The 144179-nt window shown below is 40.0% G+C and overlaps 4 protein-coding genes across 6 annotated transcripts in view; 1 reads left to right on the top strand and 3 right to left on the bottom strand.

Annotated features, from left to right (window-relative positions):
- Positions 1-13629: 13629 nt before the first annotated feature.
- Positions 13630-14939, top strand: LOC106098592 (ladderlectin-like). The gene is made up of 4 exons (XM_019364391.2): positions 13630-13658; positions 13969-14310; positions 14435-14523; positions 14667-14939. The coding sequence occupies exons 2-4, from the start codon at positions 13995-13997 to the stop codon at positions 14763-14765; spliced, it is 504 nt and encodes a 167-aa protein (XP_019219936.1). The 5' UTR covers positions 13630-13658; positions 13969-13994; the 3' UTR covers positions 14766-14939.
- Positions 14940-37666: 22727 nt separating this feature from the next.
- Positions 37667-86916, bottom strand: agmo (alkylglycerol monooxygenase). Of its 2 annotated transcripts, XM_003450291.5 has the most exons (13): positions 86780-86916; positions 82605-82735; positions 81756-81907; positions 67484-67587; positions 66041-66136; positions 62622-62688; positions 62354-62419; positions 60342-60421; positions 59804-59938; positions 57440-57556; positions 54205-54287; positions 53250-53355; positions 37667-38309 (listed from the first exon to the last, which is right to left on the bottom strand). In XM_003450291.5, the coding sequence occupies exons 1-13, from the start codon at positions 86885-86887 to the stop codon at positions 38226-38228; spliced, it is 1329 nt and encodes a 442-aa protein (XP_003450339.1). In that variant the 5' UTR covers positions 86888-86916; the 3' UTR covers positions 37667-38225. The 2 variants fall into 2 exon arrangements, with proteins under 2 accessions (XP_003450339.1, XP_005455182.1); XM_005455125.4 differs by lacking the exon at positions 54205-54287.
- A 3658-nt stretch (positions 86917-90574) lies between these two features.
- meox2a (mesenchyme homeobox 2a) lies at positions 90575-101327 on the bottom strand. The gene is made up of 3 exons (XM_003450254.5): positions 100274-101327; positions 95979-96151; positions 90575-91496 (listed from the first exon to the last, which is right to left on the bottom strand). The coding sequence occupies exons 1-3, from the start codon at positions 100824-100826 to the stop codon at positions 91278-91280; spliced, it is 945 nt and encodes a 314-aa protein (XP_003450302.1). The 5' UTR covers positions 100827-101327; the 3' UTR covers positions 90575-91277.
- A 39710-nt stretch (positions 101328-141037) lies between these two features.
- Positions 141038-144179, bottom strand: part of crppa (CDP-L-ribitol pyrophosphorylase A) — a 54964-nt gene continuing 51822 nt past the window's right edge. For both annotated transcript variants that reach the window (XM_003450292.4, XM_005455126.3), the window contains one exon: positions 141038-141752. In XM_003450292.4, coding sequence (XP_003450340.2) covers positions 141657-141752 — 96 coding nt within the window. In that variant the 3' untranslated portion in view covers positions 141038-141656. The remainder of the gene's footprint in view (positions 141753-144179) is intronic.

Raw genomic sequence — 144179 nt, 5'->3', positions numbered from 1 at the left:
TGTTTTAGCAACAGCCCCAGCGGTGTTTACCTGCCAGAAAGGAAGTAAAACATAAATATTTATAATATAAATAATTCAAATAGAGCTGTAGCCTACTGGCATTATGCCAAATATAGATTTTTCAGCACAGCCACTTTATTTTTAGAGCCTAAATATTTTAAAGAGTGGCACCGATTTAGCTCGAGTCAAATTCAGTTCTTTATAAAAAATGAATTATTTGTGAATTTTTTTTTCGAACATTCTAGATCCCGATGACACAAAAGATAGCCCTCAGATGTCACTAAGCTCCAGGAGCAACAGACCTGCATCATTATGAGATCATTATAAATATGTGGGGCAGACACAATATTTTTTTTTTTACACAATACTGCAATGAAAGCAATTTTAGGTTCTCTAACTCAAACCTCTTTCTCAAACAAATGTCCAAAGCCCATATCAGTTCTACTTCACTCTTCCTTTGTGCTATAAATAACAGCCTGGGTGTGGAAGATAGACAGAATCATAAAGGGACCATTACATAAGTCGTGAGCATCTACAGAGGCTGACCCTTGGTCTTTCTTCCCGGAGGAGTTGGTCAGATTGATGCTGGCTAGGTCACAGACAGCTGGGGCTTACTTGCCATGTATCCATCTACAGGCAGAAGCCAAAGAGCTTTACGAGGAAGAGCAACATTCATGTGTAAACACTAGGCAGCAGTTATTTTGAGGAAGTGTGTCAATGTGTACAGGAAGTTATGGAAGGGAGACTAAAATGCACAACTAATTTCAGTTTTGAACATGTTGCAGAAGATGTAACTCCTCTGTTATAACAATTAAACTTCCAAATACTTAGAAGCATAACCAAATTAAACATGTCCAAATAGATCCATTAAGTTTTAAATCTAAAAATCTAAAAAATCTATACCTTGTAGTGCAATATTTCTTCATCCCTGCAGTGTCAGATTCAATGTTCAGCAAATGACTCCAACTGAAGATCTTCCAAACATTTATATGAGACAAAATCTCCATACAATCAGATATTTACATATGATACTTTTCATCAAAGCAATGTGGCAAATGTAAATGTAAACATGTCACAATTTTGCCTTCCTCGCTGGCTATTTTATCTTTCTTAATAAATGCTTGATCAGTTCTTTGAAGATGGATATCTATTTTATTTTTAGAGCAGGAGTTTCTGTTACTGCGCTTCCTAAGGATTTTGTATTAAAACGTCTCCGCAGGGGATCAGTTCAGCTTGAAAGTGGCCATATAGTAGAAAAAGCATACGAATTTATAACAAGACCAAGTGGGCAAGCACAAACAGGCTGGTGCTGCAGGCCAATCGGTTTAGATTATACAAATTTTCTTCTTATTGGTTTCTGAAAATGTTCAAATGATCCCACTGTGGGGTACATTTTCATAAGTACTGGCCTGTTTATTCTAATTCTAAACATTGACTCCTTTAATTCAGTGTTCATATACAAATATATTTAAATTCAGGGTGGCTGTAGCTCAGGAGGTAGAACAGGTCATCAACCATCCAGAAGGTTGGTAGCTCCTACAGTCTGCATGCCTTCTTGGGCAAGCAAGAAGCAAGCTACTAACCCCAAGTTGCTCTCTGATGCATCCATCATATTATGAATATATGCGATTGGTAGATAGAAAGCACTTAAGCGAGGGAGAAAGTGCTTGTGTGAATGGGTGAATAAGGCACGTTGTATAAAAAGTGATTTGACTACTCAGAGAGTAGAACAGCACTATGTAAGAATCAGTCCATTTACCATATTTATATATGTGAGCAATGATCTTTGGTGAATGGGAATTAAAATATATGCAGAATATTTAAGCATAATGTAGAAAACATATAAAAATGTGTTAGGAATATCAAGCTTCAAATACTAGCCATTTTAAAATGTTATATACAAATGTATTTTAAAATATTGATTAGTGATAGTGATAATAATATAGTAGGACACAGACTGTATAACCACTGACACATTGTTTCATGGTTGTATCTTTGTTTCTGTTGTCATGGTATTTGCACCAGTGTTTGCTAAGAGCATCTTTTAGATGTTCAGCTGTGACAAACTATGCTTGTGTAATTTGCAAATCTTTAAAGTGGAAAAATATTTGTGGGTGAACAAAGCTTATATGTTTAAAGCACCAGTAAAACAAAAATAAGATTCTTCATGTATCAGATGACACAAATCTAAGAAATTTGTGTTTTTTGTGCCCATCATCCACATCATCCTGTGGCTCAGACAGCAGAGACTGCAGGGCACAGCAATCTGCTACACACCGAGCAAATACAGAAATACAGCATAGCCATGAAATGTTGGAGCCTCTGTACATGTATGAATTTAAGGGGTGTTTACATGTGCCCACATTTACAAATTCATGCCAGTGTTTGTGTAGTAGGATCTCTATCTGTCCCCATAGAGAGCACTGAACTATAGAGTGTTAACTTAGGATGAGTCACTGGAACATTCTTGGCTCAGAGGGAGCAAATCACATTTGTTCACTCTTCCCATCTGCCATGTAATGAGGGAAAAGGAGAAAAAACAGGGAACCACATAGACAAATAACATTGTAACTGATGAATGACGTCAATTTATTAATACAGCATTCATATAAAAATTAAAACAAACAACATGTGTGCAATACTAAACAAACAGTTTTTTAATGTGAATTTAATTTTCTATAAAATGTCTTTTTAATGTCATAAAATTAATAGGGGCTAATACTGCAGTGTTTTTCATTGCTCTACAATTCATAGCTCATAGATCAAAGGTTTTGGGTATGCTTATGTTTCTGTTGATACAGTTTCAAATCTCTAAATTAAAATAAGCATCTTTTCCTAACATTTAGCCTTTCTAACCAAAATTATATCAATAGTCATACACTGTTTACTGTTTAAAAAAACCATTAATGGTGCATTACTTTTATTGTGTCAACTCCTTGCGGTCATCCCTCAAACCCTTATCCTGTGTGGTACATCTGTGGAGGAGTGCACACAAATTTCTATTATCCATGTACTTATGGGACTAACACTCTAGCCTGAGAGTCGTGATTGTTCTCCAAGGTTGGTGCTGTGAACTAGCCTTGACCAAAGCGACCGTTTGGACACAATCAAGACAATGTAATTTCTCTTGCTTTGTATTTGGTCCTCTTGATTTTATATATTTCTCCTGTTTGTTACTTATTCCTGCTGTTTTACTATTTATATTTTATTCCTGCACTATTCTACTCTATTGTGCTTCCTGCTGGGTGGTTACAGTATAGACCTTAAAGGCCTTCTCTCCAAGCTGATGCAGTCTTTGATACACAACCACAATACATTGTCCACTTGCAAAAGGTGACCATCTGTCCATCTATGTCTATAGTTTTTGACAGCAGACCGCAGATTTGCAGGTATTTTATCAAAATATTTAATGGCTGCTGACTTTCTGAGTAGTAAATAAAAAAGAAATGCAAGGCAATGATTCAGAAGTGTGCTCCTAAATCTTATGCTTCATTTGAATTAAAGTGGAATTAAAAAAAAAATAACAAAAAGCAAAAAAAGGTTTTAGATACAGCACTATGCACCCATATTAACGATGATCAGGTGTGTGTTTGTTCCAGGTACTATAGCAATGATCAGCACATCAAAGGTGAGGTTGGTGGAGTCGCCGGTGCATTCAGGCGTTTTCAGGTTTTCATGACCACTGCTGATGTGATTCGTCCTCGACCCAGTGAGCAGAACACATTCTTACATTAACAAGTGCTGCGATGTTATCAAACTGGCATGACGTTACCTTTATTCACATGAGAGCAGAATAAGAGCTGCATTCCTCACCATCTCTCCAACCTCATATTTTCATTCCATTTACCATTTTCTTTTTTTTTGCAGTACAAATGACAAGATCAGTAATACATTTAGGATCCATCAATTTACATGATTGATTTGATTAAACTGTCTGAGTGCAAAGCAGGAGGAAACAACTCTGCAAAAAACTGTAAGAAGTGAGAGCACGTTGTCGTTGGAGATTCTCGAAACTGATGTTTAGTCAGCAAATTCATCTATAGGGTGATAGATGGTTTCTGTCTCTTCAATCAGATAAGCTCTTGGCTAATTTTCAGGCTTTAAAAACAAATGCTGCAAACTAGGCCGAGTGTCTGACTTGAAGTGTGGAGAGCTCGCTCAGAGGAGAAATTTATGAGCAGAGAGGAGTTCTGGATGGAGCCAAGTGTTCATGACCTCTGACTAAAAACCCTGAAATGGGCTACATAGCCAGAAGGCGTGAAAGAAGTCATCATCTTAAATGTGAACGGTGTGGACATGTGTTTTATGGCTGCTAAGATGAACCTAATGGAATGACACATTTTATTAAGCGGCACTTCAGATTGTGGAAAATCCAGTATGGAGCTTTTTTTGCATTTCCAATTATTGTTGTAATGAGTCTGGTGTGCTGGAGGATTTTTAAAAAAAAATCTCATCTCTTGGTTGCAAATGTTTGGTTTCAGAATGAGTAGACTGAGTATGTTCACATAATTTTACTTGAAATAAAAGTAACTTGTTACTCGTAAAATAGTTCTTTTTTTTTATACAGTGTAGAATGAGAATTTTTACTGTACTGCTGAGAGTACATCAGCAGAAAGAACAAGAGGAGGTTGATTTACTGCCATCACAGTGAAGGGATACATTTTTAGAATACTACTTTCAAACTGAGTAAATGGATATTTTAAGCGGAAGTTATTGATGCAGCCTTCAGTGGGGATTCATCTTCCTCTCACCGGCAGATAGTTTCAGGTCCAAAGTATCTTATAGTTTGCCTATTGAGCAGTTTTGTACATTCAGGGATTACATATTTTTATGTTATATTTCAATAGACCATGTGATTTTTTTTTTTATTTCTTCAATAAAAAGATCAAAAATGCATAATTTACTCATTCTAACAAATATTGCATGTATCTAAACTGTTATATAGCCTTTGTGTCACAGATCACAGCAATGGATTCCCTTTATTGTGATGGATGTTCGCACTTAGGTTCCATATTTGCTGCAGTAAATACTTCCCTGGGGCAACAAATGTGTAATAATCCACGGCTGAAAATAGCCTCTTCAAATACCATTTGCTCTTGTTTAAATAACATTTGCTAACATTTTCTAAAACAGATGCCTACATTGCATCTGTTATAGAAAATTTCACACTTGTTAAAATAATGAAAAAATTCCCACAAATAGCAATTAAAACATAAAACACACACACATACACACAATTATACTGAAGTTTTAGCTTGTTACATGCACCTATTCATTGGATCTGTTTAATTATTTACTGCATCTCTCCAATAGGCGAGACTTGGAGCCACAATCTGGTGGGGAAAGATGGAAACTGTTGAATGACAGATTTTGAACTTTGAGTTAAAACTCTGTTGTATGACTCACAGATATTAATAGCCATGACTTCACTGAAAAACCTTTGTATATTCCATTTTTTACAAGTTTACAGGCATTATTCATAGCTGTACCATTACTAACAACTTTTAGGTCAAAACATTTTTAACTTAACCAAATGAATTGATCACAAAAGTAATTCAGAGGTTATCATTGTAAATAACAGCAATTACTTGTGGAGGACCAAATGATTCCTGGTTTATTTTTGTTCTCTTTTACATTGCAGCAAGCCTGGAGAGATCTAATTCTTATTGATGTCTTATTGATCAAGTATTTGGAGCAGCAGCTCCACTGAAGCTTTAGGCAGAATTCCCTTTATGCCTGTTTAGTAAGGTGAAAGCTAATTCACACTGGGATCAATATGCCAGCATCTCATCCTGTCAGTGGATAAATATGAAAGCAATACATCCTTTGAAAGCAGAGAATTAGAACACAGCTGAACAGGACTCTTGACAAATTAACTGTTATATTTCTAGTAAAATGACACATTTACATCTATACCTAAAATGTTTCCATTGTTCCATATTTATTGTTGTATAAAGAGAATTGTAATGCATCCCAAACAAACTCTTTTCATACATTTCCATTTAGGTTTTTTTTCCCCCCTCAGAAATGATTTGTAAAAATAGACAAAACATAACAAGCCTGAAGCAAACTAACTGCCTAATGACTGATCCATTAGGCAGCATGGAGGAGTCGGGATTTTGAAAAACAGTATGAAGGTGTCAACAACACTTTTGTTTTCCATAATAGTTTTTATTACCGTTTATTACCGTAAGATTCAGATAATTATTTATTAAAAGCTAGTGCTGCTGTTGTTCAGCCGCTGGTTTCCTCTTTCTTTGTTTTTGGCCCACTTTGCACCAGAAAGAGGAAACCAGCGGCTGAACAACAGCAGCACGTTTAAGCTTGATAAGCTGTTGTTAGAATTTATTTAATATTATTTTCTACACCAAGATCCTTTTCTACGTAGCTGACGGCTGGTAACTGTGCAGGGGCGGGTCTAGCAAAGTTTAGCCAGGGGGGCATTCCCTCCATCACATAATCAGGTTCCTTAATTTGACTCAGAGTGACAGCTTTAGCTAAAGGCATCAGTCTCCTCCACAGGCCTCACCACCAGTGTTATGGAGCTGTACTTAGCTTGTTTGCAAAAAATTTGAAGGGATTATCAGATGACATTCATGTTATAACCCCTGCACAAAATAATGCAAATACTTCAATATGTAATATCAATACTCTCTGTCATTTTGCTTGTGTTATTTTGTAATTTATTAAAACCAACACCACTATTGTAAACCTTCCCAACAACAGGACACAGGCTATGAAGACTTTGCCAGGACTCAAGTGAGAGGACTGTGGCACGAATACGCACAACATTCATTCAGGAAACTGAGACTGGCATCTTTGGTTTTCTGTCTTTTTCATTTACATTTGCTGTATGTTTAAGTTAATGCACCACAAAAAATATTTCTGGCTTACAAAAACTGTAAGCCAGAAATATTAGGTTGGAGTTTGGACTGTCCGGCCTTCTGGCTAACAGAAGGCCGGACAGTTCTGATCCTTAAGGACCCCCAGAAGGGACCGGCCCCATCCAACTACTGGCCAAGTGATTGAAGCTTTCTAACACCTTGCTGCGTGTAGTAAGCGATTTGAGCTTCATCAGAAAGTAGAGTCTGCTCATCTCCTTCTTTTACACAGTATCACTATTGGTCTTCTAGTCAAGTATGTCACAGTGACTTACTGGATGTGTATTACCACCCCTAGAGAATTTGTCTTATGATTTACATATGAAAATAATGTCAAAGACTTGCCATTCAAAGAGGGTGGTAAATTCACCGTCTGCATTCATATGTGGAGCATTCAGATCTCAACCTTACAAGTTTGTTGAATATTGTTTTAAGTATATCTTTATATTTATATTTGAGTGTTACAAAACATTTAGGTTTTCTTGTTGTTAATGTTTTTTTATTGTCTCTTTACATAGAAATTACAGATGGAACAATATGTACTCATTCTATTGCATATATTATATGTCAACAAATGAAGAGTGCTTGTCTCTTTTTAGTTTAATGTTGACTAAAAATAAACACAGAAAAGGGAAAAAGAATGATCATTTGGTTCAAACTCCTAAAAATACAAAGATAACAGCTGTAAAGTGAAAAAATCTGGGGTGTAAACTGGCTAACAGAAGTGCCAGACAGTCCTGATCCCCTCTGACCCCCAGAAGGGACTGGCCCCATCCAACTACCAGCCTCAGTACCACATGGAAGCCCCTGTCAGGCATCATAGGGCTAGGATGAACAGGCACATGGGTCAATACTTGAGTGGGGCACAGAAAGGGATTGGCAAGAATACCAGAGGCTCGAAACACCAGCTACTGGTAGACCAAGCTGTCAGCCGAGACTGCAAGACTAGACTGACCAACCTGTGCACTATCTGGATTGATTACCTGGATCCTGGAATGCCTAGACCTATACAAGATCAACAGGACCCTAAGAGCCTTCATCAGGAACTCAGTGGGGATGTGGCGGACAACACTAGGAGAGGAGGTTGCTGACATTCAGAAATCCTACCAGTGGCTGGACAAAGCTGGACTGAAATACAGCACAGAGGCACTAATCATGGCAGCACAGGAACAAGCTCTGAGCACAAGATCCATAGAGGCTGGGGTCTATCACACCAGGCAAGACCCCAAGTGCAGGCTGTGTAAAGATGCCCCTGAGACAATCCAACACATAACAGCAGGGTGCAAGATGCTAGCAGGCAAGGCAAACATGGAACGCCATAACCAAGTGGCCGGCATAGTACAGGAATATCTGTGCCGAGTATAACCTGGAAATCCCGAGGTCAAAATGGGAGATGCCCCCAAGGGTGGTGGAGAATGACCGAGCTAAGATCCTGTGGGACTTCCAGATACAGTTGGACAAAATGGTGGTGGCTAACCAACCGGACATAGTGGTGGTAGACAAACAGAAGAAGAAGGCCGTAGTGATCGATGTAGCGGTTCCGAATGACAGCAATATCAGGAAGAAGGAACACGAGAAGCTGGAGAAATACCAAGGGCTCAGAGAAGAGCTCGAGAAGATGTGGAGGGTGACGGTAACAGTGGTTCCAGTGGTAATTGGAGCACTAGGTGCGGTGACTCCCAAGCTAGGTGAGTGGCTCCAGCAGATCCCGAGAACAACATCAGAGATCTCTGTCCAGAAGAGCGCAGTCCCAGGAACAGCTAAGATACTGCGCAGGACCCTCAAGCTCCCGGGCCTGTCGTAGAGGAGCCGAGCTTGAAGGATAGACCACCTGCAGGGGCGAGAGGGGATTTTTATATATATATGTATATATATGAAGTTACTTAGATTTATACAACATAAATCCAAGAAACAGCTGGATTATCCAAAGGTTATTTTTTTTAACTTTTCCATATACATATGGAATCTTATGACTGACAGGTGTGTTTACCTGTCACAGACAGAAGAGTTGTTATGGAGTTTTATAGAGAGCTGTAGGAATGATTTGTTGAAGCGTTCTTTATGGCAGCATGGCTGAATAAGTCTGAGGGAGAAGGAGCTCTGCTGCTTCAGTAGTGTGGAATGAAGTGTTTGAGATGGGGTGTTCGTGATTGAGAACAACCTGTCCCTCACTGACTCAAAAACCTTGTTTTTTTTAAACATCATCTCAAATTATGATTATTACATCACATTACTACATATATGACTTGTATGCATACAAAGAACCAGAATGCTGAGAACATGACATACTGAAACTATTCTGTAAAAATTCTGTCTTGTGGAGAGAATATTTATATTAACACTGTGACTGAGTTAAATTCATAAATGCTGAAATGTAAATGTGGAGAAAAAAGGAGCTGCAGACTGAGGATGAGGAGATGATAAACTTTAACTTTTTTACATTTAATACATTTTTGTAAAGTGTGTTTCTTGTTTTGTTGTGGCCATCTGTAAGGTCAAAAATGTAGGAACAGTGACAGGTTTGACCTTTGTGTGTTATTTGTTGTACCCTTTGTTTATTAGTAGGTTTTAAAATATATTTTGCCATCACTATCTCTAATAAAATTAAAAAATAATAAAATCTTTTGTAAAACAAATAAAACTTCAAAACCTAAGTACATATTTACTTTTTTGAGATATAATTTTGTTGTCGTTGCTTCTGTTGTTACAAGATGGGATCAAAATCTTCCCCATAATATTGAAAATGGTATTGAGTATTTTCCCAGGTGTCAATATCGGGTTTGAAATCCTAGTATTGTGACAATCCTATTTGCTACCACAGAGTGATTGAAGCTTTCTAACACCTTGCTGCGTGTAGTAAACGATGTGAGCTTCATCAGAAAGTAGAGTCTGCTCATCTCCTTCTTTTACACAGCATCACTATTGGTCTTCTAGTCAAGTATGTCACAGTGACTTACTGGATGTGTGTTACCGTCCCTAGAGAATTTGTCTTATGATTTACATATGAAAATAAGGTCAAAGACTGACCATTCAAAAAGAGTGGTAAATTCACCGTCTGCATTCATATGTGGAGCATTCAGACCTCAACCTTCAAACAATATTCAACAAACTTGTAAGTATATCTTTATATTTCCAGCATTTGAGTGTTACAATACATTTAGGTTTTGTTATTGTTAATGTTTTTTTTTATAGTCTCCTTACATAGAAATTACAGATGGATCAGTATGTACTCATTCTATTGCATATATTATATGTCAATAAATGAAGAGTGCTTGTCTCTTTTTAGTTTAATATTGACTAAAAATAAAAACAGAAAAGGGAAAAAGAAAGATCATTTGGTTCAAACTCCTAAAAATACAAAGATAACAGCTGTAAAGTGAATAAATCTGGGGTGCAAACTGGTTTGTAGACATGATTTGGGAATTCCAACTTTTTTCAAATTTTCACTATTTTCTGTCATTTTGTTGAAAAAAAACCCCACTTATCGATACAATATGAACTTACACTGATCAGTCAGAACATTAAAACTAGTGAAAAGTTATGTGATTGTGTTGCTCTTTGTGGAGACAAAGGGTGTGGCAGGGATAATGGTTGAAGCGGCCTAATAAAAACTCCAATCTGGCCAATTGACATCTTTCGACAATGTGACAGAGGGCTTAAATTTTGGACTATTAGCTGTAAGACCTTCCCCACAGCCATTCAAACTACATCAAAGTAATAAAGTAATAGATAAACAATTAAATGACAGAAAAACTCCTGTTTTTTAACAATGTAGTAAAAAAAATTCTGTTTCTTTCTCTTGTGTCTACAGTAAAATAAGTAAACAAATAATTTGTCTGGGCAATAAGACTGTTAGAACAATTTTTACTGTATTTTTTATACAATTATTTCTTACAATTTAAGTATGTAGTGTCATATATTTTCATAGTAATCTTCTTTTTTTACATATGCCCAAAGAAAACTTTTAAAGTCATTATTTTCTGACCTTATTCTCATTCTCAAAAGCGTGTTATGTCAACCAGAGAAAACTGGAAACAAATGCAAAGTAATGCAAAAGCACTAAAGTTTGTGTTTTATTTATGTTGACCTGTTTCCTTCCTCTTTACAGTGAAATCAGAAATGGGCTGTTTCCCAACACTGACTCTCCTCTTCTTTGGTAAGATCCCAAATTTGTATAATGGAAATGTGTGATTTGAATTGTAAAGTTGAAAAGAAAGCCATAATAAAACACATTCAATTGTGAAAACAGTGTGTCAGAAAGAATTATATGTTTAATTTTATTAAAACTTTGAAGAGGTGCAAAGAGGTGAAAAGATAACTTGATACTGAAACTCATTTTCCAGGTATTAAATAAACCCCTAAAATGATTCCTCAAAATGAAATATATAATTCTAAAGCTATACTGTGCATAACATGAACTACTCCCATGCAGACACTTCCCCAACTCTCACTCATGAATTTTCATGAACAAGAACTTCACGTCTAGCTTTTATGAGCAGCTGCTCATAAAAGCTCTGTCTGTTTCAATGGAGAGCTGCAGAGCACACACAAACACGTGTTGAGTAACATTACTTTTTGAGGAACTTATATTAAAGGTTTACTACCAGTAAATGTGATTAAAGTTATGGCGCTGCCTACCAAGAAAAGTGGCTTGTTGGAGTGCTTTCATGCTACTAAAAAACAACAACACACTTTTCAATTTAGCTTACACATCAATTAAGCCAATATGGGACAAAATATTGTCACTCTTTCGAGTCCTTGTCACTCTTGCTTTAGCATTTTGGATCAGCTGAAACTGAAATTGTGGTATTTGGCAGCAACGTTCCTCGTGGCCAACTTCGTGATGCCTTTGGTTCCCTTACCAGCTCCCTTTCTGACACTGTTAGAAATCTGGGCGTGTTGCTTGACAGCTCGTTCAAACTCGATAAACAAGTGTCTGCTGTAGTTAGATCTAGTTTCTACCAACTCCGTCTCATCTCTAAGGCTAGGCAGTATGTTCCGCATAAGGACCTGGAAAAGCTCATCCACGCCTTTGTGACCTCGAGGCTGGATTACTGCAACTCACTTTATTTTGGTCTTCATTCTGCCCTCCTTCATAGACTGCAGACAGTCCAAAATGCTGCAGCACGCATTCTGACCAGAACTAGGAAGTTTGCCCGTATCACTCCTGTCCTAGCTGATCTGCATTGGCTACCCATAAAATACTGTATCCAATTTAAAATACTGCTGCTTACGTTTAAAATTACCAACAACACAGCACCGAGCTACCTTAAGGAACTCCTTAAATCCTGCCAGAGCATTAAGATCATCTACTCAGTTACTCTTGGTGCAGCCTAGATCTTGGCTGAAGTCTAGAGGTGACCGGGCGTTTTGCCTTGGCTGCACCAGAGTTGTGGAATAACCTTCCGATTGCGATCCGGGCGTCTGATTCCATCCAATCTTTTAAATCACGGTTAAAAACCTATTTGTTTAATCTTGCCTTTCCTGCTTGTTAATGCTCGCACCTGACTTTTAGACTTACTCTATTTTTTCTTACACATATTTTTATGGCTTGTGCTTTTATTATGTTTTTATTTTGATATGCATTTTATATTACCCCTGTGTATTAGTGGCATTGACCTGTGAGTATATTTGATACTTTGCTAAGGCCTTATAATACTCGTGTTACTTCTCTGTTTCTTATGTTAAGCACTTTGGTATACCGCTGGTTTTTAAATGTGCTCTATAAATAAAGATTGTTGTTGTTGTTGTCAGCTGAAGGTTATGAAGAGATATTGTGTTTGTTTAATATGCATACAGAAGGACATATACTGGTGAAAAATGATTTCAAGAATCCTCACAGTGTTACAGTGTTGGCCATTGTTATTTGAACTGGAATCCATAAAAGAGACCAAAATCAAGTCTGCAGAAGCAACTCAGCACTGAGTTGCTAAATTCTAATATTGTATTTAAGCTGTCTGACTAAAAAGGTAAATATGCCATGGTTGAAATAAACTTGAATTATTGTTTCATCTTCAGATAATCGAGTAGTTATGACCCATTTATGACCCCAGTAACAAAGTAAAATATGCTGTTGGGATATGTTTAAAAATAAAAATGTTTCCTATCACAAAAACTAGATGCCGATACTTAAATCCCAAATATAATGGCGCTGAATTCAATATTGATCATATAACATCTGGTCATTACTGCAACATTACTGGACTCCTTTAGCAGTTTTTATATTAGTAGACTGGTACCCTGTGTAGCCTGTCAATGCAGTTAAAAAATAGTAAGGGCAAAAAGAATCAATCTTTAATGTTTGTTTTACCCTTTTTTGTGTGTACTGTGAGGAATCTAATACTACTTATACTAACTATTATCATTGTTAAGGACTTAGTCTCTGCTCCTGCTCAAAGTTCCCTCCTCGTACGTACTACTATGTTGACAAAAAAATAAGCTGGAACGATGCTCAACAATACTGCAGAGAGAAGTACACTGACCTGGCCACCATTGAAAGCATGGATGATATAAGCAGGCTACATTCAAGTTTTTCCTACGACTGGGCATGGATTGGACTGCAGGATGATCCTGAATCCTGGAAGAATACCCTAGGCAATGACACCAACTCCTGGAGATGGGCAATAACTGGTGAAACAAGCAAAACTGATTACCACAACTGGGACTCTACTGAACCAGATTATTACCGTGCAACAGAAACTTGTGTGATAATGGGACTTGGAGGAAAGTGGTACGATAAAAAGTGTGGTGAAAACACAAGTTTTGTTTGCTACAATGGTAAGAAAATATTTTCATTCATGGGTTTCACCTACTGACCTCACTACTGACTTAACCTGCATTTTTCACTGGTAGATTTCACAGAAAGCATCACTGAAGATTTGCTGTATAAAATATAAGAAAACCCTTAGCTCAAAAAGTTTGAACTTATTTGAAAACATTAAATTGATTATCCAAAATTTGTAATCATTCACTACAATGCTAACTGATTAATATCCCTAAAAAATTGAGCATCTATCATCTCCCATGGAAGCTTAAACACTTGCTTCATGTGTTTCCCCCTCACTGGTTTATTTTCTATATGCTGCAGTTACAGAGCAAAACAAGAAAAACTACATGTACATCTCTACTACAAAGACATGGCCCTCTGCTCGAGAATACTGCATAAAACTAAGCATGGACTTGGCAGTGATCGAAAACAGTGAGGAGAATGCTGAGGTCAGTTCATTAAAACCAAACAGTACTGACATTTGGATCGGTCTGTACAGAGTGCCATGGACCTGGTCTGACAAGAGTCAGAGCTCCTTTAAAAACTGGCGAAGTTCCAGCCCAAATAACCCTCCGGGTAATCAGCATTGTGTGGTCGAGAATAACCTCCACGTGTGGGATGACGACGTATGTACAATAAAATATGTTTTCATTTGTCATCAAGGTAAATCTTCAATAACACACACACAAAACAAACAAACACACACACACACACATAAAAAAAAACCTCCTGTTTCTCACTTTGTCAAAACTTACTGTTATTTTATAACAACATGTTTCCTTCTAAGTTGCAAAGTTGAGAACAACAGTGAAGATGAAGTTTGTGACTGATGTTAACTTAAGCGACTCTGCAACTAATGCCCAGATCCTCCAGCAGGTAAAATCCTTGTTTTTGTTTCTGGAAAAAAAAAATAAATAAAATAAAGCAAACAAACAAACAAAAAACGATGGATAAATATACTGACAGATAGCTTCAAGAAAATGATGAAACCACCTACTTATCTTTCTATTCTATCACAGCTAAGAACCAATCTAACAAGTCAAGGATGGACTGATTTCAAACTGCAATGGAAGATTCAACCCAAAAAACAAGAGAATGAGGAGAACAGTGAAACTTAGACTTGGTGTGCTTTGGATCATTGCTCAGCTTTATAACCCAAGTGTGCTAAAGATTCAGGGCAGAAATTGATGAGCAGACATTCTCCTGAAGGATTTTCTAATGTTTTAGAAAAAAATTATTGTTATTTTTTTTTTTTTTTATGTTAAACTATGACAAGTTACCCGGTTACCAAAGCAGAAAAGCAGCCCCAAAGCATTACACTACCACAACTACTTTTGTTGATGTGATATTCTTTTTATGAAATGCTGTGTGATTGTTTTTGGCATAGCACAGTGAAAACCTCCAGAAAGTTTAACTTTTATCTCATTAGTCTAAATGGTTCGATAAACAGTTTTATGTTTTTGAAACATTAAATACTAAATTGACCTTTGGTTTTGTTTTTATTTGATATGGTTAAATGTCTGACTTGGTTTTGTTTGGTAAACAATTTGGTGTTTCTGAAGATAAATATTAAATTGACTCTTATTTTTTGTTTGTTATCAGTCAGTAGCCAAAACAAATTAACTGGTATTAACTGGTTTTATGTTTATTTTTAGCATTCTCGTTCTTCTATTTCATTTGCTATCAGTTGTTATCAGTTAATAGCTATAGAGTTAACTGCTAATTGGGTTTCTATTCTGAGTTTTCTTTAAATTGATTTCTAATGTCAGTTAATAGCCATAAAAGTAACTAGTATTTGTTTTATGTTTATTTTTTGCATTTTTGATCCTTCTACTGATTTGCAATTTGTTGTTATCAGTTAATAGCTATAGAGTTAACTGCTAACTGGGTTTCTATTCTGAGTTTCCTTTGAGTTAATGTCTGATATCATTAAACAGTCATGGAATCAGCTGGTATTTGTTCATATTTGTCTCTGCACTTTGATCATTATAATTGATTTTGTTATCAGTTGTGATCAGTTAACAGCTATAGAGTTAACTGCTAATTGGTTTTGTATTCTGATTCTCCCTTAAATTGATTTCTGACATCAGGAAACAGCTATAAGGTTTGGTGTCAAAGGAGTTTGCAAAGAAAAGCGTCTGGACTTCTTTAAGTTGCTTGAAGACGTTTCACCTCTCATCCGAGAAGAAGCTTCTCGGATGAGAAGCTTCTTCTCGGATGAGAGGTGAAACGTCTTCAAGCAACTTAAAGAAGTCCAGACGCTTTTCTTTGCAAACTCCTTTGACTACGATGACCTGGATGACTGAGAACCTTCACAGACATATAAAGTTTGGTATTTGTTTTTGTGTCTGTTTTGGAATATTGATCAGTTTAATTTGATTTTGTTATCAGTCGGTAATCAGCTGAAAACTATAGAATTAACTGTATTTGTTTCTGATCCTTGCAGTTGATCTGGAGATTAATTTTTGTTATCAGTTGGTGACAAGTTAATAGTCTTGGGGTTAGTAATTTTGCTTTTGCATTTGATCTTATAATCGACTTTTCTCGATTGGTAACTGTTAACAGTTCTAAATTAACTGTTATTCTGTTTATGCTGTATAATTTTCTTTGATTGACTCTTATTTGTTTAATGTATAGTTAACTGAGTGAGTCAATTCCTCAATTCATTCTCATGTTTGTTTTGTTTGATTCTGAGATAATTACTGTTGAGTTGTTTGATAAATTGAATCTTATTATGTTTGATTAATTTCTTATCAAGTCTTGTTAGAGATTCTTTTTGAGTTAATTCCTAAGCTGAATTTTGGAATGGTTGATCTCATCATTTATTAGTTTAATACAGTGTTTTTGTTTTTGAATTATTTACCAGCTGGGTTGAATAGCTGTGATTTTGCTTGCTTTGCATTAAAATCATTAAGTTTGCAGTTTTTATTTTCAGTATTACTTTATTGTTAAAAATGATATTTGCAGTTTCGGGAAAAGAGAAAAGCATTGCTTTGTCATCTTTTCAAAATAGAGGTTGAGTGTCTAATTCTTAGTCATTGGTGAAGTTGAATTTCAGTTTTGGTTTCAAAGCATAAAAGAAAGACGTAATAATAATTAGACCTGGGAGTAAGGGAGTCCTTGTTCTTATAAGAATACAAAAAACAGATAGAAAAAAATAAAACTTAAAAAGAAAAAGGGATAGAAACTTGAACATAAACAATAAAAAGAGAATTTAAATAAAAACCTAATATAAAAGATAAGAAAGCAAGATCGACAATGGATAACAATTTGAACAAGAGATGGGATCACTGGAAAAAGGAAGGCTATATATCATCTTTACATACCCAGGAGTGAAACCATATTCCAAATAGAGAAACAAGCTAATGAAGAATATGAGCAAGCACACTGAGAAAGGAAGGAAGAAGAAAGGAAATCAGGAGGCTCCAAGACAAGGAAATGGACAAAAAGCGAGAGCACATGATGACAATAAATATGTTCTACTGGATGCTAAGAGGAAAAGGAAGACGAGTAAGAATCCAAGATCCAGACTGCAAGTTACAAGGGGAAGACCAAAAATCACAATCATCATCACAAAGAACTGGGCTGCCGACTACAACGCCTGGAGCTTCTGCTGTGCTTAAACTCTACCCTGAACTACCTGACTGTTTGAGATTGCCTAAATCTGACAGCACACCTGGGGACACCGGTCACCCAGCGACCCTGAATACAGTGATAATGGATGTCACACCTGAAGGAAAACCTGATGCAGAGGGAGAAAAACAACAGGATGCTGGTGAACAGAGTGGGGAAGAGAGAAGGTGGTACTTTTCCTTTTGCCAACCATGTTTGGTTCCTTTGATGTCCTTGTATTTCATCACTGCCACTTCCCTTGGGCAGCTTGTATTAATTCTTCCAATTGTTCTTTTTGTTTTACTGGAATATTGGCTGTAAAAACTCTGTCTCCACTGTGGTCCATTGACATGAATTGCTGAGTCTGTATAGATGTTTTACTCTTTTTCCTTCTGAAAGTTGTAAAACCCTTTCCATAATCTCTTCCAAAACCCCTTCCTGCCCCCTGACGAGCTACAAGGAGATTCCATACTGATTCCTCCAATAACAACTCAGGACATTCCAGTAAGAGAGCAGCAGACTGGAAGAAAGGAGAGGATGAATGACTCAGATTCAAGGGAATCAAAAAGAAGACACCGATAACGACCATGAGGAGGAGACTGGCTCTCAGTAAGATGCTATGAAAATGCTAAGAAAACTGAGGGACGTCATCAGTCCAAGGAAAACTCAAAACTGACCAAACAAATAAAAAGGACCAAGAATGGCTTGCTGAATACTGAAATAGTGGGACGAATGGAAGAAGAGGAGACAACTGGATCAGAATTGGAGCTTGGAGAAACACATGGTTCACCAGTAACATCAAGAAACCAGGAGGATAAAAATGATACGGACGATGAAATTGATTATCAAGATTTACCTGCATCTATCAGCACAGGTAGCCCTGTCTGCTGGACCAGACTGGAGGCAAAGAAGCAACATCAGCCACTTGCTATGCCAGTTCATATGACATCAACAGGAGAACCAGTTTATCTCAAAGCTATAGAAGGAGTAGTGAGAACATTACCACCTTTAACTGCTGGAGCACCAGCATGAATTTGAACTTTTGAAGACCACAGGGCAGGGCAGGAGAGACACTTGCCACTGGAGACATTCGTGCTTTGCTTTTTTGAACAGAAAGGGTACACAGTACACGGAAACTCTTGGAAGGAATTGGGGTTGGCTCTGCAACCTGTGATAGTGATCGCTTTGATCCCTTTACAAAATCCCTGTGGGAACATATGAGAACCCTGTACCCAGGAATGAAAGATCTAAGGGCACTTAAAGGCTTGAAGTTGGATGCTAATGAGTCCTTGACTGAATATCTGGAATGATTAGTCAAACTCTGGCAACATCACACAGGAATGTGGCATGATAGGAGTGAGGCAACCTTACACCTGTAGAGAAATCAGGGTGAAATTGGTTTGCCAAGATCTGTGCAATACTCTCTTGATGGAGTAGTTGGATTGAGTGTTATGACAGATTCGTTATGGACAGAGCACTTGCAACATCATGTCAGGAGACGCTGAGAGAAAATGGAGTGAAAGATGAAACAACGAACCAAAAGGCTCCTTAAGCATCAGATGGCAGAAAAGGACTCAGAGGTTAATAAGAGCAAAGTTAAAGCTACACAGCGTTGCTTGTGTAGCAAGCACAGCCCGAGCATGAACCACATCTACGACGACAACAACCAGGTCCAGGCCCAAGATCTGCACAAATGTGGAATACTGTAAGAGGACGCTTTAGAGGGGAACAAAGGCCAGAATTGTGCGGAAGACAACAAGGAAGGCCTCCAACTGTCACTGATATTTGCTTCGTCTGTGGAATGACAGGACATTGGAGGAATGAATGCCCAAACCAATATCCACAATAGATGAGGGCCCAGAGACTGATATCTGGACCACAACAACGGATTCCAGACTATGGTAATGGGAGAGCTCCAAACTACAGACAAATGCCCCAGCCTGGATGGAGAGGTGGTCCCCAAGATCTGGACCAAAACCCATATTGATGGGGCCCTGGAGTATGTGGAGGTCCAATTACAACACCTATGACAGAGCCAATGGAGACCTGTACAAACGAGGGTGAGAAGATGCTGGAGCAACAATTTCAACATTGAACATTTTAACCACTGCCAACAGACACTCTACAGCTGAATTGACTTGGACCCAGAAAGGAGTGGCGTTTTTGAGACCAAACAGGCATTGGCACAAGCAGTGGCCTTACCAGACTACAACACAGATTTACCTTGGATGTTTCTGAAAAACACGGAATTGTAAATGCTGTACTTTTTCAGAAAAAGAAGGGAGAAAAATGAAGATTGGACAACATGGAAAATGGTTAAGCAAAACCACCAGCGAGGAAGATAAAGATCTCCAACATGCTTATACAGCCACATATCACCTAGCACGCAAGTGATCAGCATGGCTGAGGGAATGACATCAATGGAACATCAACCATCAATGGAACCAAAAAGGTTTTTGTTTTTGTTTTCAAAGGAACCAAACATGGTTGGCAAAAGGAAATGAGGCAGCAGACCTTGCGGCAAGAGAAGAAAGGAGGGTATCGAGGACAAATGGTCACTCTGACAGAAAAATCACTACCATTATTGACTGAAGATGGTATCAAAACAGTGCAAAAAGAGGCAGAAGCCTACAAGAAAGGAGCAACACAGAATAGTGGATTCTGGAGAGCACATGATGGGAGGTCAGTTCCCCAACAAATTTTGTCAACTATTGTTAAAACAGTCACATGGTCCTTCACCTAAGAGTAGAAAACAGAATAAGAAGAACATGGGAGATTTGTAAGTGGCACCCACATATGGGAGATATGGTGGAAAACTATGTGATTGGAATGATCATCTGCAATAAAAAAAAAAGCCAAAGCAGCTGTACCAGTGTTCAAAAGGGAATTTTCTAACACTGGGTGTCCCTTTTAAGGACATCAAAATGGATTTTACAGACATGAGGAGCTGACCAAAGGACAACAAAGAATACGGATACCTTCTTGTGATGGTCGACAGATTCACCATATAGGAAGAAGCAACACCCTGCAGGAAACAAGATGAAAACCCAGTCATAAAATAGCTCAGAAATCAACTGATCCCAAGAAGTACCAAGAGTACCATGAAGTACCAAGAGCCATCAGATCAGACAACAGATTCCACTTTAATAACCAACATCTGGCAGAAGTGGAGAAAACTTTTGGCATTACTCATTGATGGAACATTTTACCATTCAGCATCGCAGGCCATTGTAGAAGGAGCTAATTAAATTTTAGACAGCAAAATAGCCAAAACCACATTTGTGTGTAACAAAGGGTATGGTAGATTTGTCATGTTCAAAACTGAGATATCTAATAACAAACACTGGTCCACATGCATGTGGTTTTTTTGCCTTTGAAAGTAGTCAATCACTAAAAATAGAATACAACTAGCAGGGGTGTATGCTAGGATGTTGTGTTGCAAAAAGAGCAAAAAGCAAAAATGAAAGAAAGAAAAAATGTAACTCATTGAGTTTAACCTTGATAAATTCAATTATAATGTACGATTACACCCAGAGAATTAATATGAATTTAAATCAAGATGGCGCCGGGTGGTATGGCACGCTGTCTCTCGGTTAGAGGTTTACAGATGGTGCAAAATGCAGCTGCTCGCATTTTAACTAAAACTGGAAAATTTGAGCACATTACCCCTGTATTGAAATCCCTTCATTGGCTACCTTGTCAGGTTCGAGCAGATTTTAAGGTCCTACTGCTCACCTACAAGGCTTTAAATGGTTTGGCACCTTCATACCTCTCTGATCTTTTGCACCCTTATGTTCCATCCCGTGCTCTCCAATCCCAGGACTCTGGCCTTTTAAAAGTTCCTAGAGCCAGAAAAAAAAAACTATTGGGTAACGTGCTTTTTCTTTTCATGCCCCGTTTTTGTGGAACAACCTCCCTCAAGATATCTCAAGATATTAGGCAGGCATGCTCTGTAGAGGTTTTTAAAGCTAAGTTGAAGACCCACTGGTTCACCCTATCCTACATGTCTTAATTCTTTGCCTTTTAGTTTTTAAAATTTTTATCGTTTTTAACTTTTATTATGTTTTTAACTTGTTATTGTGTTTTTAACTTGTATTTGCTATGCATCACTTTTATTTATTTATCTCTTTATTTTCAAATAGCTGTCTGGAAGCGGTTTATAAATAAAGTTATTATTATTATTATCAAATGTATGCTAGCTTTCTGTATACAACATATACCTGATAAGTGTTGCGTCCTGAGCTTTCGTTTTCTATAGCACCCAACTTGACCACACCACCAGTTTTCACGCCAAAGGAGGGTAATTGCACATGTCTGACGTGGAGGAATCTTACCAAGTGGTAGAGGAAAGCCCTGACTGGGGTAACAACACCATAAAAGTTTGTTGTTGTTTTTTTTAATCACGGGCAGATTTGTTTTGGTATCATGGAGGAGAATGCCCAGTACCTGGTTGGGTACTTGCACAATTGTCTGGGTGGGACTGCCAGTAACAGTTATAGGACATAGGCAAAATACAGCAGTCTAAAAATTGAAATAGATGGTCCACATTAGACTATTTTGAATCTTACATGAAATTCTCCCACATTTCTAGATGCAAAAGGAATACCAAGAGGAGTTCCAGATAAATATAATTTGGCAAACCCTATAGCTAGCGGGGGTTTGAATCTATAGTACTTTGAATAACACCCAAATAAGGATGTTGACCGTATAAATTATGGTTATTACAATGTGCAGAGATTGGCTAACCTGACCAAGGAATACCAGGACTGTCAGTACAGTTGACGTTAAAGTCATTCATGACAATCCAGAATAGGATGGTGTTAGATATGCTCTTGGCAGGAAAAGGATTGGTGTGTTCAATGTTTGGGTTGGCTTGGTGTACGTAGATTTCAAATGATACAGCTCCGGATGGGTCAGTTACCAGGGCGTGGAAGGACTATAGACATTATCAAATGAGATGAAGGAATTTTCTGGGATTGAAGATCCTCTGGGTGAGTGGTTGACTAATACATCTGGAAAATATGAAGCTATTATTTTATCACTGATGGTGTCATTGGCGACATTCACAGCTATATTGACTTGTTGTGTATGTTGTCTACTCCCATGTTTGAAGACGCTTATTAACAGATTGATAACAGCGCACACTAATGGAAGAGCATGCAGTACCATCCTATCAGATGCTGTTGCTGGTTGGGGTCAGTGATGAATCAGGTGAGGAGGATTCATGGCTGAGCCGAGACATAAATGTATATTGGTCATTTGCATGCTTGATGATTAATGATTAAAAGAAACACTGAATCATGTTTAGAAGGTAAAATGCCCATGTTCGTTTGGTTTGTTCTCGTGAGGGGACAGGCTGACGGTCTATGAGACCCAGTAACTGACCGAATGAGGACGACAGCTGATTTAACCTTGACATGACCGCAGGACTCCATTCCAGTTAAGAGAGAAAAGCTGAAAGGCTGAATATCACACTGGTCACTTGCAATGTTGAACCTGGAACAACATTTTCATGATGATCTGGGAACAACACCAACACGACGATATCAGCTCATCCCACCTGAGATTCAGCCTCGGATGCAGACAAAACAGGATTACTCCTAAAAGTCTGCAAATGAGCTCTTCAGTTAAGGGCCTCTGAGCAACAAAATCCTCCAGAAGGCACAGCACCAGCTGCTCAATGAACGAGTGAGACAAACAAATTTTACCATCGATGTGCTAAAAACTAAAGAAAAGCAGATCCAGCAGAGACTAACAATGCTTCTAGATGAGAATACTCTTCAAAAGGTGTTTGAATTCACTGAGAAGGCCCGTCTAGCACAGCATGAAAAGTCTAAGACCAGGCAACAAAGGAAGTTTGACTTACTTGTTATGCATTTGAAACCACAACAAAATACGGAGAGTGTCCTCAGCGGCCAGAAGAGAGAAGGCTGCCACACCGAGGATGGGGACAAGTGGGTGAAAACTTTGCCTTGATTTATTCATTGGGGAAACCAAACAACCTCTGAGTAAGCGGATGGAACAGAAGAGCTAACTCGGGAGGCCAGGCCAGTGGACACTCTTTGATTGATGAGGATGTACATGTGGTGAACACAAATGTGCTACCACATTTTGGTAAATTTTATTATTTTTAAGAACAATATACGCCAGTAATTAAGACAAAAATTATTTTACATTCATTACGTGTAGTCCATAAAAATTGAGGAGAGTAAAAGTGAGAAATGATAAGCGGAACTTTTGACACTGTAGTCGTTCGCCCGCGGTTGCCTAGAGCGGACCAACTTCCTGTCCTCTCAGACGCAATTCGGGAAAAGATACGAGTGCTCCTGTGATTCTTTCTCTGAGACTCTACCTTTATTTTTACAGGTCAGTATCGTCTTAAAAATACAGTGTATGAGGGCTTTGTGCCTTGTTATGGCCCGTCTAGGCGCGGCCAGACCACAACATAAAGGGTGATCCATCCTCGTCCAACCCCAAGCAGCACGTCACACACTTAATATTTTGTGACAGTGATTTATTTACAATGAGTGCAGTTAAACAAAGGAAGGGAGCATATAACTTCAGGGTGAACCCAAGGCCAAAACAACAAACAAAAGATAGCCTATCTCAGGAATAAACACAACTTACCTACTCAAAAGAACTAAACCAAACGACAATCACTTTCCTCCCTACCTAACAGAAACAGGAGAAAACTGATCAAACAAAAAGGCGGTCCACCCCTACATGCTCTTACATTAACCAACATAGTAACAGTGACACAGTGAACGGTCTGCCGGTTGGGTTGGGCCGAGGATGAATGAATGGCAGTCCCTGGTGGTCTCTTCTTATCCGCTGCCTCCCGGTCGTCAGCCAATCGGTGCGAGCCATCCACCCTGGATGCACCAACCACGGAGGAGCACCTGCACACTCAAATTTGCATATGATTACAATCCCAGTCGTAACAGCCTCGTTCTACTTTGGTGTTTACTGAGAGTTATGTTGACACCGCCAATGTAACCTTAAGTGGCGTTTAGTTGAAAGTTACTGAAGCACGGCACCGGAGCGGCAGTAAAGTCGAGCCGCGCAGCCCTAAGTCTCGCAAGATTTACCACGAGTTATCGCGAGAGTTACCGCGAGTTACCGCGAGAGTTCTCATCTCGGAGACAAAGCGACAACTGAAATGCTCCAGGAGTTAATGTGTGCTAGGCTAGGCAAAGTGAACAAGAGACGCCCCAGCAGTTTTTGTATCGCATGATTGGACTTAAACAGAAGCTTATTTTTCAGTCAAAGCAGGCCAACACTGAGATCTCCTATGACACGAGAACCGTCCAGGAAGTTTTCCTTCACACAATCTATCAAGGCCTGGGAGCTAAGTACGCAGACTTGCGACAAAGACTAAGACCTCTCACCTCAAACAACAATGTCACTGATGAAGAGATTCTTAATGAGGTCACAAAGATTATCAGTGATGAAAATGAACACCAGCGAAGGTTAGGCCAAGTCACCCGCCAAAAGAGTGCACAAGCCCAAAGTGCTGAGATTGAAGCAAACGACAAGGTAGCCAAAGAACAATCCTCACCAACAATCAAACAACTTGCCGCCCAAGTAGAGACTCTAACTAACATGGTCGCAGCCTAATTAAACAGCAGGAGGCAAAGCCTTGCCAGCTGTCCCCACAACCACCCTCCAACCCGCTTTTCCAAACCCCAGCCAACCCCAACAGACCTCCTCAAAAGAAATCGTTCCTTTGTCCAAAGTGTACTGAACAGAACTTGCAGGACTGTAGTCATTGCTTTATATGCTGTGAGTCAGGACACCGAACAGTGGGATGGTTAAAGCGGACCAAGACTCAGGGAAACTGGAATCGGTCTCTGTCGAGGGACAGCCAGAGGCCGGCGCAGAATCACAGTCCCAGCCAGTAAGGTCCTCCTCTGCACAGCTCACCACTGAGTGTGCAAGATGTCGCAGTAAGCTAAAAAGAAAGCAGTCAAAGCGAGACCAGAGAAAGCAACAGGTAACCTCTTGCCAAAGTTTTACACCAAACAGCTGTAAAGTCCCCCTAGTTGGAAAGAAAAGCCTCCTCAAGTGTTTGATTGGTGGCTATCCAGTGACAGTGTTATTTGATTCTGGCTCACAAGTGAGTTTAGTGGACAGACAGTGGGTTCAGCGGTTTATTCCTAACTATCAGGTACGACCACTCCAAGAGCTGTTAAATGATGGACTTGAAGTTTATGCGGTTAACGGACAAGCAGTTCCTTATGATGGGTGGGTCGAACTTACAGTCACTCTCGCTGGTCACGAAGATCCCAATCTTACTGTGCAAGCTCCATTCCTTGTCAGTAAGCTGTCACCTCCCTCAGCCCCTCTTGGGAGCGAACGTGCTTGGCGCCCTTATCCAAACACAAGAGTCAGACCGAGAGGCCAGTGCTTTATTGTATAGTCTCCTACGCAAAGCTTTTGGTATAGATGAAGAGCAAGTGATGGCTATGGTAAACTTCATACAAGTACCACAAAGAGCAGGATGTGACCCAGCCACAGTGAGAATTGGGAAGAGCAATGTGACCATCCCTGCTGGAAAAGCAGTCCAAGTGTGGTGCAGAGTACCCCAAAGTTTTGACATTTGTGACCCCCTGGTGCTGTACGAACCCGATGAGAACATTGCCTTGAGACACCTGAGTGTTGGGGAAGGGCTCCTTGAGATCAACAACCCTCAAAGGCCATTTGTTAAGGTCCCCATCTCTAACCACTCCAAACACGAAATAATTCTACCAAAGAGAACAGCCCTGGGTACTATTCAACATGTCGCTAAAGTTATTGAGATAGACCGACCCACAAACACATCAGAGCTGACTCAACCCACACAGAGCCCCATCACCACAGCTGAGGTAAGCGCAGCCACCTCTGTTTCTGAACTGTCCACTGAGTCATGGCTGCCACCAGTTGATCTTAGCCACCTGAGTCTGGATGAACAGGAGTCAGTTGAAAAGGTGCTAAGGGAAGGAGGCGTTCTCTCGTAGCAGCACAGACATAGGCTGTATCCCTTCACTACAAATGGAAATCAGGCTCAAAGATGACACACCAGTCCAGAGGGCCTATGCTTCTATCCCTAAACCTCTCTACAGGGAAGTGAAGGAGTATATTCAAGAGCTGATTGTCAAGGGATGGGTAGTGAAGTCACAGTCGCCGTATGCTGCTCCAGTCATTTGCGTAAGGAAGAAGGATGGGTCTTTACGTTTGTGCATCGATTATCGTCTCTTAAACAACAAGACTGTGCCAGACAGACACCCACTTCCCCGGATCCAGGATCTCACAGACTCGCTAGGTGGTTACAGCTGGTTCTCGATCCTGGATCAGGGTAAAGCTTATCATCAAGGTTTCATTGCAGAAGGCTCAAGGTACCTGACGGCATTCACTACCCCGTGGGGCCTCTACGAATGGGTGAGGATACCCTTTGGACTGTCGAATGCCCCAGCAGCCTTCCAACGGAGCATGGAAGAAATGCTTGACACCCTCCGAGACGAGTGCTGTATCCCTTACCTTGACGACGTGCTTTGTTTTTCCAAGTCGTTTGACGAACATGTCCAAGTGTTACAGAAAGTCCTCCAAGCCCTACAACGGCATGGTGTAAGGCTAAAACCCGAGAAGTGTGAGCCGTTTCGTAAAGAGGTTCGCTATGTCGGCCGATTGGTATCTGCAGATGGAGTAAAGGTGGACCCCAAAGATACCGAGGCAGTACAGGCACTCAAACACAAAAGACCACAGACCGTCGGAGAAGTCAGGCAGCTTTTGGGATTCCTAAGCTATTATCAGACGTATGTGCAGGACTTCTCAGGCATAGCCAAACCGTTGTATGACTTGCTCCAAGTCCCGTCCAACACACTGCCACCAAAGCCCACTAGAGGCAGAGCAAAACACACTCAGCAGCCTTCTCGAGCCCTCATACAGTGGAACAAAGAACACCAAGAAATCCTCGAGCGCTTGATCGACATGCTCACTCAGCCACCAGTGTTAGCGTACCCTGACTTCACCCGCCCTTTTATATTGCACACGGACGCATCCCAGAGAGGCCTTGGTGCTGTCCTATATCAGAACCAACAAGACAAGATGAGAGTGATTGGGTACGGGTCTCGCACGCTCACACCTTCTGAACAAAACTACCACTTGCACAGTGGAAAACTAGAGTTTCTCGCCCTCAAGTGGGCAGTTTGTGACAAGTTTAAGGATTACCTCTACTATGCTCCACATTTCACCATTTTTACAGATAACAATCCCTTGACATATGTCCTCAGCACAGCAAAGCTCAACGCAGTCGGACACCGTTGGGTCGGACAATTGGCAGATTTCCACTTCGACATCAAATACCGGCCAGGAAAAGTAAACATTGATGCAGATGTGCTGTCACGTTGCCCACTTGACATTGAGAGGTTCATGGAAGAGTGCTCAGAGGAACTGTTGGAGGAAGCCGTATGTGCAGTTTGGGAAGGGAGCAGAAGAGCGAAGCAAGGAGACATAGCATGGATTGCAGCCCTTAGCCTCACCACACCAAACCTACCCGTCAAAGAACCCCTACAGTCAATCAGTCATGACCAACTTGTACAATCGCAGAGAGCAGATCCAGCAATCGGGAAAGTCATTGACATGGTAGAGAAGGACATAAGACCAATGGAAGATGACAAGGCTGACACTAACACAAAGAGGCTGTTGAGAGAGTGGAGTCGGCTGCACATGGAGAATGACCTTCTCTATAGAAAGACTACAGGACGCAAGCAACTGGTCCTACCTACTCTCTACAGACAGGTCGCTCTCACACACCTCCACAACAACATAGGCCATGTCGGCGTGGAGAAAGCCTTGAACCTGGCTCGAGAGCGGTTCTATTGGCCTTTCATGAAGTGAGAAATTGAAGAGTACGTCACAAGGAAGTGTCAGTGCATCAAGCAGAAGAAGCCAACTACGCACGAGAGAGCACCCATGGGTAGCATAACATCCAGCTTCCCTCTTGAGCTCGTTTGCATTGACTTCCTGCACTTAGAGTTGTAAAGGTGGGTTTGAATATATACTGGTTGTTGTGGACCATTTTACCAGGTTTGCACAAGCGTATCCCACCAAGAATAAGGCCGCAAAGACCGCAGCAGACTGCCTCTTCAACGACTACATTCCCAAATTCGGCTACCCCTCCAAACTCCACCACGACCAGGGTCGCGAGTTCGAGAATGAGTTATTCAAGTCCCTAAGAGAACTCGCAGGCGCTGGTCACTCAAGGACATCCCCCTACCATCCCCAATGCAACCCTACTGAAAGACTGAATCGCACCCTGTTACAGATGCTGCGTACACTGGGAGAAAAGGAGAAACAAAATTGGAAGGAACATCTACCCCATGTTATCCATGCTTACAACTGTACCAAGCATGAATCTACTGGCTTCTCTCCGTACTACCTCTTGTATGGTCGACACCCTCGTCTTCCAGTGGACCTTCTCTTTGGTCTCATGGCAGAAAACAACACTGAGACACCACATGGGTATGCAGAAAGATGGAAAGGGAAGATGACGGAAGCATACCGCATTGCAAATGCAAACAGTCAACAGTCAAGTTCCAAAGGCAAAGCAAACTATGACAAAAGGTGCAAAGGAGTAATGCTACAGACAGGAGACCGAGTACTGGTACGAAACCTGAGTGAAAGGGGGGGCCCTGGCAAACTGAGACCCTACTGGGAGCAAACGGTCTACATTGTGAGGGAGCAAGTGTGTGACAACCCCGTCTACAAAGTGAGTCCAGAGGCGGGAGGCCGTCCTGTTCGCACCTTGCACAGGAAATTGTTGTTGCAAGTAAACGACTTGCCAGTGGACATTATCCAAGTCAGGCTACAAGACCACACAAGAGAAACAAGAAGTCCACCGGAAGACCAATGACACCAGAGCCGAACCCTGACACAACTGACTCGGAAGAGGGTGAGCCACTCTACTGGCTTGGTGTACCCAGATATTCTCGAGAGGGCCATTCTCCAGTCACACCAGTTCCAAGTGGAGCGCAACGGAGCTCCGGTCCAAGTGAACTAGGACAAGTCTTAAGGGCTCGTGTCCAACCTGGAAAAAAAAGTGACATGGTTCCAGAAGAGGATCTAATCGTGCTAAGAGACCCAGACCTACCTCAGCTGAGTGACAATCAGGAGATGCCTCAGGTTCAAGAAGAAGTTGACGTCACTGAGTCCAGCCCTGATCCAATAGAGGTTCCTGACCCAGAGCCGGAACCCAGGGTGGAGCCAACGGATGACATCCATCCAGAACCACCGCCTCATCTTAGGCAGTCCAACAGGCAGAGACGTCCCACCACATTCTTCACCTACCCGTCCTTGGGTCAACCAGCCTATCAGGCTCATCCTGCGGTGAACACCATCAACATCCAGCCTTCGCCATATCCTTCCCTGTACTACCCTCCTCTCTACTCCCAGCCCCTCCACCCCTCTCCCCTTACCCTTAGCCCTTACTTACCGGTTTCATATGTTGTTCCTTGCTATTGAATCGAACAGAAATCTCAAGAAAGAGGATGCCTGAAGGTTAAGGACACCTGGGCAAGAGGAATATTCCAGGGACTTTTGTAAAGAGACTTTATTGGTTTAAAGGGGTTTTTTTTATAATTCAAGTTAAGTGTCAGGAGCCACTTTTGCTGTTGGGGAGCGTGTGGTGAACACAAATGTGCTACCACATTTTAGTAAATTTTATTATTTTTAAGAAAAATATACGCCAGTAATTAAGACTATTATTTTACATTCATCACGTGTAGTCCATAAAAACTGAGGAGAGTAAAAGTGAGAAATGATAAGTGGAACTTTTGACACTGTAGTCGTTCGCCTGCGGTTGCCTAGAGTGGACCAACTTCCTGTCCTATCAGACGCAATTCGGGAAAAGATACGAGTGCTCCTGTGATTCTTTCTCTGAGACTCTACCATTATTTTTACAGGTCAGTATTGTCTTAAAAATACAATGTATGAGGGCTTTGTGCCTCGTTCTACTTCGGTGTTTACTGAGAGTTATGTTGACACCGCCGATGTAACCTTAAGTGGGGTTTAGTTGAAAGTTACTGAAGCATGGCATCGCAGCAGCGGTAAAGCCGAGCCGCGCAGCCCCAAGTCTCGCGAGATTTACCACGAGAGTTACCGCGAGAGTTCGCCAGCCCGCGGGATGTATTTAAACTTAGTAGACTCCATTTAACAATCAAATATGTGTGTGTGTTGCTCCGATTTAACTGTAAAGGCCCTGACATCAGATTATTCGAGTTTAAAATATCTCATATATACTTTATGGTTCAAGTATTGTGGAAATGTTAAGACTAAGCTAAGAATGCATGTACATTTATGTTGTTACATTGCAAAGTAATACATTCAGGTGTGTTTTGTCTAATCTAGTAAGATTTATGAACTTATATCAGATTTGTGGATAAGCTAATTTGAGTTTGCCCTATGTGTGAGAAAGAGCAATAAGACGTTTAAGGCATTGTATGGTATCTGCACTGCTGATGTAAATGCGTGAAGGAATAGTGTAATTAACAGTGTAAACTGGAGAAATGTAATAACCATCCATCCATCCATCCATCTTCGTCCGCTTTATCCGAGGCCGGGTCGCGGGGGCAGTAGCCTAAGCAGGGAAGCCCAGACCTCCCTCTCCCCAGCCACCTCCTCCAGCTTATCCGGAGGAACACCAAGGTGCTCCCAGGCCAGCCGAGAGATGTAATCTCTCCAGCGTGTCCTGGGTCTGCCCCGGGGCCTCCTCCCGTTGGGACATGCCCGGAACACCTCACCCAGGAGGTGCCCAGGAGGCATCCTTGTCAGATGCCCGAACCACCTCAACTGGCTCCTTTCGATGTGGAGGAGCAGCGGCTCTACTCTGAGCCCCTCCTGGATGGCTGAACTTCTCACCCTATCTCTAAGGGAGAGGCCAGCCACCCTTCGGAGGAAGCTCATTTCTGCCGCTTGTATCTGCGATCTCGTTCTTTCGGTCACTACCCACAGCTCGTGGCCATAGGTGAGGGTAGGGACGTAGATCGACCGGTAAATTGAGAGCTTCGCTTTTACACTTAGCTCCCTCTTCACCACGACGGACCGATGCAGGGTCCGCATCACTGCAGCCGCAGCACCAATCTGTCTGTCGATCTCCGGCTCCCTTCTCCCATCACTCGCGAACAAGACCCCGAGATACTTGAACTCCTCCACTTGGGGCAGGAACTCATCCCCGACCCGGAGTGGGCACTCCACCCTTTTCCGGCTGAGAACCATGGCCTCAGATTTGGAGGTGCTGATCCTCATTCCCGCTGCTTCACACTCGGCTGCGAACCGTTCCAGTGTGAGCTGGAGGCCTTCACCCGATGAAGCCAACAGAACCACATCATCCGCAAAAAGCAGAGATGAGATTCTGAGGCCACCGAAGTGAAAGCCCTCCGCCACTTGGCTGCGCCTAGAAATCCTGTCCATAAAAATTATGAACAGAACCGGTGTAATAACCATAGATACATATATTTGCCAAATGCCTTTTATTCACCTTTTACAGTTATTGAGGATATCTGACAAGTGAATGCACTGAATGTAAATTATATTTGTTGATCTGAAATAAGAGACGCAATTCTGGAAAAGATACAAGTGCTCCTGTGATTCTTTCTCTGAGACTCTACCTTTATTTTTACAGATTTGTATTATTTTTGTTATTGTGGTCTTCGCACCTGGGACCCGTAACATACACATCCTGGACAGGGAGGAACTGTCATGGTCCGGGGTGTGCCCCTGGAATTTTCCATCAGGCTCCTGAGCCTACCTGGTATCTGCCCCGGGCAGGGCCACCTCCTCCTCCAGTTCCTCACACCTGGAGCCGATTGCAGGCAATCAAGCCAGAGTGATTTAAGCCTCACGCTGATGTTCGTTCACCGCCAGCTTGTCATCAACCCTTGTTAGTAGCCAGCTCTCATGTTTCAAGCTCTCGTTGTGCTTTACCTTGCTAACCTTACTTTCTTGTGCTACAGTTCCTGGACTCACCTTGTCTCAGACCTCCAGCTTATGCTCCTCTCTTGGACTCAGGATACCAAACCACCATTTTGGAATTCACTCTCTGCCTCACCTGCCTGCCCTCCTGCCACCACACTCCATCAGGAACCTCCAGATCTCAGGTCAGCCTTTCCACACCACTCAGCTCAGCCCAGATTCACGTCACCCCCATCTCATCGCTTTTTTTCTCCTCCTGCAAGTAAGAATAGTTACATAATATACTTCCCAACTTCAGAGCTCCACTCCAATACTTCCCTAACTCCTCCCTCCTCAGTGTGACTGCTAACTGCCCTGTTCCAGTCTGCGTCTCAGTTCCCATTTCCCCTCTAGAACCACTTACCCTGAGCCACATTACCCAGGCCACACCACATCAAGTTCTAAGTTTCATTGCTTTTTGTCCTTGCCACGTTTTCAAGTCTAAGTCTAACCAATAAATACACTGTAAAACCACCTTCTGTCTCTGTTCTGGGTTTCTGCATGTGAGTCCAGTTTTGGTACTGACCTCTTGATCCCATGACAGAAACGCTGGTTTGAGCGGGGAGTCAAGTAGGCCATTTATATAAAATAGGGAAAGGCCATCTCTGAATCGACGAGGGGGACTAAGGGTACATCTTTTGTGATCATACAATGCTGTGATTCCAGCCATTCCCATCCAATCTGTGAATGGTACTTATGGCCACTTATCAATGGTCATGACAATTTGCATATGACTGATCAAGGACCTGACCTCACAGCCCATTGTTCCTTAAGTGGGCTGGTTTCAGTCGTGCTAATGTACTGTTTTATAAGGTTGGAGAAACCTGGAGTCAGCTGGGACTGAAGTCACTTGGATGAGTGGTTAAACGTTTCTCTCACTGAAAATGCTACATCCACATGAACAGAATCAACTTTTTGGGATTTACTTACCTGGATGATTGAGCATGCATCTAGACATAATATGGCTGAGACACACTCAAGGAGAGCATGATCCCCTCTCTTCAGAAACTGGGCCACTGGACAGTATTCCAACATAACAACCCCAAACACACCTCCAAAAAGACCAGTGCCTTGCTAAATAAACTGAGGGTAAAGGTACTTGACTTGCCAAGCATGTCTCCAGACTTAAACCCTATTGACCATCTGTGGGGCATCCTCAAATGGAAGGTGGAGGAGCGCAGGGTCTCCAACATCCACCAGCTCCATGATGTCATCATGGAGGAGTGGAAGAGGATTCCAATGGCAACCTGTGAAGCTCTAGTGAACTCCATGCCCAACAGAGTTGAGGCAGTGTTGAAAAATAATCATTGCCACACAAAATATTGACACTTTGGGCACAGTTTGGACATTTTCACTTAGGGGTGCACTCGCTTTGTATGCCAGTGGTTTAGACATTAATGGCTTTATGTTGAGTTATTTCGAGGCGACAGTAAATTTATACTGTTATACAAGCTGTACACTGACTACTTTACATTGTATCAATGTTATCCCATGAAAAGATATATTAAAATATTAACAAAAATGTGAGTGGTGTACTCACTTTTGTGAGATACTGTAGATTCAAAGTGACAAACCTCACTATGGTCATGTTTACACTATTGAATGTTTACTAAAGAGGTGTGTGGCTGTATGTTGGTGTGTATATGGTTGTGTATGTCTGTGTATATTGATGTGTGTTTTTGGTATGGCTGTATGACTTCTGTATGTTTATGTGGTAAATTGCAGCACTGAAGACACAGCATAAATTATGCTGAATACAGAAGAAGACGAGAAGAGATGTCAAAGATGACAAGGGGAATATGTCTGTGAAGGTTCTCAGTCATCCAGGTCATCGTAGTCAAAGGAGTTTGCAAAGAAAAGCGTCTGGACTTCTTTAAGTTGCTTGAAGACGTTTCACCTCTCATCCGGCTCTTTTAAAGGGAGAGTACCCAGCCACTGGTACAGATATGTAGACAACACCTGGGTCAAAATCAAGACACAAGAAGTGGATTCCTTCACTGCGCACATTAACGCTGTGGATAAAAACATCAAGTTCACCAGAGAAGACACAAAGGATAACTGCTTGCCTTTCCTGGACTGCGCCGTGCACATTGAAGAGAATGGCAACCTCAACATTGAAGTTTACCGGAAGCCCACACACACAGACCAGTACCTCCTCTTTGACTCCCATCACCCTCTGGAACACAAACTTGGAGTAATTAGGACCCTACACCACCGGGCAGAACATGTTCCCTCTAAGCCTGAGGGAAAAAAGAAGGAACACACACATGTAAAGGAAGCACTGAAAACATGCGGTTATCCTAACTGGGCGTTCATAAAGTCAGCAAAGATGCACAGAAAAGAAGATCAGACACCAGCGAGGGAGGATAAGAAAGACAGACGCAACAACGTTGTCATCCCCTATGTAGCCGGTGTATCAGAGAAACTCAGGAGAGTTTTCTCCAAGCACGACATCCCAGTGTACTTCAGACCCAGCAACACACTCAGACACAAACTGGTTCACCCGAAAGACAAAACTCCGAAACACAGACTGAACAACGTGGTGTATGCGGTACAGTGCAGCGAGGAATGCCCAGACCTCTACATTGGAGAGACCAAACAGCCACTTCACAAGCGTATGGCACAACATAGAAGAGCCACCTCCACAGGACAAGACTCAGCAGTCCATCTGCATCTTAAGGATAAAGGACACTCTTTCGAGGATGCCAATGTTCACATTTTGGACAGAGAGGACAGATGGTTTGAAAGAGGAGTGAAAGAGGCCATCTATGTCCACTGTGAGCGACCATCTTTGAACAGAGGCGGTGGTTTACGACACCAACTGTCTGCCATCTATAATCCAGTTTTGAGTTCCCTCCCCAGACGCCTTAACGCCCAATCACATCCTGGGCCATCTGACCTCAGGAATTCACATGACAAGGTGGGGCCAGGTTTCACAATGAGCTCACCCGAAACCCTGGCTGATTAGGTCCCACACCCGCTTTCACACCTTGGCGCATGTGATTAGAGGATCACCAGGGGGTCCTTTGTCCCTCTTTGGGGGGATTCTCCCACTGGGTTTAAATCTGGGACTCTCGGCCATTTGACCTTAGAACTGAAGAAGCTTCTCGGATGAGAGGTGAAACGTCTTCAAGCAACTTAAAGAAGTCCAGACGCTTTTCTTTGCAAACTCCTTTGACGACAAGGGGAATAAGGTAGTGCAGCCACCCAAGAACCATTTTGAGTGACTTAAAAAAAAAACATTAAGAAAAATAACAAGAACAAAATCGGCATTATTTCTTCACCTGACTCGGCACAGCCATGGCGCGATGTTAGTGATGACAAGTTGGGAGCCTCCTTGGATAAACTTCTTTTGGATTGGGAACAGGACCTTGCGTTGCACCAGGATCTCTTTGGGAAACCAGTCGTTGACACTGAAGTCTGTTCCTCCCAGCTCCCAGCCACAGTTCTTTACCAGCTCTTTTTGTTTGAAGTGTTCAAGTTTAGCCACAATCGGTCTGTGTCTGCATGCATCAGCTCGTCAACCTCCTGAACAACGGACACGAGGGAAGCTGAAGTTTTTAACTACGTAGTCCAGGGTTTCTGGTGAGTCTGGATGAAATGACTCGCTGTTGTTTTTGGGTCCTCGTCTGCCTTCTCTGGTACTCACGAAAACACCAAGCTGTCCTTCATGTGGTGCTCGATGACAGTTTTAGATTTTTAAAAAAAAAATTCTTCTGAGATCTGGGTCATTCCCTCAGAGAGGGATTTCACAGACTTGAATGTTTTCAGCTGCTGCAGGCTTAACGCCTTATGTAGGATTTTGAGGATGGCCAGGCGTGCGTCAAAGCTGGAAAGGTTTTTTTTTCTTCTTTTTTTTGGATGGCAAAATGTCCACCACGTTGCTGTTGTGTGATGAAGCTGGCTTCGGTGAATCTTTGGGGTGGCTTAGTTTCGAAGATGGTGTTCATTTGCTGCCAGAGGAAGTTCATGCCTTGTTACATGATTTCCCCAAAACAACATGCTCAAAACACTGTCAAAGTCTTCTTTACGGTCCTCCAGAGTGATGAAGTTGGTTGGAATGCAAGTATAAGTCCTGTTGTTGTAGCCTTAAAAGCCTTCAAAGAATAATCTGGCAGAAAAAACATTAGTAGCTAAAATATTTTCCGTGGGGTGCCATGTTCAATGATGCGGAGATTTCACTGTCTCTCACGATACTCCAGCATCGCTCTCTTCACTTACCTGTCGCCCTTCCCCGCTCTGTGTCCCAGCTCTTAATCTAATCAAGCATCTGTGAGATCTGCTGGAGAAACAAGAACCATGGAGGCCCCCCAAATTTTTCAGCAATTAGAGCTACAGTAGCTTGTCTGTAAGATCACACCACATGGGCCAGCCTTCGCTCAACACGTGCTTCAGTGAGTCTTGGCTGCCCAAGACCCATTGCTGGTTTACCACTTTTTCTACCTTGGTCCCCCCTTCATAGATACTGATCACTGCAGACCAGGAACACCTCACAAGAGCTGCCATTGTGGGGTAGCTCTGACCCACTCATCTAACCATCACTATATGGCTCTTGTCAGACTCTCATACACTTACGCTTTTTCCTTTTTCTAACATCAACTTTGAGGACAAAATGTTCACCTGCTCCCTATATCCCACCCACTAACAGGTGATGGAGATAATCTACGTCACACACTTCTATCATAATGGTCATAATTTTATGCCTGATGTGTGTGTTACAAACACAAACACAACATGCAGAACACAAACTAAAGCAGCTAATTGTGCTGACAACTGATCTAAACAGATTATTTTTATCGAACACATGCAGAAACGAGGTGTCTGTTATTCAAAAGTTTTTAATGCATACATTTAACACCACTGTCTACAGACCCGTTAATCATGGTCATGAATATATTATGACTGTCAGTCATATTAGCTTTTGCTCCTTCAGCTTTCATTCAACATTAATTTAAATACACACTTTTCATTTGGATCACCAGATACATTCATGACTCCGGCTTTAAGGTGACTTATGGAGCTTAAGCCTTAAGCAGCAGCCAGATGAAAAAAAATTGAATTTGCATGCTGAAAATGTTGTACTGATGGGGGTTTTTTTGTCTTTTAAATCAAACAAGCACTCCGATAAGGTGGTTGCTTTCTTTGATCAGGCTTGTTTACCTTTACTCAACCTCAAGCTTTTGATAAATGCCTTGATGTTAAAACGCTGAGCAGGTGTCTCTCGAGAACAAGATGTTTGATTGAAAAGAAACCAACGATGAGTGATGACAGCACCATCTGCTGTGGACTGTTTGTCACTCCCACACATGATCTGGAGGTTGGGAAGAAGAATTCACATGACTAATCTGATGTTTTAAAACTAAGTTGAATCTGACAAGCTGCACACCCTCTAGCATTTTTAAGACATTAAAGGAGTCTTACATAAGGCAAAAAAATTACAATGCTTTATTTAATTGAGCAAAGAAAAAAAACACTGTACAATGTTGTGCAAAAAACTGAAACTCAGATGCAAGATTAACAGTCATCAATAAGAACATTTTTTTTAAAAACAAAACAAGTATATATAGTTGCATAGTAACTGATGTGAAACAACAGAAAATAAACATGTGACTAATTTGAAGTTAAGCGAGTTAGTTACTGCAGCACCACGTGAACACATTTTAAGCAAACGCAAACAATATGACTTTATTAAACAGAATCAGTTGTTGTGGAGAACAAAAACATATGGTGAGCACCTTGCCTTGGGTTGTGAATGTTTTACATGACAAAAACCTTTAAGATGAACCTTGAAGGTACTTATAAAATTTTTAAAAAATTAATCAAGCAAAAAATAGTTTTATCTTGAATATATAGAAATCAGTTCTACATAAAGTCATGCACAGTGTTTAAAATGATTAAAATCATGATAATATGGAAATTATTTCAGCAATGACAATGCCAAAAGGTTTTCCATCCATCACTTTGTGCCATCTTGAGCTGGATCAGTTAGCCTTCTTCTTGATGCCGAGCAGCTGAGAGGCGATGCTGTGCAGAGCCCAGTACAGCAGAGAGAGGGAGACAAAGGCCTGGACAAGTTTGACAGAGGTGGTTAGGATCAGAAGACTCGTGTTGATCCGTTTCATTCAAAATGACAACTACAGCAGTTTGTTAAGACTTGTGTTAAGATTACCATTACCACCAACATTACTGGGAGATAAAATTTAATAACAAACAAAAAACTTGCAACTGCAGCACTGTGCTATGAAGATCACAGTAAAATCTGTTCAAACACTGACTAGAATACTACTCTGTAAAACTTCCTGGGCTCACAGTCTGACTTTAAATTTACATAAATGGACATAACGAATGATTTAGGGAGATTATGTCATTGATCAATTTTTTAAAATTATGAATTATTGATATGGTTGCACTTTCAGGCCACAAGACTGCAAAGCTTTTTGCAAAACAACTCCATTGTTGTGATTAATATCATGTAAGACGAAAATGTTTACATTTGATAACTTTCGCATTCAAATTTGATTAACAATTGTGCCCAACAGAACTCTTGAGCCTCAGAGAACAGCAACATTTTACGTGACTGGGATCAAGATGTGGTTATCGATAGTGGATGGATTGAGTTTATGTATACAAGTTATAGGGCATGATGGTCTTGGAATGAAAACTAATTTATTTGTAATATAGCGATAATACAATTTTATAGGTGACTGACAATATACAGAGAGTATGTTGTATGTTATGTAAATGTTTTCTCTTTATTTGATTTATAAGCCACAAAAAAAAAAGAGTATCTCCTTCAGTCTCCTCCACTTACAACTATTTGAGCACTGAAAGTACTATAAGCTGTATATTTGCTCCCTTTTATACGTATACATGCTTTTTAATTTACAAAGCTTAAGTGTAGCCTATAAAATGTTGTGCTGTCACAAGAGTTAAAAAAATAGATAAAAAATAAAATTTCTACTACAACATGATGTTAAACTGTGAAAGCAATGCTGCAACTGAAAGAAAACAGACATCTCAGATGCAGCCAGTCTCAGGATGATGCAGAAAGTAGGCTTAGAGGTTAAGAGGCAGGGCTTCTCCCCCGATGCTCTCACAACAGGGTCACAAGGGTCACAGCCATAGGGAACCTTGCTATTCAGAAAGAACGAGGGGGGGCTTTGCCCAAAACAGCCCTTGCCTCCACTCCTCACTAGGTTCTGACTCATAAACTGCATCCTACATTGCAACTCAAGCCAAAATCAGACCGTTGTCCATCATAGGCAAAAAAGGCCAATAGGGGGAAAAAAGCCCAATTTCCTCCTGGACACAGCAGCTGTTCTCCTCAGAGACAGAGAGAGAACGTACAGCACAGACCTCTCTCTGCTTTTCCATCTCTCACTACCTGCTCTGAGAACAGCCTCCCTGCTTCCTGCTGAATGAACCACTGGATGAAACAAAAGCAAAGAAAGGACTTGGACACTGAATATCACTACTTGTGATTTACACACACACACACACACACACACACACACACACACACACACACAAAAAAAGGGAAGCAGTATAAAAGAAAATAGATTTGAAGGGAAGGTATCAAACTTTTTCCACACTACATTTAATTGGCAACTACACCAGTTAGCCACCAGATGAGGATTTTCTACAAAATGTGTTTTGACACACACAGATTAAACCACCTAACAGTATATAAAGTAGAAAACATTACCTATAGCTTTGCCATCTAACATTAAAATGCTGCTGATACATTTATGAGTAGTACTATTGAAATAAAAACATATAACCAACCTTCATACAAACAACTTTGAATTGAATGATTTACTCTCCAGAACATTTGTAAAGAGGGGTATTATCATTCTTTTAAGAGCCTAAAACTACATTTTTATAACGCAATAGCAATATTTATTCTATTTAGTTCGTTAAAACGTAATTAAGAGAAATAATTGGTCACTGACTCCATTATTAAAATAATTTTTTAAAAGTTTTACTGTTAATTATAATATCTATCTTCATGAAGTCGAGTAACTGACAAAAATATTTGAATGTAAGTCAGAGGGTAGGAAAACTTCCTTGAAACTGCAGAGACTTATTTTTAATGTGAGCATTTTGATCTGCATAGTCCTCCTCGGATATACAAACACTGATCAACAAGACTTGTACAGTGCTGTCTGGTAAGATTAGCAAATCAGGAACACGACACACATTTTGGTAAGTTGTAAGAAAACACTTTCTGATAAGAACATGTAAGCAAAAAAACTACATTTACTGCTACATTTATTTAAGTAAAAGACAAAAACATGCTATAGACAAACTATCACAAAGTGAGATGTTTTCAATTAGGTTCAGTGTGTTTTTGATAAGGCTTGAGAATCATGTAGAAACTCCGAATAGAACAAGAAATGCACCCAAATTTTAAATCAGTGATCTGCCTCTGCAAAATATTGGGTAGAGGCTTTTCAATAGTTTCAACAACTCCCAGAAGGAAAAACAGATGGAAGATTACAAATCAGTAAAGCTGCATTGTGTTTGTCTAAGATGGATTGAGATCGAGAACAGTGTGCAGGATTGGCAGAACCTCGCAAATCACATTTCACTCAAACTAAGGACCGAAACATGACGGAGGTTTCTATCAAAGCCGCATGTTGAGGGCACCAATTTTTCCCTGTTCCCATCTCTCCGTTTGAGCCACTATGCTACATGTATATGGAGTCTGTAGGAAATCCATGTGGGACAGATTACATAGTGGAAGGAAGCAGGTTTGATCATCTACAAATAAGCACTACAGCCAGACACCACTGACTCCCAAAGTAGACATCTCAGCAGATCGACTCACACTCACTCAGTTTGGGGCAGAAAGCACTTAGTTAAGGGTAGTGATTCAAGGAGCCACTAACATGTGGCTCTGTAGGTTTTTTCTTGTTTACCTTTGCTTATTCCATTTCAATACCAGTCTGGTTAGAGAGCAGTCACGCTCCCAGCTCCACTAAGAAATTGATGTACACCACATGTTTTGCTTGAAAGCAGCTCAGTTACTTCAAGTTGCCAGTTTATTAGATACCAAAAAATATTCTAGTATTACTCTAGTCATAGTTGAATATGTTATGTACTATAGTGGTAATGTTTAAATATTCTTAATAAGGATGCTCAGCTGTAGTTTCTGATGCGTATATACTGCACCGTGTTACAAAACAGACATTTGTGTTGTCATGTTTTTGTTTACCCAATTTATATCAATGAGATCAGATAAATTAAAAAAAATGCATCTCCCTGAAATGTAACTGCATTCATTGAAAAACAGTTTTCTTCACTTGTGCCACCGTCAGATAAAAACGTGTTTTCTCCAAAGGAAAAGATACATGATGATCTACGAAGACTTATGTTATCAGATTGTATGTCCATCGACATGTCTACATTTGCTCTGTGCAATTCATTCTTGCACAGAGTATTAAAGGCCAATGGCATCACAAAACTTGTTTTTGGCTATAGCTTAAAAATCCACAAACTAAAAAACTAAAATAGGGATGAAATGAAGACATGGCGGCCCTTTGTATAAATTTCAAGTCTGCATAAACAAGGACAGACAACAACATATAGATCAGTTGACATCTAAAGCTGTGTAACACCTACTGTGTGTCTCTTTCAAACTACATTTAATCACGATTAACCAACTTCACTGTACCCGGATAACATTTTAGTGCTTTACTCTCGGTGAAACGTCGCTTCAATGTGAGCAGTTCCCACACATAATTATCTGTATTGGCCTTGAGAACTACACTCCTCCAACACCATATTGTGCTGGGTCATTTTGGGTGCTGTTGATGGATATTAAGCATGAAGGAGACATTAAACACCCCAGGGTGCGCCTTAGTGTCCTCTAACAATAACAGTAACAACCTTCCAGCCTTCAGTGGGTTAACATGGCAGACTCTTGCTGTTCTCCAATGCAGCTGCACTCGTGATTGAAATGAAAACAAGGCAGAATGGCTGCTGTCAGACGTGTGATATATGACCTGTAATGGGATGTTTCCAGAGCTCCCTCTCCATATGGCTGCCTACAGTCCACCAGACCTGGACTGAACTGCATCGGAAAATTATTCAGAGCTTTTTGTTTGAAACTGCCTGTGTGGGTGTAGCGTGCTACATCAGGACATTGCTGAACTGGTGAAAATAAACTATATAAAATTCTTGTTAATAATCCAAACACCACGTTTCTAAAGACTTGAGAGAAATGAAATTACAGTTTGCATTCTGTTTGATTTCTTATAACAATTTGGCTGATTTTAAGTTTATATAGCAACTCTGTGCTGCTTGCCAAGTACCAGCTCTCTAACGCAACTACGCCACATTTGATAGCATTTGTGAATAAACAGAAATACAGACACAGGTGTCTTCAGACTGTCTGATTAGTACTCTGGTGAGGTGTTAATTACTGGGGGTTCATGCAGTGTTAAAAGTTATTAACATGAGTTTCAGATTGACATGAACACCCACTAAGATCAGAAAAAGCATCTTGAAAAGTCTGAATATTGTTACACGAATTTCTGCATTATTTACTTCAAACAAAAACATGGGAGAAATTGAGTTTCGGGGGTTTTGGCAAGAAAGAGTCTATAAATTGTGCAAATTTATGTACTGCATTTTATTTTTAAATACATGTATATACAATAGACACATGCACAATATTATAGATTTTAGCCTGTCCTATATAAATTTTTATCAAGGGGAAATAGTCACTTGGTCACATGCTGTGGAAAGATGCAAATTATCAGTGACCTATAACCATTAAAAAATTCTGGTGGGGCTATTCTGGGACTAAGAAAAACGTTCGAAGTTGCTCTCACATGGGTTCAATTAGCCCACATGTTTTGTATACAGTTCATATGTACCTTTACCAAATATACGAGTAATAAAACTAATTAAAATGCCAAACATTGACGTCTTTATAATTTTTCCCCAAATTTACTCTTTCATATCCTCTTGTTTAAGATGATCCACTTCGTTCCAGTGTTTTTGCATTTTGTCATCTTTGTGTTATCTGATTTTTTTAAATTATCCATTTCTTTTAACATCAAATCTTTTTTCTATTAATATTTACACACTTTCCATCAGCTTTAACGGAATTTTACAGTTGTAGTAGTGCGTTTACTCTGTACATACTTCTAGTAAATAATAGTTGAAATTTGAAATTTACACTTTAAAAAATATATATTTAAGTATATTAAATATTTATATATCAACAGTGAAATAATGGAAGTTAACTAATCTCCATTTTCATCTACAGAAGTATGGACACATGAGCACAGGCAGCTTTTTGTCCACAGTCCTAAACAAGTACACCTGCACATACACACAAAACGTATACCGAGAGAGAGAAGGACACGTACACAAACACACACACACACACACTCACACACACACACACACACACACACACACACACGACTTCCTGTCTGTTCATTATGAGCAGATATACAGTCTCTGTGCTGGTTGTTTGAGCAGACTCAGGAAGGATATGCCGAGCAGTTTAACGTCCCACCAGAGAATGAGTGTAGTGCCTACTCTGTAGCACTGCCATGAGAAATATCGCCGTTACACTCCCACGCACACACACAACACAGCCAGACAAAACACATGTGAAACAGTAGTGGCTGCATGGCGAAGTGTAGCAAAACACAAAGTGGCCTGATGATATGCTAGTTTAGAGTGATACAGTTGTTTAGAAGTTTTACTTTTCACATCTGCTAAGCTGCAGTAATCTACCATGTGTCTCTTTGAAGGTCACATGTAAGGTCAGCTACAACTCATCCAGACCACTATGCCTCATTGAAACCATACGAGAAAACCCAGAGGACACCAGCTTTCATATCTCTTCAGCACACTTCAGAGTCCAGCAGCCTGGCACCACTTCAGCCTCTATAAGAGAAGAAGTCATCGCCTCAGTATTAACCGTGGTTCCCTGGGTGGCCAGATTGGCTGGTTAATTGGTAAAGAGCACACTAGCCAGCAGGAAAGCAGAAGGCGAGCTATTTGGCAAAACTCCAGAAAAGGAAATGAAAGCAAAAACAGTGTATGGAGCAGACAGGAGGTTATGCTCTTGCAAAATAAAGCCCCCGTTTGTATTTTCATGAAGCCAAGAGAAGATGTTTGGGTCCACTGTGGATTAGCTCAATACATTCCTCTAAGAAGAAGTACAGATGAATGAGCCTCCAGGGGCTTCTAAGACGTGTATCTTTACCCTGATTTCTTTAATCCACCCACTGACATTTATAAAAATTAAAACAGTCTCTGTTGTACATTCCTACTGTGGAGTTTGGTGCCAAGTGCATCTCTGCAGGCCTGAGCCAAACCACTGGTACAGCAGCAAAACTGCTCTACAAATATCTACAGCCCAGTTTAGGTTTATTTAACTATGGCAATCTGACACGAAAATCAGACCTCTTCAAAAGAACACGTAAATCAGCAGCAAAGATAACATTAAGGAATTTGGCAGCAATATGAAAGGAGACAAATCTATCACGAGCCAGTAAGACATGTCCGTGCAAAGATGATAATTTACTTTTTCATAAGCAAAAATGAAGCTTTTTGAGCTTTAGCTTCTTCAGAGGAAGAAGTCCATCATTTTAGGAAAGTATTAGTGAGTCTGGTCACCTTTGCAAATAAGTCACTGTCTCAGAGCTTCAAGACCTTTATCTTTACAGAGCAGGATTTGTCCAACAAAAACTACCTAAGAATGATAAGTGGCCCTGTTATGGCTACTGCTGAGACTTTGGCAAAGCAGTAGATAGACTTCAGGTCCTGTATTAGGTCTTTTCTGTACACTCCACGTGCCGAATTTCTTAAGGACATGACTTTCTGATACTGTTCATGTGCTGTAGATTTTTTAAGACCCATCACTGTCTTCCTCCTCCATTTGCCCAGTTTCCTCAAGCTCTTCAAGGACACGCTGCACATCACATAACAGCATGCCAAGTTTTCATCTAAATAGCTCTTTGGGAATCATCATGCTGTTGCAAAAATGCTATTTTATGACTGCCCAACTGTTATCTTTGGCAAATGTGATGTAGCCACAGCCTTAAGATACAATTTAAAATTTGTTTGAGTCAGGTGCCTTTTTATGTTTGAATGAAAAATTTAAAAAAATTAAAAATCCCCTGAAAATGATTGGGTACAACGAGCTGACTGGAGTTAGAGAGCAGCTAGTATCCAAAGAAAAGTTGAAAGACCATCACAAAAAACATATTATTATCATTATTATTATTATTATCATTATCATCATCATCATTATTATCATTTTTAGTAGTAGTAGTAGTAGTAGTAGTAGTAGTATTGAAGTCTGGCTTCTGGAAAGGAACAAGATTTTTGCACAGAACTGTAGATAAGAAAGAGTACGCCATAGGGTTGTGGTTACTATAAACCACATTATCAACAAGCTGCTGCACACAGTCAGCATGCCTGTGTAGTGCAATGTGTCACATTTTGAGTGGCCAAAACCAGGTCCACATCAATTATATGATTGTAAAAGTGCAGGTGCATGCTTGAATGTTCGGACCCCAGCATGAGAAACATGTGGCGGGTGTTAAAATGTGGATTGGAGATTTGGCTTAAGTGGTAGATAAGGACTCAAACAAAGTCTGAAAGTTCCACATTCAGTTCCAAGTAGAAAAAATGCTGTTGTCAAACAGACTTTTTTGGTTTTTGAAAACACCTAAATAATTGTCAGGGTAGAAAATATCGATTGAGCCTTAGTTCATGCAGTTTGTTTTGTGACCAGACAGCAGAGAATGTGCTTATTGTGGTCACTTCTCTGATAGCAGCCACTCAAACTTTTACAGCTTCAGATTTGAAGAGTTTCCAAACTTGAAACCCCCCCCCACTGCTCACAAATCCTGGCAGAAGGAGACATTTTCCAGCTCACTTCAGGCAAAAAGCTGTAGCTTGAACTACTAAGGAAAAAAATACACCACAAAGAATTTTACTACAAAATCAGACGTGTGATTGTTAGCCAGTAATCCAATGAACGTAGCCTCGAAAGAGAGATTAATAAACTGAGTCCTGAGTGATGAAAGCTTGCACTGCGATAAAGATAGCTACATTAATATGCTAAGCCTTCATTCAGCACTATCGAAACATTTTACAGTATAAAACTTTAATTTATTTTGAACTTTAAACCTTTTATAATTTGTAATGTTTTGAATTTGCGAGCAGACTTCTTTGGAAACTAGCATTCAAGCTCTCTGAAATCAGCTTTCGGTGCCTTTTAGAATAGGGAGAAACCACATGCATCAGAAGAGCTTTTGTCAAGTTCAATCAGGTTCACACGCTGGCTCGGAAGCTATATCACAAACTGAATGACCCATGAATTAAAGCACAAATAGGAATACAAATTTAAAAGAAAGCCACTGTAGACCAGAAAACCTGATACCGCAAAAGCCAAACTAAATATTCCTAGAAATCTCCCAAAGGTCCACTTTCTGTTAGATTTCCATAACTTTACCTGGCAAGTGGTTTGACAACATAAACCAAGTGGTTACTCTTTGACGGGCACGATCCCCTGCACATTGAGTGATAATATTTCACACTGTGTATGCTCGACCACCCCGCTGTTTACTCCAACGGAACAGTCCTACCCAGCATTTCTCTTTCAAATCCCTCCATTTTCTCCCTGGGAGGAGATTTCCTTTCCTTTTCCATTCCTGCGAGCTCTCAGATGATGTCATGCTCGCTGAGTTTCCACAGCCCCAAACAAGCCTGTTAACCTCAGCACTGCCTCTTGCCACCACACATTCCTGCTTCAAAAGAAGAGACCGCTAACCCCTCGCACCTGAGTTTTGTCCAGTGGAAACGACACACTTCAGATAACAGCGACCTCTCACCGCCTACTGCCTTATCTGCTCACTTATGGCTGGGATGGTGGGAAAGCTGGGGTGTGAGCTGTAATTTTTAAAGACAAGTATGGTGATTTGTTGAAGATAAAGCCAATGTGTGTTGAGGCGAAGCCTTTGTGCTTGACATGAACTTAATAATATTGTTGTGACCTCTTCTTTTAGCTGTGGAGCATTTCATCTTCCCGTTTAGTCTGACAGAAAAAGGATTTCAGAGATTGGCAAGTGGTATCAGCAGGAGAACGGAGAGTGAAAATCCACAAGGGTTTAAAAACATTTTTTACATGTATACGTTTTGGAATCAAAGGGATTACACAGATTTATTTTTCCTTCAAGAGTCAAACCCGCATGAGCTAATAAACTACTTAAATTCTTTTTTTACAAGGAAACATTTCAGTCACTGTAAAATAATAGCAAGGCAGACCATAATAAAAGCATCTCTGGCTTTTTTTTTATTATTTTAGTTGGATGCCTTTTTAAAATTTTACATCCATCTGCAGCTATCAAGAATAATGGAGGGGGGAAAAATTTGTAAACAAAGTTGGTTTTTTTGTGTTTTTTTTACTAAAACCAAAAAACTGGTCTGAGCCTGGCAGGTGAATTTTTATGAGCTCTCCTCTTAAATTGCTGTTAGTGGTCTTTGAGAGAATAGTTGCATAATTACTCTGGGATATAGAGTGTCTACGATCTGCTCTGTGGTCTGTTTTCTTGTGCCTTCAGGCAAAACCAGAGGCCCACACGGCATAAAACCATGTGTTACATCACTGTACAAATGCCCCACCCACCCAGCCACACTGCGAACACAGAAATATAGTATACGCAAAGGGTAGATTTATAAGAATAAAATAAAATGTTTGAGGTCAAACATAGGCAAAAACATAGCTTTTAGGTGATGACACCCTCGACTGCACAATGTTGTGGTTAAATCGATTACATGTTTAGTCATTTAGATGATCAAATTACTGATTTAAGGAAATGATCATTTAAATCAATTTTTAAGTATAAATTATATCTTCTCTAAATGCCACAGTTTGCTGCCTTTACAAGGTGTGAAAAAAAAAAAGTCCGCCCAAACAAAAGCTTAAAAAAGAAAAAGAACATTTTAACTTGACCCTTCTCCTTGTGCACCCCTTCACTGCGGCTATTTTTATTTCACCCTGAGAAAGTCTCATTCTGACCTCTTCAACTTGCACACCCCCATGCACGCCCAAACTTGGGCGTGCATGGGGGTGTGCATCAAAACAGAGACTCCTTAGCTTATGTTTCAGTGTGGAGAACGGGAAATAATAGGAAGCAAAATCTGGATGGTAGTGCTGGTTAGCAAAGGTTGTGCTGGTGTGACCAGAAAACCCAGAAGTGTGCTGTGAGCACAAATACACTGGCACACAACATGGATAAGGCTGTTTGTGGCCAGTGTACAGTTATTCATAGCTTTCTTAAATAAATGTCACTCATTTCAAACCTAAATGATTAAACTGTGCAGCCACAGCACAACAGGCTTTGTTTATTTAGATGTTTTAAAATTGTCTATCATGCATGTAAATCTGATAAGCTATCCAAGCTGACATTAATGTATAACTGATTTATTAAACTCAGTATGTTGAGCACAATGAAGTGCTTAAATGTTGACTGTAATTTAAACTTCCATTCTTCTATAGTTTGTGCACCAGAAAGACAAATATTATATTTATAAGCTGCAATATTTTCTGGTAAGTACATGTAATTAATATTCTATTTGAATGACATAAATTAAAGCAAATTAAAGCTAACGGCACACACAAATACAAATAAATATTACATGCACAGACAGCTAAAGCTTCTATCAGCCCTGGTTACCAGCTTAGTCTCCTCTGAAGCAGCGAGGCTGTCATGTGAGCCGCACAGACGTGGGTTTGGGCGGGCGAGTGGGCGGCTGGGAGCAAGAGGCAGCCCTGGTTTACAGGTCAAGCCTGCAGCTTTACAAGGGAAATCTCCAGAGCCACTATAAATACCACTGTGAGCTTTAAGGGTGCAGTATATCACACCACTGGTTTTGAAGGACCACAAACCGACCTAGTTTTTGTAGTTTTTTTGTTGTACTCCCCCCTCCCCCTCTCTCAAATGTACAGTGAGTCTGAAGACAATTAAATGTGAATTTCCCCCTTTTACATTTCGAGTGACTGTTAATTGATTGGCTCGACTTCAAAACAAGCCCTCCCTCTGTAACAAAGAGCCCGCCGTTCGCCTCACGCGTCAGACCCATATATCACTTAAGTACCTTAAAGTCTGGGGGTGGTTCAACCATATTCCCCTTTGCTGTAGTTCTGAACAAAGGGCACAAACATGTCAGGAACCATTTCAAGTAAATTGTGAGGATTTTCAATGAGCCCCACCTGCAAGCAAGACATTCATTCAGCTCAAACTGATGTACTATGACTTGAAATGAGGCCTAATGATTTGCTTAAGGAAACGGCTGCATAAAACTTACAGCCCTGTCAAAGTGACACAGCCGTGCAGCATGTGCAGCATAAATCACCCCGTTTCGTTGCTCTCGAGGTGATTGGTTATGCGCTTCATTTTAGATGAATTATTATTCATTCAGTTTTATTTCATTTTATGGTGAGAAAAAGAAAAGGTTGGAGAGCCTCGGGTTGTCATTTGAACACCTGAGCGCCACAGATGTGCAGTCAGAGGACATAAAAGCAGCGATTGCAAATCTCACGTGCAAATCTCATCAGCCAGCGCTAGTTAGCAGCAGACGACGTTAATTGGTTCCAGAAGTGTTGCTCTCATTCACACTAGCTGAGATGGCAAGCGGCGAGCGGAGGCAGAAAGCGGGAGGACAAAAAAAAAAAAAAGCTGCAAGGGAGGGCAAGTAATGAGAGGTCAGCCGTCTTACAGTTGGGCTGCCAGAGCCAGAAAGGCACGCCAATTTTATGGTCAATTGGGCGACGCATCTGGACTCATAGATCACAGGGCTGCGAGGCTGGACTTAGCACCCAGCTCACACACATTTCACACACACAACACAGACCACACAATACACACAATTACAGGCAAATAGGCTAGACATACACAAACCGAAGAAACACGATACATCAGGCATATGCACATTTAATACCAGAGCTTCACATATTTTTCCTCAATGATTTCATAAAGTAAGGATTTCTAATTGCTGTACTTTGAAAATCACACCACTGTCATCTATAGACATATATACATTTTTTTCTCTTTTATATTTCCAGTATTTTCCATAGTTAACAAGCTGGAAATGGGCTCCAAGTATATAATCAGACTGTGATGCTAAATAAAACTAGTTTCAACATGCACAGAGATAGAAAACATACTACCACCAGAGAAAGCAATTAGTAAGTAGCCTTAGAAAAACATGCTTATGCAATGATTCACTGTATACCCAGTCTTTATTCTACACCCTAATAACAGACTAATTAGGTGTTGTTGGTTGGACTTTGTGTTTAGACAGTTTCAATGTTGCATATAATGTATTTTGGACAAAAACTGGTTTTCGTTTTCATGCTAAACTATACTTTGATGGAGGGAATTACACATGCGGCCAAACACTATATCAAGCCAAATGAATAAAGGATTTCCACCACATGTAATTATGGTACTTTGAAAAATTATATGAAATAGTTTTTGGAAATTATTCGGAAGGTCACCACATTGAGAATGTGAATATCAAAATGACTGCTGGAAGGTATAAGTTCCATGGGGTATGGGGTATTTTAAAAAAACCTAAATAAAAAGGTCATGTGATATGACTGGAAGCTCCAGAACAGCTACTAACCTGAGGTTAGTTTGTTTTGTCAACTGCTGTTTCCATGATCTTTGAACCTCGGCTGTTTGAGCCAAAAGAAACATAGTAGTACAAACAGCTACAATTTCCTGATGAATGAGCAAAATCAGACTGCGGATGAACAACATGCCATGTTGAAAAGCTCTCTCACACACACACACACACACACACACACACACACACACACACACGTGAAAAGAGAACTCAAGGTAAGATTTTAGCCAAATTTTAATTTTTCTCTGTCAACAGCGCTGCTTCTAAACATCCATTTTACCATCATGTTTTAGTGCTACTTTTTTTTTCTTTTAGCAATAAGGCCATCACATTTTGCTGATCTGGACACTCGATTAATACATCAGGATTCATGCTTTGTTTTAACTGGTAACCGCCAATATCTGCAGCTGAAAAAACAACTTCACTGTGGCTAATTAATGTTATTTCCAAGAGTTGGCCAAACTACAAACTTAAAAATGGGTAAACATGGTCTCTGGGACCAGTGCATGTAGACAATCCATCAAAGATTTTTTAACTCGTGAAAGTGACAACACCCTTGTAAATAATCTAGACGAATACCCTAATTTCGAGACAGGGAGATAGCAACTAGACAGGTGGCTGTTAAGTCAACAGTGCCACCATTATTGTTGCACAACAACTCAAGATAGTGATAATATCACAAAATCAGTGGATAAAATTAAACTAAGTTGTTTTGTGGATCAAATGGGCAATGTGAACCAGTTACAACTTGCATATCAACTAAGAGCAAACATCATTACCACCATCAAAGGAAGGAATGCATTATTATTCACTAATAATCAATTCTGATAAAAGAAAATGATAAAGAAAGATGTTGCTAAACCAGCAAATGAACAGCCTTTGAAATATGCAATATGTATTTGTAATAATAAGTTTAGCAGAAACTGCAGTGACTCTAAAGACCAGTAACAGACAGATCAGGGTGCACAGTAGCACATTTTAACAAAGCAGCTAGTAATAAGGCAATGTGTTACTTTGGAAAACAGGGAGAAGCGGCAGGAATGAGCATATAAACTGCTAATTAAATATATAAATCCTCAACAGTTCACCTGTTTTATGAATTGTCACATAACTGCATCTGTGCAACTGACTCAGTCCAATTTAGCAGGTCTCATGGGGTTGCCACAGCAACAGAAAAGTATGTGTCATTAGCAGTAGTCAGCCATAAAGTGTGTTGAAGCCACAGTACGATGACTGTTGAACGTTTCTTTCTTTCTGAGGCTGAATTGGTTCCAGTTTGCTGTTTGTTTGTGGAAACAATACGAAGCCCTCAGCATACCATTTGTGTTGATATTAAGACCAGAGGGGGTTATGAGCGCTGCAGTGACCGACTCAGCAGAGCATTAGCGACTCAGCAGAGCATTAGCGACTAATGCACAGTCTGCCTCAGCACGCGGCGAGCCTACTCTGTAACTTTAGGTTGGTTGCCTAAAGCTGAGTTGCCATTTCCTGACACCACATAGAGTTGAACATGGAATATCTAAAGAATTTTCACAAACTGACTTGTTGCAATGGTGGCATCTGATAAGAATACCACACTCAAATTCAGTGAGCTCCGTAAAATAACTTATTCTCTCACAAATGTTTGCAAAGGCAAACTTCATGGCTAGGTGCTATGAAATCCCCTGAATTCAGAGATTAAGAGATGTGGCCCGATACTTTTGCCTATGGTGTCTGTCGTGGCAGTCCTAGACAAGTTATCTCTAATAATCATAACAAAAAGTGCCAAAAAAGCAAACGAACAGAGTTTTTCCATGAACTGTATGCTTGTTAATATGTGTGCCCTATATTCCAACTCACCTGCTGTACACCAGCAGGTGAGTTGGAATATAGATTTGGGGGTATTGGGGTGGATCAGTGGACACTTCACTTGCCTATAGCAAGCAGTGCATTGCAATGTAACAAGGCTACAGATCTCACCCTGCATTATTGTCCAGCTTGCTTTAAATTGCTAAATTGCATTATCATGCTGCATAAGACAAGACTTGCAACAAGCAACATGGATTAAATAATCCTCAAACACATCTGTGAGCTCTGTTTTAAGTGTAAGGGTTTTTTCTTCCCCGCGCACCTATTTATTATTTATATATTTATTCAGCCCATCTATTTTTAAAAATGCAGGTTTAAGGTACTTTTGCACTGGCATCGCTTTCCAGACATGAACACCAATTCCATCTTTCATATACATCACACATATTTGCTTATTATTTAAGTAGAATGAAAAGAAAATCTCAAGTCATGCTGACGATTTTAGTCATGCTGACGATTTCCACTCCACACACTACAGTTGCACTTACCTCTGTAGGCACTGCCAGTGAAGGTGCGAGGGGCTTCATGTAGTTGTACCTCAGCAATGTCATCATGACGACACAGCGAAATAGCTCCAAGACAGCCGATGATGGCCTGAATGTAAGGACACATTAAGCAACAACGCATCACTGAGGTGGAATAATTGTATTTTAATGTGAGCTAATATCAACTTCCTGTGCTGATCCAATAGAGTTGATGAGGAGAGTCATGGTCTATTTGAAGTCAGCTCCAGTGTTGTGGTACTTGGGTCAACTGAATTTAATCTTACATTCACTCACAACAAAGCATGTATAGTAGGAGTGTATCTTTGCGCTGTTTCTGTTTCTGTTAGTGAATTTCACAAACTAAGTATGCAGAGTTTTATTTGGTAACAATGAAGAGAAATGAAATGATTCAATGCAAGGTTCATAGTTTAGTTACTGAAAACAAGGGTACATACTACTCACCACCCCACAGTAATATTAATACTAATGTTCAGACCTTTAACTCTGGGCTGGCAAAGACCTATGGCTCCATGCCACAGAGATTCTTTGAGAGTTTTTCTTTGATTCGTTCTTGGACCCCAAAAGAGGTTGGACTATCTAAAAGCAAGGCGTTTTCAGAATCATTGAGTTTAAGATGCAAATACATTATTAGGAATTAGCAGCTCAGATGAGAATAAAGAATAATTGAAGAATAAATCTAAACAGATAAGTACAGTCAACTTGGCATTTTTACTTCAATGCTAATTTTAACAGTCCACATTTTGTAATCCTTCAAATTCAGTCTTTGGATGATTGCCACCCAAAGCTTGAGAACCTCTACCAGAGCCAGAATAGTTCTCCATCTTGCTTTTCTCTAACCTTTTTTTCCCCCAAGACATTTTTAACTGTCTAGTCTAATTTTTAAATCCTCTAAAAGTCTCTTTGAAAATGAATCCATAACCAAATGTCTGTACTGTACCTCTGATCGATGAGGAACCCCAGAGACGTGAGAGTGAGCAGAACGTAGCCAGTCATACCCAGAATAGTTAACTGGGACAGTATCTAGGATTGAGATACATTTGCATACCATGAGAAATGCGGTCAGGAAAAAATACATTAGATTCAAACCCTTAAATCAATATCATGGCCGGTCAAGTTACGATCACAAGAGACCTTACTGGGAGAGCAGTCATAAACCGCAGAGCTGTAATGCCAACCAAAACATGTCTGACCTTCGGAATAAGTGTACTGGCACACACGATATGCTGCCTCTTACTTTACACTGACATGCCTAGTTTACATAGAAGCTCTAATCATCCCAGATGGGTCTTGACAGGGGACTTGACCACAGTTGAAGAGACTGTAGTTTGAATCCCCTAAATGGAGCCAAAACAACCAACTTTGGAGGAGAAATCCAGTGCAGATTCTCACTGACCTTTCCAAGCTATTTGGAACATACACACAAACAGACTTGCATAAGCACAAAGAGTAACGTACGCTCTAATCTGTGTTCTCTAACCTACGGCCTTGGCTAAGGGCAGCCGTTGGAAAGCCATTGTCTCCTGAGGATGCTGTGGGCTGTCAGCTTTGGTTTATATTTCTCTGACACTCAATACAGAGTCTAACAGCCAAATCTCACTGACTGCTCCCATACTGTAAATACCCAGAGGGCTCGCTCTTGCCAGCATAAAAATCAACCCATCAACAGGATGCAATAAAACTGTATTTCTATACGTTTATCCAAGTCATAACCCATAAGCTGCCATAAGCACAATATTACCAGGAGCCTCTTATGGGAACACAGATACAATAATCCTTTCCATGAATCAGACAAGGAGATAATTTGGGCTCAGTCCATCTATGAAGGACTGACAGTCTAGGTTGACCTTCATTCATAGTTTATTAAGGCAGATTAATCACTGCAATGGAGTTCAAGGGCTATGGATACCATTATTTTTGGTAAGAGGTATAATGAGAGGAGAATTTTTTTGATATCAAAGGTTATGTGAACTTATCTGTGTCTGATAACCCGGGGGGCTCAGCGGACCAGACGTATTTAGTAACCTAATCTTTTTTTGTTGTTGTTGTTTGTTTGTCTTTCTATCATCCAGGGGGCATGCAGCTGAGACACTGCACTAGAGAGAAATTCCTCCATAAATCCCTAAGTGTCATCAACTCACATTTCATTTCCAAGAGTTTTTAAAGAAACACTTTGCTTCTTTTGTCATGGTAATTTTTCAAGTGATCAAGTGACAATTTGTAGCAATATCAGCAGAGGTCAGAAATGAGAGTTAACATCTGGTGGCAGCACTGTAAGGACTGATTGTGTTATGTTGTCTCTTGAGATGAGCAAATTAAGTAATTACCCAGGCCATTATTGATGAAGACTGATAAAGCAGGGGAAAAAAGCAAACCAAAAAACAGTGCCAGTAACATGTAATAATGAATCAGCTATCAGGTAGGTAAACATGATTCCTGTTATACTGAACTATTTTAAGGAGAGTGTGTTTCCAGCAAACCATTAAATGGGATAACAAAATAACACACCTGTTAATGTAAAGTAACAAGGACAGCTCTACAAACTACATCATCCAAAGTGACCACACACCTGATTAAACCTCTCTTCTAAAGTAGTCTCAGCATTTTATATTTTGTAGAACTGATTGCACTCTTACTGCAGCTGTTCTGAAATACTTTATAATACCTGATTGTGGAATATCTAGCAGAGTAGAAATCTCAAAAATTGACTTGTTGCATCAGTGGATCCTATTATATTAGCTAACTAATTCAGTGAGCTCTTTACAACATTTTTTGTAAAGGCATACTGCACTTATTGCTTTATTTCATACACCTGTGGCAATGCTATTGAGAACACCTTAATTCAGAGATTAAGCAGTGCAGCTCAGTACTTTTGCTTGAATAGTGAATATTTTTGTACTTTTGATAATTTGCAAAAACTTCACAAGAGTGAAAGCAAAACCTGGTTTTTTTTGTGTGTGTGTGTGTGTGTGTGTGTGTGTGTGTGTGTGTGTGTGTGTGTGTGTGTGTGTGTGTGTGTGTGTGTGTGTGCGTGTGTTTGTTTCACTTTTGGTCCACTGGGTAGAAATGCCCAAACATACTTTAAATGAAAAAAAGTTCTGATGGTCAATTTCCCTCACTGCCTCTAATAATAACTGTTTAAAATACGTACATGTAAAGCATACACACTGGCCTGATGATGATGTAATTGAAGAGTAGCTTCACTTGTTTGAAATAGCCATGTTTTCATGGCTTCGAATTAACACAAAGCACATAAATTGTCTGGCAGCGTGTCTTCAATTGTCAAGCTAAATAAGCAGCTAGCGAACATGTGGGTATAAATACATAAGAGTGACATGATTTATTGTTGGGCCAAGGAGCTCACTTTGTTATTTTCCCTCCAAGTCCTGATTGCTGCATCCTGAAGGCTATTTGGTTTGGGAAATGGTTGACTCGACAATTAAGGCGTTTGTGTTCACTGCTGGACCACCAGCTGGTGTTTCGTTCGCCAAAAGGGAGGGGATCCCTCGATGCTGCAGAGGAGGTGTGTGTGCTTGTGTGTGAGAGGTGACCACAACTGACAGAGCCCCATGGAGGTAGCGATCAGGGAAAAAAAAAAAAGAAGACAGGGCATTTTATTTAGAGTTTGAAGAGGTTGGGTGTGACAGCACTTTCTGGCTAACCAAAACTGTGCCTGGGGGAAAAATCCTTCCAAAGATAACTGCTGGGGAGGTTCTTTTCTTTCTTTCTTTTTTCCTGAAGGAGGAGGAAGGGGGTCTTTTGGCTTGTCGGGTGGAAAATAATAGACAAGGTTGCTTTAAAGGGGAATGCTGATCCGTCATTCTGTCATGATGTTAGACACAGCTAGTCTTTTTCTGCTGGCTAAGTAGAGGAGTCTGCTCCATTATGGACCAGCCACAACAAACTGGATAACTGGATGAATCAGTGTTGGCAAACAAACACGTAAACTCAGATACTCTTAAATTAGGAACTCTGGACCACCTTGTCATACTTTGAGGGATTACAGTTGCCTAACCATATCAATAGTTAGTCTAGACTAAGCTACTCCAGATTTAATCCTATATATCTGACAAATTCAACTAAAAAAGGGAATTTAAAGAGCTCTATGAAGGGAGCTGAAGTGTCACCCTCCAAGTTTAATAACAATAATTTTGTCTAATGTGACAAATACATACCATCTTGTTTTCAAACAAATCATGGTAAGTCTTCAGCACCAGCAGGAAATGTATGACTGCATAAATTTGTACAGGCAGTGACCACCTGGGATTATGAGGCACTTCCTTTCCGGTAACCTGTGGATCAAAAAAAACATGTTTAATTCCCCGAACCCTGATATTTTTCAACAGTTTCTCACAGCCAACATGGCTTAAATACCAATTTTACCCTGATGGTAACAGCTTTAATGTCATGCTGTCATTTGAATTCAAAACTAGTACCCCAAATCCTTCAAGTTTCTAAAAACATCATGTATGCTATTATTTCTGGCTCAAAAAACAACTGAAGCCATTAACCAGTGACACCCTCAGCAATACTACAAGTTTCAAATCATCTGAAATTAATAACTTCACCAAGGTGGATTTTGGTAGTTAAAAAACATACATGTTTACAATTAGATTCTTTGGGCTTGGCTTTATGTGTTCGTGTTATCATGTGTTCAACGTTTTAACTATTTACAGAAGCCTGTGAATAGCTAAAATAGTTCAAATGATGATAGTGCATGCACCAAGACTATGTGTCCACACACACAACAACACATGTCTGCTTTATGATTGTGGCAATAGTCTAAAAATTTCAGATTAATAACCAGTAAATTAATTTTCTCAGATGTTATGTTTACATGTTTTGTACACATACAAAGTTATGGTCACCCCTGACCAAGCAACATAGCCCTGTACGACTGCATGCTGGGGCATTTGAGGCATGTTCATTAACATTTCTGTGTTGAATTAGTGACACACAGGTACTGACAGCAATGCTATGCGGATTTTTAATAACATTAGATTTAGGGTGTTATGTCAACAAAAATGAGCCAGCATAGGGTTGATTGTTTGCAACACCTCACGCTAGTTTGCCTTAAAATGATACACGTAGCTCCCACTGCACAGAGAAAAAGACAACTTTAAGGGTACTATGACATGCAACAGAACATGAACAACAACAGGTGACTCTTTTCACTATTCTGCTGAACAAATAATGAGCTAAGTGGTCCTGTCGTCTCATATTAGGTTAACAGATTGGATTAAAGGAAACCGTCTGCAACCACCAAACTTTCTTCTCTAAATGCATGTCAACATTTTGCAGCATGTTCAGCTATGTGCATGAATCATTTCCAGCAAATCATCCGAGTCATGCATGACAAAATTATTCTCTACCAGTAATGACAGAAACAAAGAAAATGCCATTTGTAGAATGCAATTGCACCCAGTGGCTAACTCTGAGAATATGTATAAACACTGCATGCAGGTGGTGAAAAAAAGGATATGATAAACAAAGATGGGGAAAAAAAAAATGCTAAACTTCAATTTAAAAAAAAACAAACAAACTTGTAAACCCACCCAATGTGCCTTTCTTCAAAAAGACCTTTTCTTACTTTAGTATCCTACTAGTGGAATTTCAGAACTGGTGAAAATTAGCTTGTTGTTTTCCATTTACAAAGTCATCCAGGATTTATTGGGTGCAGCGGTTTCCCTTAAACACTGAGGAATATCTGAGTCCTTCTGTAAGAATTCCCTGAGTCATTTGACCTGTTTTTCCCTTCTGTCCAAGACAATAAGTAATTAAGCCCTGAGGGCTTTATGGGAATGAAAAATAACTGGCCAATCAGCAATGCCTGTTTCTCATTCAGGGGGTTTCCCAGGATTTTGAGGAACCAAACCATCACATGTGGGTTCCCCCTCAAAATCCCATCCCCAACCCTGTAGATATTCCAGTCTGCTGCTCTGCTTATTCTCAGAGTTGAAACACATTGAACCCTTTTTCCCCTTCACTCCCCTCTTTTTCCTCTTTCCTTCACCGGCAGATATCAAGAAGTAGCCGCCTACATAAAGCCTTTCAAGATATTTCAGTTAAGTTCCAGCTCTGACCATGTTTAGAATTACCCTGCTGGGTTTAAAGAGCCAATTTAATCGTAAAGGCAAAGGGGACTTTTTTTTTTGCAGTCTGAAGCATGAGGGAACTAAATATGTGACACCATCAGCGTTATTTCAAAGCTAACCACCGGGGCATTCAGCTGGAGCCTGTATTTCTTTCTGCATACACACAAAGTCAGACACACACACACACACATGCACATTTACGCTAAACTGCAAGTGGTTTTATTCACGCAGACTGTGTTTAAAGACAGTGAAACTGAACTTATTGTGTCGCCTCTACAAAGGCTTTGCAGCTTTTATTTGATGTGGCAGTTTCTTGTAAAACTGGCAGAATATACGAGTCCTTCAATAAGGAATGCTCTGAGTCATTTAGGCCTGTGTGTTGTGTCTGTCAAAATGATGGCTAATGAAGCATGTGGGCATTTTGTCCTTAGAAATGATGCAAACCTTTGGATTGTCATTGTGGTCACCCAGCCGACGTTTACCAGGTTTCCAACTTGGACCGTTGAGAAAAGTTGACAGTTTGTTGCTGATAGTTTTGTAGGTTTTGGATTTCTTCCACAAATACAAGTAGTAATGCAACTAAAAGAAGAAAAAAATACAACCAAATTAGACATTAATAAATAATCAAACACTACATTTAACTGATGAATGCTAACAAAGGAATAGCAATAATCCTAAAATGAATGTTTCTATTTTCTTTGGGCAGAACATTGCTCATGCAGTGCTCTGCCAACAGTGATGGCAGCAAAAATAATCATAACATCCACCTGGCATTACATTTTATTGGCCTCTTTCACCTCAACTGGGCAGTTTGTTTAGAGTAGAGTAATAATGTTATGGTTACAAAATGGCCACTCGGCCAGTGAGGGAAACATGAGCTCACACCTCATCTACCAAAGGTGTTTATACCCAGATGGAGGTGAGCTGCTTGACCGATGGCCAACTTGTGGTAGCCACATCAATGATGAAAGATGAGACTAACCTGCACATAGAGGATTTCAAATCTTTTGATGGGGAAAACCAGGCCGTACACGACTTTGTCGGCTTCTTGAGCAAAGGTACCTGGGGATGGTATGAATAGTGGTGTTTAAAACAAAATGATGTGAATAAATACCTCAAACGTCTACTCCTGTTACTTATTCTTAAAAGTTGAGGGATTACAATAAGGTATAAAAGTTTAATATGTTTAAATATCCAGCTAAGAAAACGTGTCACCAGAAAGACAAACATGAAATGAATCATGTGTTTATCTTATTATTAGCAATTTCTTCATCTTTAAGCTATTTGTCCCTCCACCCAGCTGCTAAATGCGCCACGTTCACCAGCTTTTCATTGATTTTATCTGTTGTTCAGTTGACCAAGACAATAAAACTGAAGTGTAAAATGAAAATGAACTAAAAGATGCTAAAACTCTGAGAGGCTTAGTAACAGACAATGGTTAACAAAGGTTAATTCGGCCTCAAGTTTAACAGTGAAAATGCTACCAAGGGAATGTAGAAACGTTCCTATGAGTCAGTATCCTTTGCGTAAACTGACTTTTCTGTGAACATATACTCTGAAAACAATAAGGTACTATAAAAATACCAGGAACATCTATTCAACATCTATAAAACCACCATCAACTACAGAGAAGTGGGTTTCTCATGATTTAACCAGATACCCTGCACAGACATTTGTTGCAAACTTTTGTTTTCATCACTGTAGTATTTGGTGATACCTTAATTTTTCAAGCCCAAGCATCACAGGTATGTCTGCATGTTCTCAGTTATGTAGGTCATGGTAGTCTTAAGCATTTGAGTTGAAAGGAACAGGATTTCTTTCAAGTTCATGAAGAGGTTTCACTCTCATCTGTGATGTTTCTTTGGTTCTAAAAACTGATGGAGTCCCAGGTATTTCATTCCTAGTGGACTGTCACCCGCAGATGTACGGACACACTTTGTATCCTTAAAGGAGTGCCTCTGAATGTTCACGTTTTGGACAATGACAACAATTTGAGAGGACGCCATCTATTTCTACTTCACCAAATTGAAGCACCAAATATTCCCCACCTATAAGTCACAGTCTTGACATCCCCTTGCAGGCATTTCAACCCCCACTCAAACCTTGAACCAGATGACCTTAACTTTTATGGCCGTGTGGCATGGCAATGTCTCAGAATCCACATCTTTGCTCCTGTGAGCATAATGACCCATGCCTGGGTTCACAGCCTCACTCGTGTAGACTCACAATCACTCTCGGGACCACCTCCAAGGGGACAACCTCAATATGGGTCTCCAATAGTTTTTGAAACTAAAGAAAATCAGATGAGAGGTAAAGTGTCTTCATAAACCAAAAGAGTTTCAGTTGTTCTAAACTCAAGTGATCAAGACCATCACAGACAGGAGAAACTAACAACACCTGGAAGACTTTCATGGTACAGAAAGTCCAACATACAGAAATTTGATCATAACTAAAGTATTTCACCTGAATGCTTTGAATCTTTGAAGGGAAAGTTCAGATTTCAAATTTTAGAAAAAATCTATAGAAATACAGTTTGCCGTGCAAGGGTTACTATGCCATTTTGTGTACTTGAAGTCTGTGTGGCTAAAAATAACGCATGTCAATAGTAGCTATAAATGTTATAGTCCGTGCAAGAAGAACCATTTGCCTTTTGCACAAAACAGATGTGAGGGGCAGCACTGATGGCATTAAGAACTAATCCCACTGTAGCAATTTTATTATTTTGGAACAGATACAGATGTCGATACAACTCAGTGGTGATCCAGTTGTCACACTCTACAAATGCCATGACAGACTAAAAGTCACACTGTCATAAATAAAGTACATTCACTTGCATCCAAAAGAAAAACAATCAGAAGCAAATACAAATGGTAAATAAAAATGGCCTGCATTTATATAGCGCTTTTCTAGTCCCTAAGGACCCCAAAGCGCTTTACATATCCAGTCATTCACCCATTCACACACACATTCACACACTGGTGACAAATGACTTACCAAATAATCTGTCCCAGATAATCAAAATTCCACCATAGTTCTTGTCAATGCAATAAAGGTTCCGCCCTGTTGAGTTTACATTCGTGAGGTTGCTGCATTACTTATCCACATTTTGAAAAATAAACTCTTTTATCTCAGTGATATATAAACATTTTCAGAATTAATTCTGATCTATAACACATCTCCAACATGTCTAATTATTCAATCTTAAAGTCCTTAAGCAATGTTTGACGTAAACAGCAGGTCAATAAAATTAACGTCCTCTTACCATGATGAACTCTGTGGTGTTTTGGAGTGTTCAAGATCCACTCCAGAGGTCCAAGGTCTCTGATTAACTGAAGAAAGACATAAAATCAGCTTTAAAGCAATAACCACTTGCATTTTCCTTATATAAATTAAAATACAAATAAACCGTCTTTACTTGGTTTCCCAGTGACAGCGCTGAAGTGTTTATTTTTTGTCCTTTTTGTTTCGTTTATCCTCCAGTAAAGACAAAATTCAGACAATAACTCTAACTTATTTCCCATCTCTCAGAGAAACCAGAATGAAATAGTTGTTGCTGATATTACCAGTAGTCCAACTGCCTGTTTGTCCAAACACTAGAATAATCACTCTTCTTCCATCTGGTCCCATTCAGACATCTCAATGTAATGTCTGCTGTCATTACCATCTGCGTGTATGCTGAAGTGCAGGGAGGTCCCAAAACAGAGCCATAGCACCAAATATATATTACTTTACATGTAATAACAATCCTGTTTGGAATGAAGTGGACAGAAAACCATTTTGCTGCAGTGGGTAAACTCAAAGTTTCATCTTCTGGAGAGCATAAATGCTACAGTGCTGTAAGTGAAGGCATCTGGTATAACTGGTCTGATGGTGGCAGTACAGAAGTATTCATGTAGCTACCACAAAGAAAACTGTCAATGATCACAATGAATTTTCTTGAAAACTGCGGATGCTTAAAAAACAAACAACATTAAAATAGGGAAATGATGAAACTTAATTTGAATAAAACTGATTGAATAAAACTAGTGTTTCAATTGGAAAGAGTTGTACGAACAAAACCATTCCTCTGACCAATGGAAATATCCATCCATCCATCTTCTTCCGCTTATCCGGGGCCGGGTCCTGGGGGCAGCAGCCTAAGCAGAGAAGCCCAGGCCTCCCTCTCACCAGCCACTTCCTCCAGCTTGTCCAGGGGAACACCAAGGGGTTCACAGGCCAACTGAGAGATATAATCTCTCCAGCGTGTCCTGGGTCTGCCCCAGGGCCTCCTCCCGGTGGGACATGCCCGGAACACCTCACCCAGGAGGCGCCCAGGAGGCATCCTTGTCAGATGCCCGAACCACCTCAACTGGCTCCTTTCAATGTGGAGGATCAGCTCTATTCTGAGCCCCTCCCGAATGGCCGAACTTCTCACCCTCTCTATAAGGGAGAGGCCAGCCACCCGCAGGAGGTACCACAGGGGTCAGGCGATCCCCGGCTACCAAGACTGGCCAATGGAAATAATTTTGGCAAATCTTTAAATCTAAACTAGTACCAAAAAAAGTTAAATATTCCAGCAAATTGCTGTTGGAAGCCTTACTCTAGCTGTCAGAATCACTTTCAAATATTCATAACATCCATATTACATTTGTTGACCTGATTAACAAGCTCAAAAGAGTTAATTTCTCCAATAAAGAATATTATTTATGGTGATGTTAGCACAACAACTACAGTGTTGGAAAAAAGACTTCGTGGCAATAGAAGAAAACTCCTGACACTGGTTAAAGCCATTGTTACACACACGCGGTCTAGTCCAACACCCATGACGTTTAAACCATCAGGAATACATTTTGTGCAAATTATTCATTTTTTGTTGGAAGGTACCAAACTGATTCATCCGTGAGTCATTATAGATTAAAGAGGTCACAGTGAGCATATTTCACACAGTTCATGTTTCTCTTTTGGTTGCAAGTCATATTTCTATGGATCACATCAGTATGACAGACGGAGAAATGTGCACGGTTGGACAGAATTTCTCTGCGATTCATTATTTCCACATAATGGCTGCGCCTGGCAGCCGAGCGTGAGAGTTTTATCTTGAATGAAAGGGGTCTCCACCACTTCACTCCAGCTCTGAAGCTGCAGCGAATAGTGAGCCGGTAAATTATATGACATCAAAAAAAAAAAAAAAAAACAAAAAAAAAAACCACCCTCTAAAGGAGGCATAAATTACATCCCTCAGAAAATTGTGACTATTACGACTGTTCTCACTAATAGTGCACTAAAAGATCGAGGGCGTTCCAAATCCATTCATTCCCTCTAACGATTGTGGGGATTGTAAAAGTGATACTCTCAGTCACTTTAAAAGGCAGACAGAATGGTCATGCTTCTGTTTGGAATATTTCATAAAATCTCATTATTTTTTATTGAATACAGGTTCCACTGCAACATAGAGTCCACAAAAGTCTGGCTTAACAGACAGATTAGCACTGGCACAGGGAGACAGACAACTTTACAGACTTTTCGTTCCTGTTATTTCTTTAAACAACAATCACATTAATTCAGGTAATACTAATCAGGTAGTGCTACATACTGCCTGAAAATATTTTATAATTGCATCATAGAGGTAGAATACCTCTTTGACTAAACAATGAAGTTGCAGCCATGTTACTGAATTATGCTATTGAATAATTGACAAATATGCATTTTTCCCGACATTATGTCATCATGGATAAACAAAACTTTGATATTTTGGGGATAAACTGATGAAAAACTACCCTGAATTGAAATCTGCAGAAAAATTCCACAACGCTAAGGTGATCGTCTGCCAGTACTCAACATGCAATTTCTATAGCCAGGTGACCACTTAATGTCCATTTAGATAATGCTTCTAAATAACTGCTCAAAAATTCCTGAAGGCATTTAGAGTCTGTTATAGAACCAAATATAGCCTCTTCAAACTCTTCATTTCAGCACTTAATTGTACCTCATTGAAATTTCATTATTGTTAGAAAAGGAATTCTTACATATGTACTAAAATATTTAGCTTCAAAGTAACAGCTGTTCTTACAGCTGCAAACAAAATGATTTAAAAATATTGCAACTTTAACTTTGAAGGCAAATGTTCTCCTTTTTGGGAATGTTTCACTTTTTTAAGTTTCACTACTCCTCAGAAAGTAGGTAGCAGGTGTTTGCAGACAACTCTAGATCTTGCATGAAAAATGACTATTGGCTTGCAAGCAACCACTCAACCAGTCAGGGAACGCACTTTGATGATGACATTCATCCAGAGTCATTAAGGATTTAGATTCAGTTTAAGGGGAAAAATATATATATATAAAAACATAACAAGTGAGTCGTTAGGATAGTGACAGCTGTGTTTAGGCAAGGCAAGGCAAGGCAAGTTTATTTATATAGCACAATTCAACAACAAGGTGATTCAAAGTGCTTTACAGAGACATTAAAAACAAAAACAAATAAAAAGCATTTTATAGGAAAATGCCACTCCAAACCTTTAAACAGTAATAGTGTCATCTTTATAATGTACTGATACCAAATCTCTCATAAATACACACCTAGTAAAAACACAAGCAAAGGATATGGACAACTACCATGGGTTAGTATTAAAATCAGGCCCTTGTTTTGGCATTTTTCACAGAAAAAAAAAAAAAAAAACATACACTGTTGAATGAGCCTGTTTACCTCAGTATGGATCCAGAACTGGTAGAGCAGGTTTAATTGTATGTGAACAGCGAATATGGATGGAGGTACAGCCAGGGCCATCGGCAAATAGAAAACCTGAAGAAAGAAAGAATTCAACAGAATTCTCATGGAACCATAATACAGTGTGACAGGGTCCCAATAACACTAGTTTATTGCTCCAATAAGGTGGAACTGCAAGCCTGTTTTTGCTAAATGATGCTCAATATTTCTGTTATTATTTTCCTGACTCACAAAGTTAAACACAAGTAAAACAATCCAGGTAACAATGTCCTATAGGTTTAAGTGTTTACTATTCAAAACTGAATAAAACTCTTTCTGCAGTCAGAGATTTGAGTCTTGAAGCTTTCAAAGATTTAAGTGAAACAATTTAAATTTAATTAATTTAATATTTCTATTCCATCTTTGTTATTTATTTTTATTTCTAAATGTAGCGCCAAGTCCCAATAGTCAGTTGCCTCAAAGTGCTTTATATTAGAAGTTAAAAACCCAACAATAACAACAACAACAACAACAACAACAACGTTATTTATTCTGCAGCCAAAATCAAAAAAGGTTACAAATACAGTATACACTCTTAAGAAAAGGCTACAGTAAAATAGCTGGTTTCTGTGGCTCTTAGTAAACATTACTCACACAGAAGTTGGGAGTCCATTTGTTGGGGACTTATTTCCGGCAGATTTGGTGGTCGAGAGTCTTTACAGCAGTTGGATTGCACTTGAGTAAATGAGTCAAACTCCAAGTCCACTGTGATCAGAAGAATCAAGTTATCTAGTACCAAAGTGTGACTAGATTTGTTTTTCATTGTTTTTGGACAACGAGGCAGCTCTATGGTGCAGAGAATTTAAAAAAAAACCATTAAGTTTTGGATATGAAGACAATATTCATTAGAGCATTTCAGTCATTCATCATCCAATGTTTCCCATGGAATTAGACTGTACTCTTGTTGTTAGCAATGACACTTGATGCACCCAGGCTTAAATTAAAAACGTATTTCACAATGAAATCAACTGACTCTTCAGTGAGGTCTTCATCTCATCAACCTAAAACTGTGCTGGCACAGGTGGCAGTCCATGTTCTACTTTCCAGCTGTGCAGGTCTGCACCTGGCACAGGTTCTGCTTAGAGTGGCCCTCCAGCTTAGAGCAGGTTTCTACACCACAAGCAGTAAAAGATGCAGTCCACTACAGTGGACCTGGAGTTTGACTCATTTACTCAAGTGCAATCCAACTGCTGTGGAATGAAAGACTCTTTGGAGATAGCTAGTTACTGTAGTTAGCCGAATCTCATTTTTCAAATTACAAATGTCTAATACTGTAACTTATGTCTGAATGCAATCATGTTGTTCTTTTAGAAAAAAAATCTGTGTGTCTAAAACAAAGGCTATCACTTGAAACATCCTTTAAAAGAATGAATATTGTCTTACCCATGAGGTAAACGGCTGGGTGACAGATTGTCTGAGGGCAGTGGTAAGGTTGTAGTACTCTGAACTGTGATGAACCTGGTGAGCAGCCCAAAGGACAGCAACCTCTGAAGAGCAATCATACACACACATTGTTAAAGATTGGACAGGAGCCATGTTGCCCTCTATATACAATTCATTCACTAGCCTTAAAGCCTCTCAGTACAACAAATGATTTATGCCAATCAAACCCTTCCCAATCCCCAAATAAGCAACTATACACTTTTATCCCCAGGAGGAGCCATTTTAACCTTGCTTCTGGCCAGCTGTGAAGAAAACCTGAGACCTGAGCCTAGCTGGTCATAGGGGGGTAGGGATTTCAGGCTATTTTGACTATGGGGGTATTTGGCTGCAGCTGGTTAGCGTCCAGCTTGATGTCCCAGTGCTCCAGTTTACATTCCTCTGCTGTGTTGTGATACTTGCTACATTAATATCTGTGTTACACTTCATTTTAACATCCAAAGGGAACATGCTTGTTAAGTTTCACTGGATCTCCAGGCCGTTTCCGGACCACCCCGTCTGGTCTGTGCTTTTTGGCACCTCCTGGCTACTTTGGCTTCTGCTGCTGTACAAGGAGAATAGTAACCTTCAAATACTTCAGAACCACATAACCCTATATGCAGACTATATATGGTAATATATTCCTTATAATAAAAGCCCCAGCAATTAAATTAGGTTTGAGTTTCATATTGCAGCATTGCTGTGTAATGCGATTACATTTGAGTTAAATTAGGCATTAGGATGTGTGAATGTGGTCACATTAGGGTGGTTGAAAATTAAAAAATCTCAAGCTTAGATTTGGCTCAAATGACACTTTATATTGTTTTGTTTTTTATTCATCTAAATGTTTTTTCATCAAGAAATTTGACACTTGAGAAACGCTCATATCTTTTCTGTCTAGGTTCGCCAACTCTTTGGAATTCCTAGGACTTCTACATTGACCACATTTGATTAATCAATCTTCATCTAAGACTTTCACAGCCTGAAGCCTGTCACAGCTGACACAGATGGCCAAATTAGAGCAGCAATTAACCTGAGCATGCGCCTAGTGTGGCTACAACACAAACGTCACACAGAACAGAATATTCAAACCAGGAACCTTGTTGTCAGGCAACTTTGTCAACCACTTCATGACCAACCATTACATGAAGGAGGGTAAAAGGTTCTTTTCATATCTCAGTTGTAGACAAGAGCAAAATCAATCACAGTCCAGGCTTTAAAAAAAAAAAAAAAAAAAAAAAATACAAGACCTTCCATACTAACAAGTCCAAGTGAAATTAAAAATACGGGTTGTAACATTACCCATCAAAACATAAAGTCGTAAATCAGTATTTGACAAATCTGCTCTTGTCATTTACGGATTGGTTGGTGTTAGCCATGACTTCCTTACAAATTACTAAAGAATAAGCATTGCATAGAAGCTACAGAATGCTACTAACGATTTCCAAGGATCAGATCATACATGAGAACACCATATAAAGATGAAAGCTGTGACCAAGAACCCAAGAGCATTAAGTTTTGCAGTTTGCTAATATTGATGTTCATGTGTTCACAATACAAACCAAATAAGAACACTGTTAATGGAAGGACACCACAAAGAAAGAGACACTTCAAGGACAATGGTTTATGAACAGCTTAGTGACACCTTTATAGAAAAAACAAAAGAAAAAAAAGAAAATTAAAAATATATAATTGTTGACAAGTTTAACTCTTCCTTGCCCTCCGTTTCACAAACTTGTGAGTTGTATTAAGGCCAGCAGTCATGAAACAAAAATGGGTCGAGGGTCTCTTGCACCTGAACAAACAAACTGCTAAAAACCTAAGGTGAGTGGTAAGAGAGTGGAGGAGCATGGTGATCTGTTCTAACACATTTAATCAGTGATAGTGAGGCAGAATTCAGTTTCAGAAAACCTCAAGTGAAAACTACCGCTCCTGAGCAATAGTCCACAGCACTCGTATTTAACAGGGTTATTGCTGGACGTCAGCAGGTGTGAGAATAAATGTCACAGACTGTTTTTGGAAGTGTCACATATCGTGTTAAACACCATATTTTGGATTGACTCAAAATGGAAGCAACAAGGTTGGATTTTGTTTCAAACTTTATTGAACCTAAGTGCCACTGAAATCTGCTGATGAGGCAGAGGAGAGAAGTGTGGGAGGAGAGGAAGAGTGAAGGAGAGTGACTGAACTACAACAGTCAAGCACAAAAATTATGATATTTCTTCCACTCTGAACCATAGGGTATTCAAAGATGAACTGTCCTGCTAAGAGACAGATTCAGAGGATAATCCAGCCTTTGTTCAATTCCAGCAGCCTGAAGCTCTTGCTTTTTTTTCTTCTAACTGGAGTCATGCTTGGCGGGGTTCAAGACTAAGGGCGGCTAAGATTGATGTTTGTTGTCATTGATAGGAAGTTGGAACAGCTAAGCTTCACTGCAAGCCCATGTCCTCATCTCTGGACTCGGCGGGACACTGCATAGTTTGGCAGGGTCTATTCAGGAGGGAAGCCCCGTTAATGGTGAGAACCAGTGCCACAGAGCCCACGTTCCCAGCAAGAGCACAGAAATGCTGAGGACGGCCCTTCCATCTGTCCTCCAGTGAGCCTTAACTCAGGATTTCTCAGGAACAACAAGGATGAGTACATACTAATCAGGTGATGGACATTTATGACACTTTTTTACCACACCCACAGGAGATACATGTTTGTGACTGTCAGTTCCCCAGTAAACTCGGGAAACCTAAATGTGCCACTGCTTTGCTCAACTGTTTAACCCCTAGTGCATATCAGTGTAACTGCAGGCACCAAAAGCAATTGTACTCTTATTTAGTTCGATTTTATTTATTGTCAGAACGTACAATATTAGAGCAAAAACAACCTCAACAACCAGACAATCCCATATGTGAAGGCACTTGGTATAAATAGGGCGGTAGTATCCCCCACCCCCACTCCAGCAGAACCAGTTTCAGGGAGAGACAATCAACTGCCATGGGTGTGAAATAGATGGGTAATAAAAGGGTAACATTCAAAAAAAAAAAAAGTTATGATTGTGATACACAATAGTAGTTTCACTTATGTGTGCTTATGAGTGTTCAGTAACTAAGAGATGGTTTAGGGTCACCTGGTTCAACCCCAACTAAGCGTTATTAAGGGTTTTAAGCCAAATCGTAAAAATCAAAAAAGGAATCTCTGTCTTGAACCCAAACTAACAGATATTTAAAAGGGGCCGTTAGCAGAAAAACTAAAGAAACTAAAAGATAAAGCAAAACTTGCAATAACGGGAGGGGGGGCATTTCTCCTGAAGCTCTCTCCTCTTTTCTAAGACACTGCTACAAGTATGGCCACAGCACATGGTTCATATGTGTTAAAACTAAATCAGTGTTCAGGTTTAATAACTCCATGGTTAAATAGTCATCTGAATAATGCAAAGCAAGACTTTATTCCTTTGTTACTACTCACCTGATGTGGTACCCCCCAAAAAACAAACAAACAAACAAAACAAAACAAAAAACAAAAACCAAAAGACTCACTGGTACTAAATGCATTTTTGAACTTTGAAACGTTTTTATAAAAGATTTTTGCTTAATTAGGTAACTTAAGTTTATTAATGTAATTTAAACAACTTATGATGTAAGATTAAAAATGGTAATGGATTTTGGGCTCTTTGCTACCATGCTAATGGAAGCCTGCTAACAGACTGACAATAGCAACACTTATAATGTGATGTTTAATGGGTAAGCAAATGTTAAAACATGGTTGCAACTATGGCATATTTATATCTATTAGTGGAATAACTAATGGGCACTAAAGACCAAATATTGCTAAGGATGAAAGTCTCAAACTTGAAGAACTGAAATTTTCACCTGGTTCAGGGTCTCAAAGTCATAAACATTAATCCAGTGTGTGATGAAGCCAATTTTAATAACACTCACTCATGTCATTTTATTTGGGAAAAAAGTGTGATGGCAGAGTTTGTCTTCTAAAGTCATGTGATCCTGAGCAGGAGCAGAGGAAGCCCAACCAGCTGGCTGTCCCTGGGGACCAATTGTAGGCTGGAGATTTATTCTTGTTCTTCTCTGTTCACAAAAGAGAGATTTCTAGGCTAAAGAACAGACTCACTCACTCATCCTAGCACATACCACACAACTGATTTCTTTTTCCTCCTGTAAATAAATCACTTAACGCTCAATATTGTGGATACCCTTTTTTGTTACAACCTAGAGTCAATTGTAACAAAATGGGGGTTCATCTGGGATAAAATACTCACAGAATCCCTTCACTGTAAGTGTTCATGTTTTTCCTTTTCACTCATCTTTTGAACAGTTTGTTCTGCAATATTTTACACACTGCAGCAGCAGAAACTTACTGTCCCAGTACGTGGAATCAGTTGAAGAGATATTGCAGGACGTCTGCGTTATAACTTTTTTTAGAATCATTATCTGGCACGTAATCAAGGTCCATAATAATGAAATCATAATCAGTCATGTAATGTGACTGGGTTAGACTTTGACACGGCCTGTTTACATCCATCCAAACCATGTCAGGAGCAGTGTTTATATAACCAGAGTCATGTAAACACAAGAGCCAAAGTCCAATTGAGATCCATAAATTTAGCTCTAGTCAAGGCCACCACCAAGCCCCTACAAGTGCCAATTTATACCTTGAATAATGCTGCTATAAGAAGAAAATATGACTAAATAAAAGAAAAATAATCACCATAGGAGTAGATCCAAACTGACACTCTTTTAACCACTCAAACCCTATAAAATGCTTTTACAGTTACATCAATCAGATGTCTAAATCATCACCCTCAGAGACAAACACTTGGCAGTAATAAGCAACATCCTTCAGCCATCATGTGCAGCCCTCTGAGTGGTGGGCTGCCCTGTCAATCACAGGACTAATGGGCTGTGAACAGCTCTCCAGTGTTTGGATTGGAGGACTCTTGGATAGGGTGCCAACCCAAACAGCAACGCAGGGCTCAGTGGGATGGTCGGCCAACTCTCCTCCATCTCTGCCATACTTCATGCTGTCCACACAGTTCAGTCACACACTAAAGTAAACACACTAACCCTGGTCAGGCCCACTTGCAGCTCTCACAAACAGGGTGTAAAAACTATGCAAAGAAAGTGACAGGAGAAATAAAATTGATTTTCTGTTTAATTTTGTTATATCAACATTGTGCTTTAATTGATCATATTTCCACGTCCATTATTTCAGTGTGCTGAAATCCAAAGCACCAGTTCTTTGCCCTGCCTGTTATTGCTTTCTGTTGCAGACCCAACATCAGAATCCACCTCTTCAGTTCCCAGAGGTTTAAAAAGTGGTGAAACACTGTTTAGCATGCACCTTTCCCAGCTTCATTAAAATGTCTTGGTGGCATCAAATTAAACCTGAGTACATTATAAAAAATTTAATTTCGGTTTCAGCATTTGATATGTTTCCTTTGTAAAACTGCCCATTAAATACAGAGTTCAGATACATTTAGTTACATTTTATTCAGCTAGCAGGGTTATGAATTTCTAAGACAAAAACATTTACAGTTGAACCCAAAAGGATATTTAGTTTTTTGTATATAATGAGAGTTTAAATGACATTTATAATGTCCAAGTTTAAAAAGAACTTTCAATTACTGCTTTGCATGCGTGTGTTTCAGGCAATCAGACCCCATTCACATGACAAGGAGAGACAGTTTTTTTAAAAAGACTCCTGCCTTTGGTTTTATTTTTCATTTTAAATGTTACATAAAAAGACTAAATCCAGCAAATCAAATAAAAACAGGAATTGCTGAAGTATGTCTTACCACTCAAGAACAAGCAATGTAGTAATACTGAAAAAATTAACAGGAAATGAGAAAACCCTACAAAAAAACGCAGGTTTGGTTAAAATTCAAAAGTAAAAAAAAAACAAAAAAAAAAATGTTTTACTAATCCATCCTCATATTCATTTTTCACGTTCACACTTCATCCTTCCAGTCGGTGGAAGTTTGTCCTCAGCTTTGTCTGCAGCTGAAATCACCTCTTCTGTCAAAACTGTTGACAGAGGGAAGTCTGTCCGTGCAGCAAGCAGAGCACACGAGGGCAGCAGACAGCCTGACTCTGGCCTCTGCTGAGCTCAGCGACCCTCTCAGTGATCATAACACACACTTCTTTTCCACACTTTGGTTAAAGCTGTACATACAGGCACTGTGGATATTATCTCTTTGTGATGTCTAGGTTCAATCAGACCAGTTTCTCTTGGTCTGATTCTACAGTTCTTTCCCTCTCAATGCGCACAGAGCAGACAGTATGAGCAAAGAGGCCTATAGATCACCGTTGATGTTATCTTTACCTCCCGTGAGGCCTTTCACTTGCTCTGTTCTGCTGCCGTGAGTGAGACTCCCACATCCTGACCAAACCGTACAGACAGAACCAGCAAACCAAGCGGGGGTCCGGATTCTTCTGTTGGCCCTGCAACCTGCACTAGGCCAGGAACTTGCTGTCAGAATAAAGATTTATGAAGACCTGGCTGCCTGGGGGGCTTTTCAAGGCCCGGACCCTCTCAACCTTGCCCCACAGCCAGAAGGTGCTTCTCTTTAAACAACATCCACACCGGCCAGCTCTCCTTTGGGACGGAGGACAGTGACAAGCACATCTGTTTGTCTCAACAACTGCTGCTGTCTGCAGGGCTGAATGACAGTGGGTGTTTGGACACACCAGCAGAAAGTTAAAGTTAGGTTTGTTTGTTTGTTTGTTTTTTAAAGGCTGGTTGATCCAGAGAGCAGAGAACGGGTTAAATACATATATTTTATATACTTGGCCCAAATTTCTGCACTTTTTCCCTCTGCATGGAGGCCTTTGGATTACGTTATTTCATATACATATACACATACATACATATATAGTTTTTACATAGCATTTTTTATGTGTCTATTTAGCCTGTAAGATACATTAAAAAAAAAACAAACAAACAAACAAACAAACAAACAAACCCTAATACTAAATAGGCAATGACAGCAATCACGTGTCCAACCCTGGTTTATGTTCCACAATAGCACACATCTGTTCCACTGGATTTTATTCTAAATTACAATTTTGGCTTCAAATGATAAAAACAAGTTACCATACTCTTATTGCATTCCGGTATCCTCCTTTTTGAATGATGATGTTTTCACTCCATCTTTAAGACTGTTTAGTATGGCTTGAGATCACAGAAAGACGGTCTTTGTTCAACACACTAAAGTAAGAAGTACTAACAATGTTCCTATAGAAGAGTCATTAATAGTTGCCTCTAACATGTCCTGCTATGTTTTAAGATCATTAAAAGGTCTTTTGCCCTGTCTGTTTCTGGTGGTGTATGATGAAATGGTAAGTTAAGATGCCTTTACACACACACACACACACACACACACACACTAACCAATATCACAAGGTGATGAGATCGGGACTTTGACGTAAGGTCTGGTTTAGTCACAGTCTCACTACTGGAAATACTTTGATTTAGGCCAAAGAGTTGAATGAATACAGCATGTAGGAGCCAGGACGCAGGAAATTAAATTACCAGTTAGCTCGACTTAACAGTCACACATCATACAGACTTTGTACAATTAATCTGGCAGGTTAAACACAGTTTAAAGTCAGATCTAATTGTGTTGGATATTTGTTTTCTCAAACCTGCTTGCGCTTTTTCGGGTTGTTATCTGAAAACATGACCATCATCATCTGCCGAGAGTAGCAAATCCCTGTTTGTGAGAGAGTGTTCGACTTAAAAAGCTTTCCTCTGTTTATAGAATATAAGAAATATATCCAAATACACAAATTTACTGAATATTTGACATTTGCTAGAGAAATAAATGAAAGCAGGCCCCCCGTGTAAATACAGTGAAAACAACGTATCTGTGTTATCTGTGTCTGTGCAGCTAGGTGCTGCTGTCGGACGGCAAAGTAAACAGCACTTCATGTATCGGCTCAGTCACCAATATCCGATCCAACTACAGAGCGCCATTAGCTGCATTCATCTGCACTCAGACCTCCCAGGGTGGAGACTATGACCTGGCACATGCATGGGAGAAACGCATAACTTAATAAGGTGATAACTCCTTACCAGATAACTGTGGGTCCCAATTATTTTAAAACATACAAGTTAAAATGGTTTAGAGTCACGGCAATGGATGATTTATTAGTTCATACAGACAATTCAATTCAGCTGCAATTCCAGTAGATAACCTGAACTCGACTTCCCAGTGCCATCAAGCTGATGCCTCAGTTGATACTATGTGACACTGGAAAATGTCACATAGTATCAGCTGCAGTGGTGCAGCTGCATCATATTTGCTGCTAAACCGCAAGCCATCTTGAAACCCACCTCTCCCCAGCTTCTCCTCCTCCTTTGCTGCATCAGACCAAAACAATTTATTGTCACTGACCAACCAAACAACACCACTGTCTGGATATTGCTGCTTCTGATTTACTGTGCATGCAGAGAAAGTCAGAGAGGGCCCACACTAGAGACATGATGACAAATATAAGGAGGTAAATAAAAATCTTTAACTATAGTGGTCCTCTCTGAACCAAAAGTAATGATTAACAGGGTTAATATTACATGCACAAACCTTGAAATTGATTAAACAAAATTAGTTTTTTTTCAAAGTACTACTATCTAATTGTCACCAAAAGTAGAAGATAACTAATCGTGTGTCCACTTTACATAGTTTAGCTCCTTTGCTTTATCATGGATGAATGTAAAGTGCACTACTTTATAAGGATTACAGCATATACAGGAGAATTTTGAGTGCTACTTCTTATCATATTTCTGTTCCAGCTTGGATCACGAATGATCCAAAACTACTTTTATCTAGAAATGCACCAGCCAGTATTTAAAAAAAAAAATCCAGTTAAAAATGCCACCATAAAGTGTTTACCAATTCCAGTTCTGTGCTGTTAAAATCAGATTAAACTGCCCTTGTCTCAAAATACATCACTTTGTGGAAGTAATGATACCATTTCACAGGACCTTTAAGTGATGCTCTGGTGTTTCTGAGCTCTGTGAGCAGCAGCAGTTACTGTGGTGAGACAACTGCAGCATAACTCCATTACCTCACATATAATCAGAGTACAGACAGCTGACTAGCTGATTAATGGCTTTACTCTGGCAGGCATGCCTGGATATAGATGCTGCCCAAGAGCAGAGCTGCTATTAGTGGCACTCGCGATATGAGGTTAGAATAAACAGAATCAACAGTGCTGTCAACAACATGGCCGCATCTGAATCAAGCTGGCCTGCTGCTCCTCCAAAACCATCTGCGTTCAGGCTGGTTCAGAATAGCAACGTTTTTAACATATATAGTGCATCTGCTGCTGAAAGAACTGTGGGGAGAAGGAACCGAAAAAAGCGTGGGGTTAAAATGGGAATCTGTTTTCTATTCTTGTCAGTCATCAGGTTATTGAATCAATGCGTTTATAGAAGGTGGCTTTTATGGCTGCTAATAGATAAACTAGCGGTTAAATGTTTACCAAGGGTCATATTATTTCAGAGGCCAGAGGAGTTCAATTTTCTGGAAATCTGTCAGCAATTGAACACTTACATCTTTCTTTCCTGTAAAGATAGATAAACATAAAATGCAATTGAAAAAAGTAATTATGAAAGCAGTACCAAGTAAAGTTACAGCACTGATTCGTGAAAATTCTGGCATTAGCAATGTGATCAAGCGAATACTGATATCGGGAGCTAGCATAAACAAACACTTCATTTGAGCCTGTGTGTACGCAAAGGTCATTCAAATGTTTGGAATTCCAGATTTGCCTCAACTTTAACCACAACGGGTGTTTGTCTAAGCAGAATCACACCAAGTGCCAAAGGCCATAAATACAGTGTAGTAAAAGGCTTTCGCCATTTCTTTTGTGAATGAGAATCCCGAGTTTCTTCCAGCTCAAATTAAAACAAGAGCTGGAGATTGAGTGGTTCAGTCTTCTTTAATTTGCTGTTACTCCCAAGATCAGTGTCTGGAAAGAGCAACATCAAATTAATAAGGTCTCCTTAGTAAAGATGGCATCAGCACAGACGACTGCTGCCCTTCCAGTTATCTTTGAATCATCCTTTCATGTGGAAGTCATGAGGGGGAAACTATGAAAATATCCATAAAGCTGGTCAAACAAAGTGATATTTCATGCTGAGGCTGACATTTCCAAGCATGCAGTTGGTTCTTCTAGCATTTTTCTATTGTGATCTTTTTCTTATTATGCAATATTACAAGATCTATCTTATTCGTTTGGACACTACAATTACAGTTGCAGTGTTCAGACTGTTGAGGCAACAAATGGCAACAGTGCTCGTCTTACATCCATTTCATTCTTCAGTGCTTCTTTATAGGAAACATGCCTCACTCACATTGGAACATTTTGGTTGAACCTTCCTCTGGAAGAAGCTGGAGGTCAGAAAATGGTTGACCAAGATGACCTTGTCTGACCAGAGTGAGGAGTGAGGACCGTGCCGGCCCTGTCCTGTGGTCAGGGACAGCCACTTCCCTTTGGTAACAAGGGAAAAAGCCTATATTCCTGAGCAAGCACTGCACCAGATGACTATCTGCGACCCCGCAATGTTCCATAATAACAACCCAAAGAGGCTGGAGAAAGAGGAAATGAAAGTAAGTGGAACATTTTTGAGACATAAAACTGATTCTGCAGTTCAAAAATAAAATAATTCCGACCGAACACACCACAGAGATATGTCACAGTATTGGCGACATTCCTCTGCATCATGTGACACTAAGAGGACGACAACAGTGGGAAAACTTCATGAGATCGCCTTTCAGGTGTTATTGGAGGTTATTCAGCAGACAGAATACTTCTTAAAATCAGTGCATGTTACTTAACTCAGTTTTCTTGGATTGTCAAAACAAAAGTCTGGAGCTTTGTGTACATGATAGATGGACTCTGCACTTTTCCAGTCAGAAAGTTGATCCTTGCCCAGTATTTTTTTTTCCCAGATCAGGTAGTGGTTTAGATTTATTCTGTCCCAACAGTTGAACTGAGAGACACAATTAATAGGACTGCCAATCTCTGCCTCAATAATTTACAGATACTTTGATTGAATCACCGGTGAGCATCCAGACAACATAAAAGCTTATCATCATCATCAATACAGCTGCTGAGCAGCTATACTGATTTTCTCATTTTTCAAATATGATGCAATACAATGACACAAGCTGATGTTTTTGTATTCATTAGCCAAGTCTTATGTTGCAACTTTGGCTTTTTTCAGATTCACTTGTTTCTTTTAAGTTACTAAACTTTTTTAAAAAATGCTTTTTTCTTCTTTCATGCATTTCCCATTTAGAAGGAAAGCAGGCTTTTTAAACAGATGCCACATGGACTCATGAGTTCCTCAGCTCACAGAAAAATATGAGCATCCTGTCATCCTTCCAGGAAAGTGTGGTGCAGTCCCAGTCCATGTAAGACGAGGTAAATTGCATCTGTACTTTGACACTCGTTTTCATTACCAGGTCATTGATCATTTAAAGGTTTAGTGTGCAGGTGATGCTAACAAGAAACGAGGATCCCTCATGTCCCTATAAAAATAATAAAGTAATATGTGTGCATCTAAAGCTATTCCTCAATTAAACAGTGTGCACTGAAAAAAAAATCCAAGTTACTCATCTTTACAGGCACTACAACAGAGGTTGCCGTGTAGTTTTTTAAAACTTGAATGCAGTATGTTCATCATTAATAGTTACACCAGACACTGAATGTCTGATTGTAATTTACCATCTTAGACTGTATTCCAAAGTGCCTAAACTCCAACTTACACAAAGACATAACCATGATGGTTATATGCCTTGCACTCTGAAAGTGAACAGTAAAAGTCAAAGTAAAATTGACCACCAGCATCTTGAGCTGATGTTGTCAGTCACCTCAAAAGCACAGAGGCCAGTTCAGCTGTGGCAGAAAGTTTAAAAAACACAGCTTCTGTTTACTCAGATTCTAACATCAACACAGAACCAGTGGACTTTCATCCAAAGCTATGTGGACTAGACAGCGGTCAGCTTGATGTGCCTCTGACACAAATAAACATCAGCGCAGGCCACAGATAAATAGCTCTCTTCCGATGTGCTGAGTGGCAGCTGAGCATCTGGCATGAACATCAGACAAGACATGTGGAGAGGCCTTTTTTGTAGAGCCACTACTCTACAAAATTCTTTGACATGTACATTTTTTAAAGACGTATTCTGCAGGACGTTGCTACTTCTGAGACATGACTTTTATACAGCCTGCTGCTGCGACAGCTCTGGGTTAAGACCAGAGTCCTCTGGAGACCATGGCCTCTCACATCTGCACAGCTCTAAAGCAGCTGGATGTAACTCAAAAATAATTGCTTCCTCTACAACATCCAGAAGAGCATGATGTGCATCCTATCTTCACGACTCCTCCCTGTGGGGACGGCAACTAAATCAACATTTTACAGCCATTTATCATCAGCTAACTTTGCAGCTTTTGTTATTACTTTACATACTGGCCTAACAAGCGTAAGGTCACCAGTTTGATCCCAAGAGGAGACTAATCCCTTTGCCATTGTGTCAGGTAGAGCATTCTGTGTACATATAAAAAAAAAAAAAATGAAAAAAAAAAAAAAAAATCTACTAACAATCAAATGAACTTATAAAAAGCATCGTCCTGGTCAAGGTTGGTGACTCCTGTCAGTTTGGATTCAGGTGTTTGTTATAAAATTTTTACAATGAGCAATTTGTGAATAGTAATAAAACCCTTTAAAACATGTATCCAGGTTAATGCTGCTGAGTTGTGAATCACTCAGGTTGTCATAGCAGGTAGCTCTGCTACCTGCTATGACAACCTCTTGTGAATAAGGGAGCAGCCAAAAGTAGCAGAGTGATTCACAACTCAGCAGCATTAACCTGGATACATGTTTTAAAGGGTTTTATTACTATTCACAAATTGCTCGTTGTAAAAATTTTATAACAAACACCTGAATCCAAACTGACAGGAGTCACCAACCTTGACCAGGACGATGCTTTTTATAAGTTCATTTCAAGCAATGTTACAAAACAGTGTGGATCTAGATATTTGTGCAACTGAAATTTTTAACAAAAGTTATGGAACACAAGACACATCTTGCAGAAATAAGCCATGGAAATGGACGATCAACCCCATCTGAATGACCTGAATACCTCAGGTCTATCCTTCTGCCAATTATGCCAGTTAGTGATAATTCTGTTAAGCAATTATTTGTCAACGACTGTTTTCTAAAGAAATGCAGACAATGAATAAAAACTAACGCACAAGGACAAAGATGATGATGAAATGTATGAACACTTTCTTCAGCTATAAGGAAAATATTGTGGAGAGACTAGACCCAATAAGACTCAATCAAGTTGCGTAGAAAGGTGCGACCAATGTGGAAGTGATGCAATCAGAAGCAATCTCCTTGTGCAGTAAGGTCAGACGGGCACATTTAATCCATCCCTGGGAAACTGCACAGCGTTTTTTTGGGAAACGGTACAACTAGCTCCCATGCTCCGCTTCCCATGAAAATGCAACAAAATGTCAACACGGGACGAAGAGAAGAATAGACACGTGGAAAAATTTTGCATGTGATATCAAGCAAAATAAGACGCTTCGCAAACCAGAGCAACTCAGCAGCAAAAACATCAAATTTTTACCATTTCTATTTTATTCAACTGACTTTAGATTTAGTCTACTACTGATGCTGCTATTCCTCTTATGACAGTTGGGTAAAACTAAATCAAGATGTGTTGTCAATTAACAACCTTGCCCTGTTGGCACAGGTAAGAATATTTAGAATATACACTGCTCATTATGGTTGAAATTCCTGAATAAATAGAATCTCACATTAAATATGTTACAATGTGTCTACATTCAAATTTTTCAGCCAAAGAATTCATGACTATAAACTCGTAATTTAAAAAAAACCCAAAACGAAACAAAAAAACCCAACAGGTAACAAAGGAGACTTTTCCTGTGCTATAGTTTGTATTGACTGACTAACAATGACGAACACAACAGAAGGTGAGCACACAAATTTAAAATCAGGTATGTCGTTGGTTTTTATGGGCAGGTCTCAGAACTTTTTGGCTGCACCCAACAGGTAAAGGAGCAATGGCGTTTTCAGAACACACGCAAAAAACAACAACTAGTAACATAATTTGTTACACAAAACATTATTTTTTTGTAAATTAAAATTTGCACAATAAATTTCCTTCAGCTGTGGGTGAATGCACAATTTGTACCGTGAGCAAAACGGTGGACCCAGTAGTAGCAGAAGTCCACTCCCAAGAAGGTGAACCACCAGGTCCAGGCAGAGTCCCAGGGCAGCTCCACCAAGCGGTAGTGGTTCCACACATGCATGTAAGCGCTCAGCTCACAGCCTCTCATCAGCAAGCTGTGCAGAGGAAAGGTCAAAGCTCAGTGTCGGCTCAAATGTGCTTATGCAAGTACAGCATTCAGGTTGTGATCACGTACAGCTGCGCTCCAAGGGTCACGATAGTCATCTGTTCACCTTGTGTTCCATCTTAACAGAAATTTGTTTAATTTGTAAGTAATTTTGTACGTCAGGTATAACAAAGCCTCCCCTGTTTGAGTTCCCATGATTCAGCCCTATTACTGCTCCCCATTTCAATCCACATTTTAAAACAACGCAGAACTAGAAAAGATTATGTTCAACTAATTTTGAAACTAACTTTATATTTACATTGAAGATGAACCACTGTAAGAACCATTGTAAGAGAACCACCTTAAAACCAATTTCAGTAAGCTGAAGTTTGTTTAAAAAAAATTAATAGTTATATTCAGTTCTGTTGCATTCCCTAAACCTGCCATACTGCATCCTTTTATCACCTAATTTATCTGTTCCCTGTTGGCCTCCTCACATGAACTCACTTTTAACAGGTAATGGCTCTTTAATACAACATCTAAAGTTACAGCACCTAAAAAAAATAAACTAAAAATCCTAAACTAAAAAAAAGTCAGATTGCTCAGTCATATATAAAACACCAAACCATGGTGTTTAAAATGAACAGAAGCCAAATTATGCTTTACTTGCACTATTACTATCTGACCTGACCTGCCTAAACACTCACAGTGGGAGTCTGGAGACCATTCCAGCAGATAGGGAGGTGATTCCATCACTGATTGTGATCACTGGGGCCCCCGTCTTCAGAAAGCCCACCACCAGCTCCAGAACCATCAGTCCCACAAAGAAAGGAGTAGCCTGCGCAGACACAAAATCATGATTCAGCAGTATTACAAACTATGAAAACACAACTGTTCCAAGTCCTCTGTTGCCATTACCCGTTGTGTTGAGCATTTGTTTTGGCAGATGAGCTAAAAGCTTGCAGGACTTTCATGTCTTGTGATCCATGATGTTTGTTTCGCTGTATGAGCCTGGAGCAACGGGTATAAAACCACAACCAATTGGCAGATTGGTGAACAAAAACATTTATCCAAGCACGGCAGCAGTGGAGGTAGAAATTATCTCAGTGGATGAATTAAACATCAGTGCTAACCAACAGCAAGCTTTCATTTCAGTGATGTCAGGCAGAACCCAAGCAAAATAGAATGAGGAGCAAGATCTTATTTTAAGAAACCTAATTGTCTTCACGCTCACTGATAATATAAAGTCATACATGTTCAGAGAGAGCCCATTAAGTCTGTTAGGCTACGTAAGTAGATGGAGACCACAGGTAAACAAGCTACGCATCTTATGTTTCAAGAACAAGTAAAGGGCTGATGTTCGTTCCCTTTTCCAGCTCCATAATTTCATCAAGGACTTCTACTAAATCAACGTTGTATGATTCACATTTCAGTAGAATTCTTACTCATCTTATACTGTGCCTTTATGCAATTCTAAAGTTCCTCTTCTATTAGAAACAACCCACTTCATTATCACTTTAAGGCCATCTTCCCTAAACAATCAAATTTCTTCTAACTGGCTGATCTGCACATGGATTCATCCACCTTTGTATTTAATGCACATTCTGAGCCACAGTTTCACTTTCCATGGAATTCTTTGAGCTGACATTGGGTAGGCACAAGGGTAGGAAAAAAAGAGACTAAGAGCTGAGTGTTTCAAGCAAACTGACGTCTAAGGTTTTAGGTGTCAGGGACAATTGAAAGCAAACCATAGTATGGTCCCCTTAACTCATCCTCCCTCCCATGTTCTGCCATTTTTGGTGGGGTAAAGTTCCTGGGGGCAGTAGACCAACCACAACATCCTAGTCAGATGCCCAAAGCACATCAACGTTTCTGCTTTTGATGTGTAGCAGCTCTACTCTGAACCCTTCCTGAATGACCAAGCTCCTCACCCCATCTCTAAAGGAGAGCCCAGAAACTCATATTCACTACTTCTATCTGTGACCTTATTCTTTCACTCAATACTCACAGTTCACAGTTATCAAGGAAGGTAGGCAAGTACACAAGTACACTGGCCAGTAAATTGCCAGCTTCACTTTCATGCTTAGCTCTCTTCACCACAACAGATGGTACAGCATCCATGTTACTACTGATGCTGCTCTCTACACCCTCTCCACTAAGTCAAGAAGATCCCAATATATTTAAACTCCTTGACTTGGAGCAGAAGTTTGATCCTGAAATGGAGTGCACACTCCACCCTTCTCTGGCTGAGAAGCATGGCCTCAGACTTGGGACTAATTCTTATCCCACTGTTTCATACTCAGCTGCAAACCTTGTGAGTTGGAGGTCACTGCCTGAAGCAGCAAGAACCACCACATAATCTGCAAAAAGCACCAAACTGGAAACCTCCCAACACTTGGCTGTGCCTAGAAATTCATTCTTTAAGTCTTGGAAAACAAATATGGCATTTTTAGCATAACCTCAAATAATATTTTAAGAAAAGATCCTCATCCGCTATGCAAGTTGGTTTTTAGTATTTTTTTTTTCTTTCAGATGAATGTTTGAATAATTTTAAAAAGCGGTTTAAAATGCTCATAAGTCAAATAAGTATAATCTTTTTCATTTGTAATGGTCTGTACATAAACTTTTGGTGTTTTCGCAAGTTGGAAAACACTCATCTGGAAAAATGTGCACTAACTTTTACTCATTTTAAAGATACATAGTTAAAAACTGAAAGTTCACACTTAAAGAGAAACTAACAACAGTAGAAAGAGTTCCATGGGGTAAAATGCCTGGAAATGAATAAAACCTACTTTAAAAGAATAACTTCTTGCATTGTAAGCAGCAAATAGAAAACAGAAAAAGTTGCCATGAACACATGACAATAACTGCTTTGGACAAAACAAATGGTGAGCACCAAGCAAACAGTCAGTGACATGCCTTTATTTGTAACAGTCGTGGAAACCCGTAATAACCTCTTGATGGGTTTGTCAAACATGGAACAAATTAGTGAGGGACGGGGTTAGCAAACGGGTCACAACTATGAATTTGGCAGCGTGTGAGCCCTGCTGCTTAGCTTTAGCTCAAATGTGCTCATTGACCAAGTGACTGCAGTCATAAAGGGGACACATGGCCCCCACAAGAGCAGCAAGGAATGAAAGGCGTGACGAGACCACAGAGGAGCACATCTGCAGGTGAAGAGGGAGGAAGTGTGCATATTCATGTGTGGATTAAAGTGAGAGTGAGTGTGCATGTGTGTGTGTGTGTGTGTGTGTGCACAAATCCCCATGTGAATGATTCAACTTTAACATGCAGGTGTGTGATGCAAGTGTGTGTGAATGTGTGCGCACAAGCAGAGGCGAGAGCGCCACCAGAGACCAGCGATCACACGCAACGCTCCAACATCTGGCAGCAGACTGCAAAGCTGCAGCAAACAAATGGGCTCGCTGCGCAGGCAGACCTCCTCCAAACCCGCTGAGAGAGAGATTATCATTCTGGACGCTGGCCTAAAACCCCCACCCCCCGACATCTTCCCACCCCTCTCCTATCTAGCAGATAGTTTTACCGCTGCACCCCTGAGTTCTTGACAGATTGGGGCAAGATTTTTTCAGCAAGGCAAGCCCATTCTCAAACCACACATCAAAAAACAAAAAGAAAAGCTCCTCTTCATTATTTTGTCTTTTTAATACTTGCATCACCTTCTTTCTTTTCAGTTCTTTATGATCTTGCATGCAGTCACACTGTTTGCAATTATATTTTGAACAAAAAAATTGCACAAGCCTTTTTTAAACTTGAGTATACTTTGAGCTTGTGTAAACTGTTTGTTGTGGCGTTGTAATAATTGTATTTTATCTTCTTCTGAATTCAAACCTACATGGAAAATGACATTTGTGGACCAGATGTCTCTCCCCCCCCCCAAACAGCCATTTTAAAAGGTCACAGTTGAGTGATGTTGGCTAAAAACATGCAGACTGACAAAACACTTTTATCACTGCTGTCTGAGAAATTTTGTGTTTGCATTCAAATCACCAAACAGCTGAGAGAACTGGCGACAACCCAGGAGCCCATAATTCCAAATAACTCCAAAAATCACAAGATTGCGTTGTGATTTTTCCCCCTTTGACTAATTTGGCCTGTTGGGATCACAGAATGACAGTGGTGAAGAATAATTAACGACATGCTGTAAACAGTGCCGAGTCACTAAACTGCTCAGGCACGCCCATGCAAAATTTTAATCACCAGTAAGCCCTGCAGTAACAACAAATTTGCTTTATCACACTTGTTAGTGGATTTTGAGGACTCCTGCTGTGGGGGTAATTGTTCTCCTCCCCTGATTTGCTCATAAAAACTCATAACAAACATGTGTTGTTAAACCTGCACCAGCCATTTGTCACAATAAAAGAGTAATTGAGATGCTGTAAAGCGACAGAAGGAGAAAAGAAAGAACGTTGTTATAAATTTTTCATTAGGCAGAAGTAATTAGATTTATATAAGTAGAGCAGATTGGTTACTGTGTTGATACAAATGTAACTTTTCCATACTTAATGCAATATTTTCCATAGGTTGACCTTTATTACCTTAAACTTCAAATTTCACGTCATATTTACTCATGCACTTAGTACCCAGAGCTCTAAGTGCTCTGAATAAAAACTGTTCAGTTCAAAAGGCTAATTTAGAAAGAAGCAAAACAGACTGTTTGACCTTTTTCTTCTGACGAATACTTCAACTGTTTTAAATATGCCGCGTTTCAGCTGATTGACTCAACTCAAATCGATACTTTAGTGACCAGGTGAAAAGGCTCTGTCAGCTGTATCTGACAAAGCGAGGGGACAATGAGGCGGGTTCAGTATAACCCTAAAACACCAGATGTATTAGTTGTGAACGAGAACGAGGCGACACCCACCTGCTGCACATACTGAGGGACATCCTCCACTTTCTCAAAAGATGATTCATTCGGTGTGAGCATGAAAAACATGGCTCGGGCTCCCCTCGACACCGAATCGTACTCCATGGTTTCAGATCTGACAGCGGCTCACTCACAGCTGCAACACAGGTGAGTTTCTGTTACCTGTGCAGGTGCGAAGTTCTGCTAAACCACTTCAAGACGTCTGCTCACAGTCTAAGTGCCCTGCCCTTCCACCTAAAGTAGGTCGCTTGCGCAATAGAGAGCGTGCGAGCGGATGAGTAAACTTCTCACATCGAGGAAACCGACTCTGCCCGGGTTTAAAGTGGCCGCGGGGTTCTGTTACTGCGACCATTTACCTTTAAATCCCCTTTATAGGACGAAAGTTTACCTTTGGTCAGGCTGATACGTTAGTATCATTCGACGTCATTTTATCTCGCGAGAGTTTGTTTACGCAGCTTACTGTCTGCGTGTGTTGGAGGGTGGAGAATGTTTTTGTGAGCTGATGTGAAGTTATCCAGCTGTTTAATCTTCGCGCACTGTTGCTATTTGTCTGAATGTCAGCTAAAGCTGTTCGACAGGGTTACAGCCAATATGAACTAGACAGGGGGCATTCGGCTCCAGACACTACATATATATATATATATATATATATATATATATATATATATATATATATATATATATAGTTTACAGTTTATATAGATTGCAGAGGCAACCCGAGAGATACATCCAAGTGCAGAAGTGAGTGAATAAGATCACCACACACTAGAACAGCTGACTGTGAGCGCGCAGTTCCCTCAACACATTTCCATTTATTTTGCACTTCTCGAGTCGGGTCATGCTTTAAAACTGGCTGCACAAGCTGATGAATGACTTCTTTTTGGTTTGAAAGAGACATGAGAGGTACTTCCCAAAGTCTGAGCTGCATTGAACAATCAGCTCAGTGTCCTCCTCAGTCAAACTGGGTACATGATTGGTGCAGAAGTGTCAAACTACTGTGAACCGAATCATTAGACAGAGCTCAAACAGCAGTAACTTATTGGGTGGACCTGGACCCTTAAAGGTCACAAACTAAATGTGAGATCTTGTGTTTGCAGGAGACACGTTACTTAAAAGATAGAGACACATACTGCGCATGTTGAAGGCCTGGTATTGATCATGTGAAGGACAAATACACAGTAGCATTGTATTATTTGGAGTCTGTTTTCCCCAATGCATCACTATGTAAATACTGTGAGTATAAATGAAAACTAAAGTTTTATTTTTACAGTCTTTTGCAGTCGTCATCGTGTACACAGATTACCGTATTTCTTTTTTGTGTTGCATTAACTGTTGAGCTGCTGCTCTGTCTGTTGATCATTGTTGGGTTCTAGTGGGAACGTGTCATGACTCACACTTGTTCACTTTTGTCAGGCAGCAGTCATAAAAATGCTGTACAGTCCCACACAAAGTGGGACATCTGGTCACTGTAACTGATTTAAAAATGGATGGGGGAGGGTGGGCTACATGAGGGGGCAATAACCTCTGGGATTTAACCCTTTAATGAGATGTTTTTGTTTGTTTGTTTGTTTAGCTTATTTGAAAGTTTCAGGTTAGCTTTGTAGAGCATCAAATGTAATGAGTAGTTCAAGTTTGGAAAAGGAAAGACAAGTTAAACTCATCTATTTGCTCAGTATCAAGTAACAAGCGAATATTTATTTTTATGAGCACCACACCTTGAATTTAGTTTTGGTTTAACTGTACTGATAAGATTGGGGCCACTTTAGGGTGATTTGCTTTTTGTGTGTCACTTTGCCACAGATTGTTGGTTGCTAACTGATAACCCTATAATGTATCTACTATCAGTTAATCAATAGTATCGTGTGTTGTCACAGATAGTCACTCAACCTCAGAGTTAACAAAAGATTAACTCGGCCACTGCCCACTTAGCTTTGCTAGCAGTTATTTTGCCTGTAATCGTCTGGAGTCATTGAATGAATGTCATTGACTTTGTATGATCTCTGATCCTTAAAATGCAGTGGAAGAATGTTTTAAAATCTTGTTTTATTTAAGCATATGATTTCACATTTAAAGTTTCATTTTACACATGCAGTTTTATTTTGTAGAGACAACTGAAATTAAGTTAATTTAGATAATAGCTAAAAGAAAATGCCCAAGATGGCTACCAAGAAACAAGATTTGATTCTTGAAGGGTTTTGTTCCATTCAACTAAAATAAATTCTAAGGATTTAGCCTTACTTATTGTTTTACACTTGTTTTTTGGCCATCCAAATATGCGCATTGCATCCTATATCATGATATACAATTAGTTGCTAACTAAGGAAGATAGCCAACCAGAGCTATCCTTAGCTGATAATAAGACTCACTGCTGGGTAAAATATTTAACATTTTCTGTTCACCCGGCTATTAGCATATGTTATGCTGTCATACTTAGGATACTAATAAGTGTAATTGTGTATAGTCCTTATTTTAAGTTTTTTGTTTGTGGTCGTATGATCATTAACCGCATGACATGAATTTGTCGACCATTTGTGACATACGGTTACTAAGAATATACATTCTTTGCCATGTTAAAGAAAACCACCTTGTGATTTCTTTGGGTCCAAGTTGCACGGAACACACTCACCAAATACTTGCAAGGCAGTAGTGAAACTGTAAAAACTGTGACACAAAGTGGAAACAGAGACCATTTACCTTCAAAGTAAAAGCTGTGGCTTTTGAAACATGTTGACCACAGTGCTAAGGTACAACCTTTACTTTGAAGGCAAATGGTCTCCATTTATAGTTAGCTTTGCACTTTTTCAAGCTTTACTACCATTTTCCTCGTAGTTAGCAAGTGTTTGCAGACAAGCCTGCATCTTCCATGCAAACTGTGGGCAACCCCAATAATTTGCTGGCGGACAGTTTTGCCTAGTGACAGCAAACAACCACCAGGAACCACATGACAACCAGCCAGGGAATGCACATTTTCCCTCTGTACCTGTGGTTGTGTCACGTCTGACATGGCAGATAACTCTTGAGCTGTATCCAGCTCAAGAGTATAAATCCGATCATCTGATGATCGGATCTATAGAGGTTTTTGCATGATGTTATGTGCATACAGTCATATACAGGCAGATTGAAGTTGGGCAATTTTTGCCTTTATTCAAGAGTTTAAAGGTAAACTTTAAAGCCTTTAAGAAAATTTTACTTACTTGCTTTTGTTTTCGTTACAGCAGCCAAGCTCCAGAGGTCAGGGGAAAGTTGGTTGTGGTAGGTGAGGTGGCAAGAACATATCTGAAGGTGAGTGTGCTGTGACTTGTTTATCAGTTACATATATGGTCTGTTACATCCAGGACGATACTGTCCCCAGGTTAAAATTTAAGACAGTGGGAACGGGGACTATTTCATATTTGTAAATACTTTCTAAAGAATAATGCATGGAAATAAAGTGGCAGGGAAAATGGAAAACAAAAATCATGCTCATGCTGCGGGTTTGCGGGAGCAAAAAAAATGCAGTGGTGCCTCTTAAACAAATTAGCATGCACAATCACAACGCGCTGAAAGATGAGATCAAGACATGAAATTATTTTCAACTGGATGTTGTAACAGAATCCGATCCTTTGCGGGTTGGAGCCCCTACCCTGCCCCCAGGCAAAGGTGATTTTAGTTTGCTCCCACATCACCGGCTTTCTACACACTCTGCAATTTTTAATTTGTTTCGGCTTCACTTTGTGGAACACACATTCATCACCTTGGATTCGTAAGTGTGGATGGCTGCATAAATGGGGGAAAAAAGTTGTACATAAGAAATTCCATTTACCACTGGTTAAATTTTTATTCAATTTGCAACAGACCCTGAAAAGGGGGTTTCAGGTTTGTTTGCAAAACATCATCTCCAGGCAGAAAAGTGTCAGCTTAAGAACCATCAGTGTTTATTACTGCATGAGCTGAATAGTCTGGGTATAGAATCGTTGTTAAGGTAAAACAATACTGATATTTATTTACAAATCATTTATATTAGCTAGGCAAATTTCATTTCCTGGCACTTGATTTGACCAATAACTCCATTACATTGTAATTTACAGTTTTTACAGTAGAAACCGATTGAGGAGCAGACTGTATGTTTAACAGTGCAAATCAAAGCCACAGCCTGCTTTTCTCAAGGCAAACATGGAATGTTTAAATGAATATGATTTCCAAATTTGTTTGTACTGTTCAGAAGAATTCTACAACCAATGAGTCTCACATTTCCAGATTCATAATGTTTTTTTCCTTTTTGGCATTTATTAAGGACTTTCTAAACCAATGGCACCGTCTCCTTTTATGTGCTCAGTTCATCAAATTTACATTTTGCCTGCATGACAACTCCGTCTCTACTATACATCATTCCTCTGTATATTTGTACATGTTTTTTAGCATCGTTGTATGACGATGGTGAATCAGCAAACAGCAGTCCTTCTAAGGACGGTCCTGAGGCGGAGGCTCCGGGGGCACAGGGTTGCACCTGTGTGCATCATAAGTGGGCATGCTCAGAGCTCTGGTCGCTGTCATGACTGTCTTCATTGGCTAAGGAGTCCGTCGAATGGTGGAGCGCCGCAATGCCAGAGAACTCTGACGGCAGCAGCGTCCCCTTTTTCACATTCACCAGTTCTTTCTCTCGAGCTGCTGCCCCCTGCTGGCCACCCTTCACTCTTTTCCATTTCATCCTCCTGTTCTGGAACCACACCTTCACCTGCAGAGGGACAGAAAATATCATTATCGTTGCACTTGAAGAGAGATTAAGCTCAACATAAATCACCAAGAAGTAATTAGGAAGCCTTAATGCTCTCACCAGCAACTTTCTCTTAAAGTTTGGCAGCTATTTCTACACCAGCAATTATGTATGGATGTTCGGTTACATCTGGCACTTGGCGTCTACCTGTTTTTCCCTGACTCGACAGGCCCGACTGTATTTACGTCTCTCAGACTGATGATTAAGCTGTTGCTTAAAACAGTTTACACGTCAAATAGAAGCAGTGGCTCCGTTAGTGTCGACACACGCGCTCGAAGGGAAGGGGAGGATGAGATGGGAAGCCGAGCTTGCCCCTGTCACGTAGGGTGGAAGTGGTTTATTTTTGGGGAGTGTCATTCCCAGGGGGGTGAGCAGTCACATGGTCAGGAAGTTAGTTGACAGCACAAGCGTTTGTCTTAAATGTTAAGGGTGTACAATGGACTGAGCACCACCTCGGATTCTTCACAGGCTTTGAGGGCTTTGCTAAAAGCAGGGTTAGAAGGAAGCCGAGCAGCATTTATTTAGTAATATTCTAGTAATATTCTCAAGACATCAGAAAAATTTACTATTCAGACTCACCTGCAGTGTACCTGAACTGCTTAACATGACACTAAAAGTGACACTCAGTTTATACAAAATACCAAAGACCCTGAACTCAGGATTGGCTAGGTCAATCTACAGGTGTGAAACAAGCATAAAGGGAGAACTTATAGGGCACTCGGTTTTCTGGAAATGGCCTCTCTGGAAACACTCTGGTGCACTAATGTAATACAAGTACAAAAGAAGACAAGAACCACTGGTTCATGCAATTTAACTTTTCAAGTCAAATCTAGTTAAAATCATATTGATTAAAACCCTGCAAAGTTTGGTTAGGTTTATCACATTTTTGTTTACAACATTTAATGACTGCAATTAGGTGTGTAGCTACAATCTACTCTCTTATCTACTCTCAATCTACAATAAACTCTCTGTTAAACCCAGTCATGCAAGGGATTAGGCGTTGGAGCTTTACAGCTGCCATCTTTGAAAATATTTCTGTTTTTGCAAGACATAAAACATCCATCAGATTTCCCTAAACAGCACACACAGCATAAATCAAGAACTGATTGCATTGCCAATATTTACCTCACTATCTCTTGCTGTATACTTCCCAGACCAAACTGAGGTCACACACAACATATGTTGCATGAGCTGACAAAATTTCACACAAATTTCCTGCTCTGTAAAGCCACGTAAAGATTCATTGTGATAGTCTTGGAGAAGACTGAAAAAAAGTTGGGCCTTTTCCTGAGTTTTTGCACCTTTGAAATGTGATGGAAAAGCAGAGCATGACTTATACACATTGAGGTACATTTCACATTCATGTTACAATTTTCATTTGCTTTCAGCCTGAGAAGCAGATTACTCTCAAACTCTTCAGTCACCACATTTAGTGGGATTCGAAGATTTCAGTACGTTTTCATATAAACTTAATATACACTGTAGCTGTCTGCTTTGTTAGGTACACCAGCTATACTGCTTGTTAACACAAATGTTCATCAGCCAATCACATTGCAACAACTCAATGCATTTAGACTTGTGGGCGTGGTCAAGCAGATCTGTTGGTTAAATCCAACATCAGAATAGGGAAGAAAGGTGATTTAAGTGACTCAGGATGTGGCATGGTTATTGTTGCCAGATGGGTTGGTCTGAGTATTTCAGAAACTTCTGATCCCCTGGAATTTTTCCACACTACCATCTCTAGGGTTTACAGAGAATGGTCAGAAAAAGAGGAACTATCCAAAGAGCAGCAGTTCTCTTGGCAAAAATTCCTTTGTCGATGCCAGAGGTCAGAAGAGAATGGCCAGATAGTTTTGTGCTGATAGAAGAAAAAGAAGAAGAGCCTCTCTGAATGCACTACAAGTCACCAAAGAACGGGAAACAAAATTGGAGAACAGGATTGGAAAAACACTGGCTGTTCTGATGAGTCTCGATTTCTGCTGCAACATTTGGATGGTAGGGTCAGAATTTGTCGTAAACAACATAAAAGCCTGGCTCCATCCTCCCTTGTATCAACAGTTCAGGCTGGGGGTAGTGTTGTAATGGTGTGAGGGAAAACTTTCTTGGCACACTTGGAGTTCCGTCATACCAAGTGAGCATCGACTAAACACCACAACTTGCCCGAGTATTGCTGCTGACCACGTCCATCCCTTTATGACCCCAGCGTACCCATCTTCGTGCCCCTAACATGCCATGTCACAGATCATCTCAAACTGGTTTCTTGAACATATCAGTGAGTTCACTGTACTCAAATGGCCTCCATAGTCACCAGAACTCAGTCCAAGAGAGCACTTTTTGGATGTAAAGGAATGGGAGATTCCCATCATGCATGTGGAGCAGAAAAATCTGCATCCACCATGTAATGCTCTCATGTCAATATAGACCACAATATGTGCTTATTAAAGTGGTTGGTGAGTATAAACAAATCTCTATTCAATTTTGTTAAATGTACTTTTTTACAACTGTAGTTTTGCATATTCATAAAACTTTTAGTCTTTTATTTAAAGAAAAAGTACTTTTACACATTATTTGCATAACATGTTAAGAAACAAAGATATCAGTGTGTTTTTTCTGCCCCACACACCACACAGTTACAAAATCGCACAGTTAAACAGCATCACTGACCGTCTCATCCCATTAACAGCTAAACCTTTACACTGTCCTTAGAAGCACAAACCCTGGAAACCACATCAGATATCCACAAGAATCAAAGTCTAAACACATGACTGGAAAAAAAAGATAACAACACTACAGTACTAAATTAAACATTAACAGTCCCATGATCCTTTGCACTCGTGGAAATATTCCATTCTCAGAAAAGTCAAGTAGAAATTTTTAAACAACGTGTTCTATTATGCAAGTATGAATACAGCCCAGTAAAAACTAGGTTAAATTTAGTAAAACATAATGTTAATGAAATGAGGACATTTACAGTGCACAGTAATAGACCCTTGGTGCTACACTGGCCTATTTGCAGTCTTGACCTGTCGCCCACTTAAAACATTCGGTGGCTTATAATGCAAACAAAAAAAATTTGAGGCTCAACTGCTAAAGTCCTATGTCAAGCAAGAATGGGAAAACCTTTTCCCAAACACTTGCCGATTGTTGTTAAATGAAGGGATGATGCAATACAGGGAAACGTGCCCCAGTTCCAGTTTCTAACTGTGTTTTTGGTATCAAATTAAAATGAAATTATATGTAAAAAAAAAATATATATATATATATGATTCTCAAATAGATTGACACACCCATTTATTGTCTTTTGTAATCTCTGCATTTAAATATATATCTTTTAAATTATTTGCATTTAATTATATATTTATTTACATTCTAAATGGGGGGACAGGGTCGTAAATCAAGACGTTCCTCCCTAACAAATCATCTCTTTTGATATTTAGGTTTTCATGCTTAGCAATGCACTTTAATTTGTATCCCTCTGTTTAATCTATTATACATTATAGTGCAACTTTTTCACTTTCTCGTAGCAGACATATTTATATGTGAAAGCAGTAAGAGTGGTACTAAAATCATTAATGTGTTCCACTAAGCTCTGGAATTTAACCAACATGCATGCTAAAAATGCATGCAATCTAGCAAGTCACTTCCTCTCTCCCACTACCACTGCAAATACCAATTGGTCTCTGAGCACGGGCCGATTGCTGTAAAATGCAGGCACATGAAATAAATAACAGGAGACAAATGGTTGAGGGAAGGAAAAAGTGTAATGTCTGTTGTTCTGTGACACCCGTTTGGAAGCTTTAACTCACACTTAGTTGATGCCATGCCAGCAATATTTTGCGGTTTAATATATATATATGTGTATATAAAATTTGTGGGTCTAATGTGGTGATTTGCTTCTAAGAGCATCTCATAAAACGTCTGTTTTTTACATTCAAACTACGCCTTATCACACCGCAAAATTTTGCTGGCATGGGGTCAACTAAGTGTGAGTTACAGCTTCCAAACGGGTGTCACAGAACAACAGACACTACACTTTTTCCTTCCCTCAACCATTTGTCTCCTGTTATTTATTTCATGTGCCTGCATTTTACAGCAATCGGCCCACGCTCAGAGACCAATTTGTATTTGCAGGGGTAGTGGGAGAAAGGAAGTGACTTGCTAGACAGCACTTCCTTAAACCCGTCTCCCTGTCTTGACTGTGGATGGGCTGAAAGAATAGTCAGGAACATCTGGAATATGATAGTCCCTTCATACAGCCACATCTGGAGCACAATAGCCCTCACACCGAAGTTACAAAAACACAGTAGCAAGCTGAAAAGCCTCCTCGTCGTCCCGAGGCCGCCTTTGTTTTCACAACATGGCATTAATGTGCTAATGGGGGGGGTTGGGGGTCAATAATGTCTAAACCCAGGGGAAAACAAGCAGTGGTGGGTAGGAACATACTTGTCTTTCAGTGAGGTCGAGGTTGACAGCAATCTCGTAACGCCTTAGTCTGGTTAGGTAGTTGTGGTGGGCGAACTCTGCCTCCAGCTCTCGGATTTGCTCCTTGGTGAATGCCGTCCTCTCCTTCCTGGGCTTGCTGCTCACGTCTGACTTGTAATTCCCATCCTGGGACTCTGAAACCAAACACCACACAGGTTTGTGTTGCACTCAGAGCAGATTTATATGCAACAAAAATAAAAATAAGGCAAATGTTACGTGGCAGGTGCAAATCAGCAGGGGGAGAAAAGGGGCAAAGTAAGAGAAACAGTGAGAGCTGTCAGTCACACTTTATTGTTCAGACATTGTTTATGAATACTTTAAGTGGCTGGAAGGACTCATGGGCGGCAACACATGTGTGTCTGCACGACGGCAGCTGTGCTATTACAATAGGCTGGCTCTTTTACTGTCAACATGGATGTAATTTGGCTTGAAGAAGTCTGCTGCTCCAGCTTTAATTTTTATATCAGGAAAGGAAAAAGTGTCTGAAGTGGTGCTATTTGCATTTATTTTGATCCTACTATTTTTCAACTGTGTGTCTTTTGATTGGCATTAAGTTTGCAGTTTTCAGAAAGTCAGCAAATATACTGCAGTCATAAGATCAGATGTGGATATGTAAAATCCGGGAAGCTGCAAATGAACGTCTTTAAAAATGCATATACCAGTAATACAAATATGGGCAAAGTGGGAACTTGGAACAAATTATGCACTTCCTTAAAAAAAAAAAAATTCCTAGCTTGTGACATCTCCACTTTAATTCATCATGCCAGAAAAATACTTTTTGTTTTGGTATTTCCACAAACTTTCCGAAGAAAACACATACGGCTCATTTGCCCTCCAAAACTTTCCTATTGTGAGCAGTCTTTGTGGTTTCTCTGTTGGACACGCTTCAGTTGCACATTGCACTTGAAGGCAGCAGCGATTGCATGCTAATTCATCTGCGGTCCTGTTCTGTCGTGTGTGTTAATCCAGCAGGTCTGCGTCAAGCCAAACTGTAAATAGTCGTGCAGCTCAGAGCCAGACTCACAAACGGTGCAAAGTGTGAAGCCACGTAAGAGAGGAAACTTCAACTTTAACTCAGATTTGTCCCATCGGGGACCCCTGCTGGTTCTGTTTTTCTGTCATAAAGAGGATCTTCCTTCTAATTAAGTGTATATTTTCTCAAGCAAAATAACTCCCTTGAGTCTGAAGAGAAGATGAGAGGTAAACTGAAACTGCCCTACAAAAGTTATATTTGTATGGTAGTCACACAGTTTTAGAGCCAAGGACAAACAAAACATATATAAGACTGCAAGAATTCCCTCACGGGTTTTATGAAATGAAACCGATCATTGCTTGACCCGCAACTTGTGTCCAGCTCCCCCTTGACCTTGCCTTTCCCTCTCTGTAATTTCAGTCCCTTCGCTCCAGTGTGTGTCTTATTGAAGCAGGCCTTTCAGATGTGTTCATCCACTCTCTCTGGTAAACACAGACATTGTGTAAAGAGAAATAAAAGTATAACAGAGCCAGCTGCTCCAGACCAATAGGCCTGGAGCTGAAACAAGCGGCGGGCTTTTATGACCCAGCCACTACACCACAGCAATTAGGTTCTCCCTGTAACTTTCATCTCTCCACAAAAAAGCAGGAATAATATGAGAAAAATACATGCGCCCAGACAGGGCACATCGTTGAGGGTTCCCAAATGAACTTAACGCATTACAGGAGTGACGCTTTTAAAAAATAATGTAAGATTGGATGGATAAAATGATGGTCGGGTTATTTTTCTTATGCTGGAAACATAAGCACTGGTTGTTTCCCTTTACTGAAAAATTGATTTTTTATTTTTAATTTTTTTTATGCACAAAAATGAATTCAAACACATCAACAATGCCACAATGTTTTTTTTAAACTGCTTTAAAAGAAATTTCGAATGCCAGCAAAACGCCTTCGGCACTTCACTCGTCTGTTTTACAACTCTGCCTCAACAAAATAAGACTTGAAGCACCTTTTATTGTTCCCCACAGAAAATCTAGTAACTTTTAAAGAACGACCACTCCCTTGACAGTACTGTGCAAATGTGACCGAGAAACTCAGCAAAGGCCCTCTGCCGTCACTGCAGCTGAAAGTCTGCAGCAGGTTCCCCAGAAACCAGACACACGGACTCATCTCATTAGCCGACCCTGCGTCCTTCCTTAAGGAAACATTCACAGTTGGGTATTAAAGACAGAAAGCCGAGAAGCTTCATATTTGAACAAAAAGGGGGTAAACTCTAGCATGGAAACGAGCTCTCGGGTTTTGTTATTATTTCTGTATCTAAATTCAGGTTTCGCTCAAGTTTCTCGTCCAGATGGTGAAACCTAATCAGAGCTCTATCTCATGCAACAGGCAGTGCTCTGATATTTAGACAGCTGACTGAGTCAGCAGCCTAGTTAGCCCCAATAATCAGCGTGATTGGTGTTAGCGTTGGGAGAATGCGCTGCACATGTAATGAGTATGCAGTGACTATTGTTGCAGAGGAAGTGGGATCTGGAGGCAAGGGCTCAGTTTTCCAGTGATTTGACAAAAGAGGAAAGGGAGTAGGAGGTAGAGTGATGAATTAATGGGTTAAATGTACTATTTCAACATTTTGCATGTGGACAACTGGACATTTAGTGCAAAGGAAAATAAAATGTTGAAATCTGTCATTTTATGTTGTAAAATGGCAAATATTTCAGTTCACTTATGGAGTTTCTAATAATCACCACGGAATTTGGATTGAAAGCTAAATTAGTGCCAGTGGTGTTTTTGTTTTGTGTTATTATTTAAAGTCAGTCTAAAGTTAATCCTGTTATATTTCCCTAACTTTTGGTATATAAACTTGTTGTCAGCTACAGCAACACCCAACCAGTCAGAGGGGGAAGAAACACACTCTCCAAGTATCCTGTGGAGATGTGGGAATATCACCGGTCAACTGCAGATGATGCACTGCGAGTACAGAGACCTTATCCAAAGGGTGCAGGATTAGCAATGACAGGCTGAAATCCTCAAATGGACACAAACTGGCAAGCAGACTTTCTATGAGAAACTCTCACTGATATCACTTTGCTAGTGAGATTTCTTGCGACTCGACCCCGGCCATTTATCATCGTGTGACTGATTATTGTGGTGCCTGCAGGTTGCAAAGGTTTTGCAGGTCATCAGCTGCTTTATTATCAATTTAAATATAGTATTAAAAAGGTGTTTATTTATTAATGATTTGTGAGAAGTGTGCTTTTTATAATTATCTGTGGTTTTGAATTTTTAAATACATTTGTATGAATGAGGCCCGATTCAAGAGCAATTAAATGATTATACATGCATAATTTATGGGTGATTTTTGGGAGAATCACAAATGTAAAATTTAACAAGAAGGTGTGTTAAAGCTCACTGCCCTCGGGAGCTTTACTGTCCTGAACAACTGCCTGTAGATAAAAATAAAGGAAACTTGTAATGGTCTTTTAAATTTTGTAGGAATTAAGTGGCGTGTTTTTTTTGTGATAATAAGATCATTTAAAATAAATGAAAAAAGGTCAAATATTAATATGATTAGCTACATACATTTTGTAACAGTAGTAAGTTCCCTATCTAAACTTGGCCTTTGTTAAACATGACACTACAAATACTTCCCAGTCTTTCATTTTACTTCAGTAAACCTGAGATTTCTTTTAACTGCAGTTTTTAGTAAATGAAAACAATTTGCGTCCGCCCGGTTGTTTAGTGTGCCATGAGGCACCGGTGTAGTCTTTTACAATCCATGACATTAATTCTTTACTGCCCTCTTTATTCTCAGCTCTCTAAAAAGTGTTGCAACAAACCAGATGTGATTTTTAAACAAAACATGCCAGTAGTCAGATGTGCCTGCACACTTATGATGTGGCCTTTGCTCCACGCTTCAGTCCGCCTGTCGCCTCCCGCCTTGCTGCGTGTCAGCCGGCACCTACAAACCGCTTTCCAGACGTTTTTTTGTTTTTGTATCAGAGCTGCAGAATTCCCAACAGTTGTGCTGTTGAATGATTTAGAGTGATGTGTACAGATGTTTCTGTTATTCTTGAGCTCTGTGTGGAATTTCTTAAATGCTGATATTTATGTTAAAATGTTTATCCAAGTAAAATAATGAACAAAGACATTTTAGAAATGCCTCCAAAGTATTTTACATGAAGTCTCGGGTTGTGCAATGTGTCAGCTTTAAAAAACACACGAATGAAATCTCTGCCTTCAGAACTGCTTCACTTATCGCTTCGGAAAATCCCAGCTTCTCTTACCTGAACTGTCACTTTTCCTCTTGCCGTTTCTCTTCTCGGCCTCAGCAGGTGACAAAGTCTGTCTGCCAAAGTCTGCAGGCACACAAGAGGCCCCTGTAGGGGTGCTGCCACTGCCTAGACTGGGGGTGCTGGCGCACATACTGGGCCCACCGGGGTGGCCCAGGTCTGAAGGCGTGGGCCCATTGTCGTGAGATGAGTGGGAGTGTGGGTGGCAAAGGCTGTGGCGAGTACTGCTGCCAGGTGACGGCATCTGCGGGATATGCCAAGATGTATGGTGCTGAGGTGGGTGGTGATGCTGCTGGGAGGGCAGGTGGCCGCGGTGAGGGTGGTGGTGGTGCTGCCCAGGAAACAGGCTGTCGTCACCCGGGTAGCTGGAGATGATACAGGGCGAGGGTGAGGAGGTAGAGGAGGAGGACGACGAAGAGGCCAGGTCAGGGTAGGAGACATGGTCCGAGCGTCCGTGAAGCGCCAGAGGAGACTGGGTGAAGGCGGGATGCAGGGCCTGCGCCGGGGCGTGGGGGCTCCGCAGGCAGCCGAACAGTGTGTGATCCATTGTGTGCAAACACACACACGGCCCTCCGGGAAAGGTGAGAAGGGCAAGCGTAAGAGGCAATGTTACTAAATCAACCAAAATCAGAAAGATCACAAGCGCATATCCAAGATGCTTCCCTTTCTTCCTTGACTATCCCAAAACTTTTCTCTTCAGTTAGGAAAAAATGGTCAGAGCAGCAAGTAAAATGTGTTTTGAAATGGGTGTCCTGTGGTAATCCAGAGCATGCGGCCAGTTGCCAGGCTGTACAGGATAAACAGTTAGCCCAGGACAAGCTGCAGCTGAGCCTCTCAGATGTCAGGAGGAACACGGGACTGGAGCTCGAGGCTGGGAGCAGAAGGAGGTTCCTAGGAACTGCAGAACGAGGGGAGCCAGCGCAGGGGATGTTATAAATAGGGTGTAACGTGAGAGGGAGGCTGGGTCATAGACTGCATACGCGCTACTGACCACATACATATGATCACCCTCCAAAAAGCACAGCATAATAAATCTGTACTATTAAAATGGCTGAGCCTCAGGAAAGAAGGCAATTTATTTTGGACTTGGATCTGACCTCGGGTGGCCATCTTTTTTTCCTACAAGAAAACAGCCTTAATGGTTCATGGGTGGGGCTGGGGGAGGGAGAGGGAGGTCGTATGAGGGGAAGGGAGAGAGTGTGAAGAGAGAGCGAAGGAGAGGTGTCAGAGGTTAACTCAGCGTGTCACCCCATCTTTGTCAAAAGTTGGTGGTAGCGGGCAAGGATGCTTGTAGCGTCCATTAAAGGTCACTTTAAGCCATCACTATCACGATCATGTGATGTTAAGAGAGCTATTTTGTCACTGCAACGCAGACTTGCAACTTATTGGAAACAAATATTTTGGAACCAAACTTTTCATAAGTGAAAGGAAGGCTAACGTTTTGCCCATGCTAGACTTAGAATGACCACGGTTCCTTTTTAATGTAGTGTAACCAATCATTTTGTGAATGTGACTTTTTTTGGAAATGGTGTTTATCTCATTTTGAAATGAAACACATCATTAAACCGATATGGATACATTTCGACTTTTGATACGAGGTCGTGAAGGTCACAAATCTGCTTCCTGAAATAACAAACTTTATTCCACTATTTTTTATCACCAATAATTGCTGTGGCAAATGTGGAAATGCTATTTTATACAATTGTAGATGCCAACACATTGTTTTTATATAAACTATGCCTGTAACAATTTCTATTTATATATATATATATAAATTAAATATTAGTATGTGGAGCGTATTCGTGTGTAGAGAAGGAAATGAACAGAAGGAAAGTTGTTCATAAATTTTTTGCTCCTAACATTAGTGTCTCTCTTTAAATTTGTTTGGCTATAAAAGAAAAGTCATTCTTTGTGAGAAGTAGGGGGAAAATAGCAGCTGGGAAACAGCTGTGAATGTGTCACTGGTTTCTCTTATTTTCTCTAATTATTCATATCCAGAGCTCAACTAAAGCTCAAATAAAATCAAATAAAATTCATTTATTTTTCTCCTGTCAACCTCATTTAAGACAGAAAGTCTTGGAAGAAAAAGATGAGACATAATAATGATTTGTAGCTGTATGGTATTGACCTAATGGGGGAATTATAAAAATCTGGTTCTATACAATTACATTTTCTTAGTCACGTAATTTAAAATGTAACACTTTGTGTGATATTGATGGTTCATATAATAGAATTAAATTGTAACTTAAGTGTTTTACATTTTCGGTGAAATACAGATGAATGATCGTCTGATAGATATCTCCTTTCCTTCCTATTTCTGTTTTCTAAAATTCAAAAGCACACTTGCACACTGCCCGCAGTATGAAATAAAAGAATACACAGGATAAATTAAATCAATATAATCTATAAAACAAAATTAAAAGTCAAAGCTGCTTCAGAGCTTTCATGGCTCGGCCAGGTTTTAGAGGGAGACGGTCACGATGACTCCACACTCTAGGGATCCAGTCAGGCTGTGCCATGGGGCTCTGTGAGCCGCCTGAGAAAGGAAATTAATTCCTCTTTGAGGGAAAATTACTTTAACAGATAGCATGGCGGAGGCAGGCTGTAACTTTGCCGCTGTCGCTCCCCCCCAGTCCCTCCAAAGCCTCTGAAGGCAGCAGAGGCAGCGCAGCAGAGGAAAGGCACCTTAGGTGAGTGAGTGTCAAACTCTTCTACTGTTTATCTTACAAATTAAGGCTATTAGCAGGTTAGCCCAGGCTATATATTTGCTCAGGGCCTTGAGCAGGTATTACTACACACGTGTTTCCAATCCTATTGCTGGTCTCGCTACACCGATGGCCTGTGGCGTGGGTGTTTTCAGTCGGTCCGAGTCTTTGGCCCTTGTGAGCTTTATGAGGCAAAATGTTCTTGTGTGTGAATAAGTGAGAGAGTGTTGGTGTGTAAAATAGGGATACATTCATAGTTAAAGCCGACATCTTTTATTGTTAAAAAAATGAAGGATCAAAGAGTCTTATTGCCCTCATAAAAGCAATTAAATATTTTACACATTTTATATATTTAATTAGCTTCTCTTTTTTATAAATTAAATGTAATCCCTGACACTGGTTACATTTTGTGCCTTTAAGAGCGCCTAACCCTAAAAGTAAACGTCATTAGTTTGTATTCAGTGAAGATATTTAGTGTCACATGATGGTGTAAATGCATTTTCAAATGTGTTCGAACTCTGAAATTTTAAAAAACCCAACAACTCTTATTTGGAAATAAGAATGATGATATTCTGAATACTGGCACAAACCGTGGTGCTGTAAATCCACCGCTACCTGTGTTGGCCTCCAAAAGCACACATTTGTCTGACTTTTTATGTGATGACATGTGACATGACGTTTTAAGGCGAGTGTGTGTGTAAAGCATAAAAAGTTCAAAAGAAGAGGCTACCAAGAGGCTGTGTTTGCGATGATCTTAAAGCGGGGCTCGGGGCAGCATGTTTTCTCTGCAGTACACAGAAACTGAAGGTAAAAGACCTGCTGCTCAACCTGTGGCTGTCAGTCAGTCCCACAGGCAGGACACATTACAGCAACCACAGCTCAGTGCCACCGTCACCAAAACAAACATGCAGCTACCACTTTACTCCTTTTCTTATACTAATTTAAAGAGTGTGTGATGGTGTTTAAAGTTAACATCGTCATTTGCTGCTAAATTACCAAACTTTGTCTAATTGCTGAAATTTTACCAGCCAGCAACAGTGAAAGTTCTGGCTTTTGCTGAAATGTAAAACAGTGAAAAAGTATATCTGCCTTTCTTTAACATGTTATTAAAATTTCTAAGGGTTCTTTCTTTTTTTTCTTTTCTTTTTTTTCTTGTAGGCAAAACACAAAAGAGAGCAAAAATTAGAAGAAAAGAATAGAAGGAAGCTGTGTAGTTGGATTTAAAAGCCCCTGAGAGCTTGGAAGGAAAAAATCTTACCTGGAAACGCAATAGGCCAATACAGAGGTACTACACAGATAAGCACACAAGCAATGATATGATCAAAAGCAAACAGAGCAAACAAAAATCCAACAGAGGCATAAAAGAAATAATGTGTTGAAAGTGTGTTGTATGCATTAAAGAAATGAAAAAATGAGAGAAGGGTAACGGTATGTTTTCATATTTCCTTTATTTAGCATGTAAATGAGCCTTATATGGCACCTGGCAGTGAACAAAGATGTTAATATATTTGTTAATATGTAACAAATATGTTATTATGGGGCTCACGTTCAAACACAAATTAGAAAAACACAGATGTAATAATGTAAAATATCTTTTTTAGGAGAAGTTATAATTGCTGCCTTTATGTCCACATGCAGCAACTTTAGAGTGTGTTACAAAACACTATATATTTATATACTGCATTTAAAAAGAAATCTGCTGGCACACCAGCTTACCAGACTTTATGATAAAACTAAATCCTTTCAGTTATTCTTGCTGCCACTTGCTGCACTCACATTCCCAAATTTAACGGGCCCGGATGTGTAATATGCTTCACTACAGAAAAGCTTTGATGCCGGCTCTCTCGGCTTCAGAGTCTAATATGAGCATTTAAAAAGGCCCAGTGTGTGTGTAATCAGTATTAAACTTTTTCCTCTTGTTTTAGTCTCCGGCTAATATGGAAACATTTCAGAGTGTATAACACTCAGTGAGCCTCTAAAGCGTGCAGCGAAGTACGGACGTGATAACCGAAGTGTCTTTGTAAATAAGTAGAAACCTGCAGAAGGTAGAACACTGATTTCTCCTTACCCAAGATGGAGTGAGTACAGTGATTTTTATTTAAAAATAAATTTTATTATTATCCCTTTTAATAAAAATTGCAAGCAAACGTGTTGGAAGACAAGCAATTTTCACGATTGTCATCAATAGAAAATCCCTTTCAAATTAGTAGCAGCAAGTAGTTTTTCCTCATTTTTGTCAGGCTCCGTAACTTGAACATATTTTTAGGACTCAGATTCTTAATAAGGAGGCAATACTTAAATGTGCTACAGCTTCGTTGACAAATACCATATCACACTGAGCTGATTTTGTGAGTAATAACAGAACAGGGACAGTGGCTGTGTCGGGATGAATGTATGCGGGTGGTGTGGAAACTGTCGTCGCTGCTCATTTCCTTTCAAGCTTCAGCCGCAGATTTACAGCAGTTGTCAGGAATATTGTCCGTATGCAGGATCGCGGGATGTCAGTGATATATGATGAAGAGAGACAGTAAAAGTTGTCTCCGTTTACAGCTCAACTGCATAAAGAGAACGGCAGCCCTCTCAGGGAGTGACAGTAAGACAGCATAAAGAAAAAATTGTGACGGCTTTAAAATCATTTTGTCATTTTCAATCGGACTAACTCTGGCTTGAGATGGGAAAAATACATTTGTGTTTTTACTCACATGAGATTCGACGCATTTCTGTTTACATGATAGGGAAAGAATGTATTGTTTAAACTCTGAGAAGGAAGGTTTTTCTGCTTAAAATGCACTTGTTAAACAGAAACCTTTAATTTTTTTAATTTAATAGATACTCTTTTTTTTCAAAGTATTTTTTTTAAATATTGCTGCTGCTGGGAACACTCGCACACTCCAGTTTTTCCTGTTACTTTTGTTTTGCTTGAAAGAATTATTTGGCTCCTTTGACAAAAATGTACAAAATTAATCTGATAGATTCAAAGCATAAGCTAAAAACAGACTCATTTTCTCCCCCCAAAAGGTGTTATTTCAAACATAACACAGCGCTGATGATAATGCCTCTGCAAAAATGTGTCTCTAGAGTCTGTTATGCTCCTCTAATGGTGTCATCTAACTCACTTGCTGCTCTTAGGTGGCCATTTTCTGTGTCTGTAATGGCCGTGGACAGCCGGGGTGAGATCATCATCTATAATGGGGGGGTTGGTTGGAAATGCCTGGTGTGATGGTTCCCCTTTGCCTCCAGCTTGAAGGAATTGGAGCCTGAGTAGACGTGTGTGATGCTGTGCAGGGCCCCCGCACCCAGTCAGACCACACCTCAAACAGCCTGGGGTCGCCACACTAAAACCTCCATTTAGATCTGGACCCAGTACAACCGCCAAAACCAAAAGCGGCACCGGCTTCAGCCAGCCGCAGTGCTAAGCTCGTTTCCTCCCAGACTAAATTTGTAAACGCCCTCCTTCATTTCGCCCCCTTCACACTCCTCACCATCTCCAAACGAGTGGGAATGGTTGCCAGGCGGGGAACAGCTCCAGACTTCTCAATTTGTGAACCGGCCCATTAGTGATTTTTTATTTGTTCGATTTGATCGCCTGCCCACCTACCGCCCAACCAAAACCACCCTGCGCACTACACTTCCTGCTCCACACTATAGCACATAATGCTGCAGGCCTGGTCCAGTCGCTGTGGAAGAGCTCTGGTCGTATTGCATCACTCCAGCATCCCTCTGATGGTCCAGCTTCAACATGCTGTTTCAATAAGGCAAATCATTCAGAAGAGTGAAGTCAACCTTTTATGATTTAACGGCTTCCTTCTCCCTTTGGGTTCTTGGGGGTTTCTGGACGATTCCCAGAGAATTTGTTCCGTCGACTTACCATACGGGGGACCGACTTGTTTTCTGACTAATGCAAGTCAACGTGTTAGGGCTGGTAAATCTCATTAACACCTAATCCAGTGCCATCGGTCTGATTTCTGCTCAGCATCATTATTATTTTCATAGTGGATCAATGATAGTTTCATTTACAACGATGTCTCTTAGCAGCTACATTCATACAGGACTGATTTGCAACAGCTTTGGAAAAAAACTATTACATAATGCGGAAATGTTGTTCAATGAGTTGCAAAAATGTTGGTGTTGAACTTGTTTATGGGTGGTGGATTTCATTTGCTTTCTTTCAAAATACCCTCCAGTAAAATATCCTTCACTACTCAGCTTTTGTGCTTTTGTGCTCAGGCACTGGCACCTCTTGGAGATGATTAGAAGAAGGATAGTCTGGTTTAACAGGGAAAAAGGTCCACAGCAACTTCAGCCAAAAAGATGATCTTTTCCTAACTTTAGTCTAATCTTTATTACCAAATCAAAAATGGATGGGTATATATGCATTGGTAATGTTACTGATTCCAGCGTTTGTCTATATTTTACTGGCTTCAATTTTTTTTGTTATTGTTGGGTTTTTTTAGAATGGGAAAAAAAATCAAGAATTTCATCCCACATAGTAATATCTGAAAACTGTTGAGTCATCCAATGAATCAATTCCCAGATTAGTTATGCTTGTACTTTAACCTGGTGCTCTAAAAGCAGGCTTAGATCACATTTTGTAGCTAATGATAATAAAGTACGGTCAAAAGACCTTTTTACATGCCAATATACTGCATACAGTTTTTTTTTTTAAAGTAACATTGCATTTGAATTTGAACCAACATTTTTTGCTGCAGTGATCATATTTACATGTTCATCTCAAACAAAATGACTTTTTTTACTTCCAGTTGTATAAGGTCAACATCGATTTTCATTTTGTCTGTATTTCAGCTGTTAAAGCGTTTTCTTTGTTCTGTCCCGAGTAAACCTCTTGTGTAGGGGGTGTGGGTGTGGCTGTGATTGGCTGATGTCTCACCCTCCTGTTAGCTTTGTTGCACCTGTTAAGGTGGGACAAATAACACCAATATCATCCTCATTAATACACTTTCTTCACATTATTTTTCTTTCTTCACATTTCAGTCTGACCAGATGTCTAATCAATCAAAATAACTGAAAACAGCTGTTTGAGTTTGAAGAGGAATTAGCTGCATTTTATTTTATACAGCCTGACGGTGCCCCATGTTCTTGTTTTGGTGGATATTTATCAGTGAAAATAGCGCAACTTTAGGAACAGAGAAATTACAACTAGAAAGTAAAAAAAAGTGAGACTCATTTCATTAATATATTTGTACATTGTGATTAAAATATGTCTCTTTGGATTCGAGAAGAAAATCCTTTCATCTTTAGCATGTATCTTTGTAACATATGTCTGACATATTGTTGCTTGCATGTCTTGTTCTTTTTATCTTTCTTTGTCTTTTTTGTCGAATAATTAGATTTTGGTAAGTTTGTTTGTTGCAAAGGTACTTCGTGATGGATGTCTGTGGGATTAAATGCCATTTTGCCATGTTTTTACAGCCGTACACTCTACTGGTGGTCTGAATAGTAAGAGCTTCGCATGTCTTTGCATTATGATCAAAACAAATTTGTTGGTTTAAGCTTTTGATCATGAGCATCTGCAACACTTTCAAGTGGTTTTAGTCTAGAAATAGAAAAACGCGTCTAGAATAGCAAGATAGACTGCAACCATAGCATCAGTCTTAAAATCCAAACTGAATCACGTTGCTAACATAGTTCAGTCACTTCTTGTGCTGTGATTATCAGCCGTATTATATTCACTTATACGTATGTGTTTTGTAGTTGTATTATCGGTGTGTTTGACTTTATATCCAGTGTGTAGACCACACTGTGTGAGACTGTTTTACAGAGACTGTGCTCAGTTGCCACACTGATCCATCCTTAGCACTACCAAATCGCTCCACACCGTGACCTGAGGACCTATAGGTCCTGCAGTCTTCCTGTCCATAAGGTCACAGGAAGTGCAGCAGGAGAACAGTGACCTCCACTGGTGGGTTATGAGAGTGATCTGTGATTGCATACATATGAGTGTGATTTTCATGTTGAAACATGGGAATAGAAAGATAAATGAATGTGTTTTTTCAACAACAAGACAACCAGCACTGTCTTAGTTTCCTGTGTTTGTGTAAACATGTGTTGATTATACTGAGCTTTTCAATGTGAACCCAGTAGCAGTGAGCACTCACACTCCATGGGTGGCTGGCTTTTTTTCTCCCTTTTTCTCTCTCTCTAGCCTTTCCCCTTTTCTGCACTTTCAGGTGGAGTTTGGGCTGGTTCTACCTTGTGGTGTAACTCAGGGCAGAAAATATTATTTGGTGCAGCTCTGGCCAAAACTAATCTATTTTTCCTCTTTGGAAGAAGAACGTTCCAGTTAAGTGAACAGTCACCTGAGATTTTTCCAGAGTCTCCCTCAGTTGATTTGAATTCAGTAAAATATACCCTTTAAAAACTGAGCACCGTGGTCTAAGCCGTGCTTCAGAGTCCTTTGAAAAACTTACTTGTTTGATTTTGACAGAACAATCTAGCCAAATGGACTCTGCAGCCACAAATGCGACATTAACTAATCAATGCATGTTGCTTGGCCAATATGATCAAGCCCTTTTTGGTAGCACCAATTACCCATGAACGCCTTGGTTAGTTGTGTAGCATGGTTCAGTCATTTCACGCAAACTTACCTCAGGCTCCCATAACAGAACCAACTGCATCACTCTGATCAAGTCCAGAGACTCCAGAGACTTGGGAAACTGGTGAGATTTTTTTATTTCCTAGTTTTAGTCGGTCTCTCTCTTCCTTTCCTGATGACAGACTAAAATATCTTACATGGTGGGTGTCACTCCTGAACCTACCTACGGTGTTTAGTCCATTTTAATCAAACTCTGGTTCATTTGTGCAGATTTGTACGCAGTAATCACACTCGCACTGATTCCTAAGAATTGTTCATTTCTGCCAATGATTCATCAAGAACTACAGTAAGGTTGTTGCTCCCCTCACAAAATTCACATCACCTCAGAAACTTTTTTTTTAAACAATTAAAGTAAACCGCAATACATTGCAGGTTGCAATAAAATAAACTGCTACCTCTTTTAAATAACAGGAAAAAAACATTGTTATGGTGTAATTATTTTACGTGTATTCAACATTGCTATCAATTTTTTCAAAGAATGTCTCTCTGTGCAAAATAGGTTTAGAAACATAAACAACTGTGGGATACTGTTTGTCCGTGATTTGGACAGCCCAGTCCAGCCCCCCACTTTGGGAACCACTGGCCTAATTTAACAGTTCATTGTGGAGGTGGATGCCTCTGACTCTGGTGTGGTTAGGCCCACACGATAAGTTACATTCCTGCACTTTCTTTTCACAACATCTGAATTCTGCTGAGCAAAGCAAAAATATTGGGACCTGCAAGCTGTCAGCTGTGGAGTGGAGGCATTGGTCGAATGGTGAAATCATTCCTATCTGCAATCCGCCAGACAACTAAACTCCAGACAGGCAAGGTGGTCTCCGTTTTTTGGTCACTTCAGGTTTAGCCTTACCTACTCCCGTGGTTCTTGCAGCATTAGGCCTGATGCCCTCTCATGAAAGTTTTGTCCAGATGTTAAACTTTTGGAACCTAAAGCAATCCTACCACCTTTGCGTGCTATTAGCAGTCTGCCATGGGAAATTATCCGTGAAGCAAAATGACCTGGTTATGACCATGACCATGGCCATCCCTCCCTGAGCCTGGGTCTGCCTGGGTTTCTTACTGTTAAAAGGGAGTTTTTCCTTCCCATTGTCACCAAAGTGTTTGCTCTGAGGGGGTCATCTGATTGTTGGGGTCTTCTGTTTTCTCTGTGTTAATTTAGTGTTTTTACCTTAAAATATAAAATGCCTTGAGGCAACTGCTGTTTGTGATTTGGTCTTATAAAAATAAACTTGAACAAATCTTCTAAGTTTGCTCATCTTTTGTTCTAAATAAACTTTCAACCTCCACTAAAACAAGCAGCTTCCTAGTTCAGCATGTTTACCAGTTACATAGACATTAGAGGACTTCAGTTAATTTCTTAGCTGTGGAGAGTCTTTCCTCTAGCCTTAAGAGCTATTCTGAGTTTGACCTCTGGGTTTCATCCTACAAATAATGGTTAGGGCTTGGACGCTGCTTTACAATGTGTTGTTTTCTTAAATCCTTCTGTTTGGAGTTCACAGTTACCCTGGATCAAGTACGCCAAAAATACTATGACCTCCTTTGCCACCAGACCCTTTGAGACCTCCCTGGGCTACTGGAAAATACTCACCTGCAATCCTAAACTGGCATGTTATGTTTTCACTTACCTGAAACTCAACAGCCTACACACCCTCCACTGCTTCCTGTATTTCCTGAAAAAACTCCCTATTCTGCCTGTTCTGGGAAAAAAGAAAAAAAGGGAAAAAAAAAAGCTAAAGTACTCAAATCAAAATCGCTGTTAAAAAAAACCCTCAGTACTACTCTGGCCATAATTAATCCATTTCTCATGTCTGCTGTCTGGAAGAAGACCATTTCTGTTCTGTTAAAAGAGGCTCACCTGAGATTCCCCCTCCCCCTGATCTGAAATACCATAAAATAAACCTTTTTGAAAACCTGTGGTCTGGCTAGTGCTTCAGAGTCCTTTGCAAAAGTTACCTGTATTGGTTGTGACACACATGGATCCAAATAGACATTAAAGAATATCAACTTGAACCACTCTTTTATGTTTATATAGAAAGGGGCTCTAATTTTAAGCTAGGTCTAGATATTTACACTTAACTGATTTCTAATCCAAATTAATAGACAGAAAACGCGGCATCGGCTAGTGAGTTCTGGTATCTTTTGTTGTTCTCTCTAGAGAAGCGTGCAGAGTGCACAATATTTCGATTTCTGGCCCTGAGGAGTTGTGGAAAATATTCGGATCATTTACTTAAGTAAAAACACACCACCACTCATCTCAGATTCAACCTTGATAGCAACAAAATCAAAGTCCCTACAGGCACAATAGCCCCTGTTAGTGTTACAGTTCATTATTTTATCATTTAGACTGTTATTTTTAATGTACAGTTAACTGAATAAGAGATTCTCAACACAATAACACAACAATATATGACCCACAATTGAGATTCTTATTCCCCTAGAATTAAATGGAATTTTATTACTTTTATCAAATTATGATATAATTATATTTACCTACAGATAATTATCAGTAGCTACACTTGAATAATGGGGTAACAATTCAAGATTTTACAGGAAAGAATAAATAATTGTACTGTATTTCATTTTAAGAAGTCATTAACCAGGTGTTTTACAGGAAAGAAGAAACACATTACCCCAAAGTTATTATCAGAGTGCAATCGGATAGTCAAAAATCCTGCATTCCAAAATAATGCATAATTACAGAGAAAGAGTAGGAAGTTAAATCGATCCATAATACAAAAACTACCTTATCTACAATGTGAGGGGGAAATATTGTCGATTTTTACACTGAAACCCATGGAAGTTATGACTTAAATTACTTACATTACAATTTTTTTTGTTTCCTGTAAAACATCTGATGTTTCTCATGCCATAAAGTTATTGACAGTCTCATTTGTGTCTGCAAAATCATAATTGTTACCACCTTATTTGAGTATATCTACCAGTATTAAGTATAGGTATTTGTATGTAAATATATTTAAATATATTAGTCATGGGCCGTATTATAAACTACTACTGAAATGTGCAATTATCCATGAAAATGACTAAGGTGGTTTAGTTACACAATAATAGAACTGTTAAAGCTAGCAATAATAGCTTGCTATTATAGTGCTAGCGTAAGTTAAGCATTCCTGGTGTTGTGACAAAGTGTCCAATAGTTAGGTGGTGTGAATTCTTTCAGCTTCTTATGCTTATGGGGTTTTTTATGTGGCAGTAATTTTTGTGACTAATTCAATATAAGTGATCATTCATAAACATACTTTTTGCAAACTATGCAATATCCAACTGTGTAATCAATAAAGAGTCAAGCACAGACATATATGCACATATTAATTTATATTTTTAAACTGCTTAATCTGTATTTATTTATTAGCAATCTTCTTTTATATTTTCAGTTTTTTTGAATTGCTTTCCATGTTTTTCTTTAAACTGAATGGGCCAGCACATAATTTCATTGTATTTTGGGCATAACGATCATTAAAGATTCTGAATGGAAGTCTAAGGAGCTTGGAAAGAAAAGCGTCTGGACTTATTTAAGTTGCTTTAAAACGTTTCACCTCTCATCCGGGAAGCTTCTTCAGTTCTGATTCTGAATGGAACTGTTGAAATATTCTAGTCTGTATCCTACGTTCATTATTTATATAGATACCTGCCACTGTAGGCAACAGTTTAGATAGACTGAAACATTATAATTTACTACATATTTCAGCATGTGAGAGCTTGTCGTCTCTGTCACAATAATATCAGTGAAATTAAAATGTGATCATAAGCCTGATCTTAAGCCCATATTTTAAAAGTAAACGTTGGCTTATCCCACTATATATTTGATCTATTGGATTAGATCTTTTATAATACAATATTAATGTGAAGGTTGCCAATCACTAAAAGTGCAAATTGTTAGATGATCGTGAAGAGATACAAAATGTTCCTCCTCTGGCATCTCCTCTCCGTGTTCTGACTGAGCTGAAATTCCTCACTCTGCTCAGTTTACATCACAGATTGTTTTCTGCTGAAGGCATGTTTAAAAATTCAACACTGTTTGCTTGACATTTATCTGCCTGCAAATAAATAGCATGTCTCCCCAGCAGCTCTTGAGTCAAGGGTTATTGCTGCTCGGTGTCAGTCTGATTTAGCTCTTGCCCAATAGAAACCCTGTGACCTCTGCATATTTTGCACTCAGAGGGGTCACTGGCTGAGCCTCCCGGGAGCTGTTCTGCTCTCGGTCTCCTCTCACGCTGGGAAGTGGAGTTCCCAAGCATTTCCCCTGACTGTGGTCCAGAACAATCCCAAGTCGTCGCCCAATCAAGAGACTGGAGAAACAGCCTTTTAGCTTTGTGGACATGACGCATGGCCAAGACAATAGGAGGATACAGAGGCATGCTGTAAGGGTGCAAATACCAGCAGGGTTAAATAGGTTGTCATACAGCGTAGCATCGATTTCCTGAATTTTATGTGGTGACACTTTAAGCCAGCCGAGGTCCTCTTCATGTTTTGCCCTATTAAAAATGATGACCCATAAAAGAAACCCTGATAATATATAAAATGTGTTGCCCGTGGATCGTTTCCATGGGGAGTCACGCTATAAACTGACCAGAGCCGAACCTTTCTGTTGCCTGCGTGTCGTGACATCTGTTGAAATCATAGCCCTGTATTCAACAGGACCCTGTCCTCGTCCTGTTTGCAGTTGCTGTGGAAACAGGGTAGTGTGCAGGAGGTAGTGCAGGGTTTGGTCCAAGCTCACTGGGACTGAAGAGGAGGCGGCGGTTTGGACGGGATGGACTGCATTCAGTTCCAGGGCTTTCCAGAACCTCCCAGGGGCTTCATTAAAACAAAAGGAGGAGGCGGAGGAGGAGGAGGGACTTCCTGTTGGAATGCAAGAGACCAACCATGACCGCATAGGAACTGCAATGTTTAATGTGCACCGAAGGACTACACTCAACAGTAATATGGTATATATCTCTAAAGATAATAATACCTATTCTGAGCACAAACCTGCTGTAATACAGAAGTATAACAACTTTGACCTCTAGTGATGAATAGTAAGGATTACATAATTATCAATTACACCTATTTCATCTAAATTTAAAGTCATACATAAACTAAATGCTGTGTTGCAAATATATGTTGGCTCATAATAGCCTGTCTTTCTCCTTTTAAAGCAATCTCCTGGCACCTCATGCAGACTCATATGTCACCTTTTTCACCTTTGAAGGCAGAGCTGATTAATAAAATTTTTGTCTTACAATATTTGCAAATTGCAAAACAGTTATTTTATTGCACGCTAACACACTGTTCACACATTTTTTTGTTTTTTGAGCCTGATTTAAAGCTGCTACATCATAGCCGCTCTTAAAACTTAAAAAGGACCATTCTTTATTTGTTGTGTCACAAACCACAATCAGCTAATCATTTCTTTACAATCTCTGTGAGTCTTTGGAAGAATTCAGTCATCGGCTTGAAGATAGTACACTGAACAGCAAATATTTATTTCAGTGTAGTTGTTATAGCAGTAACTAATGAAATGCTGTTAACATTGCATGGCCTTTGTTTACACTTTGTTTGCATGAGAGATAAAAAAGTCTGCCTCAGTGGCATCTGAGCCTAATAAATTCTGGTATTTTGCAGACAGGGAGCCAGGTCCAAAAATGAAACCAGCCATTGGAATGCAATCCTGTTTGGGCCCAAGTCTTGGAAAGAGTTTTGTAGAATTCAAGTGAAATGTGACAGTACACTAACTTTTCCACTAAGCCCTTGGCAACACTTTCTAATCCTGGGGCATCAAATTATGCCATCCTGTTAGATGCTCCTGGTTTTGTTGGGACACTTACAAGATGTTAATTAGTGCTCTGCCAAATGTAGACACTAAAAGATACTGGGTCTATTTACATTAAGCCTTGATTTTACTCTGTTGTGGACACAGGCACAGACAGCTGGATGGCTGAGTAGTGATTCCTGTTATACTTCTTTGAAGTCCATTGCCTGGTGCAGCCTGCACACTTGTTAGAGGCGTGGATGTGGGCTAAGTTAAATGTTGGTGAGTTAAGCGACCATGATTTGTGTTTTGCACTTCATTTCACTGCTTTTTGCTTTTGTCATCACTTGCAGTTTATGTTTAGGTATCACAAAATACTTGGTTAGTTTGATTGGTTGAGTTAAAGTGTGGCCCTTCATAACATTAAACCTACAGGATGAAAAATAATCCGTACCCATCAAATTTAAATGGAATGCCTAGGGATCCTTTAAAGTACAAGCGTCCATATGTGACAAGCAGTGAGTGAGTTACCTACCTCACTACACTACTTTGCTCACTACAGTGTGAGAATGAATGAGAACAGGCAGGGTGCGGTCACCTTGTTCCAGTGATTTCCTATAATTTATGTTCCATTGCATTTGGTATCACAACATAGGGCTGCACAGAGGTGAACACACACATTTTAACCGTTTCTCTTTCTGCTTTTTCTCCACCTTCCACTGTGAGCTGGTTCAACTTAGACAGGTGCAACAGCCTGTAGCTAGCTGCAAGCATTCACCAACCATAATTACCTGTTATACACTTTACATGCATTCCGAGGGTGTTCATGCTTTGTTTGTTGTCCTGCAGTATTGACCATGTCAGCTTGATAATGAGTAGCTTGAGGGGGACAAAAAAGGATTTTATGTTGCTTTTTTCCAAAACAAAATGAGCCAGAAAGTGAGAGGCAGAAACATCAATACAGAACATTATTTCATGATTCACTGGTGATGATTACTACATATGCTCCCTGCAGATATTCTGCAGGACATTTGAGACAGAAAATGTGCGTGCTTATGCAAAATGTGATTACACAAAGCTTAAAATGACTCCATACTAAGATAGAAAATGGTGAAAAGGAGAGGAGAGACAGAAAGGGAGAGAAGAAGAGAACAACACCTGGGGTTTGACAGTTGCGTTACTGCAGTTCATCATCCAGCAGGAAACAATGGGGATGTTGTCGGTCTGAAGCAACAGACTCACTCAGGAACCAGAGTGGGAAGCCTGCCACTTTGGATCCCAGATAGTTTTCCATAAAATTGATTTACGTCTCTATTTTTAAAGCTGCAATGTCGAGAAAGTGTAACAAGAAAAATAAAACGGTTCACAAGTCACACTGAAATTAAAAGCAGTGAGTGTAAAATGTCCCAGCCACCGTGACCTGACAATGTTCCTGCGAACCACTGCAAAACCATCAAGGCCTAAAAAAAAAAAAAATCACGTCACTGTGACAGAATTGGACCTTTGGATACAGACTGGTCTTGAACAAAAACTCACTGTTACTGTAATTTTGGATGTTCTGTGAAATGAATAAATAAACTCTGAATAAATAAACTCTTTAGTTTAAAATTCATTATGTGTGTTTGCCGCATGCTTCACAGCTATTTGCCAAGTATACAAACAGCTGCATACAATGAATTCCCTTTGAGGTAACTGTTTATTTTCACTTGTCCATCACCAGATAACTTTCTCAGCAATTTGTCCAAAATTCCACTACATTCTACAAAGACCAAATAATTACAGTGCAAACATAGAGAGGAGGTACAGATTACATGTTGGTGTACATGACACATGCAAGATAGACTGGACTAATACTGTGAGGATAATGTGCTAATACACCATAAGGATGAAAAAGCGTGCTAAATGCAGTGTGAAAACAAATGTTCACCTGACTTTGCATGTGAAAAACTAAGTACACTCTCACTGTTTCCATGGAAATTAAGAGGAGACGTAACAACTGGTTGCTGGTAATCAGGCGCACTTCATTAATTGATCATGAGCATGTGTGTGACCGGCTCTATAAAAGCAGAAGGTTTGGCATTTTGCTGGTCTGGAGCATTCAGGTGTATGGCTTGTTTTTTCTCATCAATCTGGGAAAGGTTTACATTTCCAAGAATTTGAAGTCTAGAGGGGAAAAAAGATTATTCAAGAGTGGAAAACATTCAAGACAGCTGCCAGTCTTCCCAAGAGTGGATGTCCCTGAAACTTTACCCCAAGGTCAGACTGTGCAATCCTCAGAGAAACTGCAAAAAACCCAAGAGCTACAGCCCAGATTCTACAGGCCTCACTTGGCATGCTAAATGTTAAAGTTCATGACATAAAGCCCTTTTCTCTCTAAGAAGAACATACCAAAAGACTTCTGGAACAATGTCCTTTGGACACACAAGACCAAACTGGAGATATTTGGCCATAAAGCACAGCGTCACATCTGGTGAAAAACAGGTATGAGTATATCAGCTGATAGGCTGCCTATCAGCACAAACACCTCATATGATGATGATGATGATGATGATGATGATGATGATGACTGGGGCACATTGCAGACACTGAGTCAATCATGAACTCCTAATCTGAGATCATATGTTTGACAGCTAAAGATTTATAAGTGAATAATGAACGTTAGTACAGCAGCAAACAGAACAGCTGAAAAAGAAAAGAATCGAGTCACTGCAGTTTGACTCGACCGTTGTGTGAATGTCTGCAAAACTCAGTAAAGTGAGAGACTGATAAAGTCATGCAGAAAACCATACTTGAAGTTAGTCCTCCCACCCCTTTTTTTCAAATGTTGCTCTGACTCAACTTATTTATCACAGATATTTTGCCTTGAAATGGATGGATGGGGAACTACAACCCTTTACTAAAAATATAATATCATAATCAGTTTGCTATCCAATCTTGAGTGTGGGCAATGCAGTGACAGGTTACCTACCCCACAAAAAATGGGCGCTCCACATCAGCTGATGGTTCAAATGATCTGCATCCAGTTAATGGACACTATTTAAGGCACCTACCAGCCTTTTCTGCTCATTCGCAGGCCGCTTTGCACCTCTACCCCAGCTCCTCATGTTTATGCTGTGCCCGACTTAACAGATGTCATCACTGTCGTCACCGAGGCCCGCTATGTTGCCGTAGATGGAAACAATCTTCTTTTGACTATAGCGATCCAAAATTAAATGTGATTTTTATTTGTTATGTCCCACTTGTTGGTTTTTGCAATTTGATTTTTCATCATTTAATCTGCACAACACTGGCAATATTAATATAAAAAACATTACAGATTACTAACGCAAACAGTGTAGCTACAAATAAAATACCAACATAATTATTTTTGATGAGTTGAAAAAACTTTTTTTGAGTTGACAAACAAAGCCCTATATTTAAATGTTGTATCAAACTTAAAGGGCTTGGTTGGCGCGGATGGCTGGCATACAAGACGCACAACTCCAACACCCGAGAGCTAGGTTCGTCTCACTCGTGTGGTTAGATTCAAGCAACAAAATCACTATAAATTTTCTAGTTTATGTCTCCATTCCTACTGATTACTTACCCTGTCAGTTACAGATATATGTTATCGTGGAACATGGCCAAAAAGAAGTCCAACAATACAACAACAACAAAGAAACACAAAAAGTCAGATAGTTAGACAAACGTCAAAGTTAACCAAACATATCTGAAAGCAAAAAACAAAGGCGGACAGTTAAATTATTACCCAAACTATCCAATGTAAACATCCATCCTAGTTTACAGACCAACTTCCTGCTTCACGATCATGTATTATAATAAGGAATGACCATACTGACAAGTGCAGTTGCTTTTGTTCTGTCTCCAAATGTGGTTAAAATGTGGTTTAGATATTCTGGCTAAACTTGGATTCATTACAACATACCCGATTGTCTGTTTGTGTTTCTTTTCCTGCTAAACCATGTTTCCAAAACTATGAAAAACACAACATACGACCCAGTTTATAATGAACCAAAACTATTATTATAGACAGCCTATTAGGAAAATTGCTAAAATTTGCACCCCTGAACCAGAGTGTGAAAGTTAAATGAACATTAGAAATATCAAAAAGTGCAGCTGTTTGTGTGATCACAGGCTCCATTTTCTCTCCTAATGAAGTGTGTTACACAACCAAGCCATGTTTATCTTCCACCTGATTGATCCTTTATAAAGCGCTGATTACATCCGACTAATTAGGGAACACTGAGTGGGAGGCAGATCGCACACATTCACACTCAAACTTGCAGGAACACACACAAAGTTTAAAGACACAAAAGCACAAGTGCATGTGCAAACGCACACCGGCGCGCAGATTTAGGAATTAACAAATAATGAAAAGTGCACGAGCGCTCACTCACACGTTGCATGGATATATTTGCACTGATTCCCTGCCTCAATCTCACACCCACACAAACACTAACATACACATTCCTTGATTCTAGTTCTCCTCGGATGTGTTTACATGCCACCATCACTTCGTGGTCTGGCGTGAGGCATCGAAAGTGATCAGAAGTGGGACCAACAAAAAGCCGGGCCAAGCCGGAGAGTAAATAAGTAATAAATCTATCCCACATCAGCGGAACGTTTCACTGTAAACACGCTCTTAAAAGCGAGCATGTTGTGGCATCCCGTGCTGATGGGAAGATGGCTGACATTCCTGCTGCTCTCCACAAGAAAGAGCAGGCATAGAAAAGGAGCTGTGAGTTTATGGGGTTTTTGGCCAGTTTCTCCAGAGCATCTGGCCGCTTTAATCACAACAAAGCACAATCAGTCAACGTCAGAGAGATTGAGAGGAGGAGTGATGAGGGGGTTTGGTCCAGGACTTACAACGTGTGAGAAAGAAGGAGAGAGGAAGACGGGCTGTTGTGCCAGAAATTGTGTTGCACCAAAAAATGTTTTCCCCTGGGATCCCTGCGATTATATTATAATGAGGGAAATTAATGTTCAGCCCACTGTAAACTGAAAGCTTCCTCACATAACCAATGGATATGTGTGGTTTATAATAATATCAGAAAGGAGCATGTTTGCGATTTGTTCTGAGGAATCGATTCATCATTTTAATCACAGTTTGTGAAATGTATTCAAAATATTTTTTATTGTTTGAAAAGGGGCATGTTCTGTTTTTTTCTTCGTTTTTTTCCATGGTGACAAAATCAAAGCTCTGGGGAAACGTAAGGGGTAAACAAAATTTTGCACAATGATTTTTCCTGTTTAAAAATGAAAACCACTGATAATTCAGCTGAATTAAACATATTCTATTGAAACAGCACTATTAGTGTTTGCCGCTTCTGTCACATTAGTGAATGGTCGCCTTTTAACACAACCACCAGACAAAAGGCACAATTAGCCTTAGTTTGGAGCCACTTGATGAATCCAAGTCAATTATCCAGTTTTCTTGTGACCGTCTTTTGGTCTCTATCAACGCTTGAGAAAGACTTCTGACTCTTTAGTTGTGTCATATGACAGCTAGTGCCAAATTATTTAGTCTGCTGTGTGGCATGATGGATATCAGCTCATTTGACTGTGATCAACGTCATATGAAAATGTTATGCAAAACATTTGCTATTTATTTAAACCCTAACTCACACGTTAACCATCTTAGTCATGAAAATCCCCAGGACATGAGCATGGTTGAAGCTTTTAACCAATGAACTAAATGTATTCAGTTAATTATACATCATTTATAACCGATCTGAAGGCCTATCAACTTGTCAGGAATAGCCAGCTCTAGAGCTAAGTCGCATAGCTGATGTGTGATAATGCCTATTGCCTGATAGCTGTTCGCCATTACGAGGGTGTATTTCCCAGCTGGTTAGCAAGTGGTTCCTGTAAATCTGAGTGCTGCACCAAAAACTTCCTTACGATTGTTTTGGTCGCTGGCAGGTTGCCATAGTCACCTGCAGTTTGCATGGAAAATACTGATTTTTGTGCAAACTCTCATCAATGATGGATAATGTTCATGTGCCTTCAAAATAAAAGTTGTGTCTAAGCATTGATGCCAACAGTTTTCAAAAGTTGCAGCTTGTACTATGAAATAAAAGTCTGTGTTTCTGGTTTGTGTAGCAGTGGCTGCCAGCGTCCAAAGCTGTCCCAAGGAGGTTTTTACCAACTAGTTGGGGAATACAAATTTCCATAATGACCGGTGTCAATGACCAGTCTCTAGGTCTGTGTGACTGTGGCCTTATTAGCCCTACGTTGACCTTATGTTGTCCTCCGTCTAAAAATGACATACAAGTTCAAGGTCACGTGACTGCAAAATCTCAAAAGTGGTTCTGTACATCCTCTTTTCCTTTTTTCTGGATTAAGGCTTGAACTGGCCAACATGCATCAGTAATCATAAGGTTTGGTGGGTCTTGGAGGCACCTCGTGTTTGATCGCACACTTCAAAAAGTGGAAAAAGAAATATGTCATCCTCTACAGCCAGGCCGTTGAGACAAAGATTAAAAAGCTCATTCAATCAAGAACTTTACATGTGAAGATGACTGATTCATTTAAGAAGTGATTAAAAACAAATATAGATAGAAAAGTTTAAAAATGAAGTATAAAAGAAAATGAGCTCATAATATTAGGCTATTAACCTATTTATTGTATAAAGTTGGATCAAATACAGGATACAAGTCCAAAGTAAAGCAAAAAATGCAAAATCTAAAGAGATAGATAATAATAAATGATTGAGGTTAACGAAAAGTGTAAAGCTTTTATTCATAATATTATTTACTGTATATTCTTTTTTTGTCTGTAGTTTGTTTATTTATTGTTGAATCATGCAGCCTTTGCAAGGAAAGTTAAAAAAACTCAACTGACTATAAAAATGTTTCTGTTATTCTGTTACGGGTCCGCTGTTATTATTCATTTTTGATTTCTATTCTTTAAAATCTCCTCAAAATTCAGTTTTGCTGATTAAACAAGCGATGTTAAAAGAAACCCACAAACCCACAGTTCAATGTTGTCCTTAAAATTGTATTACAGTGTTGCTGCTTTTAATATTTTAAACAATATCATACCATTTAATTTTTGTTGTATTTCTTTTTTTTATTCACTTGTACCAAAGCATATTTGTACCACTGAGTACATTTTATTTTATGACATTTCTTTGTAACTTTGTGTGAGACATAGCTGTTTAGCAAAATAAGAGAATCTTGACTTAATTTGTATATATACACTTGTTTAATTCTGCCTTTTGGAAATGTTCTGGCTGCGTTTTGCCTCTGTGCTGTAGACAGATTCAAGGGGTCACATATAAGCATAGCGATCATTTTACTGGTCAACATCAGGTCCATTTAATAGAGATGGAAAGAAGCTGGGATTTCTGGGGGAGTTGAAAACTGATCCCTCTCCCACTTGTAAAAGTTGCACACTTAACTGGACGCATGCAAGGAGGTGAAATTGATCGTAGAAGAGTGGGTGTGAAATATATGCGCAGCGCTCGGCCACCTGGAGGTGCACACACATGTGAGTGTGTGCATGTGCATGCATAAAAATGTGAGTGACATCTAAGACACCTTGCAGGCTACACACACACCACTGAGAGCTGGAGGTGAAGCGAGGAGCAATAACCCCAATAACTTCTACGGCTCAAATTAGAGGTGCACTTTTAAAGGGGCCTCCCACGCAGCTATCACCACGTTCACTACTGAAGACCCTAATTATCAGCTTCGTGAGCCCTGGGTTCACTCCAGAGACTGAACCTCATATGTCAACAGACAGGCGACCACGCCCCCACCCTTAAGAATGGGAACACTATCATAAAAGGCCTTGATGACATAAAACAAAGAGATTGACTTTGACGTGGGAGGAGATTTTAGCTCATTTGGGGTTTTTCAGAAAAAGGGAAGCAGCTCTGAATTGATCTCGTGCTTTACGGCCTGCCCCCCCCCCCGCACTAGGTCCCTGGATTTATTTCTACGTCTGTAGAGAAGGACATAAATCATCCTCGGACTCTCTTTCTTCTGCTCCCTCTTTCTTTTCGGCCCCCCTTCTTTCTTTCTGAAGCGAGGGATGTGGCTGTCTGCAGCACAGAGTCCGGCTCTCTCCCCTCCGGAAGAATTAGGCCCGCAGACATTACCACATTGTATTTTGCAGTGCATAGTTTTTCAAAAGGGGGAACCAGTCCTGGCTCCACCACAGTCCCAGTCCTGCGGGCCCCATGGGCCTCTTTCCCTCACTCTCTAATTAGATTAGCCGGGTCCCCAATCTGGCAACCCAGGGCTCCAATCTGGCAATCCGGCTACCTTTGCGGCAGAGCAATATCTGCTCTTAAGAGGAGGAAATGACCTAAATGTTGGTCAGTATGGTATTCTGTTACACCCAATGGTGTGCTGACAAAACAACTTGGGTAATGAAGACGTTAGAGGGCAAGGGAGAGAGAAGGGAAAAGAAAAAGGATTTACGGCCGAGCTCTATGAAAAGTGCTGGGCCAACCAAAGGCTTGTGGTTGGGACAGCCATTTTGGGAGGAGAGCTGGCAGCTGAGGGAGCCATCACAGGTCGGGTGAGTTCCAAAATAGCCAATTAGGTGCTTAGAAGCTGTTGCATATCAATAAATACCACCAGAGCATGTCGCTACTTGGAGGTGAACAGTTAATTCGCATGTAAAAAGCAAAAGTGGATCTTTTAGACAGGACTAATACTGAAGTCACTGAAATATTACCTTTCTGTCTGTCTTTTCTGTCTGCTCTTGCGCAAGTGCTTCAGCATCTTCAAGTGCCTGACCAGAAGGCCATAAAATATCACAGCAGCATCGGAAAGGAAGTCGTCAAGCCAACTGATGAAGCCAAAGTTAAAGCCAAGGTTATGAACAATTTAGGAGCCTGAAAGTCTTACAGGACACTGTATTTCTGTCAGTACGAATGCTTAACTCACTGCCAAAGGAGAAGATTAAGAAATTTAAAGAAAACACGAAGTGAGTCTGTGCATAAAAAAGGGGGGAAAAACTGTTAAAAGCGAACGAGGACAGTCAAACAGCACAGAGCTTCCCGCAGCGAAACACATGTGCGGACAAGACTAATCCAGCAGTGCACTAAATTCCACAGGCAGCCATCTAGATGGGACGTGACAGTATAAAACAGAAGAGAACGTCTGGAGATTTCACTGACAGGAAGTGAGTGCTGTGAATGATTTGGCCTCATAAATCATTTTTTGGGGAGAGATGCAGGGAGCTTCCAAAACCGGGAGTCTTTTTCATGCACAACTGATTAGTTGATCCCTCAAAGGGTGCTGCGCAGAACGGTGTTGTGTGTGCGCGTCGCAGCTCCCACGCTATAACACAAATCAAGATGTTATGGCAGGTCGCGATGACTAACTTGCTGTTGTTGTGTTTGAGGTTTTCGTTGTGGAGAAAATAGTTAGAGTCATTCACCGTGGCCCGGAGGGAGCCGAGGGAGTCCTGAGTCGGAGAGACATGTTCATGGGAAAGATCAAGGGGGAATTTGTCTCTACGGTGTACTTAGTCTGTGAATGCATGTGTGTGTGTATGTGTGTGGGAGTGCAGCTGAGTTTGAAATTATGGCCACAGTAATTCAGATAAATTTGAAAACAAATCATTTGTTCTTTGTTTGGGACAGCCATTCACAACAAGCTTCTGTTTTAGCTCCTTTTTAAAAAATTCTCTCTCTATAAAAGTTTCATATTGTGGTGGTTTTTGTTTTGTTTTAAGCGCAGAAAAAAAAACTATATTTAGACATAAATGTACAACCCTGAGACGGACGGGTAAAAGCTTGTCGTTTGCCAGGTAGCAAAGATTACCAAGAAAAGAAAGAGCCAGTTTTACAGGCAAATGTTAATCAGGACAATGCGTACAGCTCAGAGTAGATAGGATGCATCCAGATAGGATGATGAATGGAAATATACTGCTCTTTATGGTGGATAACATTGTGAACACTGGAAAGGCAGAAGTCTGAATGCTTTTAGTGTGAAGTTACCAAAAGGACACTGCACCTTTACCAATCTAATCTCATCTGGATAGGTTTTGAAGAAAATAAATCAGTATAGGTGTCTTTACGCCTTTTATCAGGGTTACAAAAATAAGCACCTGATGGTCTGAAAGAGAAAAATAAAACCCATATTGAAGTCCAGTGTTTTATTGACCCCATCCATCCACCCCTATCTCCTGCTTACATGGCGTTTTTAACACTATGACTATGTCACATTATGTCATCTGACTTCCTTTTCTTCCAGATACTATTACTGCAGCCACTGCATGTCAATCAGGCTTTCCTGTAGGACCAAATCTTGAAAAGTGCTATCTTGGGGCAATTTAAATTGGAAAGCCTTACAAAAATTAGCAGTTCTTGTCAAAAGTAGGTTTGGAAAATTCTTTATTCCTGATAGAGCAAGGCTTAGGGATAGCGGGTGTCTGCTTCATCCGGTCTGGGTGAGGGGAGAAGGGAGAAAGAAGCATTGAGGCACAGTAAACAAACACTGGGCACACTGATTGGGCCAACCACAGATCAGAAACATGCCGTTTCTGACGTGGAGAGCTACGGAAAGCAAGAACCAAAAAAAAAACAAAAAACACACAAACAGCAGAACAGAGAGAAGACACAAAGTTAATGATATGGTAGTGTGCATCATTGGAGGTCCCCTGGAAACTGAGGTTAGGAAAGAAAGATTTAATCCTAGTCTTAAAAGTAAACACACCAAAAGAGAGCTGATTCAACAGGAAACAAGCAGGCCTGCAATCTCATGGTTTGTTTCAGATCAAACATGAAGTGAAGTTTTCCTTTGGTACAAATTCCACGCAAAGGCGCAGTGATGACACAAATATGGCTGTATTCACGTTGCTCTGGGTGACAACGGCAGAAGTGAATACAGATCTTGACTTCCCTCACACCTCCCTCTCTCTTGCCACGTCCTTCAGCTCTCTGGGTGGAAACCAAGGGTTTCCAAAGACAGCCGAAAGGTGTAATCTCACAAGCGTGTCCTGAGGCAAACATGGGGCCTCATCTCCCTGGGATATGCCTGAAACACCTGACCTAGGAGGAGCACAAGAGGCAGCCAAGTCAGATGCCCAAACCACCTCAAGTAGCTTCTTTTGACATGGAGGAGTAGCAGGTTCTACTTTTAATCGTTCCCAAATGACTGAGCGCCTCACACCCTATGGAGAAAACTAATTTTGCCTGCTTTTATCAGCGATTTAATTCTTTCCATCATTCCCCAGAGCGCATGACCAAAGGTGAAAGTAAGAACGTAGATCAACCAGTAAATCAACAGCTTCGCTTTCATGCTCAGCTCTCTGTTCACCACAACAGACCGGTACACCATCTGTATCACTGCTGACTCTACATCAATCCGTGTGTCAGTCTCTCGCTCCACTCTCCCCTCACTCATGAACAAAACTCCAAGATAACAAACTCGTCCACCAGGTGGGCACTCTGGCCTTATCCATGTGAGAACTGTGACCTCGGACTCGGAGGTGGTTTTGTTCCCATCTGTTTCACACTCCACTGCAAACCACTCCAGCGCAAGCTGGAGGTCATGGCTCAATAAAGTTTACAGAACCATATTCATCTGCAAAAAGGAGAAATGATCTCTCGAGCCCACCAAACCCAATACCCTCCACCCGTAGGTTACACCTAGAATTATGCCCAAGGTCATAAAAAAAGTGTAATCTAATTTATTTCAAAACCACTGTGAAACAATAGCTTGATGCTATGAGATTGTCTTATAGACTGTGGGTTTTTCATGATGCTATTGATAATAGGAAATTGAGGACTAGATAAGTGTTGCCAGTTGCCGGCTGCTGCATCTGTAGGATTCGGTTTTGCTTTGATATAAGAGAAAAAAGGGAGAACTTGAATAAAAAGGAGCAAAATCGTAGGACTCTGGTACGCTCCGAAAGTTTGCTATTGATACTTAATTCTTTCCATCACTGGACTTTGGAAAGAAGTAGGTCACCTTTAGCTGTTAGGGCTGAAAATTTGGTTCCAAAATGGTACAAAAAAAATTCAGTGACTCTGTTTGCATGAATAACACAAAGCAAACACTATGCCCTCTGTCGCCAATCAGAACATAGTTCTGCTGGAGGTTTCTTCCTCTAAAAAGGGAGTTTTTTCTTCTCACACTCACCTAGAGCTTGCTCTCAGGAGGTTGTGTGATTGTTATTGTTGTGTCTTTACAAAGTCCCCCGAGGCAACTATTGCAATAAACAACATTGAATTGGACTGAATTGTGTCCGGTCTGAACACACTGTAAGAACAAAGTGGTCTTTTTGGAATAACATGGTACTTTGAGCTATTTAAAATTCGATGGGGCCTCTCAATTTAGCCGTTGAGTGATTGTGAGGATTCTGAAGCCAACAAAGTGAAGCTAATATAGTTTCTTTTTCTAGTTCCTGTTAGTATTTTTACTACAGCATTTTCAGCAAGTTGAGATGTTTCAGAGACATTAGGATATGTTGATTTAAAAAGAATTATTGTTATATAACCACATGGATTAGTTAATCAACATCACTCTGCTCCAGGATGTTCCTAATTATAAAAATATTGTGATGGTAAAAGATTTTTGCACATTTGCTGCCTGTCATAATTAGTTACTTGCTAAAAGACGAATGGGTTCACCTTTTTTTGTCCCTCTTAAGACTAAATTTTTAAAAGGTTAATAGTTGTGCTTGTTGGATTCAAATTACCCACTGCTAATCAAACAGGCAATCCAACATTTATTAATATGGCCATGTGGATTATTACAGTGTGTGTTCACATGTGTGTGTGTGTGTGTGTGTGTGTGAGAGCTTTAATGGATGGACGTCCTGTCTCGCCCACTGGAGGTGGGCTTGATTGAACGCCGTCGGAGGAGTTGAGGAGCAAAGAAAACAACCCAGGAGATGAATGCACAGAGGAGCCACCGAGCCCTGCTGATATTTCATCATCTGAATCATGAACAGAGCTGCAACATGGCTGTCAGCATGATGGAGATCCTATCGAAGGGTGGGGGGGCTGAGCTCGCATCACAAAAGCCAAATCCACAGCTGCTTCCAACTAACTCGGCTCTGCTTCAGCTTCAGATCCATTCACTGAACTTTACTGGCATCGAAAGTAAAAAGAAATCACGTAACTCCAGATAAAGCATCTTTTTGTGCTAACTCTAATTCTGCTTTAATATGAGCTTGTATCAGCAAGTGTTTCAGTAGCTGAACCATAAAAGATCAGTTTTTTCCTTCATTCCTTCTTTCTGTCCTTACTGTCTTCCCCCTTTTTTCTTGTTTCCTCTTCTTTATTCTCATCATTATTTCCTCGGCTTTATTCTTTTGTTCTTTCTTTGTCTTTTCTCCTTTCCTTCATTGCTTTTATCTGTTCTTTCTTCTCAGTTACTTTTTTCTTCCCTCTTTCCTTCTTCCCCTCTTTCCTTCATTCTTTCCTATCCATCATGCTTTCTTACTTTCCTTTGTTGGTTTTTCACTGTTGCTCTTAGCGGCCACCCTCATATGTTTTTTCCTTTATTGTTTTAAATTTTGTCTTCACTTCCAAATGTTATTGCTTTTCTTTCTTGCCTGCTCCACCAAACTATTAGTATTTAGTTTTTTTTCTTTCTCCGTTCCCCCTTTCCTCACATTTTTTAATCATCTTTCTTTTGTTTCTCTCTTTTGTGTCTCTTTTTTTCTTCCCTTCAAGGGTTTTTTTGTTCAATAAATGTTTAGGCTTTATTGTTCTGCCCTGGCTTGTGTCTTTAGATCATTGCTTCCTTCTTTCCCTTTCCTTTGTTCTTTGTTTCGCATTTATTTCCTTCTTTTTAGTTTTTTCAGAAATGTCTTTTTTCATTTTTCTTTTATTTATTTTTTGCTTCTTGGATTTGACGCCACACCTCTGCTTTCTTTTCTGCCAAAATCTTGCTTTTGATTCATTTCCTTCCATCCTTTCCTTGTTATTTCTTCCTTCTGTCTCTCTTTTTATGGTTCATTAAACCGTTCTTCCCCTGCCTATAGTTTCTGTTTACTCTGCCTGCTTATTATTATTTTCACTACCCAAGCCTTTGCTGTCCGATCACTATTTCCTTTTCCACCCTTCAATTGCTCACTTCACTCGTTTTAATCCCTAATCTTCCCATCTCTCTTCTAAATAAATAGTTTTCACATTCTTTCAGCTGTCACATTTCACCTGCTCACCATTCTGGACATCCTTGTTTATAACATCAGACCCAGAAGAAACCCTACAGAGACGCACATAGAAGATGAGTCATTCCCTCCTCTGATGGAGCACCCATTAACCCACAGCACCCTCCGCCTCCAAACACAAATAATCAGCGCTGATGTGCGATTGCGTCCTCCCACTGCCATAATTGAAGATAATTGTTGGACCTAATTTGGACCAATTCACCCTATTGCTAAACTCTTTCTTACATCTAATCCCTCTTTCTGGCACTCGTAATATACACAGTGTTTGGATGTCAGACCTGCTGACTGATAGAGTCTGCAAAGAGCACAAGTAAACATTGAATAAGGCCAGAAGTTCTTTTTTGCTTAGCTCAGCTAGAAATGACAGGATCTATATAAAAGATTGTGAAGATTAATATAATCTATTCATGACTATTTGCAAATATAAAATGGAGTAATGGCATCCTAAGCAGCAAATGAAGTTGCACTCCCTTTGTTTGTGCCGTAATCTGAGCCTCTCTATGTTTTGGTAGCTGGTCTGGCTGCACATGCATGTAAATACCCTCGCCATGTTTATCAAGAGACTGAAGAGCAACTTTCTACTGGGACAAATAAATAAATCATTCAATGCATGCGCACTATTTCTCTTTCCGCTAAGTTTGAGAGCGTCTGCTGCTTTGTTTTTCTATGGCTGCGGTACGTGACGAGCAGAGGAGATTCAGATAAAGTGAAGATGACGAGATTACATTACTATACATGGAATACGAGCTTCACAACAAATATTATTTGGTCTGTCAGCCAGGCGGACACCGAAGGTGGTGCATTTGTGATTTGTAACTAATTGCAGCCTTTGAAGTAACTGATCTGTGCTGGTGTGGACTAATGGTTGGGGATGGATTTTAAGCATACTGGCACTGGTCTACACACACTTTCTAGCTGTAAATGAAAAGGGCAAGGAAGTGTAGTTCATATGGATGTTTCTTTTGCTCTGATGTGCTAATGCAGTTACGTCAGAATGTTGCACAAAATGTTTGAACCAATACCTGTATCAGTTCATGGAATTTAGTATTTGTACCTTCTTCTTTTTTTTCAAATAAAAACCTGTAATTTTTCTCTCACATCTGTGAGGTCACTGTCACTGCATTTCAATATACACAATATTAAACAGAAATGTTAAATTATTAATTTTTATGGTTATTTACTAAGGTTTTGGACAGAAAGTGTTTGTTTGCTGAAGTGGCGTGCTAACTAGAAATGTCAGTGGAGTCAGTTAAAAATGTTATGTTAAAATGTCAAACAACACAGTGAAAAAGCCTCATTTCTCTGACAGGTTCTCCAACTACCTAATTAATGACCAAAAGAACATATCAATGAAGCTCTTGATGTCTCATTAAATGTTTCAACATCATCCTTGGGTTCAATTTGATATATGTTGGTGATATGCTAAAGTTAGCTGCAGAGCCTTCTGTAAATTTGGCTTCCAGGTCATCAAATATGGCACATTCTCAGCTTGTAGATACATGTGTGTTTGACAACAGCTTCGAGCTAAATAGCCAGATATTCCCTCCAGGAGTTGGTTGAGGCCAAATTTGAAGCCAAAAAGAAAGTAAATACTGAATTTCATCCACTGGACATAAAAAAACACAAACATCAGGTGAACCAGGTGAACTTTGTTCATAGTTGTGGTTGGTTTTACTGGTGATTTACAAAAGTTATGCTGCTTTAGAAACACAAGTGGAGTCAGTTCATCTCAATATCAGACGCAAATTATAAGATGTGCTTTTTTTCAGCATCAAATAGTTGAAATTAGTGGTACATGATGTGTCACAAACATTAGCAAATCAGTTTGTGCACTTGATTTAAATATTCTCCTCCCCATTTGAGCCTTGAGAAGGAACTCCCAGAAAATACATATGCATTAGGTTCAGTTACAAAGTCTCAGTTTCTACCTCTCACACACAGTCTTGGCATTGTGCTTTTTTTTAAAAAACGGATAAGACTTTTTTTTTTACACCAACCCCTAGTTTATGCTAGTAAATATAGTTTTGTGGCTAAGACGTATTTCTGCCCTCTAGTGGTCAAAAATCCTTTTAAAACAGCTTTAAGTACAGAGTTCAGTATTACCTTTTTGAAAGACTTTTAATGTAAAACATGGTAAAAAAAAAAACAAAAAACAACAACCTGTTTTTAGTTTAGCATGAAATAATCATAGTCAAGATGCTTGCGTTGTAGTTTAGGATTTCGCATTCAAAACACACACCAAAAAAGGCTAATATCATTTCTCTTTCCATTCTTCACCTAATGACAAAGAAATAATACCAAATAGAAAAAAAGTCAATTTACAAAGAACTTTCAAGTACATTTTATTCCTAGTATTTTACAAGAAGTGTTTTTTCCACTCTGCCATTACACACATTAAACTGCAGGCTTTGAGTGAATGCTCCAGTAATAATACTGTAGCACATGACTCAGAAGTACTTGTGAATCCAATTTTGACTTTGGCTCTTTCTTTCTTTCTCAGCATTGGATTCTGCTGCATTACCTCTGTGGCTAAGAAAAAAACCTTAATTTGAGCATACTAAGTAAAACCGTCCCTTCATCTGCAGCGAGCTGTGGCAGATCTTCACAATATTGTCACTCAGCACCAGGTGCAGTGGTTCACCACAGCACCGCCATGCACCCCCAGACCTGTCCACATTCGCGCACCCTGGGTAGCTACTCGAGGCTGCATCGAGCAGAGCATCAGATGAAGCTTCACAGTGACTGACTGAATCTCCATTTCCACCAGGTTGTTTCAGACGTAGCTGTCAGCGAGATCCCACGTCTTGCTGAGTCTCAGTTTTAAGGCGAGCCTCAGCTGTGTGTGGAGCAGTGACAGCTCGGAGGGGGAGAAATGTGGAATTCATCTAGCCCTCAGGAACAGTCATCTTGGAGGGATGGAGAAAATATGTAGGAGTGGGTACGGGGGCTGGAGAAGACAGCACAATAAAAGAAATACAATAGAGCGAAACCTGCCAAATTCTACTGTTGTACGGTAACTAAAGACGCAAGACTGAGTGGAAGTTATTCCCCCGCAGTGCTGATCGCTGTCACCACTTTTTAATGTTGCAGCATTTGCCTGTTTGCATTCCCGGACAAAGAGGATTAAGATAAAGACAATAAATTTCCCATGAAAGTGCTGAAGAAGATTAGAAAACATTAAAAGACTTAACTCAATTTTTTTATAGTGACCAACAAATCCAAAGATTTCCCTCCGTTCTAGTTACTGAAGTCTTTAAACTAAAGTAGAGAAAAAAAATTAACTTAGACTAAACTCAGGCTAAATAAATTTGTATTATCTTTTCTATTAGAGGTTTTTCTGATCCAGTAAACGTCTACTCATCACTCATATTTAAGGGTTTGTTTTTTTATTGCTACATCCATGTTTTCAAAAGGATTTCTTGGCCTCAAGAAAACAACGTATGTGCAATTTTTACAATTACAACTCCGTGTAGGGACTCAACAGAGATCAAACTATGTGTTGAAGTGAAACTGTGGCACTCAAAGAAAGCAAAAATAAACTCAGAAAGGTGATTTCATCATACAGAGGAGAAAAATACAATGAAACAAAATTGCCTAACCAACGTTTTTTTACAGTAATATGCTTTGTTATGATATCAGCTGAATTGCAGGTATGTTAAACACAAGACAGCATTCATTAAACATTTTCAGAGTGAATTTTAACAAATGAAATACAGATTTTTCTGTTATATGAGACATTGGGTGCACAGATATAGCCAATATGCACAACACCCTAACTGAAAGCTGAATTTGCATCTTATGCTTTTAAAAAAAGGAAAAACTTAAACCAGGATGTCCAAAAGACTTGAAAACAGCTTTGAAAGTGCAACCTTAATGCAACATAAATTCATAGCAATAGTGTCACTGAATTCCCCCGTTCTGGACTTTCCCAAGATGAGTCTTTGATGTCTGTAAGCCTCTCCTCAGAGCACCAAAATCACAGCTTAGCTTCCCAGTTTCTTTATAAACTCTCTACATGATGTTTACACTGCAGTGTCTCAGGAATGGATTGTTTCAACATCCATCTGTTACCGTAGTCTGATGACTCTTTAAGGGAAGCATAATCTGAGTATTATAGCACCTTTTATTGCATCTTGAATGTGACACAGCAAACTTGCATGCAGTTGTTTGCATTTGGCGGTTTGAGCAGGCAGCATTTGTTTTAAATCCACCATGAAATTGAAAAGTAATCTCCAGCAGATGGCACTATTGTCCACAGATGTTCCTCTTCGGGTTCAGGTGCTCTAATGTGAAGCGACTTCATGTGCCTCTAACATTAGTGTTGCATGAACTAATGGGAAGAAATCAAAGTGCTGCAGCTGCTGCTTTAGGGTTTTTACTACAGCAAAAACAAACACATGTTGAATCCAACAAATCAGAGTTTGCTTTACAGTCCAGGATGCCAGACATTGTGGGTTTGCAGTGACTTAACAAGGTCCAGTTCTTGAACACCTTCATGCCTGCATTATTTTACTTGGCATCTCATCTCACGGAGCTTCCTGACCTGTCCAAACCCCTCATATTCTCGGTCTGCTCTTTTGACCTCCTCGCTCTGTTTGTTTTCGAGTATCCAGGAAGGAGACGTTTTTTTTGTACTTTTTCTCTGTCTCTCCATGGCCTGTGCTTGGATTTGCAGAAATAGAATTGTCACTTTTACTCTGATCCAGATTTGGGAATCCTTTAACTGGGATGAACCGAGACACCTGGAACCTAAATTTACAGACGTCCTATTTGCTGTCACACACTGTACAGGCGTTAAGGGAAAAAAATCTGGTTGTTCAGAAGAGTACAAGGCAATAATCAGAGCTGTGGTTGGCTCAGCTGGCTGACCTACAGACAGCCAAACTGTGGGATCTGGATTTGGTCTTCCTCTCTGCAGCACCAGCAGTGGCGCTATCTAAACAGCTCCAGCCAAGGTTTGTGTCTCTGGTTAGCATTAAGTTAACTGGACACAGACAGAGCACATTACAGCAGCTAAAACAACCAGAACTCATCCAGTCTGGCAGCACCTACAATCGTAACACTGTAGGTTAGTCACAGGCTAAAGAAATTAAAGAACTGGATAAGTTTTTTTCTCATTTTAAAAAATAAGATACAAAGGAAATGTTAAATGGATCAAACTATTACAATCTCGATTCAAAGAAGTGTTTTTAGCCTTTCAGTAAAGATTTGAAAGTAGAGAGGTGAGAGCTAATGAGAATAGCTCTTCTATTAGTAAAACATCTTTATAAGTTTCAGTTCAAATATCATCATTAAAGTATTTAATATAAACCAGTCAGAGAGGCTTAACACAACTGGGACTTAGGTCATATACTAAATCCTAAATTACTGTTGCCGTTGTTAACTTGTTCTGTTTTTCTGCCTTATCCCTTGTCTGCATCTTGTTTTGCTAGTAATAATTCATCTTTATGTAATTGTGTTTGACTGTAGTGAAACATATTTTTCATTGGCCTGTTCTTAGTCCCTCTTTGCAGAGTTATTTAATGGGCAGTTATGTTTTATACAGTCCATTTAATTAAAAGGGACAGTGGTCATCAAATAACACCCTGAATTAGCCTGCAGGGTTTTTAACTACTATTGTAAAAAGATACACTTAAAGGGCATTTATTCAAATATTTATACAGGACAGATTCGCCAAGTAAACAGTGTCAAAGAATATGCAACAGCTCTCCAACACCATAGTAGATTTTATCTAAATGACCAAAGTACAGAACAGAAATACCACAAAGTGTGTAGTTGCAAGTTTAAATAACTAGAAAATCCTCTTTTAGTATCACAAAAGTACAGGTTTGTAACCAGCCTGACCAAAAAATCCAGCATTTCTTAGTGAAGGAGGTACAATCTGCCTTTCTGCAGACAGAAAAGTAAATCCAATATCTCCCTCTAGTGATGGAAATATATCTAAACACCCAGACTGAACTGGTCATCAAGTTTAATCGCTCTGTCCACCAGGTGTCAGCATACTCAAACAAATTTAGTTTTCACACATTAGTTATTCTGTCATCCCATCCAGCCTGGCCTTCTCTCTCCTGCAGTTTCAGTCACTCAGACTGATTTTTCACACTCGGCCTCACCCACCTTCCTCCCACTGTAAGATCAGACCCCCCCTTTTTTCCACATGTTTCACCGCAGCTGAATCATCTGGTCTTTCTCAATAGTTTCATCCTATTGTGTGTCTCTGTTTCAAAAGAACAAAGAAAGTATCTTTTTTGTTTAGGGACTGAACTGAAATTAGGACAATATGTCTCCTGTGAAGGTGGGAAGTGGTAGCTGTATTAGGAGGAGCAAGAGCGGTCAGTTGTTGAAGTTGATGTAAATATTTCACCAGCTTCACATCAAAGCATCATTACAGAAAATGCATGTTTTACATTTTCTGTAACAAAAACTGAAGAACATGATCAAAGGTAACTGATTTTTACAACTAGGGAGAGACTAACATGGTAATAATCATGTAATAAAGTATTTAAAAAACTATAAATAAAATACTATTTATAGTATGCGCAGCCCTTTATGAGGGAGTGTAGCCCAGGTTATTTGTTACAACTGCAATACACGTTCCCATGAACACATCACATGCAAGCAATTAAAAAACTACAGTTTTTTTGAAAACAAGACAGCTTTAAGAACACACTCGCAGTGTGTGTGTGTGTGTGTGTGTGTGTGTGTGTGTGTGCGTGCGTGCGTGCGTGCGTGCGTGTGGTTATGTCTGTTAAAAAGATGAAGACTGTGGGCTGCAGATTTCACCAACAAACAAGACAACAACAAAAAATACTCATTCAAACAACACAAGTGAGTGATCATTCATCACAGGAAACCACATGTTCTAACCACATGTTGTTAAATTAGTTTAAGTTAGAACTAGGTTCAGATTATTGTAAGAAAGTAGCATTTGGCTGTGATGGTAAACTTTGGGGTAAAAAGCCTGGCAATACTTTTTGTGTGTCTTGCACACAGCAGCAACGCATGGGTGAAGAACCTTTAGTCAAAATGTAAAAGCTGTTGATTCAAAATGCTGCACCTATCCAGGCCCCAGGCAGATAACCTGCCAGGTCTGAAACACTGAGATAAGTGAAGATAGAGAGTTCTTGAATGCTCAGGAGTGCACCATTACTCTACTCATTCAGCACTTGGAGAGATTTCAATTCTGCTTCTACCGCTTCTCTGGATGCAGATTTTGTCTGCATGGAGTTTGATGGTTTCTGCATTTCAGTGAAAAAGGCTGCCTGCTCCTGCTGGTGGATATTAAGTTGACTGATGAGTGCAAGCTGGAGTGAACCAACAGAGTAGAGTTAAGAGATTTAAAACTAGAACAATGAGCCATTAAAAAAGTAAAACATCTCCAAGGAGCTCAACGGTCCAAAAGAAAAATGGAAAAAAGGTAAGAATTCTTTGAGGATTAACATTTAAGAAAAAAGGGAGGTTGGTGCCTCAGTTTACATGTATTATACATCTTTAGACAAAGGTTTAAACAAGTTAGCACAGCCATACAACACTTTAATAATCTTTAATTGACATAAGGAGAGAAACTCTGTGAATGGGTTCATTCTGTTCATACATACAATAATGCTGATCAGGCCCAGATCTCAACACATTAATAATTTATGATCTCTCTGCATGTTTAAAAACATTCTCCTCCACCAAAACACCAAAAAGTGAGTATCTGCCAGAAGATTTGTGTTCATCCCATAATCTGAGCTCAAGAGACGAGTCTGGGTTTTCGTACTTTTTGCATTTTGCATATTGTTGCTTGCAGCTCTCATCACATGTCACTGCGGGTTATGGTTGCCACTGAACTGAAATATAAGTATATGTTTTGAGGAGTTCATTACAGGGATCTGAACGCGAAGACGGAGCTTCTCTCGCCTCAGGCGACTCTCTATCAACAGCTGGAATTCCAGTGAGCTGTAGAGGAAGGAGAAGTGCAGGAAACTGGAGATGCCCTGGAAGTGTGAGAAGTGTATGCAAAACGGCGAGGCCTTTGTGACGACCTTAGGAATGTTCCGGCTTCGACAGTCTTTAAAGGCTCTTTGATGTCCAAGGTTGTTTTTCCTTCTCACCACTCTGGTGATAGAGAATGAGCCTGAGACTGACTCACATTTTATATATACATGAACATCCTCTGTGCTTTAGCACACGCACATGAAAACTTTAATGACTCATTTGTTAAATAATCTATTAAATAATATAAACTGTGGTTACCGTGTTTAATATTTTCCATGTAACATGAATTAGAAATGTTTTTGTGCTGTTGTTGGCGGTCCACTGCATTAGGTGCCCTTCCAAACCAACTAGTCTTAAGTGGAGGTGGGTTTAAAGCTGTCTAATGAGTATGCACCAGTAACCAGAATCCAAGAGAATCCAAGAGGATGCAACACCTGTTTTGTGTCTGATTTAGAGAAAAGTCCATGCACATGGAAAAATTAGTTAATTCAGGACGGTTAAAGTAAATGCAGATATTAAAAAAGCACAAGATCAGATTTTGCATGGTTGGATCTTAACACGGTTCCAAGTAGACCTTCAACATGCAACAAGAACAAATGGGAGTGAGAAAAACATTTTTTTGAGCATGCAATTTATTGAAAACAACCCTAAAACTGAAACGGGCTGTTTTACAGCTGATCAAAAGTTTAGGGCCACACCTCCAAAAACACCCGTAAACCCCCCAAAACAGAAAAGAAAGTTCCAAACATGAACTCAGTAACTCCACCATTATTGTTGATCACTTCAAAAATTTGCTGCAGCAAGCTTGATGCGAGGGTTTCTATGAGGTGAGTGGGAACATTTCTCCAAGTGGTGAAGATGGCTGCACGAAGCACTTTCACTGTCTGGAGCTGTTGTCCGTTCTTCTAAACTTCCCTTGCCGTCCATCCCCAAAGGTTCTCAGTTGGATTTAGATCAGGGGAACATGCAGGATGGTCCAAAAGAGTGATGTTATTCTCCTGGAAGAAGTTCCTTGTCCTGAGGGCATTGTGTACTGTAGCGTTGTCTTGCTGAAAAAACCCAGTCGTTACCAGACAGACGACAGCCCTCAGTCATGAGGGATGCTCTCTGCAACATCTGGACATAGCCAGTGGCTGTTTGATGCACCTGCTCCATTGTTCCACTGAAGGAAAAAGCACCCCAGACCATTATGGCGCCCCCTCCACTGTGGCACAAAACATCTCAGGTGGGATGTGTTTGTCATGCCAGTAACGGTGAAAAGCATCAGGACAATCAAGGTTAATTTTTTTCTCATCAGAGAATAAAACTTTCTTCCACCTTTCAATGTCCCATGTTTGGTGCTCTCTTGCAAAGTCCAAACAGTCAGTTCTGTGGTGTTCAAGGAGGCGAGGCCTTTGAAGACGTTTTTTGTTTTTGAAGCCCTTCAGTCTCAGATGTCGTCTGATGGTTATGGGGCTGCAGTCGGCATCAGTAACGGCTTTAATTTGGGTCAAGGATCGTCCAGTGTCTTGACAGACAGCTAATTGGATCCTCCGGCTCAGTGCTGGTGAAATTTTTTGGGTCTTCCACTTGACTTATTTGTTCCGTAACCCTCAGGATCATTTAAGAAATTCCAAATGACTGTCTTACTGTGTCTCACCTCAGCAGCGATGGTGCGCTGCGAGAGAACCCTCTTATGCAGTTCTACAACCCAAACGTGTTCAAAAAAGGGAAAGATTTTTTGCCTTTACCATCAGAACATCATGACAGTGTGACTACCTGGCAGAAAATGACAATGAATCCACATTTTTGCACAGATTTGGCCTTTTAAAGACATGTGGTCTTAACTTTCGATCAGCTGTAAAACAGCCTGTTTCAGGTTAAGTGTTGTTTTCAATAAATTGCATGCTCAAAAAATGTTTTGTCTCATTCCAATTTCTTCTTGTTGCATGTCGAAGCTCTACTTCAAACCTTTTTAAGATCCAACCACGCAAAACATGATTTTTCGCCATTTTTTCAAGTGGTCTTAAACGTTTGATCGGGACTGTTTTATAGACATTAACTATATTAGATGTACAAATGTCAAAACTGGACTGTGAAGAGTTGAAGTAAGTAGCCTGGCATTTTTCTTTCTTTCTTTTGTTTATCTGTGGGAAGGAAAGGCAGTAGGATGCACTATAGAAGACATCCTGCTGGGAATTTTTGGATTCTGGCTTCACATACCAACTACCTGAACATTTTTTATGATTGTGCACCATCCTGATGGGAAATTAGCCTCCTTCAGAATACTAACACACTCTGATCCACTATAAATATTGGTCTTTTGAATGGTTTGAGAAACATTACACAAAAAAAATGAAGGTGCCGACTTAACCTCCAAATTTCCCTGATATCAATCTGATGAAGTATCTTGGAAAACATGCTGGAAAAACATGTCTGATCCACGGAAGTCATACCTGGCATCTCAGAGGATTTAGAAGATCTGGTGCTTACTTTTTGTTGCTTCATATCAAAGGTCATCTTCTGAGGATTTGAGGAGTCCATGCCCTAACAGATCTGACCTGTTACAGGGGCTGTGAGGTGGGGCCACAGGTGGTTTTAATGCTGTGGCTCTTCACTATAAAGGCTGGTGTTTCTGGTTAATCTTGTTAAGGTATGATTTTAAATGGATTTAAGAACAAAGCAAAGATGGATTGAAAACAGAGCAAAGTCAGGGAACATTTTCATGGTGTTTCAGGACAGAAGCCCAGCATGAACACTGCAGCACAAACAAATCTGGCCAAGACTTATCAAAGCTGTCCTCTCTATTTGCAGTGAGGCTGACTGGAGAAATCAGCTGGAGCTGTGGAGACAGGTGATTGGTCAGGCAACCTCCAAGATAGGGATGCCAGTACATCTTAAATGACCGTAACTCTGTTACTGTTCTTTCCTAGAGACAAAATTCAAATTTAATGGCTTTGGAGAGAAGAGAAGATGACCTTCACAGATGCACAAAGCAATCAAGACATAAAGATTTTACCATCTACAGTATTCACATTACTGTAACTTTTCAACCACTTTGAGCTAGAGAGAAAATCCAAAGGTTCCTGAAAGATAAAATTTTTTTAAATTTTACAGCCAAAAGTAAAAAAAAAATACATGCAGGCAGCCTGTATGATACTTCGATGATAAAAGGTTAAATATAAAGAAAAACCAATCTGCTGTCACTGATATCTACTGCGTTCTTTATTCCCTGCTGTCAATTTTCTGTATATCCCATGGAAGAGCAGGGAAGTTGCAGAACAGAGCCACACTGCATAATAATAACATACTTTTAATGAATGCTAATTATTCCCAAGTCTCTCCAAGAAGAACATAGGATTCCACCAGCTCACCAGAGTTGGCTCACTGAAGGAAACACGAGCTTCTTCTGCACTAAGCGGCTTCACCGGAGGGCGTCACTGATGCATGCGGTCGCAGGCAGACTTCACGGACTTTAATTACCAATCAAGTTTCTCTGAAAACAGTGTTAGTAATACCTACTCTCAAATATTATTCTTTCCTGACACCTTTGAATGACTTATGTTCAAGAAAGACTCAGAACAACATTTGCCATATTCAATGTTTTATTCAAGTACAAAAATATTAGCAGCTCCGTGTTCATGTTTCAGTCATAAAATGCTTCATCCAGTGGTAAAGGCAGCGAATTTGACACCCAGCTTTTTTGGCATACGCGCTGCAGTTCACATTTCCACAGTAATAATTCAAAGTGATGTGGCCTGTTATTGCATATCTGTGACAACCGCAGCAAAATAACTCTTAAAGCGATTAAAAACCAGAACTGAACTGATCCGACAACAAGAATCGTCTGCAGCCAAAGCGCCACATATCTTAATCGTCAGTGCGACAGAGCGACACTGTTTGTCTGGAGGACACAAATTCTGAAAAATAAAAAATAAGCCAACTGATGACATGGTTCTTTTTTACTATGATGAACCACAGTAATTTTTTTTGATATACACATGCACACACACACGTAAACAGGCCAACAACAGAGAAAAACGTCTCATTTTCAGTCTGCTTCTTGATGGTCTATACACTTACACGTTTAACTTTACAGTAACTGATTCAAGGTTAAATAGAAAAGAAAAGAAAAGTCTCCGACAATCTCATCCCAGGAGTGTTCATGAGTCACAGCGTGGGGATTTTCCGGTTGTACTGATTCCCTCATGCCTGCAGAAGCTGTCCCACCAGGGCAGGGCTCCTCTCCCGAATTAAGGCTGACGCGATCTCGGCGACCCGCGACACTGACCTCTCCCAGTGCTTGGTGCCAAAGAGACAACAGGAGGAGAAAAACAAAAGACAGTGAGGTCATTTTTTAAAGAACATACAATTAAAATAAGACAACAACACGCTGCTAGTGTGAATAAAGTCCCAACATAACAGTTCAAATAACCATTTGTTCACTTTTATGTCTCTTCTCAGGAGACATGAGTGTGTTTAAGTCATCACAGGGTTTGTAACCTCAAAAATTCAGCCAGAAGCATCCAGTGAGCTTTAGCAGCCAATTCAAAACAGTTGGAAACAATGTTCAAGCACACCCATGTTGTTCCACTTGCAGTAATGACAAAAGAAAGAAACAGATCTGTTAGTCGGATTTGTAACATCAATGGCTTGGCTGTGCTCAGCTCTACACAGACACGAGTGACAAATTCGATGTTTAAAATTTACACGCACGCTTTCCACAAGAATTCCCCTAACGAGAGAAAAATCTAAACACGGCATGAACTGCATGGCATTCTGAATTCACCGCTTTAATTTGATATTAACAGTCGCAAATTCTGGTGGTGGATTTTCTCGACTAGCGTGTCAGTTTCGCAGCTTGTTCAATCAACAGCCGAAAGCAATTTTCAAAAAAGGGCAAAAAGATCAGAACGGAACAGAAGTAAACCAGTTTCTTTTTTCAGAAATGTGGTTAAAAATCAAGCTCTCTCAAGCTCGTGAACCGGTAAGATCTCCTTTGATATTTATGGTGCATGATATTGGACAGATCTGCAGTAAACCACACGTTCAGACAAAAGGAGACCAGTTTGGCCCTTTAAGACAGGCTCCACTGTTGTGGTTGTTTTGCTTTCGTGATTCCTCTCGTCTGTATCTGTTTCTTTTTTCTATGCAGACCGCCTGTGCAGTGCACTTTAAATGGTTCTCACTCCCCTGACTTCATTCCTTATAGGCTGCAGTGACTCCCTACTTTGATTTAGTTTCTTGATGATGTCAGTGAGTGACCTGTTTTCCATTTTTTCAAAGGGAATGGAGTTCAAGGAGCTTCGCTTTTTTAAAACCATGGCTTGTTTCCTTACACAGATTTATGCTTCATGCTCAACCTGCCCTTTTTCATATATAAACTGTGGACTTTATTATGGCTTTTGATGTAGCTGATGTAGCATTAAGCATTAAAGAAAATGTGCAACAACACGCAGCACAGAGTATACTCAGAACATAAAACACCACAAAGAGAGAAAAAAAGAAAAGCAAAAGTCTGGGAAAGATTACATTTTTGTAATGGAATAAAATGTTTTCTACTCATATACCAAAAAAATCATGTTTTTTGTTTGCTACAGCACCTGTATCTTATGGCATAGTAAAAACCACCTCCTTCATATTGCGCAGCTCGCCTTCGTGCTGACAAATCAGCACTGAACTGTTGAGGCTGAGGGGTTTTGCTTGGTCAGAAACAATGTTTGGATAGGTTGCACATGTCAAGACCCCAAAGGATCCAATGTTTCCCAGCAGAAAATTAGACTGTAATGAGATCTTTCAGCTCCTCATTTTAGGGACTGCCACTGCCTCAGTTTCACCAACATTATCAAGCATCACCTCCTGTCACACTAATGCTTTGCATTAATCTTCTCTGTTGTCTTCCTCTTTTCTGTTGCATAGCAGATCAGTCTTAAACATCCTTTGCCCAGTATGTCCACCATGCACATGCCTCTCTAACTTTGTCTCCAAAACGCCCAATCTGAACTGACTCTGTGATATACTCATTTCTAATCCTGTCATTCCCAGTGACAAAATCTTCACACCAACTCCACCTGCTGGTCTTTTTTTTTTTTTTTAAACTAATGCCACTGTCTATAAACCATGCATCATCATCCTCTACCTTGATTACCTCGTCTCCTTGCATCTTCACCTTTCCAACTGTCTCCCTCTCATTTGGACACATGTACTTTTGTCTTGCTTCTACTTTTGTTCCTCTTCTCTCCATTGCATATCTTCAACCCCTCCAGGCTCTCTTCCACCTGCTCAGATCACAATGTTGTCTATGGACATCATAGTCCACAGAAAGTCCTACCTGTCCTCATCTGTTCACCTGTCCATCACCATCGCAAAGGAGCTCAGAGCAGATCCCTGAAGTATTCCGACTCCCACTTTAAACCCATCTGTTACTCCTACTGCACACTTCACCACTGTCTTACTGTGACTTCCTCATGCAGTACCACAGTTCCTCCCTTGGCACCCTATCATCTGACCTTCTCTATACCTCTCTATCAACACTCAGAGCAAACATCAAGCCTAGCTTCAGCTACTCTTTCCCATACTGTATCTTCAGTGGTATGTCACCTGCACTATGTTATTTTTTGCTTTTCAGATTTTGACGTTATGGCTGTTTATGGTATATCTGCCTAGGTTCTTCTTTTGTTACCAGATTTATGAAAGACTTGGATGTTATTTTCACATTAACTTTCATTT

Source organism: Oreochromis niloticus, linkage group LG11 (assembly GCF_001858045.2).
Source record: "Oreochromis niloticus isolate F11D_XX linkage group LG11, O_niloticus_UMD_NMBU, whole genome shotgun sequence".
In the NCBI taxonomy this organism is placed as follows: domain Eukaryota; kingdom Metazoa; phylum Chordata; class Actinopteri; order Cichliformes; family Cichlidae; genus Oreochromis; species Oreochromis niloticus.
The sequence above is the reverse complement of the archived record's forward strand: the minus strand, read 5'-3'. Positions and strand labels throughout refer to the sequence as shown.

Bases quoted from the DNA above. Each gene is read 5' to 3' on its own strand.
- LOC106098592 (XM_019364391.2), top strand. From the start codon at position 13,995: ATGTACATCTCTACTACAAAGACATGGCCCTCTGCTCGAGAATACTGC. The intron at 14,311-14,434 runs GTAAATCTTCAA...TTTCCTTCTAAG, and splicing joins TGTTTTCATTTGTCATCAAG to TTGCAAAGTTGAGAACAACA. The intron at 14,524-14,666 runs GTAAAATCCTTG...ATTCTATCACAG, and splicing joins ATGCCCAGATCCTCCAGCAG to CTAAGAACCAATCTAACAAG.
- agmo (XM_003450291.5), bottom strand. From the start codon at position 86,887: ATGGAGTACGATTCGGTGTCGAGGGGAGCCCGAGCCATGTTTTTCATG. The intron at 82,736-86,779 runs GTGGGTGTCGCC...GTGTCTGCGCAG, and splicing joins TCCCTCAGTATGTGCAGCAG to GCTACTCCTTTCTTTGTGGG. The intron at 60,422-62,353 runs GTAAGTCATTTG...TACCATCCCCAG, and splicing joins TATCTGGGACAGATTATTTG to GTACCTTTGCTCAAGAAGCC.
- meox2a (XM_003450254.5), bottom strand. From the start codon at position 100,826: ATGGATCACACACTGTTCGGCTGCCTGCGGAGCCCCCACGCCCCGGCG. The intron at 96,152-100,273 runs GTAAGAGAAGCT...GTTTGGTTTCAG, and splicing joins GAGGAAAAGTGACAGTTCAG to AGTCCCAGGATGGGAATTAC. The intron at 91,497-95,978 runs GTATGTTCCTAC...GTCCCTCTGCAG, and splicing joins TCGACCTCACTGAAAGACAA to GTGAAGGTGTGGTTCCAGAA.